The 144,179-nt window shown below is 36.0% G+C and overlaps 3 protein-coding genes across 6 annotated transcripts in view; 1 reads left to right on the plus strand and 2 right to left on the minus strand.

The window, feature by feature from the left end:
* LOC129279316 (nuclear cap-binding protein subunit 2-like) overlaps window positions 1-7,851 on the minus strand; it is a 12,751-nt gene extending 4,900 nt beyond the window's left edge. The window contains exons 1-4 of one of the 2 annotated variants that reach the window (XR_010296020.1): window positions 7,702-7,835; window positions 4,959-5,140; window positions 2,690-2,828; window positions 1-32 (exon numbers count right to left, since the gene is read on the minus strand). The exon at window positions 1-32 is cut by the window's left edge and continues 3,899 nt beyond it. Coding sequence is in view for 1 of the 2 variants with exons in the window: in XM_054915404.2 (XP_054771379.2) it covers window positions 1-32; window positions 2,690-2,828; window positions 4,959-5,140; window positions 7,702-7,761 (413 nt within the window). In the remaining variant the exon portion in view is untranslated. Of the gene's footprint in view, window positions 33-2,689; window positions 2,829-4,958; window positions 5,141-7,701 lie in introns of both variants that reach the window. The other variant, XM_054915404.2, reaches the window with a different exon arrangement.
* An 11,184-nt stretch (window positions 7,852-19,035) lies between these two features.
* On the plus strand, window positions 19,036-67,155 carry LOC129278947 (uncharacterized). The gene is made up of 4 exons (XM_054915073.2): window positions 19,036-19,954; window positions 55,880-56,046; window positions 59,914-60,040; window positions 61,464-67,155. The coding sequence occupies exons 1-4, from the start codon at window positions 19,723-19,725 to the stop codon at window positions 61,928-61,930; spliced, it is 993 nt and encodes a 330-aa protein (XP_054771048.2). The 5' UTR covers window positions 19,036-19,722; the 3' UTR covers window positions 61,931-67,155.
* A 5,680-nt stretch (window positions 67,156-72,835) lies between these two features.
* Window positions 72,836-98,522, minus strand: LOC129279314 (uncharacterized). Of its 3 annotated transcripts, none has more exons than XM_064111039.1 (4): window positions 98,319-98,522; window positions 91,784-92,027; window positions 85,669-85,854; window positions 72,836-82,164 (listed from the first exon to the last, which is right to left on the minus strand). In XM_064111039.1, exon 4 carries the CDS (start codon window positions 82,146-82,148, stop codon window positions 75,825-75,827), a length of 6,324 nt encoding a protein of 2,107 aa, XP_063967109.1. In that variant the 5' UTR covers window positions 82,149-82,164; window positions 85,669-85,854; window positions 91,784-92,027; window positions 98,319-98,522; the 3' UTR covers window positions 72,836-75,824. The 3 variants fall into 3 exon arrangements, with proteins under 3 accessions (XP_063967109.1, XP_063967110.1, XP_054771378.2); XM_064111040.1 differs by having other exon boundaries at window positions 98,102-98,488; XM_054915403.2 differs by lacking the exon at window positions 98,319-98,522 and adding an exon at window positions 94,607-95,810.
* Between the last annotated feature and the right edge of the window lie 45,657 nt (window positions 98,523-144,179).

Here is a 144,179-nt window from a genome sequence, read left to right on the forward strand (position 1 = left end):
CCATCGTAGTCTGTCCGGTACTCGTCCCTGACCTGGAAATAAAAATAGGAAATAATCATACAAGTAAAAAAAATAATAATAACATAGGCAGCAGAAGGGTTAAAATATGACGTGATAGGACGAGAAGAAGCCCGAAACCCCCATGATTTTTTTATTTGATGTCATAGTGTTGCATTTCCACTATTTTAAAACCTCATCCTATTAAAGATATTTCTGATCTACCCCTTTCTCATCTTTCAACAGACCAGTTCGTAGTTACCTTAAGCCCCTTTCACAACTGGTGGTGCGACTGCTTACAACCTTTGCGATTGTGTGCAACATATTTTGTGACCAAATGATCGCAAACGATCACACAAGCGATTGTGAAAGCCCCTTTATGGACAAGTTTGTTCAAACAACCTTTCCTTTTTTTCATTCGAACAGGCAAATTTCAAAGCAAGATATACCTGTGATTCACACTGTCCCTCGCTTACCGGGGATGGTCAATCTTTTTACTATGGAGCATCAAAATGTTCCCCCGATCTCCGGGGGACAAGACGTGGCTGACAGCAGTGCATGGTGAGGGAATTAATTGTAACTGCCTACATGATGAAAACAGATGCGCCCCATTGGAATGTCGCACTGAATGGGTACTGTTCAGTGGGATGTCGCCTATCCCTCCAAAAACAAGGGGGGAACAGAATTTTTCTCTCGGGTGTTCAGATTACGAGTTTTCCGAGGAACTCCCACTTATTGTATTGTATTGTATCTATTTTCCATTCATAAAAACATGCAAAATACAAACAAAATACATCAGATATAATTACAAAATAAAATATAAAATAAATACATATAAATGGCTGGATTGCACACTCAGAGTGGTAATTAATACCACCCTGTTCTGCCTCGGGGTCCAGAACGTAATAAAATAGATCAAACTGTATTATAAACATCATTAAGAGCAGAAAAGAACGACACTAAACAAAATATAAAGTATTGTAAACAGGAGATAGTCTGAACATGGTGATTATGCAAATATGCCTGACATAGCAGAATTCTGAAATTGCATAGACCAGCACTGACCGCAAAGAAAAGTTGTTAGCGGTAACAATGCGCTTACAGAGGCCCTGCTACAATTGGTAATGTGGCATCGATGCCTACATGAATTGTCACAACAATGCATTAATTACTTAAATACACAAGAAAATAAATGTTTTGACTTCACAATCCGAAAGATGTGACTTGTCTTACTGTTCTGTTAGGCTAACAGCGTTTCTGTGCGGCCGCTACTGGTGACTAGAATAGACATCAACAGCTGAATCGCCCTGAGCCCTCGTGTGATTTCCCCCCTAATGCATTGTTGCTAACCAGCGTGACCTTCAGATCATCATGCACAAAATGTAAGTACAATGTAGGTGCTAAATGGGTACCCGGTAGGATGCGAAAGATATTGTATGTTTGAATTTCCCAGCGCCCAGCGCCATAATGAGGCTGCAAGGAATGCTCCCCAGGGAGTCGAAATTGTGCACTTTTCTTGCGGGATTGAAATGAATCCAATGACCGGGGTCATAATATGCTGTAACGCGCTTTGAGCCATTCTGGGAAAAGCGCTGTATAAAAATTGGCTATTATTATTATTATTATTACAATGTATGACTGTCTTATTTCAATCTATTTGATTTCACCACCCAATACTCCTTTTTAGGATCACATTGTCCACTATAAGCCTCTTTCATATTGTTGTCATTCTTGCTGAAGGAAACTACGCCATGGCTGGGATTAGAACCCACCACCCTCTGGTCCTTGGATTTGTGTTAAAATTAAAGGGGAATCCAACCCAAATGAAAACATGTTTTTATAAGGAAAAGAAAAATCAGACAAGTTGATAGACCTGTGAGAGTTTGAACAATATTGGACAAACAACAAGAAAGTTATGAATTTTCAAAAGTTGTAAATATTGGTAATCACTATACCCATGGACACTTCAAATTGGCCGCATATGGGATGTCATAGTGATGTAAGGCAAGGACTACTCTTCCATGTACTCCAATACATATTATGGCTAAAATGTCATTTTTCCCAAAAGTTTTATTTCAAATTATAATTTTCTTTCATGAGGACTTAAAACAATATACTACCTGGATTATATTTAGATTACTGCCCCAGGGGAATGGGTACTTCGGAGAAAACCACAAATCCCTGATAATAAAATACATGGCCTATGGGAAAGTTGTCCTTGCCCCTTGTCATAATTTACTTACCCAGTTGCCAATTTAAAATCTACATAGTATTAGTGATCTCAATTTTAAAGCAGCTATAACTTTCTTATTGCTTGTCCGATTTCTTTCAAACTTTCACCATTCTGTTTAATTTATTTTTCTCCTTCCCAACACAACATTTTATGGCCAAGGCTGGATTCCCCTTTAAGATACATGTACCAATGTCAAGCAATTGGCTTGGTCTTTCCAACCATGTATTTTTCTAGCAATGAATATGTTGTAAGGCAGAGGACCTAAGTGCGAAAATTACAGTAAACTTTGAAGTCAATTTTCTCTTTAATAAATGGGTTTGCACAGTCGTACGAGTGATACGACGGTTCGGATGACCGCCGACGATATTATCTGTACCACCATGCAAACCTTCACTGATCATCAGGAATATTTCTGTTATTAAAGTACATGTATGTAGTCTACGGTTATTCTGATCTCACCTGTCCTCCGCTCTTCCCTCGACCGTACTGCCTCCCTTCTTGAAAGCCTACATCCCAATCTGTCCTGATAATCCTATCATCTAGACGTGTCCCGCTCACATATCGCATGCAGTTGGATGCATCTTCCCGAATGTAGTATCTGATTCAGCAGTCAAGATCAATTCTTCAAAATAATCTCATACACTCTAGTTTTACTGATGAAATAATAATAATTAATAATATAATAATATGCAACATTTTTTAACTGCTTTAGTTATATCTTAAATGCTGCATACTATCAAACTGGGCTACCCCTAAATCGGGTACTCAAGCATCTAAGGAATTCTTTCTTACTGGCTAGTGGCTACCCATTTACTACACCTGGGTAGAGAGAGGCACATGTTGATAAATGCCTTTGTCAAAGGACATAAGTGTGCTGCTTTGGGATTTGAGCCCTGGACCTTGTGGTTCAAAGTCCAGAAACTTATCCACTATACTAACCCACCGCATCTCCAAGAATTAATAGGCCTACTGAATTTCATCTGATAGGACATATTAAAATAAAGAGATCAAATTCAACCAATCAATCTTCTTGATTCAATATTTTCTTTGACCAGTTGTAAATTATGCAAATGTGGGTACAAATAAAGGAATAATCAATGTGTATGGTAGGGGGTCTTAACCCTAAAATGGCCGGGGGGGGTTGAATCAACCCCCCCCTCTACATTTTCTGCGATCATTTCGCCGCGCGAATTTTTTTGACCGCGCCACTCGCAGAGTTTATACTTTTAAGTCTCGCGCATCTTTTGAGACAAAATTTACGACGCCCGGGTACGCAGTTCCGAAATTACGCAACATTTTGTAAGTGCATGTCAGACCAAAAATTGTTCCAAAACGTGATTTTGTGTACAAAGTCAATGCAAATTGAGTTTTCTCATCTTATTCATAAAGATATGATTATTTTTACTTTAAAAAGCTGAAAGCAATTGATTTTAGCATAATTATGCTTCAAAAAGGTTGTGCAATAAATCTGGTGAAAAAAACAAAGAAAAACAAAAGGTTGAAAAACAAGGAAATACATAAGAAATTCATAAAACAATAAAATACATAAGAAATTGATTTCCAAACCGAAGTTTTTTTCAATTGCCATTGTTAAGAATGCTACAAAGAATATTTTTACCAAAAATTAGCATTCTAGGAGCTCTATTTAGTGAATTAGAGCAAAAAGTATGATTTATGCATTAATTAGCATAATTAATTCATATAAAATAAAATCTCATTATTTTGGAAAATTTTACCATACAGCCTTGTAGATTACATCGCACACTACCAGCGTGCAAATTTTTGCGGCGATCGCGCGATTGACGGCCGAGATCTCGGGGGGGGGGTTGAATCAACCCCCCCCCGGCCACAGAACAGCCAAAAAAGCCCGGCCTAGTTAGGGTTAAAGCTACGCACAACTCCATTGCACCTGCAATTCCAATGGCAAAATAAATGCGCACTCTAGCTCTGTGTGTGAAGCTGTGACTGCAGAGTGACGAACGATCCGTATTCAATTTTTCTACAGAGGCTGCAATAAATCCTTGAATGCAGAGAAAATTAGCAAATGATTGGAATTTTGGAGTTATATTCACTTTAGCTTCATGTTTTCCTATAATAATACAGACATATTTTAGAAATTGAGGCACAGGATATACTATTTCTTTGCATGATAAATCAAGTGCATAGCTTTAGGACCCCTTTTACATCGGGCGGCGAAATCAATAGGTGTTTGGAAAACACGGCGGGATTTTTGTACTATTAGTGAGTTTTTGATTATTTTTTTCTTGGTTAAGGATATTTAGAATATCTATTACAAATTAGTGAAAGATAATTTGTTCAAATATTAAAATTGGCATAGTTTGTATCATTTGAAAACAAAGTGCGTAGCTTTAGGTACCCCCATCATATATTCAGATTTGAAAGTTGGTATTGATACAAGGGGGGAAACAGTGGTGGTGAGAGGGGAGAGGATGGGGCTCAGTGACTGTTTGTTGCCAGTGAAATTAACATAAAAGTTCCTAATACCTTCAAACTAAATCAGCAAATATATCAAGGAATATAATATAAGGTACTAGAATAATGTGTGCAAAAATAGTAATGCCACAACATGAAATATATGATTTGTTATTTTGTCTACAAGAATTTATCAAATTGAAAATGTTCTCTTGACTCATTTTAAATTCATATATACCAAACATAAAATTTGACTGTCTAACATCACCATTACATAGATTTGTGTAAAGGATACTCTATGAAGCAAAAACCGCAAGGCGTTCTCTTGACCTTGTCGAGCCCCATAACAACACGCTTGATATCACCGCACTTCGAGAAGACCTCATAGATTTGTTCCTCCGTGGTGTAGAAGGACAGGTTACCTACATACAAAGTGCATGAGTCTTTCAGCTTCCTTTCTTGCTGGTCCATAGAGCCCTGCAATGAATTCATATAAATAATAATTACCAATTAAATGCCTTGCTCTCTGTTGCTCTTTCTTTAAATCATCTAATTTTCCATCCTGCACAGATCGGGCCATTTGTCTGAAGAATTAAAGTCATCATGGGACTGGTAAACACTTTACTAACATGAATATCAGTATGTGGGACTAGAGTGAAATTTCAGATCAGATAATTGCTATCTTTGGAAGAGTTTTAAAATGTGAAGAAATAAAATATCATCATTGGATTTAATATATTTTGTCACTATCATACTAATAATTAACATACACGAAAATCAAGTAAAAAAATTATTTGTCCGGGGGTCAAACTCAAGGTCAAAGTAAAGGTCAAGACCTTATAAATCGCTCCAATTCATTATTTGATGCATGTTTTGGATTCCTCTCTGAATTTCCTTTTGAATGGTACCAGTTTTGTGAAAATTGGTCAACACGTTACGACGCAATGGCCATTGAAAGTTGAAGGTCACGCCCATTTTTGTCAAAACAAGGAGAAAAGGGCGGGCCGTAGCACGAGAACCGACGGACCGATTGGACTATTTTTTTTGTTTTGTGCGTGGGCCATGGTGAATTTTATGTGTACCAAATTACAACGAATTCTGAGAGGGTCGGGTGCAAAATTGCACATTCATTGGGTGAATTGGCATGGAATGACCCTTCTGCCTTCCTTCATTTCTTTCTGTCTTTCACTCTATCTTTCTTTTCTTTCTTTCTTCTTTCCTTTCTCTCGTTTTCTCTTCCTTCCATCCATCCTTTACCTTTTCTTTTTCTCTCCTTTTACCTGAATTTTCTTTCTTTATTCGTTCCTTTCTTTCCTTCTTTCCTTTCTTTCTCTTCCCCTCAGTTTTTTTTCTTTCCTTCCTTCTTACCCTTCTTTCTTTCTTTCTTTCCATCTTTCTCTTCCCCGCAGCCATTCTCTCTCTCTCTCTCTTTCTTTCTTTATTTTATTTTTTTTACTTTCTTCCTTCCTTTATTTCTTCCTCCTTTCTGTCTTTCTTCTTATTTTTTTTCTTTCATTCTCTCCCCCTCTCTTAATTTCTTTTTTTTTCTCTGGTTATTTTCAGTGATTTCCCCTTTTTTATTGTGTGTCCTAGTCCCCTCCAAAATATATGGAAAATATATGAGATTAGGAAATAAATTAAAGAGCATATTGACCATACATTTTGTCATGATGTACAAGATAAAAATCATTAAAAAAAAGAAATACAGCTACAAGGTACATCAGTAGTCATGTTGAAAAATATATTAATAAAGCCGTCAATGGTATGGTATGTAAAACCGTACGCCTATAACTTGTTTTGAAGCAATAAAACTTTGTTTTGAAGGATTTTTTCGGGCAAGTGAAATCTATATTCAGGCAAGTATTTTCCAAATTTGAAAATTTACTTGCCCGACTGGGCAAGAGCTTCAAAAAAGTTATGTAGCACCCTGTTTAAGCCTGAAGAATATTTTTGAAAAGTCCGCGAAGTTTGGACACCCTATCATACAAATAATCTGAGCTTTATATATTTTGATGAAGAATAATGGACGCTAATGCAGTTTCGCACCGGCCGATTACCAGCATACCTCATCACCAATACTTGTTCCCAAATGTCATGACAAGTCTCTCAGTCACATTTCGAGGTCAATATACCCACCTCTTTTCCAAATATCGCGATCGGGAACGGCTGTATTTCAGCTTTGATCTCGATGTCGTTGTTCGAATCCTCAGACATCACTTCGCGGATCGCTTGGATTCGCCGTGTGCCGTAATGTTGATATGGACTGAAGTTAGCAACCAAATCATGCTCACATGTGGCGAACAAACTGCCAGCATGCTGCAGGCGAATCTTTTGGTCGCATGACTTCAGTCCATATCAACATTACGGCGCACTGCGAATCCAAGCGATCCGCGAAGTGTTGTCTGAGGATTTGAACAACGACATCAAAGCTGAAATACAGCCGTTCCCGATTGCGATATTTGGAAGAGGTGGGTATATTGACCTCGAAATGTGACTGAGTGAGAGTGAGAGATTTGTCATGACATTTGGGAACAAGTATTGCCTTGGTGATGAGGTATGCTGGTAATCGGCCGGTGCGAAACTGCATTAGCGCCGAATAATTAATGTTCACTCTTTTGAATTCTGGAATTAATTAAAGCATCAATTGGTATTTTGTGTGATGAGAATTTCATGAATTTCTCTCCGATTTCATTTTCGTCGTCGAGACTTCTCGCGTGAAGTTGAGATGATTTAGCAGCGCAGCATAGAGGCGTGACATCATGTACTATCGATAACGCAATCGGTATCATTCCTCTGAACCCAGCTCGGTGTTGGAGCTCGGTTCAGCGGCCTTTTTACGCTCTCAACACCAACACCGAACTTGAAATCACCCAATGCCATGCCAGATGCCGAATGAAGCAACGTAAAAGTGAATGCGTGGGGTTGTGTAGGCCATAGGCCTAAACGAAAAAAAAAACGAAACAAGGGGTCAGTTTACAGGGTGTTATCAACTAAATTCAAACAATTTGACAGTTTAAAGAAATCATGAAAAATCATACCCTAAAATGCTGGTCTCTATAGGCACTAAGCTCAGTCATACGGTCTGATTTTAAAGCCATTTTCGGTACTTTTCTGCCAGTCCCAGAGAGCGAAAAGTTCCAAGCGAAACGCCAACAATTAGTTTTTAATGAAAACGCCCTCTACGCTATAAACGCTATAGCGATCACCTTCTTTATTTTGTATAGTGAGGGAAAAGCAAACAACAGATGCTGTAAATTTATGCTTCAATATTTAAAACCTAATCTCTCAAACCCATACAGCCATAAAGTTTACCTTACAGAACAGATTTGAAATAATTGGAAACCAATGATCATAACCTAGGGGCCAGACCGGGGGGGGGGGGGGTGGCGTACGTCGGCGTCCAATCCATGCAGTTTCTAATTGTATTGACCTGCCAAAATCTTTCTTTAAAAGATTAAAGTGGAAGTTCACCCTGACGATAATTTGGTTTTAAAACAGGAGAACAATATATATATATATATATATGACGATGTGCATAAAACTGTTTTCACAAAATATTGATAAACTTTAAAATTCAATAACTTCGTTATTTGTTATCTGATTTTGATGGAATTTTCAGCATTTTGCTTTGTGAATTTTACTCTATTTATTCAGATATAAATATTTTCAGCCCGGACCATCCCTTTAAGTTTTTAAAGAATACATTTCTATCCAGTAGACCCATTTACCTCACCTGGGAAGTGAGCTCAGCAAAACGTGGATCAACTTCTTGCAAAAAAACCCCACACCATGGCTGGGATTCGAACCCATGACCCTCGTTCAGGGGACTAATCCACTGGGCCAGTGGCGTACCGTGGGTCACGGCATTGGGGGGGGGGGCATAAGCAAAAATTTTGAGTCACTGTTGCCAGGTATACTGACCTAATAGAAACATTTTAAGGACAGTGCCATTAAACGAATATGTATCTCATTGATGAAATATTGCGAGCAGGAAGCGCGAGCTGAAAATTTTTGATGTTCAGACCTAAATTGGGACATTATAAGCAATTTTTTGTAATCATGATACGTACCCGTCTCGCTAAACAAACAACGCGAGCGCGAAGCGCGAGCTGAAATTTTTTATATATTGACCCCAAACAGGGACATTTAAAGGACTATACTTTAGGAATCCACGAAGAGTATACATATCTCACCATAGTCATCTAATGCGAGTGCCAAGCGCTTGCTGATTTTGTTAGAATTACATCTAAACACATGAAACACTTTTTGTAGTCATTATAATCATGATTATCATACACCTCTCACTAATCAAATATTGCGAAGCGCGAGCTGAAAATTTAGGAAATTCAGACGTGAAGAGGGCATTCTAAGGCTTGTTTGTTGGAATGCACTAAGACCATACGTATTTCACTAACCAAATGATTGGAGCGCGAAGCGCGAGCTGAAATTTTTTATATTCAGATCAGAAAAAGTGACACTTTAAGGACTGATTTTAGGAATTCATGAAGATCAGACATATTTCACCAATCCTCTAATGCGAACGTAAGCACGCACAGGAAATGTTTTATATTAAGACCTTAAAATGGGGCAATCACTTTAAGAAGTCATGAAAAAGAAGCATGTTACTACATGAAACAAAAATAACTCGAAGTATATTTGGTGTATATTGACTTGAAAACGGGAGGCTTTAGTACAACAGGATTATAAATCTCGTTAAAAAGACAATGCGAGCACCAGGAACAATAAAGACTTAGGCCCTGAGCAAATTATGTTTCATAAAGTTATGAAAAAATATGTCATATGTAATATAACATAACATGATTATAATATAATATATGAGTTCTTATTCAAAGGAATTTCATAGTGCGAGAGGTTTGCATTTGGTGAAAAGATTCTGCAAAATAGTGTGCAGTGACTTTCTAGAAACTTTAAATCATGTGTAATATGGAGAGGTGGGGGAATAGGACTGAGCACCGATGGCGCTCCAACCCTATAATTTGTTTGAAATATACTAGTAAGAGGAAAAACACGCTTCTTGTCATTTTTTGTCTTTTTAAATATATTTATTCCTATACAATTCAAGAAAAGGAACACGTTCTTAAGCATCTGTAATGATGGTAAAGTTTGAATTTCAAAAAAAAAATAAAAAAATCCCCCCCCCCCAAAAAAAAAATCGATTAGACATTGTCCACAGCTTCGACTTTCTTATACATTTTGTATGTTAATATGGTTAAAATAATAGTTCAATGCAACAAAAATACCGTTTCTGCTTCAATTTAATATGGATTTACCAATTACTTGTGTTACTTTGACTGGACTATAAGGGATAATTATGTGTCTAGTATTTATCTGGTGTAACTGCGGAAAATCGTACTTTAATATTTCCCTCAAATTCGGGGAAAATGTGTGTTAGTGTGTGTAAGGGTGTGTTTGTGGGTGGATGGGTGTGCATGTGTGGTTATTTTGACATTTCTCTCGAAATCATCGCTCACTGCCATTATCAGCCTCGTTCAGACATGGAATTCTTCTATTACGCATGGATTAAAATTCAAAATATATTTCTCCAGTCTTGTCAAGACCAAGACAAAGGCTGTTTTGGTCGGAGGAAGCCCAGCCGGTGGAAAAGTAGGAGTAGTGCCCGTCTGGACAGAGTTACCCCGACCTTACTCCGACCAAGATACTAATACTGGTTTGCCTTTTATCTACACTGTTAAAAAAACCTGATTTTACAGAAAAAAAGAAGATTTTGCAGAAAGCAATAACAGAATCATTCTGTAAATTCATAAAACAGGAATTTTTCTGCAATTTAACAGTGAGAACAAGTCTGTTTAAAAAGGGGGAAAGGGTGTTTTATTTAAGGAAATTTGTAAGGTTCCATACACCAAATACCAATTTTCTGTAAGATTACGCAATCTGGTAAGATTACAGGTGTTCTCGAGACCGTGCTGCAGGAACTTCTTTTATTTTAAGGTTAACTTTTCTAACAGTGCATGTACACTCTTAAAATGTTGGGCAACATATACTCTCCACACAACAATAAAAAAAATTGTTTAAAAAATTTATCCAACTCTGGGTAGCTTTCAACCAATACTGAGTAGTTTTCACGCACCCAAAGCACACATGATTGGTTTAAAAATACCCAGAATTTTATAAAGTTTTCACCAATTGTTGTGTGGACAGTATGTTGCCCAACGATTTTTGGAATGCAACCTGACCTTCCTGGCACGATTCCTTTGTGTACGATTATTTTTTTCATCTAAGGATTGAGAATTCCAGACGTTTTTAATTGTGTTTACCTGCCGTCCGAATGATCTTATGTTAGATTTCTTTCTGCCTAATAAACTTTCAGAAGTGAAAATTGTGATCTGCGTGTTGGTTCAGATAGAGCATGATAAAAAGTAGATCTTGTAATGCATTTTAGTTCCAACGAAGATATTTATTTTTAGAACTATAGCAAAGTTTTGACGCAAACACAATTTGATTTATGTTAGTGAAACCTTGAAGAAGACGTGCCCACGTCAAAACTTTGGTATTTATAAGAATGACAATCTTCATTGGAAATGCATTAAAATTCCTTTCCTTTTGTAACATGAATTGATCAATTCAAGATATATGTCATTTAAGGATGTTATCAAATAGCAGTATGTGATCTAAAGTGTGTTTTTTAAAATCGTTCTTTTTCTGCAGCAGTAATATCCTATACAAAATTGTTAGTGTTGCATTATATTTCCATGCAATTATTATTCCATTATTATATATGGTAAATTAAGGGTGAAATATAGTGTAAACAATGTGCGAGAATGGAGAAAATGTTTGAGCTTATAAATGATTCAAATGTTTCTAGTAATTGTTATACTTATATCATCGATGTGAGACTTCCCGAATAATTTCGTATCAATATGAACACCCCACAATCCTGTAATAGAAACAATTTCAAGGAAAAAACATATATGGGAAAAGGAAATATTGACTATAAGTAATAAAAAGAGGCGGACCATCACTATGAAAAAAAAATTAGTCAATCATGACTAGTTAATAGGGTCAGCTGGGTGCAACTGTTATTCTGGTCATATTTGACTATTTTCTAATCGTATTTTACTAGAACAGAGTTATTTCTGACTAGAATATAAAATTATGTCAGAAATGTGACTATCAGTTGCACCCAGATGACTACTGGCCTAGTCAATTTGACTGATTTGTTTTAAGAGTGAAGGTCGCTACTACATGGGACGCCACAAATAATAATTGGACGAGGAGACAAATTGCAATTATTTACTGATACAAATTGCGTCCAATCAGTGAGGTCATCAACCACTCCCAAGGCCTTCCCTCTAACTCCACAATGACAAGGCTTGCGTATAGAGAATTTCATGATTTATTGTGACAAAGGCCTTAGAGAACTCAAGGATGATACTGACAGTTCACCAATATCGTATAAGTGGTGAATTAACTTAGAGAAATTGCATGGAAATTACTATGGTTTTCACGGAATCCAAACTGGAAGTTTGAAAAAAAAAGCGTTGTTATTTGAAAAATTCATTTGTTTCTAGAATTTTGGATAGTAAAAAAAAGATTAGGACGGATGTTGGACGGCTATTGGAAACGAGTTGGTTATCACCTTTTTAACGATAGTTTGACTTTAGAAAGTGTCATTTTATCGCCGGGAACCTGTCAAGTGCTTAGAAAGATATTGAAAATGTGTACCAATGGATCAACGATGGCTGTGACAATCTACATATAAACTTAGGCATACCTTCAGATTGCTAAGAATGTTTATAATTTCCATCTAATTAGTAGGATTAAATTAAAAGAAAACCCCATGGAATTGGGGTTGACAAGAAATCATATAGGATTTATTATCTCGAGGCACTTTCTTAGCCAAGTTGTTGCCAACTTGTGAAAAAAAATATGGATTGAGCTTGTGATTAGATTAGTGTCGTCTGTGATAGCATTGAGTTTTTTGCTTGTGTGCGTGTGTGTGAATGTAGAACTCCTTTTTTTCTTTTTGTTCAATACACTATTATTATTCTTTCAAGTGACACAATTTTAAAAATATATTTTTTCAAATGATCTTCAAATCATTTTTGTAGATTTTATGTTGAGAACCGTATTCCTATTTTGTAATGCGGTGTTAAGAGTATTCTTTTTGTAGCAAGTTACCTAGAACGGCAGTAATTACCTGGTTTAGAGATGTATTCATATTATTAGTATAGGTTATTTATCGGTTAATAGATCCCAAAAGATATTTTGTAATCAAAGGATGTGTAGGAATCATTTTTATAAGTTGATATCGACCGGTGACGTCAATTTAGTGATAAAAGTGTCAGTATGCTTCATAACCACAAAGTCAATAAATACGCTTCTCTTCGTGTATTCTGTAGAATTCATTATGTAAATGGGATAATATATATATATATATATATATATATATATATATATATATATATATATATATATATGTATGTATTTATATATGTATATATATATATATTCGAGATCAAGTGTATGGAGAGGGCCGTAGCAAGGTCAATACCCGTCTTCATCAAGCTTTCGGGCACATGCCCTTCATCAGGATCTAAACCAATAAAATACAAAATATAGGCCTACTAATAACAATGGTAAATACAATACAATGCAATACATAACGGAGATAAGTAATTGTAGTCCATAAATAATAGTATGTGATAATATTCAGTTCAGTTCAGTTCATTTTATTTGTCTTCCAACTTTGAGTTTGAATACATGACAAAACATATAAGTGTGTATAAAACAATGAGCAGAGTACATGATAAAACATATAAGTGTGTATAAAACAATGAGCAGAGTACATGATAAAACATACAGGTATATATAAAACAGAGTATGCAAAAAACATTGTTTTTAAATTTATTATACAGCTTAAGACAGAAAAGAAATAATTTTAAAGGAAGACGAGGAGACCTAAGTGAAGCAATGCTTGTAAATTAAGGTTCCTCATTATGAATTCAAAGAACATTGGATAAACAACAAAGAAATGGCAATATAATATAATATGATAACTAAAGAGAGAGGAGGGGAGAGAAGAGGGACACATTTATGTACAAAAGGGACAAAAGAGGGGACATGAGGACAGAGACCAGCCAGGCCCGGGAAAGGGGGGGGGGGATGTTAAGTATTGATAATTTAGCATTAACTGATAAATAACACACGAAAAATAGGCTTTACGAATCACTTCCATAGTTACTCAGTAAATAAGATTTCAATTTTCGTTTAAACACTGTAGAACTGACAGCATGTGTAATGTCAGGGTCAAGTGCATTCCAAAACCTGGGTCCAGTGCAAACTAGAGTGCCCAAAGTGAACTTTGTTCTTGCACGAGATATATGGAGAGTGGAAGATTGTCTAGTATTGTAATTGTGTACTTGACTATATTTCTTAAATATCAGTGCCAGGGCTGAAGGGAGACTTCCTGAATCAAAATCATGCATAAGAGATCCTAGCTGCATAAAGTAAATATCTTCCACTTTCAATAGGTGATTGTCATGAAATAAAACATTTGTATGGGCACGATAACTGACATTACATATACTTCTAATAGCTCTCTTCTGAACAATGAATAATTTTTGCAATTGCGTTTTAAGTGAGTTGCCCCAGGCAAGCACACCGTAGTTTAAGTAAGGAACAATTAATGAGGAATATAATTTATAATTAATAAAATTTCTTTAGGGAAAACTGATCTCAACTTGTATATAACACCGGTATTTTTTTACAACAGTTTGCAGAGATGATTTACATAAAGTTTCCAGTACAATTTCTCATCAATAAATAACCCAAGAAATTTAGTTGAGGTTACTCTTTCAAGACAGACATTATTAAACATTACATTGCCAGGCAGCATTTTTAAGGAATTGCTAAAAAGCATATAATTTGTCTTTTGAAAATTAAGTGATAATTTATTGGCTTGAACCCACAAGATAACATTCTTCAATTCACAATTCACTGTTTCTATCAGGGTTAGAGGATTCCTATGTGAAAAAATAAACTAGAATCATCAGCAAAGAAAATAAAGGATAATTTGTTTGATGAATTTTGAAAATAATTTATATACAGTATGAATAAGAGAGGTCCTAGAAGAGACCCCTGAGGTACACCACATGTAACAGTTTGCAAGCTGGAATTAATTCTATCCAAAGATACAAATTGTCTCCTGTCAGTGATATAACTCCTAAACCACTCAAGGGCAACACCTCTCACTCCATAATGGGATAACTTATGTAGCAAAATTTTATGATCAACTGTATCGAAAGCCTTGGAAAAATCCAAGAATATACCAATTGTGCTCAAGTAATTATCCAAGGCAGTGGCAACCTTATCAACAAAGTGCAAAATGGCATGTGTAGTTGTATGCTTCTCGCGAAACCCAAATTGAAAATTCGAAAAGATATTTGACTTTTTAAAGAATTGTATGACCCTTGCATATATGAGTTTTTCAAGGATTTTTGAAAAAGATGTCAACAAAGAAATTGGACGATAATTGGTCAACAATTCAGGGTTGCCTTTCTTAAAAATTGGCACAACTTTTGCAATTTTCATGCTTCGAGGCACAATGCCATTTGACATTGAAAGATTAAAGATGTGAGTAAGAGGTGTCAAGATTCCTACAATAACATGTTTAATAAGTTCATTTTTAATATTATCACAGCCTGGGCTCTTTTTACTTTTGAGAGATCTAACCACATCAGTCAACTCTTCCTCACTTGTAGGCAAAAAAAATAGACTTTCCAGAGTAGGCTCAGAAAAGAAGTCAGCACAGGTTTTTTGACAGGGTGGAATAGCCGCCTGTAAATTTGGACCAATATTACAAAAATAATTGTTGAACTCTTCTACAATAACACTGTTATCATCCACAACTTGATCATTTATGATTACCTGTTTTATCTTTGAAACCTTAAGTGGCGCTTTAAAAACATTTCTGATCACTTTCCAGGTATCCTTAATATTATTAAAAGTCGCTTGGAATTGAGCACAGTAATATTGCTTTTTTGCATTACGCAATGTAGCAGTTAAAGTATTTCTATATGCTGAATATTTCCTATACAAAAATGCTGACTTTGTTTTTTTTATATTGGTAATACATCTTATTTTTCTTATTAATTGAGTTTAACAAAGATTTGGTAATCCACGGCATACGTGGAACTCTAAATCGACTCTTATTTGTACAATTAATCACAGGTACGTTCTCGTCATATAGAACCATTAATTTTTTCATGAAATTATCAAAGGCACTCTCAACACTTTGGTCTGAGAGTATGTCACTCCAATCAGCCGAAGTTAACGCTTCTCTGAGCCGAGCAATATTTTCAGAATTGCTTTGGCGAGTATGGGTGTTTTGTAAATATTTGGATCCTTATATTGTCCTAAAGCTAGTTAAGTAAAAACAGGAAAGTGGTCAGATAAGTCAGAAATTACTATTCCAGAAGACGGAGCTGGTTGCGAATTACTAAAAATATTATCAATAAGTGTGGAAGATGTATCAGTCACTCTGGTAGGCTTTGTGATTAAGGGTAACAATGAAAAAGACATTAACAGATTCAAGAAGTCATCAACGTGAACATTATCATTGCAGTGTAATAGATCTATGTTAAAATCCCCCATCAAAAATAATGATTTATGAGAAAGCAAAGCTTTTTCCAATATATTTTGCATGTCATCTATAAAACTTGTGAAATTACCATGGGGAGGTCTGTAGATTTCTCCAAGAACAACATTTCTCTTACCAGGAAGCAAAATTTCTATAAATACAGCTTCCAAATGATCGGTCATTAAATTAAGATCATGACAAACCTGATAATCTAACTGAGAAGGGACATATATTGCAACACCACCACCTCTTTTATTTTTCCTATTATTACAAATTATATCATAACCTGGAATAGAAAAGAGATTCATATCATTTTCACTAGAAAACCAAGTCTCAGAGACGCCAATAGGGACAAGCCCTGGGTTGATATTACTACTGAATGCTAATACATTATCAAAGTTCTTACACAAGCTGCGAATATTCATATGAAGGAGAGTTAGGTCAGTGCTCATTCTGGTATTACAAACTAATTCAAAAAACTGTTTTTCTGTGCAATAATTACAATTAGGGACAGCATTATGCATGTTACCATTTATACTACAGTGAGGTGTCTTCGTCGTTAATTCCATTGTATATATAAATATATATATATATTATATATATATATATATATTATATATATATATATATATATATATATATTATATATATTATATATATATATATATATTATATATATATATACATATAATATTTTGTGAAAGAAATGGATGAAGAGAACAATGGTAGGCGTGTATAATTTCATGTATAATTTCACACATTTATATACATATAATATATATATATATTATATATATATACATATACATATTCGTCTGTATTATATTTATACATATTGTTTCCTATAATTTCCGTGACAAGAGCCTATCAAATCATTTTGTGTGTGTAACGATATGGTTCTACAAATAATTGATAAATATCTCAAACTGGCTCATTTCATTAATTTTGCTTACGAAAGCAGGGCACTGCATTAAAATTAGTATTATAAATTAGGCCTATGTCTATTATCAATAGTTAGTATTACGTAAATGCCACTTTTTGAATTTGACCTATACTTTTGTAGGTTTTCTTTCTTTCTTATAAATCTTTATTGTGAATCTGAAATTATCATTTATCAATAAACCCCTAACAACCTGCATAAAAAATGTGACTCAAATTTCTATATTGCACGATAGGCCATTTTTTATATTAAAGAAGAATTTCTATTTAACATTAAAGTAAATACAATTTGAATATTTCATTTCAGCTAACCGATTTAGGGAAAGTCAACATTTCAAGACTTCGAATTAATAAAGGTAATACTAAGGTTATGCAATTAAAATCAAAATCTTTAAATGAACTTAACATTTATATTGATGGGCACAAGATTGAACAAGTAAAAAACGTGAAATATCTTGGACTCATGATTGATGATAAGTTGAAATGGAATGCTCACAATAATATTCCATTTGCATGTAAATCTGTCGCATGCAAAGGCCATATTCTTGCCAAACTTAGTAAATTTGTTAACTCTAACTTATTGAACATATTGTATAAATCCACAATTTAACCATGTTATGATTATGCATATTCTGTATGGGGTAGTTGCCCAGAAGTTTACAAAAAGAAATTGTTGAGAACACAAAAAAGAGCAGCACGAACAGTCACGAAAAACTTCGATTACGAGAAATACAGTGAAACTAAGTTAATGACGGACTTGTCCTGGCCAAACATTGAATAAAGACGCAACTACTTTCATGCAACACTTAAATGTATTAATGGTATTTCTCCTGGACGATTATGTAATGAAATTGAGATGTATTGTGACCGCCACGGATTTAACACAAGAAACGCAGATTCTTTAAATGTATCAATACCTAAACCTAAGCTAAAAATTATTCAAACAATCATTTAAATATGATGGTGCTAAAATATGGAACGAGCTTCCAACCAGTCATCAAAATGCAACATCACACGATAATTTCAAATTTAAATACAAGAAATTATATCTAAAACCCTGATGTGCAGTATCATGTACTACATTACTTGATAGTTTTAAATGTTAAAGAAAGATATTATATCCCAAACCCTGATATGCAGTTTCATGTACATTTTATATACCATTTTGTTCAAATACACGTAGATCCAAACATTGTTTTTAGATATAGTACCTATTAAATATTGTCGTAATTCGTTAATATTTATTATGTATCCCTTTTTTATAGCTATAATTCAGTTTGGTTTATAAAATACATGAAACGCAATTTTTTATGTACCCTCTCACTTTTATGTAATTTATACCACTTTTTTAAATTCTATTTCATGTTAGTGTTCAACTTATAAATATGTTTTATTATCCTGATTTTATCTATTTTTATATAGTTCTGTTACCATTAATTCATATGCTTCGTCTCCGAATTAGGTCTACATAAATTTAATTACATTTACTTTATTTGTTTATATAACATATCGTCAATTATCTTGTATTGCATTGGACCACTTTATGCACAAATTTTCAGATATTACTTTGATTTTTATTTCATTCTAAATAGATTATTGATTTACATGTATTTATGCTTTTAATGTCAGGACCATGATGTAAAACAGTTTTTTAACTGATCTTGTTATCCTGATTAAATATATTTGAATAAATAAATAAACATCACTCATTACCCCGGCCCCTCTCTCCCTCTCTCTCTCATGCTTTCACTGCGATCTCTTAGCGAGTACTCTTATCTACACAAAAGCCATCATTTGCATTTGAATAAGCCGTGCCCTTTCATGTAAGGAGTGAGCTTTTAAATTGTCTTTTGATCCGAACTCAATCCTTTTCTATTATTTAGTACCAGTGAACATTCTGAAGGAAGTCGAAGCGTACTGAATAATAAGGTCCCCAGTTCACGGTTCAATGAAGAAGTGCTTTTTTTCTGTGGCGGATCTCAACGTGACTCTCCCCGTTTCTCTTCCTCTCTCTCATATTCATAACATTCTGTGAGTTGATCTACCATATACCACACAGCGGCGTGAATGGGGGGACTCAAAAGCCACATAAGATAGCACTATCATTTTTAGCTTGGTGCACAGGTACAAAAGCGACATTTTAGGTAGAGGCCATACAATGTGAGTGTGTGCGTTTGCCCATCCATACAGCACTCACAATCAACACACACAGAACAAATAAAGAGAATAGCTCACCGTGTGTGTGTGTGTGCTAAAATAGCCATATTTCAAGTTCAGAGAAGGGCGTAAACTTTATCTTTGAACACTGCAAACTGGACCACCGACCACTCCTTTCATTTTTGCAGATATCGAACGCGTTTGCCTCTCATTCATCATTGGATTCGACATCCAACACGATCTTCGCGGGGGAAAAAACCCAGACAATCGTCAATCAGAAGGAATTATTAAGACTCGGAAATAAACGCGTTTTCTAGGAGGGGAACAGGAGCGGTTTACCAACATGGACCAGGACTATGGCGACTATGGTGGACAGCCTCGTAATGGGAACTCTAACAGCGTCCACTTTGCCCAGTTCTTGGGTTCTAGGAAGATGGGACGACATGAGGAACCGACGGCTGATGAGGTCATGGAGACGATAAAAGGCGTTGTTAATGATTATAGAGTGAACAGGCGCAGTCCCCGGTCTTATGTTATCATCGTCACCCCAACTGAAGTCATAGTGAGAGAGAAAAGTAAGGTTCATTTTCATAATTTTCTTAAAAACTGTTACCTTCATAACACTATGTTTACATTGATGAATTTAATGTTTATTATTATATTTTCAGTTGTTATTGGGTGTTACTATCAAAATTTGTTTTAAGATCTTTATCATCATCTTCATCATCATCATCATCATTATTATTACTATTATTATTATTATTTTTTACTTTTATTATTATTATCATAACTATTATCATTATCATCATCATCATCATATATATCATCCACTCTTACTATGACAGCATACATCTACATTGTAATAGAGTACTACTAATATTACTTCTACTATTACTACTACTACTACTACTACTACTACTACATGTACCACTACTACTACTACTACTATATTACTACTACACTGTACTACTACTACTACTACTACTACTACTACTACTACTACTACTACTACTACTACTACTACTAATACTACTACTACTACTATTACTACTACTATTATTACTACTACTACTACTACTACTACTACTATACTACTACTACATTACTACTAGTAGTACTACTACTACTACTACTACTACTACTATTGCTACTACTATTATTACTACTACTTCTACTACTATACTACTTCTATTACTACAACATCAACTACTACTACTACAACAACAACAACAACAACTACTACTACTACTTCTATTAATACAACATCAACTAATACTACTACAACAACAACTACAACAACAACAACTACTACTACTATTTCTAATACATGTACAACTATTACCACTACTAATACAACAACAACTACAACTACTTCAACTATTTCCATCACCACATTCATCACCAAAAAGGCCTCAAATTGGATGGATTCCTGGCGGGGTGCAGTGAGCACTACCGGATTTCGGCTCGCAAGTCAGATCAAATTAACATCAGTGACAATAAATCTTGTGTAAAATCATAAAAAATACAAGAAAGGTTAATTTGCAATGCTATTATCATCTCCATACTTGGCTACTTCAAATTAAGATGGGAAATTCTTATATTTCATGTACCAGCATTTGGCCATTATACAGTTTCACCGCCGTAGTTTCACAGACTCATCTTAAAGATTATTATTTTTTTCACGTTTTATTTCACGTTTCAACAGGGTTGCCTAGCTTTTAGTTAGCAAACTTCCACCGATTTACTACTGAAATTAGACAAGCGCCAATTAGAGGCTTCATGCTCGGTACACTATTCTCTTCTTGAAAGTGAGAAGTTCTGTCAAAAGAAACCTTCTTTGAGGAAGGTTTGAATGAAAAAAAAATCTACAATGAGACTGATTGCCAAACAATACCAAATCAAGAATGAAACTGACTTTTTCAGACCTCTCATTTCTTTTTTCTTTTTTTCAAAGAAAGATACATTGTGAAACCTACACGATGACTGCTTCTCCCGCGCTGAGGAATCAGAAGTTTTTTTTAAACAACCGTTGATCGTTTGTACCATGGAGCATGGTTGTGCTAAGTCATGCTTGAGAATAATAAGGGTTCTTTTAGGACTTAAAGGAAAAGAGACCTTTCCGATACCCCTTCCATCTTTAACATCATCCATCAGTAGGCCGCCTCGAGTCTCGACAGTTTATCGAAACAAAATATTTTGTGATTTTCACAGTATTGTTATAAGCTACTGAAATCCTTGCATCTGATTGGCTAAGAGCAATTTTATCAGTGAAAATAACTGAAAACCGCTCAACGTAGCACTCCGTTGGTATACTTTTAACTTGTAACTCCATGCTTATTGGAACAGACGTCAATGATGTCTGGTCTAATGTATATACTCTGTTTATAACCCATATTGATTGGTATTGACTGGAGAATTTTCTCCATAACACAACAATTGAGCCAATAATCCAGTTTCATGACATCAATTTAACACCTTTTCACCTGACTGAACAGCAGTTAAAAATCAATTTTACACTTTTGATTTTCAGAATTCATTTCCTTTTCTACTGTCATCAGCACAAAAGTCCTTATAGATTTTCGCATGTAATAGTTGGCAAGATATCGCAGCTACCCTTGCACATAATAGAAAAAAAGTAATGTCGACAACACAAAGAATCTCAAAAACTATATATTTGTAAGACAAGATTGTAAATCTTCACAATATATTGGAAGTAAGTCTCATGTAAATTTCCATCGTATAGTATTGTTTATAAGTACAAAGACATGGGGATGGATGAACTTGATTGAAAAGGATCAATATTATTGGTGAGTAATAATGTTTGGTATTACTCAGGGCCCATGGAATGCCACTGATTATTGGTGAATGGACTCCCGAGACTAAAGATTATAGATAATAAATAAATGAATAAATAAATAGATATAAAAGCAATAGTTTTGGACCTACATGAAATGGCAATGGCATTGGCCAATATTAAGCTATAGGCCTACTTTGTGTAAGATTATGACCAAAGAATTTAATATTTTGACCAATCCTATTAAAAGTTATAGGCTCACGGTTGCTCTTCCATAAGAGCATATAACTCTTTTACATTTCTTTAAGGTTATAATTCCGAGCATTAATGGTCAATAATAGAGCTCTGATCACCATTATTATCCCCGACAATTTGGTAGGTCGCCCAAGCAGAAAAGGCATGAATTGGAAAGCCATTACACATTACGTATAGCAACGGTTTGTTGATTCTTAAGAGAATCACAAATGCATTTTATGAATTTAGAAGATCATGGAAATATCTTATCAGTGGGTCTTTTTCCTTAAAATTCTGTTATTGGGCTGGTTTGTGTTATAAAACTTTTCAAATCAAAATGATAGAAGAAGATTTGAGTTTCAATAACTAAAAACGATCATTGGTCACCACATTGCATCTTCTGAATCTAGATAGGCCCATGACAAACAACTCACTTTTTTTTTTACAAAACAGCTTTAATAACACATGTAGCCACAATTCCAACAGACGATTTATATCTAAATGAGCGACATAAAGATATGTAACACTAAGGTGAGGACAAAAATAGTGAATAGGACATTGTATTTTCATAAATCGAGCACGTTTCAAGAAAATCAAACTGTATCAACTGCCTGAGCAATAAAAGAAGAATCATTAAGTATTTACTATTATGGCAATAAATTTGGGAATACATTTTGTTCAAGAATAGGTAAAAAATTGAAAAATTCAATGTGTCTATATTCTTACGCATATAGATTTATACCAAGTAAGAATTTCTTTTCTTTCAATCCTTTTGTACAAGGAAATAAAGGTAAAAGATTGTTCACCTCGCTATAAGCAGGAAAAGACATTCCATTTGATTGTCACTTTCTATAGGAAGACGATGGTAATGAGCATCATTAAAGAAAGGCTATCAAAATGGTTTATATTAATTTGGTCCACAAGCAGTTGGTCTAATAAGATAGTCTAGTACCACATGGTTCAATTTGGTCTAATATCTGTTTGGTCTATACACTTCACTTGGTAAACGCCTCGTTTGTTTTGCTTGTTATGTTTTACTTTGCCAAATTTGGTCCATTAACAGTTCATCTATCCGAGATGAGTGGTGTTAAACCAAATAGCTATTAGATGAAATGGGTATAGATTAAGTGGAACATATAATGAGCTGTATGTCAATAATACCAATAGTTAAAGGAGAATGAAACCCTTGAAACCAGCTGAATCCATATCAAAGAGAAAAATCAAAGAAACATATTGTTGAAAGTTTGAGGAAGATTGAATGAATAATAAGAAAGTTATGAGCATTTGAATATTGAGGTCACTAATGCCATGTAGATCCTCCCATTGGCAATGCGACCAAGATCTGTGATGTCACACACGTACAACTCCCTCTTTACTTTAGTACTTATTTCACTTATATTCTCACTTTTATAGAGTCTATCACAAGATTAGGTGTTCTCTTTATGAGAGGACAAGTACAGAGGTTTCACAACATTATATCATTGATGAATCGTTTGTCATATGATTAGAATGAGCAAAAAGAGATGTTTTGGGGTATATTTTTAGTGTCCAAAAGGGGAGGGTTGTTCATCTGTGACATCATAGATCTTGGTCGCATTGCCAATAGGAGGATCTCCATAGCATTAGTGATCTCGACATTCAACTGCTCATAACTCTTCTATTGCTAGTCCTATTTTACTCAAACTTTTGTTGATCTTATTCTTTGATTTTTCTGCTTTCACAAAAGCTAACTTGCTCCAAGAGTTTCATTCTCCTTTAATGTGTAGACGAACTGGTTGTATACGGACTCGATGCAGACCCTGTAAGAAAACACCAAAGGGAAAGTATGCGATTTGGGTGGAGACTAATCGCAAATTTACCCTCCAAAGTATGAAATTAACGATAAATACTCGGTCCCTTTATAAGTGTCATGATGATGATACAGAGCATATGGCACGTACAGATAGAATGTATGACGTTTTATTTACACCGCGAGCCGCACCTCTTCATATAATATTTCCCTTATATTTTAATGTATAGCACAATCAGTGATGACTTAAGAATTGACACGCACACACACACACATTCTTGATATTGATAATTATATTGTGTTGGTAATTGGCACTTTGGGTGGTAATGACTTTGGACACGAAGGAAAAAAATTATTCTATAATATTCAATGATAAGTTTACTCCATTAAATACATTATCAGGATTTTAAGTTGAATCTATTACGTAATTTTGACTTACCTTTAATACATGCATTTCCGTATTATACGGGTCCATTTGTAAGTTTACATGCCATCAGGCGGCGTTCGAAGATAATACACGTTGAATGTTATTGCCATGTTACAAGGCCTACAATTTGGATGAATTTATTTGAAATGCTAGAGTAGTCTGAGAAATAAATTAATTGCATTGTTTGAGGTTCAATCATTGTAACTAATTACTGCATGATAATACTAGTAATAATAAAAACGATAATCTAATGATAATAATTCTAAACGAAAACAGACCGGAGATAGAACATTCACCGTTGCATCCTCAATGGAATGGAACAAACTCCCTCTCACACAGTGTCACATTAAGACAATTCCCAACAATTGGGTCATTTAAGAAGCCCCTTAAAACTTTTTTTGTTCTAGGCAACTGCCTTCATTTAATATTTCAATCTGATTCTTTTTTTTTTAATGAATTAGTTAAACTGAAATTGTGAGCGCTTTGGGCCATGTGGGAAAAGCGCGTTATAGATATTGAGTATTATTATTATAATTTTATATACATGTAATTTTAATTTATTTATGGTATTATATACTATTTCCTATCGTGATGTATGGCAATAACTGTGGTAACGTCAAAATTGTGGTTTTCGAAAGCAAATTTGGGGATAAAATGCCTTTTAAATGTTATGTTCGTGTAAGACAAAATATTTGCTGGATCTTAATGTGCATGAATACATTTCATTTGAAGAGTTGAATAGTGAATAACCTTCGAACCGCCTTAGTCACTGTATACTGGCCACACCCAGTAGAAACCGTCCGTCAGACACGCATGTACATGTAAAGATGAGCGCAAGAGACTACATGAAAAATAACGGAATGTTCTGATTATTGATTATATCATGAGGCCTGCACTATGTATAATAATAAAAAAATACATTTTATTCTTAAACCAACCCACACCCCATAATACCACACTCAAAAAACATTTCAGATGTCTATGTGGAATTAGTTAGTCTGAGCAAACTTACAAATTAGAAAAAAGTCTAATTTAAAAAATAATGTTTTTCCTGTTATTTTGAGTGTTTTTGATAGTGATGCTCTTCTACTGGAGTACAATCATGTATCTATTTACAGATATATATCAATATCAATGAACATATCAAAAGTAAATTGTAATCCACATTGTTCTTGAAATCCGGCAGTACGTTTGTCTCAAGGAAAAGGCGTGTGAAATACGCCTAAATATAAACAAATGTTTTGTCGAATTCTTTAAAATGAAATGCAATCATCATAAAAACGGTGAGCTCCAGAGCATTTCCAATACTGTATTTGCATGCCTTAAAAATGACATGAATGATAGACTTAGTATTGTGGGCTTACAAGGTCGTTCACTGTTAAATGTTACACGGTGTGTTAATTTTATACAATGTATGTTATTCCAATGATAATAAGCGGGGATATCTGGTAAATTTGGAGGGGAGTAGAAGGTAAATGGGTGTGTATTAACGTGAATGCATGGCAATAGGTTCAGACAAAACTATCACTGATGCCGTACAATCAGCGCCATATCACAAAGCTCTGATAGTGTTTGATCGAAAATCTAGTTTACGATTGATTACATTACAATCAGTCGGATGAATCAACCTTACGATCAATCACATAGTTTTGTGTTACATGCCCGTTAATGACAAGTTATATATTGTAATTTGGACCTCAATGGTTTTTATCGCATGATATCTATATTGAATATGCTGATCCTGATAGCGATTTTAATGTAACATAGTTTCATTACAAACAACTTCTTTTACATGATTTATGAGGTAATTGAAAAGTAAGTCATATATTTTCTTTGTTCAGGAAAGTTACAAAATACTTGTTTTTAAACACACTTTAATGTGCAGCAATTGATAATTAAGTCATATTTCATTGGAACATAGCTGGAAAATAAAACATGCATTCTTTACATTAGGCCTATAGGGGGTAATAGAAGTTATGCCACAATTATTGATAATCAACAGGAAAATTAGAAAATTCGCTTTTATACATTACATAATGACGTAATTAAAAAAGTCATGTTTTATTAAAAGTCGACATGAAATTTTGGGCTCACAACGCATCTTCCATTTGATTTTCTTTTACAGAACGTTAAAAAAACATGTTTAATTCAGTCACAATATGGTAATACGATATAGACTATTTTCCCATTGTACCTTAAGATGATAAGAAATGCTCTCTGACATAAAAATGTGACGCTAAAAATACACTATACTCCCGGAAGCGTTTTTACCAGACTACATGCATGTAGCAGAATGCAAAACTCTTGTTTCTGCCTTTTATGCATTTCAGAGCACAATGTCGAAAATTTGCTTATGAACCTAAGTCAGTCCAGTTGGCCAGTCACATATGCGATTTCAAATGGCCTATCGATACGTTTGATATTTTAAAGCAGTTATGCTATCGGATGCTTGACCGTCGTATCTGTGTCTCCTTTGTTACTGCATCACTGTAAAAACTGTGGTGTTAAAAACTGACACCAGTTGGTGTTAATAGAGGACCACACCCTGAGGTGTTAAAATTACACCCTAGAGATTGAACATGACACCAAAGAGTGTAAATGTAACAACCCAAGGTGTTGTAATAACACGTATGGGTGTTAAAATAACACCGTCAATTTAACACCGGTGTAAAATAACTGGTGTGGTCCTCTATGTACACCGGTTAACACCACAGTTTTTGCTGTGTGGATATTACTGTGTAGTCACGTGGTATTGAAAGTGAGGCGCCATTGTGCGAAGAGAACTTCGCGTTAAAGTTCAACCTGCAGTAGACAATAAGGGACCTGAGGATCTTTATTCTGTTCTTTTCTCACGATATCGTTACTTTTAGCGTTATTAGTCAAATCCAACACCACAATGTTTGATTCGTGAATGGACCGTCTGAAGAGAAATGTCTTGTTTAATAAATGTATTTAACTTCGAAGTCGACTGTCGATTAACAAAGGACCCTGTATTCACATTTGTCATTATCAAACAAAACGTTGAGAAATTGGCATATGCTGTTTTACATGAATGTGATGAAGAATTTAACTTTATTTCAGAAATGTCTACAATAATGAAAAAAATCAACAATTTTATAACTAGAGTGATATTTATTATTATATCACATGTTTTTAATCAAAGAAAATAATCTATAATTATGCCACTTGTGATGAAAAAATAAATGTGGAATAGTGACAATTTTGATTATGACCTTTAGATACGTATTAAAGGTTTATTTCCGTCGAGTCCATTTAAAATAATTTTCGAGTTAAATTTAGGAGAATCGACTTCTTACTGATCATAGCATACCAATCACAGTTGAAATAAGTCAGAGTTTTAAGTCAAAGTCACTCACTTTAAATCTGAGTAGAGTCGACCCCAGCGTGGCGCCATTTTCATCAAATTTGACACCAAGGATAATAATGGAGTATTGTTGGAGGAGAAAAACAAAACGGACAGAATCACCTGGAAATGTGCACACATAAGAAGATGCACTCGCGGGTAAAGAAATTGATTATGGCTATAAGAAACGTTTTACCAGGGAATTTCCCCTGGTTATATAACAGGGAAAATTGAGTGTCACTGTTTTCTCTCTGAAGTGGCATGGGGGCATTTTAGATACTTTTATGTATCGTGCAACTGTGTTATAAGAATTCGCCAATATGACACACTTAAAGAATTCAATAGACAAAATACTTGGTTGATGTATAGTCCATGCTTCTCTCTTGCTGCACACAGGGAGTGGGGAGATGATAAAGTAGGTTTTGGTCTGATATATTGTATTGTAGATGGGGGTGTTAATTGATGCATTCAGTTATGCATGTAATATTTTGTCTTTTTTCCAATATCAAATTTCCTTTGCATTGCAATGTAAACTATTTTAATGTTCTTTATTGACCCCATGGAAGAACAGAGTAATTATGTTAATGACTCTGAAATGGGCAATCCTTTCGATAATTTTATCTATTCAACATATTTGCAATTAATTTTGTTTATTTCAATTGATGCCATCTATGTTATTTATTTATGTTATATATATTTATGTATTGCGTTTTTTAATGATCGGAAAATGAATAAACAAACCAACAAGTCAAATTTGTCACCACTGGAAATAAGGGTATATTCACGGTTGTGAGGAAAACACCGTGCAGTTTATTCGAAAGTTTATGAAGATTCACTTAGTGTTTGCATAGAAGTGCCAGAAGAAACGCTGCCCAAAGGGAAAAGTAAGTTTTATTGTCTTGCTTCCGCGGTGGCATTGGAGGTTTAATCCTCTCCTCAAGACGACAAAAAGTCATTATAGTGTGAACAATGGAGTTGGACAATTGGCCAGTGATGTGATTTGATGATTCAAGTCTCAAGAGGTTTCTTTGAAGCTTCTTTGCAGCGCATTGTTCAGATCAAATGCCAGACACAGAGAGATATTTGATGCCATGAACTACCAGGTTAAAATATAAGTCCATATACAGATATACAGCGGTAACCGAGATGTATTTTAATCCTACACTCTCTCTCAAAAAGGAAGGATACATGTAAATGGAAACATAAGGAAACATACTGTACATGCAAATAAAACAAAAACACGTTTTATGACTAATTTTCACCCAACATTGCATAAACTTTAAATGACATTAGCGTTATTTATACAATAAACATGCATGTTCCCTCTATTTTGGGTAAACCTGTTTTTTACAATGCTTATACATTGTAGAAAGGGTTACTATGAAGCCGCCGAGCAAGAAAAAGAAAATACAAACATATCAATAATGAATTTTAATAAAGTGTGTGGACCGTTGTGGCCCAGAGGATTAGTCTCCGGACTTTGAAACAGAGGGTCGTGGGTTCGAATCCCAGCCATGGCGTAATTTCATTCGGCAAGCAATTTATCCACATTGTGCTGCACTCAACCCAGAATGGATACCTGGCAGGAATTTATTCCTTGAAATGCGTGTGCGCTGTAATCTTAGTATTTACGGCTGCCAAGCTACACCTGGAGTAATAATATCCAAGTCCTTTGGAAGCGCATATAGAGACATTATTCATAATGTGATATGCGCTATACAAGAACTGTGTATTATTATTATTGTTGTTAAAGTAATTGATAGATTCTGATTAATTATTGGCACTAATACAGAAGAAATATTATGAAGCCCAACATTCCATAGAAGTAAGGTTTGAAATTCTAGTTTAGACTAGGGTTAAACCTCGGTTTAATAATCAGAATACCACGGCCCGTATCTGGAGTCGGTTTTAACTTAAACCATTGTCTAAGTCTGGCCTGAAGGAGCCAAAAGCTAAACAATTCTGCTTATATTGTATATTTCTTATTTCTACTATTTTGATTCCCTTTGCTTTCATAACAAAGAAAATATTTCAGGTATCATTCCAGAAAGTTCTAAATGATTTTAGTGTCAGAAGAGTTAATAAATTGAACGTGTAATAGAGATTTGTGCCCTAATTGGCTTTCCATAGTTAAACTACAACTTTAAACCCGAGTTCAGAATACGGGCCATAGACTTTATAACATTATTTTGTTACATTTCCCATGGTTGCTGGCTCATTCACAGAACACACTGGCATTATGTAATCATTTAAGAAGGTACGTGGATAATATTATATCTGCAATGGGGGTTATTTCACTTGGATAACTTTACGTCCCATCAAAAACCAATATTATATTTATGAACTCCATATGCAAATTATACTGAAACTTTTTTTCACTGAACTAACAAGTAGGAGGACTTCTGTCTTTTGTCCGGGGGAAATGTACTTCGTGTATGATAAGGGTATACATTATACATACATTGTACATACCATGGTTCTTTAGCCTCCTACTCTGTGACCAGGTTTCCCCGCATGGCTTAAAATTAGGTGAAATAATATTTTTCTTGCCGCCTTTTTCCTTTTTCGAGGTGCAATGGGGCGAACGAGGTGCGCACCTTCAAATAGCAGTTTGGGTGGAGTTCAAATTCAGCTTCCCATACAGCGACCCTGCGACAGTGACGTCACTTTGTCACATTATTGTCGTGCAGTATCGGCGGTAGGAATGCACGTCGGTCGTTTGCTTGTATCATAAATACACATGCACAATACAGAAAGAATGTACGTTTTGATATTTAGGCTCTATATAAAAATACAATAAAAAGCGAGGTTCCCTTGAGTATTGTCAGTCTATTTTCGATGTAATGTAATGGTATTTTCATTTTGAAGGCAAGTGATCACGATAATGACCTGAAATTTAACAATAATATGCTATCACAAGCCATTAAGCTGTATGATAATAGATCAGAGTTGTTTACACATTGCTTACCATAATGAAGGTGCCTATCCTATACTATGGTGAAATGCCTATTAATGAATTATTTTAATACTCAAGTATATAATGTTGTGACCCAGTGTATCAGTCTCCGGACTTTGAAACAGAGGGTCATGGGTCGTGGGTTCGAATCCGAGCCACGGCGTAATTTCCTTCGACAAGAAATTAATCCACATTTCGCTGCTCTCAACCCAGGTGAGCTACATAGGTACTTGGTATGAATTAAGTCATAGAATTAAGTCCTCGAAAAGCAGTGCGCGTAACAGCATGATATGCTAAGGCCAGATTAATATACGCTGCAATAGAAACTTCTGATTAAGTAAGAGTTCAGCGTTAATATTCAGGATGATTGTCCCATCATAATTATGTAGGTCAATTATAATTTATAACGCCTTATTATTTTTATTACATTACGAACTTTTAACGTACAAAATAACAATTTTAAACTTCAGTTGCATAACTACTCAATGCGTCTCCCAAAAAAATCATCAAATTTTAACACTAATTGTGAATCAGTTTCATTAGTGGTCACATCAGAACCACGCCATTTTTAAATATTTTTTTGGGCCATTATAGCGACCGAGTCAATTGTTAGTTGAATAATGACCCAAATGGGAAGTCCCCCGCCCCCCCCCCCCAAAAAAAAAAAAAATATATTTGAATAAGTATAGAAAGCATTTTGAAAAAAATTTGGAAAGTTGTTTTAAAAAAGAGAACAGCACATAAGAAAAGCTGAGAATTGAAAGTTTGAACAAAATCGCCAAAAAAAATGCAGATACGAATGACTTTCTTATGAGCAGTTGAAATCTCTATTGGGGTTTCAAATTGGCCACATAGTATTAGTATCCCTCCATGTGTTTCCTCTAAGCTCCCTAATTACAAAAATGTAATGATTATTTCAGTTTCAATTGAATTATATTTTTCTTGTATGACATCATATACCGTACGAAATATGCAGTGTATTTTAATGTTCATTGCCCGAAATTAATGGTACGTAAGTCTTAAAGAGAACCCCCCCCCCAAAAAAAAAGAGAAACATCAGTGGGAGAGTTGTCCTTAGAACTAGTCCTATTCTACTCAGAATATTGCAAATGCTACTCCAACTACTACTGCTACTTCTACTACTACTACTTCTACTACTACTACTACTACTACTACTACTACTACTACTACTACTACTACTATTACTACTACTAGTAGTAATAATAATAATTATAATAATAATAAAAATAAAAGTAATGATTTTGATAATGGTAATGATCATGATAATAATAATGATAATGATGATGATTATAATAGTTATAACAATAATTATAATAATGATGTTGCTGATAATAATGATAACAATTTGATTTCTCAAATTAATTAAGGCCTTTTTCAATTTTGTATCGTCGATATATCCCTTTAACCCGTGACAAGGATAAGGCGTGGTGGTATATTTTTACGGCTTCTTTGTTCTTATGTAAATAAAGGATATTTGTCATATTTTGTTCCACGTTCTATTTACCTGTACCAAATTCATTTAGGGTTTGGTACAAATATTCACTAAATCCATTATCACAGTCTTTCAATGGTTTTCGGGTGACCGCAAAACCTTTTTCAATCTAATAAAAGTACCCTTTAGTCTAGTTTGTGAGGTGATTTGATTTGTGTAGCGTTGTGGCCCAGTGGTTTAGTCTCCGGACTTTGAAACAGAGGCTCGAGGGTTTGAATCCAAGCTATGGCGTCATTTCCTTCAGCAAGAATTTGATCCATAATGTGCTGCACTCAACCCAGGTGAGGTACATGGGTACCGGCAGGAAGTAATTCCTGAAAAAATAGTGAGCACCTGAATCCGAGGACGAGCTAAGCCTTGAGCACCTAACAAGGTGGATATGTGCATGCGCTATCCCTATACCTTATATTATTATTATTATTATCATTATTGTTATATTTATTAATTTATTTTGTTTATTCATGTTTTCTTTATGAAAAGCAGGGTAGTCCCATTCAAGCGGGAGGCCTGCTATCATTCACATTTCGAACATTAATCATAAAATCACATGTATAACATACACAATGAAAACGAACATCTAACACTAATACATGTATACATTTTTTTAATAGCGGGAAGGAAAAAAAGTAGGGCCTATACATATTATGGCAAAAATAGGAGAACAACTTGCTTGAAATTTATTAACGTTTCGTTAAAAAATATAAAAGTGAGGCAGAGCATTTAGTGGGTACAGGTAACAAGTTGAATAGTTTTGATGGGGTATAACACAACGGCTGACCCCTTCAGTTCTGGGCTTTGCGATTATTGTTATTGTTAAAAATAAACTGCTCTTTGGTCGTTTAAATAATTCCCATACCTGACGTGCATTCATGTATTACGTAATAAAACGAAACTATATAGGGATGAAGCACACACACATTCAGAGCAGACAGAAGCTGTGTGTTATTTTGATATTGCAAGTTTGAAAAATAAAACCATAAGAATTGGGGTTAACAGTACCATTTCTTGTAACATTTCATTATAAGCATTTTTGGAGGAAAAGATTCGTGCGTTCATGACATACATAAAGGACGCCTTCTAAAAATTGGGATGTCATTATTAGGGCCTAGTTGTATAAAAAACAGAAAATCATTACTGATTACGATTTATGCACTTTCTTTATTTTTCTGTGATGTCACATGAAGCATTATTTCCATGTGCATTTTATGTACAATCAGGTACTTTTATACAAGTATACCTCTTTAAGGTAATGTCTTATGAACCAAAATCAATTTTTTTTTTTGCAAAATAACATGGCTTTGGGATGGCTGCTGGAAATCGACAATTTTAGAATTCAAATCCTCTTGTCTTTGATAAACTTTTTGGTAAACCTTCATTAAGACGTTTCTCGTGTTTTTATCGATTTTATAATAACTAAACGAAATTCGATGTAAAACCCTCTAAAATACCCAAGTGACTGTTACTAAAGTGTTTCCAACCTTTCAGTTTTAACTGAATTGTCCAGTTTTTTAAGTTTTTCCCGTAAAAACTGAACGTTCAGAGCTTGGGATTTTGAGACATTTTGGCTATCCATACTCGCATAGTGTGTCAATTATCAATATTATTATCATTTTTTTAAATAGGCATATATATACATTTCTGTATTCTGGTTGAGCAAATCATAGCACACTCAGATACAGTCATTCTTGAGGCTGAATTTTCTCTCAAGGTATATATACACCAATTGTAAGTCCAAAAACGCAAAAGCTCTTTACCGTTGGAGGGAGGATCGACACCCCCAGGTGTCACGCGCGTAAAACATTCCCCCATAGACTTGTGTGTTAAAATGGCACTTAAGAAAAATTCATAAAAAATAAATGTGAAATTAGAGGGTCGAATGTTTACTACCTTTGGATAGGATATATATCTGACATTCCATATCTGACCAGAGAAGGGCATCGTAGCCAGCTCATTTTAAAAATAAATCGCCATTTATGAAGATAACTATGATGGGATCAAATTCATCACCTGAAACAGTAAAATAGCCCCAATTCTTCCGCCAGTCAAAAAATAGTTCCAAATCATTGATATATCTTCCCAATTTGGGCAAAGGAAGTTCAGTAGTTACCATTTCTAGAATCAGTGTTAGATTTTGAATCATATTCATACACTTTTGTCAATCAGCAATATCAAATTGAAAAAATTCGAATGGGTTGGGTCGAACGAATATCTTTAGCCCTCCTGATGTAATAAGGCTCATGGCACCCCCAACATCCGCTCCCTCGCAATAATTGGTTCAGTTTTCTACATTTTAAGTCTTGGCAAGTCTTTTAAAGAGGAAGTTCACCCTCATAAAAAGTTTATTGTAAAAATAGCAGAAAAAAATAATCAAAAAAATTCAAAGGTTTGAGAAAAATCCATCTGAGAATAAAAAAGTTATTATAATTTTTTTAATTATTTGATTTGTGACATATCGGATGGTAAAAAATAAATGAAATGGAAGTTTCTCAGAAAATTGTTTTTTTATTCTCTACCTTCAGTATATCAATAGACAAATTATTTCACACCCGTTTCTAAAAGAAAACAAAAATAAGTCATCACGAACCATTATAAAAAAAAATGAAATTTATGCATGTTATATTACACAACATTTGGAGCAGCTGCTCGTTTATGACGTCACAAATACAAAACTTTAAATTCTAATAACTTTTTTTACTCGAATGGACTTTCCTCAAACCTTCACCAATATTTTTTATTTATTTTTTATGCTGTTGTTACAACTAACTTTTCGTCAGGGAGAACTTCCCCGTTAATATCAAACAACTGCATTGCACCCATTCGTACTCCAATCTTCGAATAAACCTTACAGCAATGACCGCTTGAGCATTAGAGTGTGAGAATTCATTTTGGGCGATTGGATTTGGCAAACAACAAAATAAAAGATCTTCCTTTTTATCATCTCCAGTTGTGATTTGTAAAATTGGTCTTCCGTAAAGAAATGATTATACTCAACTGATGGTCCTTGGACTCGAATTATTTCTGGAATGCAAGTTTTACAAAGGATTGTTGGAAGCAGATATTATTACCATTGGTTCACTCATTATTATATGCTACATAATAGTTTTCAAATGAAGTTAGGGTGTATCTGTGTATTTAAAATGATGTTTAACTGAATCTGTTATCACATTATTATCATTATTAGAATGATCATTACTATTAGTGTTATTGTAGTTATCATTATTATTTTCATTATTATTCCTTTTTATTTATCATTGTATTTTGGATTTTGATCATTACCGTTATTGTGCACATATACCGGTAGTAGAAGTAATAACTGTACTGTAGTAGCAGTGGTAGTTGTATTAGTATAGTGATAGTAGTAAAGTAGTAGTAATGGTATAGTAGTGGTGGTAGTAGTAGTAGTAGTAGTAGTAGTAGTAGTAGTAGTAGTAGTAGTAGTAGTAGAAGTAGCAGTAGTAGTAGTAGTAGTAGTGGTGGTAGTGGTAGTGGTGTAGTAGTAGTAGTAGTAGTAGTAGTAGTAGTAGTGATAGTACTAGTAGTAGTAGTAGTAGTAGTATAGTAGTATAAGTATAGTAGTAGTATTGAATTGAATTTATTATCCAATTAAATGGAAATTTTGTGCTCGCTGATTACCAACAAATTTACAAATACAAATACAATGTGTAGAAATAAATGATAATTGGCAATATATATCCAATAATAATAACAAAATGGCGTTATGACTAAATAAATATTTGAATGGTTATTCATTGAACACATTATGGATTATCATTATTATTATCATTAGTAGTAGTAGTAGTAGTAGTAGTAGTAGTAGTAGTAATAGTAATAGTAATAGTAGTAGTAGTAATAGTAATAGTAGTAGTAGTAGTAGTAGTAGTAGTAGTAGTAATAGTACTGGTAGTGGCAATTAGTCGCAGTAGTATTAATGGTACATGTATTTGACATCTTACCATCCTGATTTATTTAATTGAAAATACCATATGTTTATATCTGGCTTCACCTGTTTTCATTTTGATATCAAATATTATATGATTGCAATCGACGTGTGGATCATATTGTCCCACATAGCATTTGTAATTCCAAGGTTGTCCTATAGTTTGAGATCTTGATATTCTTTTTATTTCAATCGATGTTATCATGTTTGATCATTGTGTCTGTGGGGGCTGATCTTCTGATCCAATGAGCGAGCATTTATTGTTTATTCACCGCTTCAGATGTGCAATTATTATTACCATCAAATGCATTTAGTAAATATGAATATACAGTTAAAGTGAAATGTCTTAACACTAGCGTTTCGCTTGATGGAATTTGGGGGAAGTACAGAAAGCCAGTCAATAGCATTTATACAGGAGACACGAACCCATTTTTTTTTCAGGGTGATGGCGTTAAAATATTAATTTGAGGTTTGAATGCAAGACATTATCAGAGGAATCCCCTCTCTCTTCTCAGCCTTCCAATCCCATCTCTTCTCTCTCCTTGCATTAAGGTTTCATTCATATGGGATCGGTAACTCTTTTTAGGATTTAGAGATAGGGAAAGAGATATTATATTTAACAATTGCGACATAGTTTGCTTTCAGAATTGTAAATTATACACATTTCATATGCTTGTACAACGCAAACAACGAATTTAGACTAAAATATGAAAAATGTATCCTGAAGAATCTACTCCCATCTTCCTGATATTCCGTGATGATTTCTTGTCCAAAACTCTTACCATTCTTGGGGTACACTGTTAGAAAATGTATCCTTAAAATAAAAGCAGTTCCTGCAGCAGAGTCTCGAGAACACCTGTAATCTTACCAGATTTCGTAATCTTACAGGAAATTGGTATTTGGTGTATGGAATCTTACAAGTTTCCTTCAATAAAACACCCTTTTACCCTTTTTAAATAGACCTGTTCTGTTAAATTGCAGAAAAATTCCTGTTTTATGAATTTACAGAATGATTCTGTTATTGCTTTCTGCAAAATCTTCTTTTTTTTGCAAAATCACGATTTTTTTTAACAGTGTATCGCTCCAACCAGAGCGTACGTGTAAAATACAGCAGTGTAGTACAGTGTACGGTATGTTTTATACATTAAATTGTTCCGTTTTTTAAATGCATGTACCTATCATTAGCAAAATAAATCGACGGGATATTTGTCTTATAAAAGATATCGATGAACCATTAATTTCTTTGGAGGGGGTGGAATCTATAATAGACAATGGGGCTATTAATGCAATCGGAAAAAAGAAGAAAATCTAGCCATGTCGATTCGAGTTGATTGAAAAATTACAATTCATTTTTGAGAAGTAAAAAGGTATTTTCATTTGTTATTGATCTAGTTTAGATATAGGTCAAACACACACGAAGCAGTCATCCAATGGCAGCAGGACCTGCTGTTTTGCTCAAATAACTCCGTTGCTCCATTTTACTCATAATTATCATGCTTTAACTGCAAGGTCAATGTTAGAATGGTAGCTTTACTGCTATAATTGATGCTATTCTAAGGTAAAAAAAACTATAGTTCACCGCAGATTCCCAGTATTGAACATCGATCGTTTATCAATAGTAGCCAGCGGTCTTTCCTCCAAAAGTAACGAAACACAATGATTGTTTTATTTCCAGCTTCATGTCGAACGTCCTAAAACACCAAGTGCTCCTGGGATGATGTTAATCCCAACTTGATGTCAAAATCTGGCGTACCTCAAGGCTCTGTTCTCGACCCGTGTCTGTTTTCCTTTTGCCACATTGAAAAATTGGTTTATATCAAAGTTTGCATTCTGATGCTTGTCATCAACAAGAATTTCAATCTGAAAAGATGGGATTGTAACACCATGGATGATGAATCTATTTAGTACCAACAGACGAAGAACGTGAAAATGTTGAAGTGGTGCATGGTTACGTGCGTATTTCGTGCGTAACGTCCATACAACTTTTCAAATCTCCCATATACGTGAGAAAGCAAACTGGAGGTATTAATACAATCAGATCAAATCCCGCCTAATGCAATGACGAACACTTTGGATGATAAAATTTATTTCCCGCTCAAAACAAAACATTATATTGAAATGATTATTTAAACATGCTCTCTGGGTGAATACCTGAAAGCCTGTAAAAATTTGTCCTTTTTTTCACATTAAGAGTAGCCTTACGGGAGTACGTATTCATGGGTCAAAATTCTACCCAATTTAAGAGCTGTATTATGTGTAATACTCTCTTATTCAAAGCATTCACGATTTATCTCAAACTGTCATCATTTCGATTGCATTATCCCCTTCTTTCTTGCACAAAAAAAACATTACAATGACAGGATTGTTATTTCCTTCTAAAGAAACCCAGAAAGAGTCGATGGATAATGCCATTTTTATGTACGTTCAGCAAGAGGGGTCTTTATCCCTCTTGTAAACTTTTATTTCACTTACGCAATGCCCAGAGCAGTTATCCCTTATCAAATGGTGATTTATTTGATGATATCGAAAAACCCATGTATGAGCTAATCCGAACGCGTTCTTGGAAGAATTATAAAAAAAATATATAAAAAAACATTTTCGAGCACCTCATTGTCATCTTCTTTTGAAAATGTATAGTTAATCTGGCAGCATTATGTACCTTGGAAAGGATATTTTAAACAGATAAATCCTTTTTATAAAGCCTCTTCCTCTAAAGTGAAAATAGTAAACTGCGGTGGGTTGGAATGGAGTTTTTTTTTTTCTGCACCCCTCCCCCTCTAAAAGTAGTGAATATTCACTCGTTATTTTCACTATCCCTGCTGTTATGTCGAGAATCACTTGTTTGAATGTGAATTTAGAGTAAACAATCGAATGTTTGACATATATTTCACTTTAGTAAGTATGAAATCCACTCAACGGCAAGTGAAGGTCATATCAATTTAGTGAAGTTGACCGCCCTCCCTTGGAAGAGTGATAACGCACTCGATTATCTTTTTTAGAGTTTTATACAGGTATGGTTTTCCAAATCTTACACCAACTGTTGCCATGGTGATTTGCAGTGTACAAAAAAACCCCGCCTAAAATCAGTTCATTTATCTGTTTTTCTACTCATTACCAATGCGTGACCAGTACTGAAGACGGGAATGTAGTGTCTTTGAAATATTACTCCTAAGCACAGGCTTCGAGTGTGATTTTTCAATGAGGCACCCACTTTTAATCTCCTTTTAAAGGCATTCTAGGGGCACTTCTTGGTCTGATAAATACAAAAGCAGTCTGACATGTCACTCTTTGAAAGGGCAGCCAATTTGATAGAGTCTTCGGGGCATTAAAGCATCGAGGTATAGGGATTATATGCTTGGTCACTAGGTCCTATATGTGTGTTCCATTATCTGGGTCTAGTGAGGAACAGATCCAGGGCCATAGAATAACTTGCTCCCCATTTCCATCCAACCTTGTGACCCCTATCATAATGCTGTGCCCTGTCATTTGCCTCTCTTTACCCCTAGAAATGAGAATGAAATTTGGTCCCTTAATTTCCGAAATGATGAATTCTTAATTTATTTTCTTTTAGAAAAAGTTCACTTGTTCATATTATAACTTGAAAACGCTGTCCATTAAATAAAAAATACATTTATATACTATTTTTATAGGCCTATATTTTCGAGCATCTACCAAAAAAAAATAGGCTGTCACCGTTTTTCTCAGTTTTAGATTTTCAATGTGCTAATATTCTATGGTGATGTAACTTTGATTTTTCTCAGTGTTATGAATTGGGTTTGAATTGATTTATAATATTTGGGTTTTTTAAATACGTTTCTTTCAAAACATACTTTTGAAATATCTTGTTTGTTTGTTTGTTTGTTTATTTATTATTCGATTATTAAAAAAACATGAAATATATATTACATAAGTACATGACATAAATGGCATAAATAGAAATAAACAAAATGAATTGCAAATGAATAGATACAATACAATAATCGAAAGGATAGCCCATTTCAGAGTTATTGACATAAATTACTTTGGTCTTCCATGGGGTCCATAAAAAGATATATTAAAATAGTTTACATTGCAATACAAGGAAAATTTGATTAAAAAGAAAAGTGTGAAATAGAAAAAAAAATCTATATATATAACATATGTATAATTGAATGTATCAATTAACACCCCCCCCCATCAACGATACAAATTATCAAACCAGAACCTACTTTATCACCCCCCCCCCTATGTGAGCAGCAATAGAGATGCTAACAAATGGGGTTTATACATCAACCAAGTATTCAACTATTAGTCTATTGAATTCCTTAAGTGTGCCAGATTGGCGTATTCTTATCGGTAATTCATTGTATAACACAGTTGCACGATACATAAAAGTTCGTTTGCAATAGTTGGTTCGCGGTTTAGGAAGAGCCAACAGGCCTGATGTTCTGAAATTATATTTGTTTTCCTTAATAACAAAGTTCTCCTTCATATACCCAGGAGCCAAATCATGCATTATTTTATACATAAATGATAACATGTGTCTCTTTCTTCGCTTACATAGTTGTTCCCAGTTCAGCAGATTATGAAGTTCAGAAATAGATTTATGTTCATATGGATTTATGCCTAAAATTATTCTAGATGCTCTGTTTTGGAGTTTTTGAAGTTGTTGTAACAAATTCATACTGGTGGATTGCCAGACTACATCAGCATAGTCAAAATGAGGTAAAACAACAGTGTTGTATATTATGTTCAAGTTTGAACTACTCATAAAGTGTTTAAGTCTACATAAGAAATTTATCATTTTTCCTATCTTCTTACACATGTTATCTACCTGCAGATTCCATTTCAATTCTGAGTCAACAAGAACACTGAGATATTTGAAACTTTTAACTTGTGTTAAGCGAACACCATTTAAGTTTAAATCTATAGAACCATTCTTAGTAAGCATTTTTTTCGAGCCTATCAACATACAAACAGTTTTGTCACAATTTATTCTTAACTTGTTTTTCTTCATCCACGATTCAAGTACTTTCAATTCCTTATTCATTGTTCTTTGTAAAACTTGTGGTTCTTCATGTGAAAAATATACCACAGAATCGTCTGCATATAAATGTACAGAACATTTGTTGAAACATTTGGGCAAATCGTTTATAAATATAAGGAACAACAGTGGACCTAATAAGGACCCTTGTGGAACACCAAATTTGAGAGGCTGTTCCTCTGACATTGCATCATTTACTGATGTGATAATTGCTCTACCTGATAAGTAACTTTTAAACCAGTTAAGTGCTATATCAGTAATCCCAATTCTCTCAAGCTTATGCAAGAGGATCTTATGATCCACAGTGTCGAATGCTTTTTGCAGGTCTACAAAAACAGTTCCAGTGTACATTTTGTTATCAAGAGATCTGAGCCATTCATCTGTAACCTTAATCAGGGCAGTGCATGTCGAGTGCTTAGATCTAAATCCTGATTGTTCTTTTGTTAAAATATTATTTGCATGAAGATAATGAATTGTTTGCTGTTGAATTATCTTTTCCAAAAGTTTAGAGACACATGGCAGTAGCGAAATTGGTCTATAATTGTCCGGTTGTGTTTTATCACCTTTTCGGTCTATTCGATCACTAAATTCATTTGTCAAATTAATTTCCGATCTATCGTATCATGTTCAGATTGTGTATCTAAAATTATTGAGAAAAGAGTTTAAAATGTCCCTTAAAAACAAAAAAAAACAAGTGTTATCACTGCAACTAAGATTTTAAAGCAAACTTTTGAAAGGAAAGTTCAACCTGACGATATGTTTGATTTAAGAAAAGCAGAAAATAGAGTAAATATTACATTGGTGAGTGTTTGATTCAAATCCCTCAAACAATGATAAGAATATTATGGATTTCTCAAGTTTTTAATTTGTGACGTCAAATGCGAGCAGCTTTCCACAATTCCATGTAATTTCAGTTCCATAAATTCAATTTTATCAATAAAACATGATGAATAAAAATCGTTTTCTTTAGGGGATTTCACAATTGCTCATGCGATCGTTTGCGATCATTTATTTTGGTCACAAAATATGTTGCGTGGAATCGCAACGGTTGTAAGCAGTCGCAACACCAATTGTGAAAGGGGCTTTATTACAGGGGCTATCGAATTCTGTGTCTTATGATACATTATATCCCCTACACATATAAAATCATTTTATCTTTTAACGGCAGATTGAGGGAATTTATATCACGTATTGTTTTTAATTTTTCTGCTTTTAGTAACACCAACTTATCATAAGGATGAATTTCTTTTTAGAAATACAGTATAAATGGGGGTGTAGTGTGTGGGCCTACTTCTCGCGGATATTAAACTATTCGACCAACCAAACTCTTTATATCGGAAACTAGAAAAGAAATAAATTGAAAACAAGATCAGTGATCAGATGACCTTTTGTATATTCAAGGACGACATATTTTCTATTTCGAGTGGGTTTTTGAAGCCACGGTCACTCTGAAAGGGGGGGGGGGGCAGGAAAGGAAGGAAAATGAGATCAATCAGAATTTGTGGAGCTGTGACATGACTGTTTGATAAAGGCGTGTAAATAATAAATCTGAGGGTCTACTTAAAACGTGACGTCTGCAAGCCCATCGAAGCATGTACAATGACCAAGCTGGCTCCGTATACTGTACATCATTCATACAGTAAAACCCAGTGAGGATTGGATTTTCCAATTGCCATTATTGTAGGTATCATCCAATTCTTGAAGCATTTGGGAAACTTTTTATATAAGACGACATCAATATGAATGGGGGCAATGTAATGGAATGGCAGTGTGATACGCATTTTTGTAACCGTGTTGCAAGGAGGTATGCATACCACTTGGTTGTATTCAGACTACATTATGACATCAAAGATATATCTAACCTATTTTTTTCACTTCATTTTATTTCATGTCATGTCATGTCATGAATATATGTTATGGAAAACAATATCAACTCTTTAGCAATTGAATGAATCGATGCAAAAAGCGAAATAAAACCATCAGAAAATGTCAGAAGATACCATACCGCAATACCATAAGAAATAAGTGAATGTAAACAATAATAGGCATGCCCCATCACTAACTGTCTTTGGCGTAATTCAAAAGAAAATATCGATATGTTCATTATGAAACCATTTCTCCCTGACTATATTGGACCTATAGCAAAGCCCTTACAATCATCATTTCAAAAGTTCGGGCTACCATGGATCTACAACGGGGCTACGAATGGGCACTCGTGTATTTGCACTTTCAATATACATGATATATAGCTCAGAGTCCTTTTTCAGAACAACAAAAATGCACACAATTTCGAGAAAAAGTTTTACTGTTAGCCAATCGGACTGAATTATTTCGGTAGCTTGAACTGATAATGCAAGTTATAGGTTTTATGAAAACGGACCCCTGATTGTATCATCCCACCGCTGCCACAAAAAGTAATAAAATGAACCACCATCTAAAAAGTATTGGACGACTGATGAAAGAGAGCGAAAATCGTAAAAAAATAAGTTAAAACCAGTCACTTTAATCGTTCATTTTAGTGGAATGTGGGCTTCTAAAATGGAGAAAGGGGGTTCCGCTGCTTCGTCAGAAACTAATCATGGTTCCTCATACGTGAATCTCTCATTTCCCTAATTCCTTTGGGTATGGTTAACAAAAAGTGTACCAGAACTCTCCAGACTTGAGGTCTCGAAGCTCTTCTGTAAATATTGAAATTGGATATTTACTTTAAAGAAGTCATTCCTACCGGGTTAACAGTGGATATCCATGTATTTGTTGGACCATGAGTCAAATAAAGCATTCTAACATACTTGTGACAATCGTGATGAAGAAAAAGTCAACGAAGCGGTCTTCTTTAAGATGACAAAGTCCCTCGAGGTTTATGTGGATGATTATCTAACTTGAACCTTGATGCCACAGCCTGTTCTACGCAATTTATTACGCAATTACTCATGTTCTCTTGTGGTGTATGTCACCTAATGTGAAAGTGGGGGAGGGCTGGCCAGAAGTGGACAGCATGCATAAAAATCACAATTTTATGGTCATTGTTGGAGTTTTTAGACACGTTTGTTGAAAAAAAGAAAAGATCGTTGGGTGTTTGGTCCCACGGTCCCTTTTCAAAATACCATGATTTACGTTTTGTAGTAGGGAAGATAGACGTGGATATTCGAAGGAGGAGGCGGTTACAGAAGTGAATTGAGATTTATATATCAAGGGAGGTTGAGATGGCGGCATCAAAATATCGTGAATCAAGAACCGGGTTTGTTGTCGAGTAGGACTTAACTTTTTTTTCTCTTCCTTACACTCAGACGATGTTAAAAAATTCTTTATGGAAGGATTATGATTTAACAGGTTTTCAGGGGGGGGGGGGGGGTTCAGGCACCCTTATTCATTTCCAATCATTACATGCCCTCTTTCACCTACCATAATGAAACCTTATTTTGCGACCGTTTACATTTGGTCTTTGACCATCATATGTGATCGTAGGTGGTCGTGCGATCATCTTAGGGTGGCATGCGTTGATCGAACGACTTTGTTCCAGATCCTTTAAAGTGCCATCGACTTGACGACTTGGCGAGATACTTTATCTTGCCATGTCGACATAAAAACCTTATTATGTCGACATGGCGAGATACGTGCGAGATACGTGATCTCGCCAAGTCGACTTATAAAAAGTTATATGTCGACATGGCGAGAATTGTAATCTCGCCAATTCGAATTATAAAACGTTATATGTCGACATGGCAAGATATGAAGTGTCCAAGGCCGACGAGAGTCCAAAATATCTCGCCAAGTTGACATATAACTTTTTATAATTCGACTTGGCAAGATTAAATATCTCGCTATGTTGACATATAACGTTTTATAAGTCAACTTGACAAGATACCGTATCTCACCATGCCGACATATAACTTTTTATAAGTCGACTCGGCGAGATCACGTATCTCGCCATGTCGACATATTAAGGTTATTATGTCGACATAGCAAGATTAAGTATCTGGCACTTTAAAGGCTCCGTAGTACTCTTATCGGAGAGCCAATCATTTTATTCTACCCGGTAAATTTACCTTGTTCCTAAGCGAGTGGAAAGAGCCGTGATACATGATTGTTGGTGAGTGTGCATGTTTGGGTGTGTTACATCAGATATTATAATAAAATGTCACCCCAAGTTCTCTTTGAAATACATGTGCGTTCATGCATTCGAGCGATGAAATTTAATTATAACACATCTACTGCATCATAGCGTGAGAAAACATACATGTACATGTACTATTAGTAGCATGTTGAGGGTTATTACCCCGATGCCCCCCCCCTCTCTCCTCTCCCTATGATCCATCTCTCCCTCTCTCTCTCCCCCTCTCACATCCCCCTTCTCTCTACCGCACCCAAAGACAAATTCCTCTGACAAAGCAGTTTATTTCAAATATTTACTTCACTGCAGGTATGCAATTAACGTTATTTACGTCCATTATTCAAGGAATATTTCACATTATGATATGATGAACACAAATGTCATAAATAATTAGCTCTTCATAAGTATTCATGTTGTCCGTAAAATCATTCTTAAAGATAAATACCAGTTGTTGTAACGATCTCGAAATGAGTTTGTACATACATATTTCCTATGACATTTTTAACAAAGGTTACTGTTTTCTTATGTTTGAAATTAATTAATTTTATTTTATTGAGACCAACATATTGTCGGGATAAACTTCCCCATTCTGGGGAAGTTACTTTTATGGTTACTTTGCAATCCAGATTATCCAGTGGTAACTACCATGGTGACGAAGATCAACAGCCAATCAGAATCAAGGATTCCTTGCAAGTTACCATTGGATGGTAAAGTTATGCAACGGGGCCCTGGTGTAGACCGGACTACTTTCCTCTTGATCTTACCCAACACAGTCTAATTCCACTTTATCTACAACTGGTAGTACTAATGACTAACCTGTGGTCTATTTGCGATTTAGCCCATTAACCAGATGGGCCCCGTCTTACAAAGAGTTACGATTGATCCGATCAATTATAAGTCTATGGAAATCCATCAGTGTAATAATTTTTTTCTACGAAAAATTTGCACAAAGTCCTTTGTAAGCAAAAAGAAGCGCAGTGAATTTTCAAGAAAACAACGAATGCATGAATATACATCACAGCCAGAAAATGTTTTGAATGAACATGCATAATAGATGTTGACGTTGCTGACCGTCCATATTACGATTGGTCGGATCAAACGTAACTCTTTGTAAGACATGACCCTGGTCTTATTTCCAGTTCGCGGCTGTATCCAATTCGCCCTGTATTTTCTTGATCCAACAACACTAGTCTATATGGTTAGATGAACTGTTAAGGAACCAAATTTTAATTTGACATATAGTAATAATAATTGAAATTAAGATATTCCATAATAGGTGAAAGTAACTCCATGCGTTGTACAAATATTAAATTACTGATTGAATTACCAATTTAATTTCTAATTTAATACGAATTTGTTTAATTAAATTAAACATTAAACCTAAGATATTTCATACAAATTAGAACAAATTACATCAAAACAAAAATTAATGAGAACAGATTTTAACAACAACATACTGCATCGACAAAAAGAAGTGGAAATGGGACAGACTTTGATGGTCCGGGCTGAAATAAATTATATCTTAAAAATAGAGTAAAATTCACAGAGCAAAATCCTGAAAATTTCATTAAAATCTGATAACAAATAACGAAGTTATTGAATTTTAAAGTTTATCAATATTTTGTAAAAAAAAAAAAAAAACAGTTATATGCATATCATCATCAAGAATATTCATTTGGTGGGCTGATGATGTCACATTCCCACTCTCCTTTTTCTTATGTTATTACATGAAATCTTAAATGTTTCATTTTTTCATACATGTGTAAATGATGTGTCTCCATTATGATGAAATAAGTTACAGCAATAAATAACTAATCAGTTGTCAATACAATTGTTTTAGTTCTTGGTAGAAAAATCTTGAATAAACCCAATTTCATGTATTAAAGAAAATAAAATACAAGAGAACAAGTGGGGATATGACATCATCATGCAGCCCACCTAATTTTGCTCTGTGAAATTTATGCTATTTATTGAGATATAAATATCTCAAGCCTGGACCATCCCTTTAAGTGGATATTAGACCAAAGGTAGACCAAGTGCACGTATACTGTAGACCAAATGACAAGAAGACAAAGTTGATAGTAGACCAAATGGGTCTTGTCCGTGCGGTATAATTATACTATCTAAAAGTAAACTAAATTAATAAGAGAATATTCAGCGATACAAAACTGACACACTGACAACATGACCATGCGATATTATGCTATTTCCTACACCCTAACAATAGCGACAATGGCTGGACGAAAGAGATGGCTGAACGTGTCTGTTATTTCAGTATATAGATTTCACCCGAACGCGGTCATTTCTGCACCCCCCCCCCCCCCCGTTCGCTGGTATTTGGATGCCTATGTATGTGTACGTAAACATGTCAAATATGTTGATGTCCATTTTTTTTTATCATTACCATCAAACTATAAACAAAAGAAAAAAAAATCACAAAGTAACAAAAAAAAAAAAAAAAAAAATTAAAAAAAAAAAATTACAGAGCGAATAGTACATAGATGGCTCGGAGACCCCAGAGAAGAGATGCTTATAAAAAGGTGCGGCAGCCATAAGACATGGAAACATTACAAATAACACACTCAAAGAAAATAGAAATCTCATTATTTGTAGTTAAAAAAGCCCAGAATATTATATCATTATGGTTAAAGACCAAATGATTACAAAATTAATAAAAGTTGAAATCTTAGATTAAAATTAAATCAAATTAAACACTCCTGCAGCAAAAGAAAAAGACAAACCGACAAACAAAGTAGGATGATTAGGAGGAGGGGTGGGGAAAAAGCACTAATGATTAACGATTAAGTTTTTTAACTGATCCTAGACAATTAGAATAAACCTAAAAGGGATATGAATGAAAATAAATTGCATTTAGTAGGCATCCCTCTCTTATATGCACTGATACGGCGTTTATTATCATTTTTATATCGTCAATAATTATTATTATTGTAGAGGTGAGACCCGGGGGCCCTTGACGTAAAATGTGTTCCATTTCATTTCCTCATTTTGCATGGTATTCTTATATACATACCAAACTGTTGACTAATAGTACATAGTAACACACCACGTCCGTGTTCTTGACAATACACATCTATTGAATCTTCGGCGGAAAGGGTGTGTCGTTTCATACGCCTCCTTTACTCTAAATTATTGTTACATTGGGCGTTGTGATTTTATTCATCGATTTCATTTTTTCCCATAGAAGATTGTAATGCAAATGTGGGTAAATTTGATAAAAAAATAATGATGTATATTACTGTATTTCGACCAAAATGATTTTGATTTTTTATCGTGTATTTAGATGTTTTTCTATCCAGGGCCCCAGGGTCTTACAAAGAGTTACGATTGATCTGATCAATCGTAACTATGGAAATCCATCAGCGTCATAATTTGTTTTTCTACGAAATATTGCACAATGTCCTTTTTATTCAAAGAGAAGCGAAGTGAATTTTCAAGAAAACAATGAATGCATGAATATACATCACAGCTAGAAAATATTTTGAACAAACATGCATAATAGATGAAGACGTTGCTGGCCGTCCATTTGATCAATCGTAACTCTTTGTGAGAAGGGCCCCAGATTTTACCCAATTGCTACCCCACGAGTACACTCCACGTGAAGTAATAGGTCATTTCGATTCTAAAATTAAAAATAATTTGTTTAGAATATTACAGAAGCCAGAAGCTCTTGCGGTGCAATTGAATCTATCTACATAGGTCTAATTAATGTTCTTTATAAAATAATAATATTATCATTGTTATTATTATTATTATTATTATTATTATTATTATTATCATTATTATTATTGTTGTTGTTGTTATTGTCATTGTTGTTGTTATTGTTATTATCATTATTGTTATCAGTATATTATCATTATTATCATCATCATCGTCTTCATCACCATCATCATCACCACCATCATTGTCAGCTGTGGTAAATAGCAGGGCCAGCGGAACCGGGGGGCAGTTGCCCCCCAAATTGCCTTTTTTTCAAAATGGAAAGTGCCCTCTTTTCAAAATGAAATGTGCCCTTTTTCAAATTAAAATAACCTTTTTGAAGTAAAACAATACATTTAAGGTTAGAAAATCACAACATTTTTGACTCGCGCTTCGCGCTCTCTTCAACTATTTTAGTAAGGTACTCATTCTGTTCTTGGTTAAAAAATTCTTAGAATGTCCAGTTTTCAGGTTGGAACATCACGATATTTGGCTCGCTTTTTGCGCTCGCATCAATCGGTTCTTGGTTACAAAAAGTGCTTAGAATGTCAATTTTTCAGGTTGGAATATCACAATTTTTTCAGATCGCGCTTCACGCTCGCATTATTTGATTGGTGAGATATGTATCCTATTCATCAGTCACTAAATGCATTCCTTACTAGCTTCCTTTTCTGGTCAGTATATTAAAAATATCAGCTCGCCCTTCGCGCTCGCACCAATTCTTTCGTTAGGTACACATCAGCCATGATAAGAAAAACTGCTCGGAATGTCTTATTACATTAAAATGTCAAAAAGTTTGATCTCGCGATTCGCGATCGCAATATCTCGCAAGGATGCCCCTTTAACAATAATTTGCGCCATAAATGATAAAAAAGCGAGTTTCACATTTTCAGATATGACAAAAATCCAAACCGCTCACTCGCTACGCTCGCTCGCGGAAAAAAAAGCCCAACTTAAACATATATTTTATCAATCAGAAATCACTTCAAAAATACTTTGCTCAGCTTAATTATTACAAAACACATGGCTACTTTACGCAGATGATAATCTCATGGTGAAAATATCCGTGTGCATCAAAATGCCAATTTTGACATATAAGTGCCCTTTTTTGGCTTTGCCCCCCCCCCCCCAAAAAAAAAAAAAACGTTTCGCCGCCCCTGGAAATTAGGCTTCAACATTTATTCGCTGCTTCCTTTCATTCCAAACTCTAACATTCCCATTTTAATTTGCCACTCTTCAAAATTCCGTATAAAATCCCACGTACACACAATTCTCTGTACACAACGTGTTCAGAATTATATGGAACTTGAGAGCCCCCGTACAATTTTTCCACATTATGCTTTCTGAACGAAAATCTGTGAACGGAGGTGTGTCCTGTTACACCCTATTGTAAATTTGACAAAAACTTGACCTCTTTTTTGTTAACCAAAATATGATTCTGTGCTTTTTATCAGCTTTCTACTATTTTTCTTAGTGTATTGCGATATATACATGCAGGGAGGGTATACGCTATAAGTGCCCCGTATGTGAATTCATTACGTTTTAAAGTAGAAATATATTGAAAATCATAAAAATAAAGAATTATATATCAAATTAAAGGGGAAAATAAGAAGAACAAGATGGTGTACATCATTTATAATGGAGACCGATGGAACTCACTTAATTGATAGTTTAAAGTTCTTCTTCAAACACGCACAATTACGTCCGCGAAATTGGGTTTTTTTGATGACGTGTATAAGTGTACGAGAGACGTGATTGGCTCTCCCACGTCAAGCTCCACTTGCATGCAAAACCTGTTGCGTGGGTACGTTTTCTCCACACTGTCACTGAATACTTCGATCACGAAATGAGAGAAAACCCAGAAGTTAATCTAGATTTTGGATTTTCAAATTGATGATTTTGAAGATGAAGAGAAAATTGATGAAGTTTCTAGCTCTAGTGACGTGGATGGAGGTAAATTAGGGGAATTACGCCTATGATGATGAGTCGGACAATTCAACTTGCATGCCGGTTCGCTACCAACTCATGCAGCTGCTAGTGCTAGCAGCATGTACCGCGGGCCAAAATAAATCCATGAAAATGAATTCCAGCCTGACCATCCAGACAGAGTCTCTTCCTTCTGTCAATAAAATTTACTCTAAAGAAGGAAAATAATGATATAACTGTAATCCAAAATGCCGATTGAGAGCTGTGCAACACGTGCATCTACTCTCTCAGACAAGGCGAGCAAGCAATGTGTGTTTGTGATGGTTTGTTTACAATCACATACGAGCTACGCATGTTGGGGATGATCTTTTACATCTAATTTTAATTTACCTCAACTTTTTGCTTCAAAAAAGATTTTATCGTAATCTAAAAATAGTACGAGGTGTTATTATATTTTTATATAGATAAATAATTCCCCGAGTTTCGTAATTTTGTCAAAATAATGAGGTAGAAATTATATCTAACAGAACGAGTGACAATTTATCCCAGCCACGTGAAGTTTATCGTCGGTGCATATCGTCTGCTGCTATTCGTTGAGTTGATTTGCCTTTAGATTCGGATATATTCACTTGTTTGTAAGTATAGTTATATCATTGTTTTCCTTCTTTAGAGTAAATTGTATTGACAGAGGGAGGAGACTGTCTGGATGGTCAGGCTGGAATTCATTTTCATGGATTTATTTTGGCCCGCGGTACGTGCAGCTAGCACTAGCAGCTGCATGAGTTGTTAGCGAATCGGCATGCAAGTTGAATTGTCCGACTCATTATCATATAATAGGCGTACATGTAATTCCCCTAATATACCTCCATCCACGTCACTAGAGCTAGAAACTTCATCATCATTCTCTTCATCTTCAAAATCATCAATTTGAAAATCCAAAATCTAGATAAACTTCTGGGTTTTCTTTCATTTCGTGATCGAAGTATTCAGTGACAGTGTGGAGAAAACGTACCCTCGCAACAGGTTTTTCATGCAAGTGGAGCTTGACGTGGGAGAGCCAATCACGTCTCTCGTACACTCATACACGTCATCAAATCTGAGTCAATTCAGAGACCGATGGGAGGCGTATTTCGGAGAGGCATTTTAGCGCTTTTTAATTGGCTTTTTTTCCACCATATGTATTACTTTCGTTATTTTTGAATGACCAAATGATAATCCCCACATCATGACCTTTCCATTGATACATAATAAGGCCATATTCATAATCAATATATTTCTCCTTTAAATGAAAAGAAACATATGTATTATTTTTTGTGAACTAGGGCCTTAAGCAATCCGTTTCCTATATCCTCATGATCAGAGGTGATACCAAAATTTTTAAAATAGGGGTCAAAATATAATTTGGGGGCAGAGGCGGACAATCTTATTTTTTTACTGGCATTTTCACGAAATCGAGTGTGAACGTTATGAAAGCGCGAGGTTTAGTGACCGGGGCGCAGGGAACCTAATTTGGGTCTCTGATGGGGGGTTTTAAATGCCCTATAGTTCATAAAAAAATAATACTTAAGTTTCTTTTCATTTAACACGCAATGAATTAACATACGGGACACTCATAGCGTACCCTCCCTGCATGTATATATCGCAATACACGAAGAAAAATAGTAGAAAGCTGATAAAAAGCACAGAATCATATTTTGGTTAACAAAAAAGAGGTCAAGTTTTTGTCAAATGTACAATAGGGCATTTGCTCTGGCGACAATTGCTCCGCTCTAAATTCCACACACTAATAGAATGACCAACTTTAACACTGGGTTTGACACTGGGGTAAAACCCTATTGCAACCCTTATCCTAACCCTACACCTTATGCCCTGAGTAATTGTCTCATAAGCAGATGTTGTGTCACCCAGGCGGGGTCCACCGGCAGAGCCCGCATCAACAGAAATATAATACGTATACGTATATAGGCCTATATATTTCTGTTACAGTTTATAATAAAGAGGGATTTAAAAAAAAAATCAGGTTATGCTTCATGTTTTAAAGCAGATACGAACCAATAGCGCCATCAGTCCTCAGCTTCTCATATCTTGCCAGTTTCCTGACCCATAATGCTAGTATAGTCTAGTAATATAGACCCACTTGAATGATAACATGCTAATATAGTACTCAGTACATATACCGCAATAATTATGTTACCAAGTAGCTAAACAATTACTTTTCCTCTCAAGACATTTTAGTTTCTCTTTACAAATACAATTACAGGTCAGTTTATTCTCTGTTGTATTAGTAGATATCTGAAAACGTATATTTTAGGACTATGTATTTATAACAAACATTCAATGAGAGACCACACACAGTTCACTCGCCCTTTAAAGATAGTAATTTATCCCTTGCAGCATGAACTCATCCCTTCTGTTAAGTCGTAGACATATTCAACTTTCTCATAATAGTGTATTACTGTTTGAAAACTCAGAGAAAAAAGAAAATAGCAATACCAATATATGCAAAGTAATAAATGTTGAAGCAAAATACACAAGTTAAGATATTTTGACAATTATTAATACAACTACATAAATACATGTATATACCTGGAATCTGTAGGCTTACTTTTACTTCGATTCTTGTCTTCGGGTAAAGTCGATTGCATTGCCAGTGAACTGTCAGGCTTTTCATCATCTGGTTTGAAAGTTGGCTCTAAGTTTATTTTTGATCACTGCAATTTTGATCTGTCTTTTTATATCTTATTTTTCTTACATGATAAACAAAATGCTATTCCATGGACATGAATAATTCTATTACATAAAGTGAAGTTTATTTCGATCTCAAAATACTTGCGTATCTTGTTACGAGAATATCGCTCTGTGTATAAACTGTAAAAACGCTGTTGAAAATTTAAAGCCTGTCATTCTAACAACTATTGTTTAATTTTCAAACAACTGTTTAAACCTACTAAACAACTGTTTAAACTTTTTAAACAAGTTATTTAAAAAGTTTAATCTGTGCATGTAGATACAGCCTTTTATAATGAAATAACCTATGATGAAGTTGAAATATAATAAAATATGGTGATCATGAAATAGGAGTTTGCAGTATCCCATACCTACTTGAAAATAATTTCAATTGCTTGTCTGCGAGGGAATGGTTTCTCAAGAGCGAGAAAACTTCTTATTTTGTATGTTAAAACTTAGCATTGTAAAACGGTTCTAAAGCTTGGTGAAGGGCTGGGTTACCAACCTGAAACCTTCAGATTTGAGTGATGTAAATGCAGGGGCGGTGGAGCGTATTTTTGTTGGGGGGGGGGGCGAAGCCACAAAAGGGTACTCATATGCCAAAAAGGGCATTTTGGTACAAAGGGATATTTTCACCATAAGATTATCATCTGTGTGAAGAAGTTATGCGTTTTGTAGTAATTAGGTTGAGCAAAGTTGTTTTTTTTAATGATTTCTGAGTGATGAGATATATATCTAGGTTTTATCTTTCGCGAGCGAGCGGTTTGGAAAAATGTTCCAATCTGAAGTTGTAAAACTCGCTTTTTTGGTCAATTATGGACCTAATTAATGTTAAAAGGGCATCCTTGCGAGATGTTGTGAGCGCTAGCGCGAATCACGAGCTCAAACTTTTGGAAATTTAATGTAATAAGACATGAAAAGTAAACATTCCAAGCAGTTTTTGTAATCATGAAAAAAAAAATGTGAATCTAACTAAAGAATAAACACGAACACGAAGCGCGAGCAAAAATTTATACTCACCAGAAAAGGGACCTTTTAAAGACTGCATTTAGTGACTCATGAATTGGATACGGGCTACATATTTCACCAACCGAATAATCGAGTAATGCGAGCGCGAAGCGCAAGCTGAAAATTTGTCATATTTTAACCAGAAAACTAAACATTCCATGCATTTTATTTAACCAGGAACAGAATGGCTACATTAATAAACAATAATTGGTGCGAGCGTAAAACACGAGCCAAAAATGTGTGATATTCCAGTCTGAAAATTGGACATTCTAAGCATTTTTTATAAACAGGATGAGTACCTTCTGATGCGAGCCAGAAAATTGTTATTTTCTCACCTGAAAGCTGGATATTCTAAGCACTGTTTGTAACCAGGAACAGAATGAGTACCTTAATAAACAATAATTGATGCGAGCGCGAAACACGAGCCAAAAATGTGGGATATTCCAACCTAAGATCTGGACATTTGAGGCATTTTGTAACCATGAACAGGACGAATACATTATTCTAAACAATAATTGATGAGAGAGAGCCAAAATTTTTGTGATTTTCTAACCTAAAGAAATGTATCATGTCTTACTTCAAAAAGGGTATTTCATTTTTTGCATTTTGAAAAAAGGGCATTTTCCATTTTGAAATAGGGCATTTTTCCCTACTGGGATTTTTTTTTTTTTTTTTTTTTTTTTTTTGGGGGGGGGGGGCACTTGCCACTCCCTGCCCCCCCCCCCCGGTTCCGCCACCCCTGTGTAAATGGCCAATTACATATTCCTCATCACCTTTGGGAATGAAATCCATTGTTAACATGTTCAATATCCTTTAGTACCCAAGTCATGTTTCAATGTCGGCTTAAACATGATCTCTCTCCCCTCTCTCCCTCTCTCTCTTTCTCACCAACACTCTTTCTGTCTGTATGTCTCCATCTGACTCTCTCTCTCTCTCTCTTTATCTCTCTGTTTTATCCACCCTTTCATATCTAGATGCCGTTGGACATGATGAGAGAATCCAGATCAGATACATAAATTTCTGTATTCACGACCGCTCTATGAGCCATATATTCGCTTTCGTGGCCTGGTCGGAATCTCAGAAGAATTTCATCCTCCATGTCTTCTTCTGTGAACTCACATCACATGCAGCCAATCTCAAGGTAGGTCTTTGTTTGTTTGTTTGTTTTTATTTCCGAATCAGATAAAAAAATATACAATATACAAGAGAGATACATACAATAACGGAGGATCACCCAATTCAGCTGTATTTTCAAAATACTGCTGTTCTTCCTTGGGGTCCTACATTTACCATACAAAGTACTATACACCATAAAAAAAAAAAAAATAAATAAATAAATTACTAAGACAAAAAGAAAAAAGAAATACAAATGCTCAATCTAAATAATCATATAATAGAGTATGAAAGGAACTTAAAGTTGGTGCATTACGAATTACATTGGGCAATTGATTATAAATTGATATGCCCCTATAGAAAAATGTCTTTTTACAATTGTTAGAATTTGGTTTGGGTAAATTAAGGTTTTGGTTCGAACGAAGCGAATAATTTAAAGTTCTTCTAGAAATGTTATCAGACATATAGTTTGGAAAAAGATTGTGCAATATCTTATAAATCATTGTACATATATGCTTTTTATAGCGGCATTCAAGAAATTCCCAATTCAAAGTCTCATGAATATGTTGATTGGAGACAAAAGAGTAGGGATTTATTTTCATAATTATACGGCCAGCTCTATTCTGGAGTTTTTGAAGGGCTGACAGAGAACCTTGTGGAGCGGAATACCAAATGACGTTAGCGTAATCAAAATGTGGCAAAATGGCGGATTTGTATATCAAATTTAAGCTTGATTCGTTAACAACATGTCTTAACCGTCCAAGAAAACTAACCAGTTTACTGATTTTCTGACACATGTTATGTATATGAATATCCCATTTCAATTTAGCGTCAATGTGAATTCCGAGATATTTCGTAGTATTAACTTTTTGGATGTTGGTATTGTTTATTTTTACATCTAGTGCATTTCGTTAAAAGGATACTCCGAGCTGAAGATATAAATATCCAAATAAATAGAGTAAAATTCACGAAGCAAAATGCTGGAAATTTGATCAAAATCGGACCAGAAATAACAAAGTTATGGCATTTTAAAGATTTGCGTTATTCCAGTGATACAGTTCTGGGCATGTCGTCATAATAATGATAAATAATAATATACAAAATTTATTAAGCGCTTTATACTAAAGTTTCAAAGCGATAATTATAAGCGCTAAATAAATATCCAATGAGCAAATTGATGATGTCATACCCCAACTCGTTCTTTTGTATTTTATTATATGAAATTTGGTTTAGCAAATTTTTTTTCTTCAAGAACCAAAAATATTGGAGAAACAACTGATAAGTGCATTAGATATTTATTGCTGCAACTTATTTCATCATAAGGGAGACATATCATTCACACATGTATGAAAAAAAATAAAACAAAGATTTCATATAATAAAAATTAAAGCGGAGATGAGACATCATCAGGGGCCCGTTGCAGAAAGAGTTGCAATCAATCGCAACTCTAAAAGTCATGCGCAACTTGATTTTCAACCGATCAACAGCGCGCATTTTGGACCTGCATGCGATTGATATTATGGCTTGCGTTTAAACGCAACTCTTTCTGCAACGGGCCCCAGCTCATCTAATGAATATTCATGACGACGTGCATATATCTGTTTTCACAATATATTGCTAACTTTTGAAATTCAATAACTTCGCTATTTTTATCAGATTTTGATGAAATTTTCAGCATTTTGCTCTGTGAATTTTACTCTATTTAATAAGATATGAATATTTTCAGCCCGGAACATTCCTACAAGATGGATAATCCATTCATATTGCTAGTCGATTGCCCTTTTAAGGCCAGCAGCACCTTCAATTCTTTGCGAAAAGATCACAAAAACCCATCTCAAAAATTTGAAATTTCTGTAACAAATTTGCGAAGTACAATAACACTTTTTTCAAAACCCATGTCATTTTCACCAAAATGTAGAGGAAGGTATACTTGAGAGGTGCAAACATTAAAAAAATAAGAGTTAATGAGCTTGTTTTTAAACTATTATCACTTTTGTTGGAGGAAATTAGCTTTTTGAAACACTAAAATCGCGCCAAATGCTATGTATCTATGTGAAGAAATATCTCATAACTTCTCGACTGTTTATTCAAACTCGAGGTCATATTCATCATACTTTGCAGTAATGCAGAGTAAAATATTCTGAAATTGCAGAAGTATTTAAAAAATGGTTCCATGGATAATTTTCAGCTTATTAGCTTTATCAAATAACACGTCTGATATGCAGATCTCAAGTGAAAAAATCCACTGATACCTATTAATTAGTCACCTATTCATCCATTGTGACGTCAGCATAGCGTAAAATATGCGGAGATCATGATGCACATAAACTTAACTGTGTAACGTCTTACAATACCCGAAAATTAATTATTATTTTGTTTTCATAATTTCAAATTAAAGGAGAAGGAAATCCTGATAACAAGTTATCGTATGTGAAAACAGGAGAAAACACCAAAAAAACGACTCATTGAAACTCGGCTTTGAATTGAAAAAAAAATAGGGGCAGTTTAGATCACTAATATGGACATCCTCCCATTCGCAATTCGACCAACATGTGTCCTGCCACACTTGCATCCCATATTACTTTTCTACATATCTTACTTAAAATGTTTTTTTTTTATCAAGTCTTTCCATAAATCAGTTATTTTTTCGTGAGAGGATACGTAATAGAGATTTCATGAGATATATCTGGACATAGAGATTGTACTGTGCTTGAAATGAGCAAAATATGCTACTTCTGTATAAGATCACAGATCTTAATTGGTCGCATTGCAAAAACAGAATACAAAATAAACTGAGACAAGGGTCGTTGAACCTTTTAATTTGTTGTACTTGCAGCCTTCAAAAATATTGGTCAAAGCATGGACCTTTGTTATTGGTCCATGGCCCAAATAACCAATCTGTTATTGTGTCTTGCCGATCCAATTGGCCAATATCAATCCAAATTATTCTGGCAAAGTTTAACCAATAAATTGGTTAATTTTGACCATGTTTTTGTCGACCGGACACAATCATATTAACCATCACATTGGTTATTTTTGCCCAACCCTATTTAACAGTGTTGATAAGGAACTGGACCAACCTACCCAACTCAGCTGTCAACACCAAAGGAATGTCCAGTTTCAAGGAGGCTGCTCTCCCTGCCATCAGAATGATGCAGCCCCCTGTTGGATCCCATATGATTTAAAGTCAAAAGCTTTGTTTTTACTTGCACTCAGCATAGCACGTTTTACTGTACATATACAAAATTGATATGTCTGTGCATCGCCATTTCTTCACTTCATGACACTCCTTCCAGTGGCTCACTTTATTCATCACCCCAGTATAGGGCTCACAGGCCTAATTCATTTCCCATAGACTCGTGTGTTAAAGTGGCACTTAAAAAGAATTCATAAAAAATAGGGAGGAAATTCGAGGGTTGAATGTTTACTACCAGTGGATAGGATAAATGTCTGACATTCCATATCTGACCAGAAAAGGGTACCTCGACCGGCTCGTTTTAAAAATAAATCAGCATTTATGAAGACTACACCTGCCGGGACCAAATTCATCACTTGAGAGAGTAAAATGACCCTAATTCTTCCGCCAGTAAAAATATAGTTCCATAGTGGTGATATATCTTTCCAATTTGGAAAAAGTAAGTTCAGTAGGTACCCTCCCTAGAATCAGCGTTAGATTGTCAGTCATATTCATTCATTTTTGTCAATCAGCAATATCAAATTTAAAAATTGAGCAATGGGTTGGCTCGAATGAATATCTATGGCCTGCCAGTTGTGATTAGGCCCGTGCGACCTGTAGCTTCTGTATGAGCTGCCAAAGGGAAGACTACATCAAGTATCAAGTATGGCATATACCCTATAGATGACTATTATGTGACTGGATTGTTCTTTCTTGCAGGCGTCATTCGCCATGGGATTTCAAGCTGCTTTCAAGGAATGGAAAAACGAGGCCAGACCACCAAGAAGACATACCAGTCGAGATGCTTATTCAGAATATGCTCCACCAGCCAGGTTAACTGTGGGAGGTATTAATGAATGACTCATCAGTTTTTATTTCCAAATTCATTTTTAAATTTGAATTTTCATTTCCATTTTTTCAAATTTCCCATTTTTATAAATTTGCAATTTTCCAAATTCGCAATCTTCCAAATTTCCATTCGCATTTCCATTTTCATTTGCATTTCCATTTTTTATTTTCATTTCTTTTTATTTCCGAATCATTTTATTACAAATTCCAATTCCATTGTCATGTTTATTTCAATTTCCTGCTTGTTTCCGTTTCCATTTCGCGTTTTCTATATTCCATTTTCAAATTTCCAATTGCCATTCTCATTTACATTCGAATTGCCCCTACCCCCAAATAAAATTACAAGAAATATAACATAAATTCAGATCGGATTATGTGGTTACTGATCGGTCGAACTTTGGATTTCATTTCAATCCTGATATACATCTCAAAATGATTAAAATATTTCAGGTTCACCGGCGTTCAGAAGGGGAAGGGGTGGCTTGGGGGCCATGGACCCACATTTTTTTTTCTCGATCAACTAAAAAGGAGTAAGGGGCAGAAACTAAACGGAAATTGGGTGAAATATATTGTTTGCTGAGTATATTTTAAATAATAAAAATAAATAATATAGGATTTGTATAGCGCACGTATCCACCTTGCTAGGTGCTCAAGGCGCTCCTATTATGTAAAAAAAAAATCTAGTCTAAAATTCGGTTTTCTATTAAAGATTTCATTAACAAAAATGCCATTTACGTCATGTCTGGCCCCCTCAAATAGTTGGCTCTTTACGCTGCTGTTCAGATTTAATTTCAAAACTTTCAGGTTTAATTTCAAGTCTTTCAGATTCAATCTCAAATCTTTCAGGTTTAATCTCAAATCTTTCAGGTTTAATCTCAAATCTTTCAGGTTTAATCTCAAATCTTTCAGGTTAAATCTCAAATCTTTCAGGTTTAATCTCAAATCTTTCGGGTTTAATCTCAAATCTTTCAGGTTTAATCTCAAATCTTTCAGGTTTAATCTCAAATCTATCATGTTTAATCTCAAATCTTTCAGGTTTAATCTCAAATCTTTCAGGTTTAATCTCAAATCTTTCGGGTTTAATCTCAAATCTATCAGGTTTAATCTCAAATCTTTCAGGTTTAATCTCAAATCTTTCAGGTTAATCTCAAATCTATGTTTGTATCTAAATCCGCCGTTGGGCTACTCACTTACGTCGAAATGATTCGATGGTCAGTCACCCTGGCCAGCAGATTTTTATTTATTCCTCATCCATTATTCCGTTTAATTGTGAAACAGAAGTTGATGATAACGATGATTATTAATAAGTATCAAGCACTGATAGAAGTTTGTCATGATTTATATTCAAAGATTTGATCTCAAATAATGGTTAAGGTTTGAATCACCACCCACTTTAATACTTTTCGTTTATTTCATATCAGCCCTGGATCATCACCGCCGGTCCTACGAGGCTCCGGCCGTACTCGAACGCGAGCAATACCGACCACCAGCACGTGTGGCAGGCAGACAAAGGCCCCGAAACCGATCCGCCCATGGACCCCGGCCTAATCAACTCATCGAAGTCTACGGCGACCCTCGTCAAGCCGGCTACGACTACGACTTCGAATACGAGGATGATTTCATTGGCGACCTCCCACCTCCGCCCCGAGCCCCCGTCGAAAAGGAGGTCATGTATACCCGGGAGACGTTAGCTCCACCTGGTGGTGACTTGTACGAACGACGGACTGGTGGTGACGTGTACGAACGACGGAATGGAATTCGAGGTCCCGGCGCGGCTTATGATGACGATGTGTACGCGTCCAGACGGGTCGGATATGGTGATCGAGGCGGTCGACGATCACGGAGATACGTCGATAGCGGATACGCACGCGATGATATGATTTACTAAACAAATTCATCAAATGTTCACAACATTGCTTTTATTTACAGGTCGGTTCGAATGTTTGCATACACAAAGGCTTTCTGCATGATAATATTGTTCACCTGCCAAAATTATAAAATCTTGAGAAATTCGTCATCCGAAATGAAAGGGCTCTTCGTGCTCTTTCTTTCAAATTTCTCGTGATGTAGGACAATAATTCTCGACAATTTTGTAGACTTTACAATTTTGGTAAATGGGCAGTAACTTGTTCGAGATTGCCTGGTGTATGTAAACATTCGCCCTAAACCCATGTAAACCTGCATTTTGTCAATTTGTAGATGGCTCAGTCTAAAATGTCCCCCATGCAACTCAAGTGTACTTTGAGTCCAGATAATGCATATATTATGTAACTTATGTATACTTCTGAATCACTTTCCTAAACATGCTTGGCTCAATCTTCCGAAAGTCACACGGAGTCAAAGCCAGACCAACTAAAAAGAAGGTTTTCACTCCACCGCGCACGACTGATTCAAGAACATAGAAATGTATTGTCATACGCCCCCCATGACAATGAACAACCAAGAAGTCTTTGTCGAAAATTGAAGAATCAAAACAGCAGTTTCGTCCCGGATTCTGGAAAAACAAGAAATTAGGACAAAACTGCTGTTCCGATTCGCCAATTTTCGACAAAGACCTCCCAGGAGTTCTTTGTCAATAATGACGGGCATTTTCATACCGTATTCTTGTATCCGTCGGGCGTCGCAGTGCTTAAACTCACTATCATTTCCAATGACATCAATCTGTTTGGAGTCGGCTTCCCTCGTGTGACTCCGTATAATGGTCAAATGTAGGTCAAATGTAACTTTTTTATATATCGATTAATTTTTTAAGAGAAGAGAATGTAGAAGGGTGGGGGTTTGTTTCGAAAATTTATTTAAAGATCTATGAAAATATTGAAATGTTTGCACCACGTAGTAAAGACCTTATGTATTGACGACGTCATCACGCCTCCATCTTAGAGGTCAGTGCCATTGCCTTGCGTGCGTTGCTGGTCTGCAGCTGGCGCATCTCTGACAACCCTGCTTATTGCGTATTCCAATAGCCTCTGGTAGAGGGTGTTATGAGATTATGACGTCACATGCATAAGGTCTATCAGTTGTGGCATCCCATATCAGTGAACAGGAATAAAACCTTGCTTTGGAAATTTTCTATATTTAAGATATTGAACATAATGTGAGCTTCCAATCACGCCCAAGAGTAAAGGAAACTTTATTTTAAATAGGTTATGCATTTGGCCAGATACGTTGCTCTGTGGGTAAATATTCGAACCCATGTCCTTTAGATTGAAAGACGAGTGTCATAACCACTTGACCATGTAATTAATAAATATAAACAAATAAAAAAATATCAAAACGTCAAATTTACACTTGGAGGTCTTTTATTTCCCCCTTAGGTATGTTTTGAACGCAGTTCGGGTTTCATCATCATCAAATAAATATTCTTGATGTATTATATTTCTTTATAGTGGTACCTGGGTTAAAAAGCTTTATATCCCGTCATATAATGATCACGTGACATGCTACATTACCGATATGATGAAAATTCTATTTTTTATATTGATTATTTACAAGTACAACGCCTTTATACGCTTGATGTTGATGTTATATTCGCTTTTATTTTAGATACAGATGATATTTTATTGCTGCCTATAGTGAGAGAGTCAGGAAAATGTAATGAATCTATTATTTTGCATTTGTATATAATTGTTTCAGGAATAGTCATAAACTTTGAAACGGTATATTAAACCTAATTCATGATGACTTTTTAAAATATTTTGTTTAATCTTATTGACACCTGCGCTGTGAGCGAAGGTTGCAGCTGTTTGAATTAAAGGAGAATGAAACTCTTGGAGCAAGTAAGCTTTTGTGAAAGCAGAAAAATCAAAGAATAAGATCAACAAAAGTTTGAGTAAAATAGGACTAGCAAAAGAAGAGTTATGAGCATTTGAATGTCGAGATCACTAATGCTATGGAGATCCTCCCATTGGCAATGCGACCAAGATCTATGATGTCACAGATGAACAACTCTCCCCTTTTGGACGCTGAAAATATACCCCAAAACATCTCTTTTTGCTCATTCTAATCATATGACAAACGATCCATCAATGATTATAATGTTGTGAAACCTCTGTACTTGTCCTCTCATAAAGAGAACACCTCACCTTGTGATAGACTCTATAAAAGTGAGAATATAAGTGAAATAAGTAATAAAGTAATGAGGGAGTTGTACGAGTGTGACATCACAGATCTTGGTCGCATTGCCAATGAGAGGATCTACATGGCATTAGTGATCTCAATACTCAAATGCTCATAACTTTCTTATTATTCATTCAATCTTCCTCAAACTTTCAACAATATGTTTCTTTGATTTTTCTCTTTGATATGGATTCAGCTGGTTTCAAGGGTTTCATTCTCCTTTAATGAAATAAAAGTAAACAAGTAATAATAAACTGTTATATTGCATCATAACCCATCATATTTAAATGTAAAAGATACAGTTATAGGTTGTTGCCTTTTTCGTATTTTTTTTTCAAATGTTAAGTTTTCGTTGCTGTAGAGACTTAATGAATTCCTATCTTGATCTCTAGCGTTAAAAATATTTTTATTGTTAAAGTGACTTAATCGATAATGTTATTTTTCAAATCACTTATATCTTGGTAAGATGTTATTGCCAAACAAACTTATTTTAGAATATGGTTATAATTTTTGGCAATCTTAATTAGGCCTATGTAAGCACTTTTTATTAGCGAAGAACGAAGTACATGAATTTTATTATTTAACCCAGAATGTTCCTTATGTAATCAGCTTAGTTTGGTGTATGTATACATTTTTTGTGAGTCAGTACTGTACGATAATATATTGTTAATTCATTCATTTAAATGCATTTTATCGTATATGTTTCACGAACTGCATATCAAATCTGAGAAAAATATTTAATGTTGAAAATGGCGAATTGGGTGTTGATACTAGCTCCGACCACGAATCCTTATCATTATTTTCATGTTTGGTGTTGTGACCGGTGCTATATAGTTTAGCACCAACACCACCACTCAAGTTTAACACCTAACTTCCAATACCCACGTGTCGAATCTGCTACCAAATATGATGCGAAAGTCATTTATCCATAATTTAAAGCGCCTCATATACGGCGACTGCATTGACTGGAATACTCCCCAAGGAGTGGAGACAGGTTTCGATGACCAGGAGACCAAAGATAATCGGTAAAAGCGCCGAGATATTATTTAGGTCTTAAGCGACTTAGGAATAATCGCATAACTTTTTAATCACCCATTGGAAACACTTTGAACGTTGAAATAAGAGTAATAATCTGCTTGTTTATAACGCGCGAGGACATGTGCATTTCAGATTTATCATTACCCCGGTCTGCCGATTTTCCCCCGCACACAACGTATGCACATCCTCCACTCCCTGGGGAGTTTTCCATCCAGTCGCCAGTGATGCGCACATAGCAATGTGTGCGAATAAAAAGGCTCCCTTGTGAAAATTTTATGGATGTTAGACGTAATGTCCTTTCACTCACATCGCTCACTTCTGTCTCAAGTAATGCCACATGCAAATCATTTGAAATATTCTCTACGTTTTTGATAGCCATTGCTTTCACTTTTTACTTATCATAAGTGATCACACTTGCTGCTGGAGATGATGGATTATAAATATTTTTAGACTTGATTAAACATTTTTGCATAACGTATGAATTCTACATGTTTTTATTTCTTATTTCAACTTACCTCGAATCGAAACTATATATGATAGATATTGCCAGCTGTCTTGTAGGTGAACATATATAAACAGTTGTCATCAATAGTCTTCCCTGTGTATATAAACATTCATAAATATGTAGGCCTGTTTACATCATTTTAATCTCTTAAGAGTGTATATAGTTTATATATACTAGTATATGGGAAACGAAAAATATTGAATGCGAAATTTAAAGAAAATGTACATAATATAACTATTCATTCATTTCAAACTGTGTTAGAAGCATTGGAAATCGTTATTTCTTAGGATGAACAAATATTTACATTTTTACTCATTTATTTTCACAGTCGAGGCAGGTGCATTGTCGTGTATAGTAAAAACATAATGTCTTTCATGTAATTGACTTTAATGGATAGAAAATTATGTACTTTCAAATTAGACCCTATAAGTGTCTTACTATTTTACGATTGAATACTTTTATTTTTTACAGTCGAGGCAAATGAATGATCGTGTATTGTAAAAACAGAATGTCTTTCAAACGGATATAAAATTATGTACTGTCAAATGAGGCCCGGAATGTCTTTCACTATTTTACGAATGAATGAAGGGGTTTATAATCAAAATATTATTTACATCATAATACGCATTTTGGAATGTCAGATCGAGTGTCATTATCGTGTCTTAATATTTTATTTTGCATTTTTAAAACCATCTAAACTGCTATTTTGTAGATATCAAATGTGGGCACTCTTTTCAAAGATCTTGAGTGTGAGATACTCTGATCTTCAAAAAAAAAAAGATTGGGAAAAATTACTTCCTGACTACACGGGACACAGCGTAATACTGAGATGTGATTTTTTCGGAAATTACTTTCCAAATATAAAAAAAAAACACACTCTGAACCAGAGATTTGAAGAGGAGTTCCAACCTTTCCACCTGCAGATTCCCGTTTTGGCCGAACACATATTTTTTTTCCTGGGGGAGGGGGCGTGTAAACTTTTTCGAAAAAAAAATCAAAAGCGAGAGAGCAATGCTACCGAGCTTGTCATTAGGGTGCTTTAAATTTGCATTTTGTAAAGTGATATTGAAGGATTTCATGCATATTTTTGGTGTACTTTTGTGAATAATTTCCGTTAAAAAAAATTAAAGTTTTCAAAATGTCTGCATCCCTGCCCCCCCCCCTCCCCCTCTTCCGCTGCATACGGCCATGGTTCCCTTCAGAAAATTTTGAATTTCCTAATTTTCCACTCTTATATTTATTATTCCCCGCCACCGTATCACGTTTTTATTGTAGTTTTCCACTTTAAAAACATATTTTATATTTCTTCTAAGAGTTATATGGTCTCTTTGTCTTATTTTCATTTTATGTTTATCGTAAGCATGGGTTCTTGGTTGATATTTTAATTTTTCAAATCTCCATATGTTATTATGAATAAATAAATAAATATCCAAAGCAAAGAATATGAAATTAGACATGTGCTCAAGTTTCGTTTGTAAGCTGTGTGTTTTAGGTTTGTGGAAGAGTGTGAGTACAGTGGTGATTTTTTTTTAACCTTATTGCTAAGAAAGCATGAATGCTTGTAAGGAACCAAAGGGTCGACGGCTTAAGTTCCTCTCCGAGGGGCCTGGTAATGGGGATAAATACCTTACCAAACGGGCACTGGTGCAACAAGTGGAAATCGATGAATGCTTGTAAGCGATGAACCAAAGGGCCGATGGCTTAAGTTCTTCTCCGAGGGACCTGGTAATGAGGATAAAAGCCTTACCAAAGGCACTAATAGCACACCAAGTGGGAATCGAACCAGAATCCGAAACCCCCGCTCTATATGCGAAAATAGAGTGATTGATTTTGAGGGTAGGTATGGGTGTGTGGGAGGTGTGTATGTGTGTGAGGGTGTGTATGTCTGTGTGTAAATGGGTGGTATGTATGGAAACAGGAACAGTAGATAAGCAAAATAGATTGTTACCTTATGGGCAGGGGTGGGGCCAACATGATAATGAATGTAATGAAGGTAATATTGAGTTACAAGACCCATCCCACCCACCAAGACTCCGGGCCAAGACTTTTTTTACACTCTTCATGATTCCTCTCTCTTCCTATCACTTCTTACCCTCCCCTTTCACTTGGTATATAGGGGCAGTCACCCCCCCCCCCCCTCCCATACGGGAGAGTCAAAGAGGGAGAAAAGTGGGGCTGTTATCTTCTCTTTCTCTCCCCACCCTCACCCCTCTCTCTCTCTCTTCTTCTTCTTCTTTTCAGAAATTACGAATTAGCATGTACCCCCTCCCCCTCTAATTCCAGCATTAGCCACGATGATTACTTCTGAGCTCGTCACGATATTTGCTTGAATTCTTCAGCAAGGTTCAGTGTGTCCACTCACCCGCCGAAGATGGCGTAATACCAGAAAAATAACGTGTCAAAAATAATGTCGGTGTTTATCGGTCGACAAGCCGTTTATGCCTCAAGGGCTATTTTGGTCTACTCTAAATTTGGTCAAATTGCCGTTTGGTCTACATTGGACTAATTCTCATTTATGATTTAGTGTAATATTTATGGCCCAATTTCCATTTCGTCTACTTATAATATATTACAATGTTAAATAAAAAGTGGTTCATGTTCACCTAACCATACTATGTTACTATGTTACGAAATAGAAATATCCAAAATGGGAATAAAACTAAATGGTAATTATACCAACATTTCAAAATACAAACTATAGTTGTAGACAAAATTCTATACAAATTTTAAAAAAAGACTTAAATCATTTTTCCTGAATGATTACTGAATATTTAATTCATCAATTACAAATTAAGCCTTCAGTGTTAATTAGGAAACCTTTATTCGTATATACTATTTTTTTATATGACGCATATGATTTATATTATAATGTACATATCACATAACTGTAAAATTTGTTTTTTGTACAAAAGTAGCTATAAACACGTAATTACGATATCCGGGAGGGGGGGGGGGCTACATTGTACAAGCTCTGCTTTTCAGTTGGCCCTCTCTCCCTTTCAATCATTTATATTTCAATTTGATAATTGTCTATTGTAATGTTATAATGTTATCAATTTTTGTATATACTTCAAATGTGATTATGTTACTATGTCAATTGTATCATAATTGTAGATATGAAATTGAAAGTGGGAAATAAAACAATTGAATTGAATAAGCCAGTTCGTAGTCCCACTCTGCGCATGATCAGAAGATTCTGCGCATGATCAGAGGAAGGTCATTTGCACTCAAGTGACATGGTGGTTTAAAATCTAATGAGATAAGCACCAACTTCGATGTCTTGATTATTCATACATTCTTTTGAATTGTGTTTTTCATTCACATCCACAAAAAACAATGCGTCCACGAATGACTGGTATATTTCACAGTTTCACATCCTCTAATATGCATTCAAAGTAGAAATGCAACAAATACCTTCATAAAGTGTTCATTGGTGTGCTATTCTAGTCACCTGGTCAATTCAATTTCTTCATCCCGCTATGTAAGGCATGCATACGTAATATCTTGCTTTGAAATCTGCCTATGTTAATGAAAGAAATGAAAGGTCATTTGACCAAACTTGTCCATGAAGTAACTACGAACTGGTCTATTGAATTGAAAAAAAATGTGACTAAGCCATCGAGGATGGAACCAAACGGGTAGTAGACAAAGTGGTTGGCTAAATGGGAAATTTACCTGAACTTGCATGCAGCATGCAAATGGAATTGCGACCCATTGCGAGACAACAAAGATACCGCATTTTTGCGGGGAGTTTTCCCGGCCCGCCCTGTTTTGCCGTGATAACAGCGTTAGGTCCGGTTTTCTTGACGATGATCGGTATGAGATATTCGGTATAAAGATACCGTACCTCAAAAGTATTAAGCATTCAGGAGCCGACGAACTGTTTTTATAGTAGGGGATGACTATAAAAAAAATCAGATGGGAATCTTCAGTTTACGTTTTGTTCACACGTTTATGAGTGGGGTGGGGCTGAATACCACCACCCCCCCCCCCGATTCCGTGGCCCCTGGCACGTAGCAAGTTACAAGGAATATACTTTTAAAATTGACGGCAAATTTACATCTAGCAACTTGCTGCAAGACTCGGTTTCTTTTATGGTTTATCGTAAAACTTTTTTCTTCTGCCGAGATTTAGACTCCAATTTGGTTCACCAATTTTAAATGTAAATAATCCTGACTTTTACCTATCGATTGTCTGCCCTTTCTTCCCAAAGATCAAGGGTATATCTATATAGTAAAGCAAACAGAGTAATTTCGAGAATAAATCACACATATTTCTAAAATGAACACAGAGAGTATGTCGTTTCATTACGAACAGTCAATATAAGTTCGAATAAAGAGTTCATTCAGCCCTCTTTCATCGATTTGACAATTTATGGACAAAAACGGTCAACACATCCCTTTGCCTTCTTATCAGAAGCCCTTTCTCGTACCAGTGCCCCCTTTTACCCAATCATGAAAAGTGCCCCTCACGAATATGATCTGTGCCCCTTTCACCTGATAAGGACCCGTTTTATGTGTTAACGAGTGCCCCTTTGAAACAAGAAAACAATATTCTCATTTTATATGAAGGGGAAAAAATTGTCAGGAATAATCCTACGCGCCTTACGTTTCATGAGTTATGTGAGTGGGGCAGATAAGCAGTTGCGTACATATATTTTCTGAATATTATGTCGAAATCTATCACAATCTCGGATTTTCGTTTTAAAAATGTCAAAATTGTTAGCTCGCTCGCAGCTTCTTATGTGTTACGACATATCTAGCTTCCTCAAAATTTTTAGCTCATTACACCACTGTAGATGAGTCATTTTTTAAATTTCTTTTATGATAGTGCCCTTTTCCCCTGTGCCCCCATCCCCCCTTCAAATTCACTCCGCCGCCCCTGGATGCTGACACCATCTACATTAGGTACAGTTGCTTCCCTCTGATAATGTTCCAGTCTGTGACTTTATATATTATTCTCTTCACCCCCTTTCTTTTTCATCTTCATCTTATCTTCTTCTTTATCTACTCATTTTTTTAAAAACTTTCCTTCCTACTCATTTTGTCGTTCTTCTTATTCTCCTTCTCTTCCCCATTCTTATTCTTCTTCTCCTCCTTCTTCTTTCTTTTCCCCTGTGCCCCCACCCCCCCCCCTTCAACTTCACTCCGCCGCCCCTGGATGCTGACACCATCTACATTAGATACAGTTGCTTTCCTCTGATAATGTTCCAGTCTGTGACTTTATAGATTATTCTCTTCACCCCCTTTCTTTTTTATCTTCATCTTATCTTCTTCTTTATCTACTCACTTTTTTAAAACTTTCCTTCCTACTCATTTTGTCGTTCTTCCTATTCTCCTTCTCTTCTCCATTCTTATTATTCTTCTCCTTCTTCTTTCGCTTCTTCTTTACCTACTTCTGCTTCTCCCTCATTCCTCTAATTCTAATTCTTTTCAATCTGTCTCCTTCTTCCCCTCCTTTTCCCATTCTTCTTCATCTTCATCGTTTTCATTTTAATATCCACTACCCCCCCCCCATTCTCCCTTCCTTATATCACATTGTTGTTTGCTTCATTGACTTACATTAAATGTTTACTACAGGTCTAAAACAAACAATCATCACAAATAAAGCGTTAAACAGTTCAATGTAGATCCTCATATGCTATTCTGTTATTTCGACTGTGTCAAAATTGATTATATATCATTTTATACAAAATACATGTACACGACTACAAAAGTATATACAATAGTATGCACTTATCAAAACAAAAAACACATCGCGTGAGTTGAACGAACTGCCTCTTCGAATATCCAACCTTTTAGCACCTTATATACCAATTCTTTATATTAATATTTGTACGAATAATCGTGTAAGACAAAAAATATGAAAGACGTTTTCAAGCAAATATCATTCAAAGAACACATAAATGACGTGTTTTGATATAATTTTACTCAAGGTCGGCCCGTGTCTCGAGAACGACTAAAAGTTTTTATAATTGTTACATTTGAATAGCTGTCCCAACTGACGTACCGTTGGGCGTTCGAGGGCTGATGCTATACCCTTAACTTAATTTCATCAAAGTGATATCATTTGTCAAATAATAATTATATTGTATTATTCATCTTGATTTTCATCGATTCTTTTTTTTTACAGATCTGGCATCTTTTACGGTAAACACGCTAAATTAATTACATTTAAAAAACATTTGGGGGGCTTAATAGCTTATAAATGGTGCACCATTAAAAAACTGCCCTCTCAAAATGTCTACCTTACCAAGCCATCGAGTGCATCATTTATCAATTATAATTCACTTATTCATTTGGCCTAATGCTCACAATAAAAATAGATCTAAGTATCTAAACTTAGATCAAATCGCTGCCTTACTTAAGTGTAGAGTTGTAAACTATACGAATACAGGCCCTATTCGTACACAGTGAAAACGTTTTATACATCCAGGGCTACTACACTGTCGAGTATATTATTAAAGTTTTAAACAAAATATTTCACATTATAACAGCAATTATCGATTTATGATATTTATTACTTCAAATTGGACATTGTTTAAATTATCAAAACACTTAACCATCTTTCAACTCTAATAGGACCGAAAGTGCAGTAAACCAGGTTCTATAAAAAATATCAATGTTGTTAAATTTTATTTTTACTGTGTACGTAAAATTCGCTGTCCATTCAACAAACCATCACGTTCCTTCCTTGATTAATTAATCAATTAATAACATCAATCAATAAACCTATCATGATACTTTCACCAAGGGCACGTGATGGCATTATAGGCCTTCAAGTAAGTATTGCATTTGTCATCTTTTCAAAGCAGTTCCTTACAGGTAATCTATCAAGAACCTCATTTACTTTTCTTTCAAATAGTAAAAAATCAAGAAAGAGCATTGGAATTAGAAACGTCAAACACGATTTTTATAGAACTTTTACAGAACCTCCCCGAGGACCTTAAGCCTATTTGCTATTTAAAAAAGCTGCTTGATTTTTAATTGAACAACGAATAAAAGAAATATTATTTTTCTTCATATTTTGAAAGTTTGACTAATTGTCTCAAACAGGAATACTTGGTGAATATCTATATACAGATCTTTTATATATATATATATATATATATATATATTTTTTTTTTTTTAACATAGTTATTACAAATTAAAACACTCTGATTGAAGGTAAATGGGTCATAATATTGGGTATTGATAATCAAACAAGCTGCAATAATATATCATCAATCACAGCAAACATATGATGGACGAAAATAGATCAGGATATAAATAATAATTATCAAGTATCTGCAAATACCAAAGCATATTATAACGAGTTGAAGTCCAAAGTCCAAATATCACACTTAAAGAAATGTGATAAATGTCAAACAAATGAATGTTATTCATTCGGCTGAATATTGTGTCTAATGACGTTCGAGGGGATACAAAAGTTCAGATATACGTAAATATCAAAGCTGCAAAATGTGGCATCATTTAAATACCATAACCAATATGATGTAATATCACTACACACAAATAAACAAAAATATAAATGAATCTCTGGCCGACAAGACAGTTGTTAGATTTAGTTGGTTATTTGGTGTATATAGATATATAAGGGTGTATACCCCCACCCCACCCTTCCTGGTGGCTCACACATGAAAGTGAGATCTAAAAAAATACAGTTATACTTAGAACGCGATTAAAATACACTTACTGCAGTATGATATCAATAATTGGCTGATATAACAATGAACACAAAATCTGATTTATATATACATACAGCAATCTATACGGCTGCTCAAATATAAGCTCAAGCTACACCCATTGTGACGTCAGCATAAAGTTAGTTCTAAACTATTCTAAGTGAAGAAAAGATGAAATAAATGAGGCATAACTTTCCTGGGTGTATAGTTTTGCTTCGTGACCGCACGGTGTTGTGTTACTAGTCAATTCTACAAAGGAAAGGCCTCGTTTCATAAAGATTGCTTTCAATAAGAAAAAGGAACATTATGACCAATCTGCAATCAGGAAACCAAATTTGGAGCCATTTCAATAGCTTGCATAGTGCAGAATATTTTTCTTAATGCTATTGATATCGGGATATATCAAACTCGGAATTTCTGAACAGGTACAGCGCTCCAATTTTGATAATTTTAACATTTTGGTTGCAGAATTTAATAAGCGGCAACACCTTGAGAATCTGAAACCATTAAGCCCCAAGTCAATTTAACTTTCTATCGCATATAATGCAGAGTAGGCCTACACTTCCCCGTCTTTGATTGAAAGCTTCTTGTTCGAGAATCACTAGCACCATCTTTTTTCAAAATCATTGATTTGGAGTAAAGACCTTCTGTGTATTAACCCTCAAAATAAGAGCCCCTCGAAAAAAACACTTTTTGAAGCCATTATTACTTCAAGAATAAATATACAGACAAGTGTTACAAATATTTGTAGCGTATTAAAGGTATCTGTGAACTTATAAATTTACGACGGTCTCGTGAAAAAAAATATTAAGTCACAAACTATAAAAAAGGGTGCAAGTTTGCACCCTAAACGCAACACCGGCAGAGTCATCTGGGTGAGAAGAGAAAAAAATACCTTTTTTGTTCTTGTTTGCACCCTAAAATTTCAGTTTCTAAGGCGCAATAACTCTGCACTTTTTTTTTTGCATGGAGTTGTACCTTCCTCGGAGAGTACAACGCTACACCCTAAAAGGGTGCAAAGTATAGATAACGGCACCTCTATAGGTGCTAAAAAGATTAAGGGTGCAAGGTTGCACCCACAAGAGAGATGACGGTGTTGCATTGATGCAAAGTTGCACCTTTTATTCTTAGTATACAGATCATCAGAATGACTGTTTCTAGCATGTCTAGATTGATCGCCCAAGTGCTATTTTATTTCTCAACTTTTTATACCACTTTCAATACATTATATATAGTTACTGAACCATATGAAAAGAGATATTCCTATGAGTATGAGGCAGCATTCAATGCTGAAGGTAAGCACCTTACTTCTATGGAATGGGAACCTTAAATAGGTTTGTACCATCACATATCATTATTTATTCATTCACACTTTTAATGTTTTGATAAACTTGTATAAGATTAACTGAGTTGATCTCTGATTCCCTTTTGACTGTTGATTGAAAGTAGCCTTGGACGATCACAACCACATTTTACAATCTTCCGAAAAAAAGGTATGCAAAATACTTCAGCACACCGAGAAAAAAATGTTCGTATCTCCATCGAAACCAAATGTTGCCCCCCCCCCCCTCCTCGAAAAAATATTAATCTAATTTGCAGTTCTTTTTGTTCCAAACTCTCTCTTTGAAATTAAATCGTGTGCCGAGCATTATAAAGAAGTAAATCTCACACAGAATAGGATTTGTTCCCCATGCCTTCATTTCCATTTCATGTATGTTCACCGAAATACAAATGTAATTTATTATTATTATCATAATCATCATCATCATTATTTGTTTGGCGTCACCTGTGCCTGGGAGGCGAAACGCGAACTGAATCACTGTGACCCGCAGGTCTCTCCTCTCGATATAACTGATTGGGGAAGTGCAGGTGGACCACTACACCGACTATCCCCCCCCCCCCCCCCCCACTCTTATACGAATATTGTAGCGGGTTCTTAACGGGCAAAGGTGGTGACTCTCCTCTACACGGGGCCTCCATTTAAAGTCCTATCCGAGGACGGACTGTTTTCCACTATAACATAACCTGCATCTATGGAACAACCTTTGGTTCTACAGGCAGACGCGCTTTACCGACTGAGCCAACTTCGCTCTCAACATGACAGCGAGAAAAACGAAGTCGATTTCCCTAGCATGCAGGGCTGCAGGTAACTTGCAGAAACAGTCCATCTTTATGGACATCAAAATGAATAACATTTTGACCAATGAACGATCAACATTTGTTGAAATCCACGAGCACAGACTTTAACAGTTAAAACAAACACAGCATTATGGGCGATTGTGAAAAGATAAAGGGGAAGGAGGTTTAAGTAAGAGGAAAGAAAACATGTCCTCAACTGACCCGTATGTTGGAAAAATGGTTGGAATTGGCTGATATTTTTATGTTGCAATCATTGGCACTTCGACGATATTAGGAAGGCTTTGTAATAGACTGGATTTCCTATTTCCGGATTCCAAGAAGCCTAAGCAACCAATTTCTCCTCTTTTTCTTTTCCCGCTTGTCCTCTTCCGGTTCTTTACCTTCTCCTTCTTTTGAAGGGTCTACTGATTTCTTTTTCCTGATTGATAAACGTCGCTTCCATGATTTCTTCTTAGCTCCTACCGGAAGACTAAAGTTGGAGCTCTGCAGGGTATCGTCTTCAGTCCAGATCGCAGAGACGTCTCCTGTAGAGGACATGGGTATCTCCGTCGTCTCGGAAGCACAAGGTGAGCGCCCTCTACCTCCAATATTGTCCGGGAATTGCCTTTCTTGCTGATGATGAGCTCTATTCTTGTCAGCCTCATTTCTCTCAGTACGAGGTAAAGATTGCGATGAAGGTATATTGGTTTTGAACTGCATCTTCCAAGGGGAGTCGAATTCCTCTTTGACTGTTTTGGGTTCAGTCAAGTTTTGGTCAGACGGATAGAGGTCCTCGGAATCTCCCATGTCGTTCATGGATGAGTATTTCTTCTTTAGATGTGTTGGGACACGACCATCGACTCTCCAACGGCTCGGCTTCGGAGTTGTAATAGGAGTTTCCCATCTCGGAGAATGCATTCTTGGGAATTCGTTAGAGGACCTTCTGCTGGTGTAGCTGAAGTCCGAAGGACTTGATGGACGGGTGCTCTGCCTGGATTGTTCACCTGAAGAAAGAACTTCTCTCAGGCGATTCCATTCAGGAAGTGGCACAAAGGCACACTCTCGAGATTTAAAGGTCGGTGGTGTTTTAGAATGAGGCTGTTGCCTCTTCAGAGATCCGCTCCTAGGCGTATCTCGTGGTGTGCTCCTCGGTGTCGACCTAGGCGTACCTCTTGGTGTTATTCTCGGAGTACCTGCTGGAGATCTCCTACCAGTACTCCTGGAACGGCTTGGTCTTAGCGTCTGTGAACGTTCAAAATCTGTTACCGCAAGGTTGGGCGTGTTTTTAAATGCCCAGTAGCTACCACGAGGTCTGACTTCACGAGATGATTGCGTTCTTCTAAAATTCTGCCCCTCCTCGAATTCAGATTGATGATCCCTTTCAGTTTCTTCAGATTCATCAGACTCTTCTTGACGTACCTCGTCAAATTCTTCATGAGAACTAATGACATTTCCTCCATCAGTCTCAGAGTATGAGCGATTTCTATTTGTACGCGGTGGTGGTTTGATTGCTATTGGAGAAGGAAGTGGGATCCTCGACTTGAAGGATTTTCGCATTTTTGGTGTTGGTGTTACGTCACCTCCATCTTCCCTAGGCATGGGAGAGATCCTAGCTACCGAACGTTCTCTGCCAGAAACATCACTAACGACTTCATCATCGGGTTCACTTTCTTCCTCTGATAACGCATCGATTTGGTCTGGCTTATGAGGCCTCTGCGGAACTGGTATCCTAGAATTCGGAGATTTCTGGCTATCATACTCAAACCCAATAAGCTCGATTTCAGATAATTCGATATTAAGAACTTCTTCGTGTAAGGGGCTTTTAATATCAAATTCATTTTCCGAGTGAAGAGTAAGAGTTTCACTTGCTGTATCATCATCTGCCTCTGCCTCCAGTGATAGGAATTCGGTGTCCTTTTCATTTGATGAAACGGGATGATGATCTGTGTGAGGAACTTCCTCTGTTGGCCCCTGAACTTTGTCCCCTCGATCAGATGATTTCACTTCAAACGGAGCATTTTGAGTAACTGGAGTGTTGGTTGGTGAAGCTGGTATTCTCGACAAAATTTGTTTTGCTCGTTTAATGAAGTCATCCGTTTCTGATGAATGATTATCCAAGAACTGTTTTTCATTTTCATCTGCTGCAAGATCAACTGGCATGTCACCAGGAGAGAGTGATGGATCATTGGATCCAGGTATCCATGATTTCGGTTCCCCAGTTGATTGCTCATCATCCTTTAAAGATGCGGTGGCTCTTGCATCATCATTAATAGCAAGCGCTTCAGTAACATTAATGTCCCTAGAACGTGTCTTGCTTGTGTTCTTTTTAGAAACTGGGATATTTGTATTTACTTTCGATCTGTTCGATAATGATATTGAATTTAATCCTGTAATCTTGGGCCTGGAACGATCAGGACAACTTCCCATTCTCTTGAAATTCGACGTTGGTATTGGTATACGGCTATTCTGCTGTTTTCCTGTTTTAGAAGAAGCGGACCTCGGGCTGCTTTTATGTACAAAAGAGAAAGAGTTAAAAGAGGTTGGTGATGTTGTGCTTACGTTGACACGGGGTGACCTCTCATTGACCAATCCATTGTTTAAAGCTTCTTTCGTGTGTACATGATCTCGATTCATACGGTTTCGAGTGGGCAAACTTTTGCTTCTAGTAAGTGTTGAGTTTGGTACTGGAATTTTGGACCTCCTCGGACTCAAAGATTCCCTTCCCATGGACTCTTTAACTGTGATATTTGTTTGACATTTCAGGTCATCGCTAAATTGGTCACGTTTCTTCGGATCAGTATCAGATTTTTCTTCATCTATTGAAGAATCATGATCCCCAGAAGTTTCTTGTAGTGGGTGACTTTTTTCCTCGTTGAACTCATTCTTGTTCTCGATAGGCATTGGAAAGGAAAAGTGGTTTGATTGTAGAGAAGGATTTAAATTATGACCAGAAATTGAATTCTCTGAACCTAAAGAGACCCTGCCAATATTTTCATTCCATTGGGTTTCCTCTTCTTTTCTTGTATATGAGGCATGATTAGAACCATTACAAGAGTCTTCAGACACTGCTCTTATTTTAGTTTGAGGTAAGTCGGAGTCCCCTTCTACAACAGGTGATGAGAGACTTGAGAAATCAAATGGCTGGTTGCTGTCCTCAGTAAGAGTCTTACAGAAGTGATCTTCAACCGTTGTCTTATCGTCATAAGAAATTGGTCCATCGGATGTTGTCAGGTTTCCTCCGTACTCTGCAGACACTGTCGGGTTATTCACATTGTATAGCTCTTCTGAAAGCGATTTCAGGGCAATTCTACGGTCTACATCATTAAGCTCTTTCTCATCATGCGGACGCTTGAGACTTTGCACAACTTCTTCAACGACAGTTTTAGTTGGGTCATCCAGTCTATAAGATTCTTGATCCTGATCCCGTTCAGTCAGCAGGTCCGTGTGGTCATACTCATCACCTTCCGATATATGTAAAGCAGATGGTGGATCACTGCATATTGGTAAATCATTGTTTGCATCAAGTTCAACAAGGTCACTGTTGATAGTCTCTTGAGTCAGTATCTCCAATCCTTCACGTTGTTCAAACTCGGCGTTACTTTGGACGTCATGAGAAATGTCCAGGTGTAAGATTTCTTCCTCCACTTCTTTCTCAGCAGCTGTCTGGCTCTCTATGGGTATTTGGTCTTGGGTAGTTGGGTCTACTGATTGCTCTGAAGGATCCACATGATCAGATTTGATATCATTGCTCGAGATGTGAATGTTACTATCAATAAGAATTTCCCTTTTATTCGTCCTTTCTGGTATGTCCTTTTCATATGTCAGTTTTTCTTGTGCGTCATCAAGATGTGCGGCAATAGCAGTAAACACATCATCGTGTTCAGCAACAATGGCACATAACTGTGAATTATCACGTGCAGCTCCAACGCCTGGTACTACATTGTCAACAACTTCGTTGTCAAAGACCTTATTGTTGTCCTTTGATGTTTCATCTGCTTGAGGAAAGGTTTCTAGCGTTTGCTCTGTATCTTTTACAATTTCGTTGGTGTCACTATTCTGAATTGGTGTTGGTTTTCCCAGCATGTCATCATGATGGGAACCACTAGAATCCAACTGGAAGACATCATGGGAAGATTTAACGTAGGGTGCCGATTCCCCAACAACTGCTCTAGTTAAATCGGTCTTGCTACCCGTTAATGCTTCATCCACTTCGGATAAGGGTTCTGGCGCTTGCTCAGGTCGTTCCACAACAGCTCCGTTGCAATCATTGACAAGTTTATCCAGAGCGTCAACACCATTTACATCGACAGTAAACTCCTGATAACTGTCAGGATGATTTAGAACTGGTACTAAATCTTCTTTGGATTCCTTGCTAGATTGATTGTCCTTGATTGCATCCTTTACCTCGGTAAGTTGAGTTATTGAGTAGGATTCTTCTCGATTTTCATCTGTGTTTACTTCCTCAATTGATGTCTGATTCTTATCCTGTAAATTATCCTCTCTGGGAAAGGCGTCAGTGGGTGTCTTTCCATTAGCTTTCGGAGATGTCAAAACAGAAACCTGTGTGCAAACATCAAAAGTATCATCTGAAGTTCGAAAGGTTTCATCGCTTCCTTCTATCAAATATTGAATCTCATTTTCAGAATTGATAGATTCCTGGGAAATTTCTTCATCGGCATAATCAAATTGTGTGCCAATATCATTAGTGTCTACAGGGGATTCAGATGTGTCCATGTCCCACGAATCTTCATAGTCATAATACGAGCCATCGGAAACGCCGCCTGAAGACATCTCCTCTTCTATTTGTTCTTGTTGCTTTAATTCTTCAACAAGTATATCACTGAGGTCATTGAGTAACTTCTCACGATCAATTTTCTTGTCGGCTTCACTAAGGTTTGTTTTTGTAAAATTGTCATCTTGCCTGGTTGTCCTTTGGTGTTGAATGGATTGAGTCGACTGTACGGTTGACGTTCCAGATATCTCAAAGTTATGTTGGTAATCTCTTTGATATCCATAGGTTGAGCCTTGATTAGCCCTCGGGTCAAGGTCATTCTGGATGATTGTCCTAGTGTTGGGACTGCTATGAGTTGCCTGTGGGTTCGAGATTCCTGACCTTCCATACCTTTGTTGTTGGTCCAAGTGATGTCGATGGGAATTTCCTCTGTTTGCGTTAGTCACAAAATCTTGCTGTACGATTGTCCTGGAACTGGGAACATTGTGCGATGAAGGTTTGATTGATATTTCAGGCCTCCCAGTTCTATGCCTTTGATCCATCTGATAGTCATCTGATTCACCTTTATAAGTTCTCACCGGAATGCCACTTTGGACCGTTGTACCGAGGCTGGGAATGGTATTACGCATTTGCATGCTCGAGGTTTGAGGCTTCCCTGATCTATGGTGATGATCAACTTGATAACCATCTAGTGCGGCTTTATTGTTTCTCATGGGCATGCTACTTTGAACCACGGTTCTGGGGCTTGGAATAATGTTGGACGTTTGTTTGTTCAATCTCTCGGAACTATTTAACCTCTGCTGGTTATCCTTGTAATGACCATCGGGTACAGCTTTATTGGTTCCCATGGTTACGCTACTTCTCGGGTTGGGCATAGTGTTAGACGTTTCCATGTTTGAGGAATCGGAAATATGTAACCTTTGGCGGTGATCCCTTTGGTAACCATCGGGTACAGTGTTATTTGTTCTCATTGGGATGCCACTTTGAATAATTGTTCTGGGGTTATGCAGAGTATGAGAAGTTTGCAATTTAGAAGTTTGAGTGTTGCGTAAAATCTGGTTATCCCTTTGATAATCATCTGGTGCGGCTTTATACATTCTCACTGGGACGCCACTTTGAATAATTGTTCTGTGACCGGGAGTAGTAGACATTTGCATGTTCGAGGGTTCAGACCGCCCTGATCTCTGCTGATGGTCTTCTGTGGCCGTTTTTCGGACAGGAATGCCACTTTGGTTCACTGTTCCATGGCTGGGAACAGTATGGGATGTCCGTATGTTCGATGTCCCAGACCTTCCATCCTGTCTGTGTTCCTTTTGGTAACCACTCGGGTCAATCCCACAGCTGCCACGCAGTCTTTCTGAAATATGTTGATTATCTGTGAAAGCTTTTAAAGGTGCCACCAGTGTACGTCGCGGTGACGATTGTTCTTGTTCTAATGGTTTGTTCATATTCCTGAGTTTCAATGCCATATCTTCCAAACCGCAGCTATTTGTTGGTTGACTTTGCGTTGTCACTATTGTCCGATTAGTCTTTGTGGTAGTCGAGACTTTACTTTGACCTCCATGCGGACCCAATGAAGGTGTCGACTGGCTCATCGTGATATGGGGGTTCTGTCCTCTATAAGACGACAATATCCTTTGGTCCACTGGCAGTTGATGCCCTGATGTACCTCGCCTACTACCATCATTCCCAAATGATGCAAGGCTGATGTGTTGTGCAACACTCGGAATGACGTCTCCGCGACCCCTCGCCGCCATGCTTTCGGATACGTCTGGTAAAGAGGTGCTGTCGCTTGGCCTGTTAGGTTGAGGATTCTTCTGTGGCCTTACCGTTTGGTTCGTCCCCTTGTTGATGTCGTATTGCCACTTGCCAAATTTTAATTTGAGTTCAGTCATTTGAAAGTCAGCTTTCATTTGAATCACATTCAACCTGTTCAGAACAAAGAGAGAGAGAGAAAAAAAAGTAACACTTCCGTTTCTTCCTGAAATATACTCTACTTTAATATCAATCTAATATGAATTGATAACGACATTGTTTTATTGGAATTAACAAGGAATTAAGACGACACACTCCGCTATACCTAGAAGGTTTATCTAGATTATTTTCATTTTACTGTGACAAGCTGTCACTTTAACATCTGTAGCTCTATTCTTGTCTTCGACAGTCAGAGTGTAAACTGTATATAAAAATCTGGGGAAAACCTGCCCGATCTAACAAGGTAGTTTTATCTGCATTGTATATATTACATTATTGATTAATGTCATTATGATGTTGCCTAGTGTTCATCGCAAATATTTACCCGTTTTGTTTGTATGGTCATATTGCTTACATTGTATATTCATTTGTATTGATTTATACGGTTATCATTACATATCTGTGTAATGATTACCTATTTATTTGAGTTGAGTCGAAAAGAAATAAATCTAACTTGAGTCCTGAAACTTGAATCATATTGGTGGTCATCCACTGCCCCTGCTTTTATCTAAAGCCGACCGCACACCTTACGATTGGTCTGCGACTCAATTTTGTAATATAACGTAGTGTTCGAAATCATCGTACGAATACCTATATTCAAATATGTGACTATGCTGTCATCCTTCTTTAAAAAAAAAATCAAATTTTATATCTTTTCGTAATGACGTCATAGCAGTCGTACGATTGGCTACGATTTGAAACTAATTTGGCCTTTACTCCAAAATAAAGGCTTACAATCTTACAAAATGGTTATATTAGTATTCTTTCCATCAATGTTAACCTCAAATAATATGTTTCATTCACATTTTCAGAAAATGAGCAAAATGCGATTTGTTCCAAAATCGGATCGCGAACAGTCGTAAGGTGTGTTTTTTCACGACATGCACTAAGCACGTCATTGAAATAGTCTAGGGGAAGCGGGTGATTGTGGTTCAATACAAAATACGATTACAAGTTGAGATATATTATGTGTCTGATGTCATGAGTGTGAAAAGTCGGTCATGATTACCCTTTTTATTCCTCCAGTAACATAGTTATTAACACATGAATGGAACTACATATATCCATCCCCTCCAAGGTGAGCAAAACGAAACCCTATGTTGCTGGACATTTTCCACACTCTCTAGCATTCAGATTCTCTTCACTATTATTTTGCACGACACATAATTTCACTGACAGTCGTGACAGTTAGCCTGAGAAAAAAAGAGGAATTCGACATGAAAAGGGGGAAGTGTCATTTAACTGGAAAATGTATTTTCTTCCCTTTCATCAATAATTATATTCATTAATCATTAGAATCTTTAACATCATGCAGTGTATATCTTCCGATTAGAGAATTTCAATAAACCCATTTATCAGAAAAGCAATCTAAAATACCAGAGCCTCTTGTAGTACAATACAATATAATACTCGTACAGTATTACAAACAATACACTGTACGTATATACTGCGGCTCTGTTGAAAACGAAATCGAATATCTTAACAATTGTGAGGTATTCTTTGCTTTCAAAGATTCAATTCGATGGAAACGAGTCCTTATACACGAAAACCAATGAACCGTTTCGTGAAACTGTGCTTTTGTCGATGAACGCAAAATATTAATCAACAAGTCAACATAATCTGCAAAATAGAGATTGATCGTTAACATTATACACACGACTTATGATTGGTTTTTCCTGTGTTAACTGAAATGGCGCAATTTCAAAAGTCATAAAATACTTGATTCATTACAAGGTATACATTCTCGAAATTTGACGCCAATGTCACTTGTGGATTAGATTTTGATGTAATATGTTCATAAGAGCAATAATTGGAAAGGAAAAGGCAAAGGTTGAGTGTTTTCTTTTGTAACGAAATAGGCAGTATTTATGGGCAATAAGTCTGAGGAAATTGAATTGTATTAATCATCCAACGACAGATTTGGCTAATGATAATTGAATACATTACTTCCAAAACCCTTTTCCTCTTTTTATAGCTAACATTGCCTTGAAAAGCCATGATCAGCTGTTCCCTAATTTCCATGAATTTGAGATGATTTGAATAATACTTGTGTAAAATAAGTATCATTTGATTAGTCTATTTGAAATTGCATGTCTTGTATGATATTCATTTCTTCTGTATTTTTCAAAAAGAGTGACCCCCATCTTAAACAACATATTGATTGACTTAATTGGAGCCCAGTACATAACATAAAACAAAACAAAATACATCTTGATTACAAAAGGGGACAAAAACATAATCATACAAGAAGACATTTCATATGACTGACTGATGAAAGATATAACAAACATTAGAATCATTACTACTCTTTGTCATATTGAAAACTAAATTCGCTATATTGACAAATGGGGGGGGGGGACCAAACTTTTCGTTTTTATATCTGTTATTCTTATTTTGGTTGTCATATTTAGGGAGAAGGGAGATCATCATTTCCTTTTCGGAGTATAATCTTTTTAGAGGGGAGCTTGTCAATGAAATCACGCTCAACACTTTTCTGTGCCCCCCCCCCCCCCGGCCACTCCATTTGATCCTTGATACGCACATGGCTGGACCTACATCTTACCAAATTCAATATCTGGTCACTTATTTTTAGGTGCTTTTGAAATGCCCATTTGGGAAGTTAATTTTCAAATCGGGGACCGTAATGAAATAAGCCATCTTAAAAAGGGATATGAAAAGAAAAATTATGAATTTTTTTCTTTTAATGATAAAAAATGTGTTTTCACTCTAATCTGATAATCACTCTGAATTAGTACCACCTAAAGTTTTTTTTTTTTTTTTTTTTCGTATGAATAGATTATAATTGAAGTTCATCCATCGAAAATCACAATCATAACTCGTAACATGACAAGGAACATTTAAACAATCGTAAATTTCAATAGCTCATTAATGGGTCTATTCAGGTTTTATGAATGTGTTTGATTATGAAACCTTATACGTGCTGAAATTAATATGGTATACCAATTTCATCAAAACTGAACGTCATTGCATATTGTATACAGTGCATTCAAGACTTATTCTACAAATATACTTCTTCTTCTTCTTCATGATACTACTTCTTCTTCTTCTACTACTTCTTCTTATTCTTCTTTTCCTCTTCGTCTTCTTCTTCTTCTTTTTCTTCATCTTCTCCTTCTTCATAATTTTGATTGCCATTCAGACGCAATCAATTTTTAGTCATGCACTTTACCCTTTTTGTAGGCCTACTATATTCATGACTAATACTTTTAGTTGGAAACAGACAATGGATATTCTGACACACTAATATAAACATTTACCGCCTTTGTCTTTATATCAAACTTTGGACTATTACAATATGATTTAGGTGTGCCAATGAACTATTATGTGATCATAACAGCACATTACAATTGGAATGTTTACTATTTCTTTTGACAGCAACAAATTACATTATCATCTATTCATTGTTCTGATTCAAATGACGTATCACAAGGAATTTACCTTATTGAAGAAAGCTCGCTTTCCGCTTGAGAATTCCCACAAAACGACACGGACCCGTGGAGAAAAGTCGGAGGTATGACAACGGGTGCTGGCTGTCCCCGCTGCCGTAACTCAAAGGATGCCTGGCCTTGGGTGACGTCGTTGTCGTCGCACTGCGATAGTCGACGCTCCCACCGTTCAATACGCCTGCGTGGGTAGAAGTAAATAGACAGAATATGCGTTGAGGTGGGCCTTTTGATCTGATAGTGCTCTTTTCGGGGGGGGGGGGGCTGGTAGAAATCTGTAAACGGTTGGTAGATTTGATCCCTTTGTGAGCAGTGGCGTAACAGGCGGGGGGGGGGCAGGGGGGACAAGCTGCCCCCCCCCCTGGCGTATTTCACCGGAAAAATAAAAAAAACCGGGAAAAGGCAAAAAAGGAGGGAGAAAGAAAGGGAAAGGGGAAGGAAAGGGAAAAGCGGAAAGAAAACGAAGATTTTTTTTTAATGGAAAATGAAGGAAAGCGGGAAAAGGAACTAAAGAAGAACATTTGAGAAAGAACAAATCATTCCGAAATATAGGCCTATATAATGCAATAACATGATAGGAAATAAATTAAGAGATGACAAAGTGGCAAACAATAACGGGAAACGAAAATAGAATGCCTTAGTCAAAAGCCAAATTGGAAAACAAAGAAAAGGGACAAGAAAAAAAACTTAATAACACGACCGGGCTGCCGAGGATTAAAAATAAAGAGCGGGGAGAAAGATGGACAGCACACAACATTGTGATATAAGCTTGCTAAATTTATGCAAATAAGCTACCGGGGCTTTGCCCCAGACCCCACGCAGTAGGGGCTCTTCATCTATAACCTTCAAATGGATCTATAACGCCCCCCTGTAGGGACCCTTCTTTCAATTACTGGCGTACAGGCGCGGGGGTCTTGGTTCCACACCCAAGAGGAAATAAAAGAAATTATAGGAGACAACGTATTACAAAATGAATGGAAACAATGAAATGTGTTATTTGCTGAATATAATGGAAAAATCTATCACATAATTAGAATTAATATCAATATGCATTTTTTTCATTTCCAGCTCGCTTTGCTCGCTGGGGACTTTTTACAAATTTTCCCACATTGCTATGTTTTGCCCCCTCAAAATATTTGGTTCATTACGCAACTGGGTTGAATAAATGTGTTGTGTAAAAGCTATATTCTGTATATACCCGCGATTTGATTAGAAATAGCAGCAATCTGCGAGGTTTAAATTGCTCTGATATCAAGAAGTTCCGGGGGCTCCGGCCGCCCGGGACCCCAACCGCATAGCACTGCCGTATATGAGTATGGATTTCTACAACCAAGAACAAAAAAAGGAGGAAAGAAAAAAAAAGGAAAAGTGTAGAATATGATTTATTTATTGAATATTATGTCAAAGAATATCTCAAAGTTAGATTCTCATGAAAATGTGATTTTTTTTTCTCGCTCGCTCGTTAAGCAGCTTTTTAGCACATGCGCCATAATGCGCCCCTCGTTTTATTTGTACTCTTCAAGCTACTACCGCAAAGAATCATGTTCACAATGGCGTACAGACCACAAAAAAGGAATGGAAAGAGAGAAGATTGAAATATATTATTCTCTGGATCAAAATCTATCACAAAATTTGATTTTTGTATTAAAATGTCAAAAAAGTTGCTCGCTCGCAACTTTTTTTTAAAAGATAAATTCTGACTGATACGCAATATCTGACCCTCTCAAAATCGTCGTCTCATTACATCATTACGCCTGTTCATACCATGATAATACCGGGTAACTTTTGGCTCTTGCCCCACCCCGCCCCCGCCTGGCCACCAACCCCTGTTACGCCGCTGTTTGTGAGGGAAACTAATAAATCATGAGTATGGATGCGAACAAAGAAAAAAGTGGAGATAAGCCGCCGACATATCGCAACACGAATAATACAAAAGCACATTGAATGCTGAGCGCAATGAAAGAATGTAAACAATAGATATCTGAGAACCTACTAGTATACTTGGAGCCGGGATAGGCAGGAAATTAAAATAATGAAGAGGAAATGTTTCCATCTAATAAAAATTCAAGTATGTACGTTTTTTTTTTCATCTGTAATTTGACAAGATAAAGTCGAAATATGGGATGAGACAAAAGTCACAGCAGGAGAAAATGAAAATGTGGATGGGAGAGACTAAAATAGATCCATAATGATAAGTCGGGCCTACTGGAAATTTTATTTATTCATTTATTTTATTTCCAGGCAAAAGACAACAGGAATATGTATGATAGGAAGAAATTACCACCGACTAGTGCCTGAGGATGACTAAAAGAAAAACTAGTTTCTATTATGAAGCTCTCCTCACTAGTCGGGGTTTACATTATACAAAAATAAAATCGGTATAAAATGGCAATATATGTTTAGATGCATTACTTATCAAAACAGAACTTAATAATAAAGAGAGTTTGTTTCCATGTGCAATTATAATATCCAGTCAATATGAAATATACATGTAAACACCGTCATGCTATTATCAGATTGTAAAGCCTGAGGAGATGGAGTTGCATATATTGTGAGAACAATTACCATATCAGATAATACGCAATAGTCGAACTTGACAATTTCTAGGGTGATTCGCAGCATGTTGCTGGGAATGGCTTTTCATGTTTGTATGAAGTTTGTTTACTGGTTTTCAAAATGAACTCTCTCTAAATTTGAAAAAAAAATTGTCCTCTTGGCCACGAAATGAGTCCGGGTATAACGACATGTTTGAAATGAAATGTTAAATAAACATTTGAAAGTTTGGAGTGACCTCTTACATATGTGATATCCAACCTTTAAAAAAAAAACTGAATTCAATAGTGTTAGGTCGAACCATTATTTCAAAGGAAACAGATCCTGATCACGTATAAGTGTTAAAATTATTTTCTCGCATTTTTTTAAATTCCGCACGTGCATTAGTTTAAAACCATTAACTATATATATATATATACCCATCAAGTTGTTTCAAGCACCCCATCCCGAACATAAATCCTTTCCTCATATTTGACAATGAAATATCCGAATCTTATTGAATAATGATGTGTATAAATATTTTTGCCCTTTAACTCGGGATAAAATGCAGACTCTAGAAATGAAATCTTAAGCACGTTTGCCAATTTGGGGATCCCCATAGAAAGTACAACAAGAATTTTCAAACTCCCATAACTTGCTTATTTCATAACCGATTTTGATGATATTACCAATACTATATTTGTCTGACCATGAAAACCCATGGCATGAATGTGGTAGCGTTTTCAACGTGTCAGTGCACGAGTTTTTCACTTTAACCATTAATGTTTTGTTTATATTTCACATCCTGACTGACGTCACCAATCAGGAAAGCGTGCCACTTTTCATCAACATTTGTCGTCTAACTTTTCTCTTTTTTTTGGGGGGGGGGGTGATTGGGTGAGAAAACAGGTGTCTGACAGTTCCTATGGTAATTATCAGATGCAACTTGTCAGTGCTGGCAACTTTTATGAAACGGTTCCAAAGTTCTCGTCCTGAATCCGCAACGCCAGCAATAAAGGATAACTCTTATCAAAATATGAATGGATTTTGCATACAAGTGTGCAACATATATCTAACTCTAGCCAAAAAAGTCCCCAAGAAAAATCTTATAATCTAGCTTAAAGACATTAGATATTTATATTATGTTTAAAACTAAAAAAAAATCAAATGTAATATCATATATAGGAAATGAAATGAGTTATGATTTCTTTGGCATGCTAATTTGCATACGATGACCTCATACTGTTTAGCAAAGTAATGCAACCCGTCAAAATCAAATGACTGAAGTTTGGTATTATTATTTCACCCATTTCATGGGGTGGTTCTATGTGGCCACCTTCGGCACGCACAGTTGCGTGACGTTGCAATTTTCTCATGACGTCATAGAATTTGAGACTTTAGCTTAGCCATATCGTCTGACTTGAGACAAATGTCTTAAAGTTTATAGAATATCGTTAGGGAAGATTTCTCAGACAAGCAAAATGCTAAGACAAATTGCTCAAACTTAAGTAAAAAGCTTATCTCGTTTATGGAATACGGGCCCTGGACCTTCTGCTTTCTGGGCTGCACTTAATTGTATTGATTGGAGAAGGGTAATAAAATGAAGGGCATAATAAAAATTATATCCCATACAAATAGTTTCATAACTGAAGTTGCTACATGGCTCAATAAAATGCTGTGATTATTATCTTCGTGTTTCCCATCTCCCTTTTAGTCATATTATTCGACAATATCTAGACACAAGAAAAGAGCTGAGGCTTTGCCACAGACCTTGACAGTATAGTTATTTCATCACCGAAATCATAAAACGAAACACCACAGACTGTCTGCAATAATTTAAAACCTATGATATAGTTAACTTCTGCACTTGTCAAATTTGACTTCGCAGTTTCTAACAGACCCAGTCATAATAGTATCACACCTTTTTTATCTGCTAGAAATAATATTCTCACACAAATTAAGCAAAGAAAACGTCTGCGGTATGCAAGAAAATTCGCTTGTCACACAACAGGTATGTCCAATGTGGCCTCATTTCAAGACATTTACGTTAATTACTATAGTAAAAGGTTAGTTTCTTTTTTTTAATATCGATTTGTTTCGCGTTCGAGGCTTATATTGGATGGAGGGACCATTAGGTCACAGTGATTAAGTTTGCTCTCCTCTTCCCTGGCCACCAACTGATGCACTGGGCAAACTGCTATCAAATATTGCACGTACCTGTATAATTTTTATGCCCGGTTTTTATGTCATTTTATGTAATGTTTGATATTGCTTTGTAAATCTTAAATATGTTTGAAGTGCCGAATAAATAATAAATAATAAATAAAATAAATATAGATATTTTCCTTCACGTTTATTCAGTGACAATCACTTTGACGTCTTATAACGAAGAAAATAATATACGACCTCTCATCAATTAGGCCTATATGAGGGCTAACGTGAATTCCTGCAAACAATAAATATTGCAACTACTTCTCAGTTGGTCTGAATAAAAGACTAGCTGATGCCAAACCAAGTGTTCCATATCGCACACTATTGTCAGAAGTGGGATTTATTTTTCTCGAGTGACAAACCTTTTTCGTTCCTATCTGCTGGTATTTCATTCATTGAAAACAGCCGCACAAGGTTGTTCATGTTTTCCTAACTTTCCGAGTGAGAAGTTGCTTTGAATTTTTGTGTTTAACTTTCCGAACCTTCTTTTATTGCAATATTTGTGTGTGTTTGCGTGGGTGGATGAATTACCCTTTTTCTCCAAAGAATGTTTGATATTTTTCAACTTGCTGAATTTGTATTTCGTATCAGGTTACTCAAAACTTGGATAAAAATTAACTAAAAATTGTATTTGAAAAGATTGTTCATGCCATGTATTTCGTGAATGCAAAGCCCAGCTTTTTTCTTTTTAGCTGATGTTCTTGGAACTGTTTATTCTTTCATCAATCACTATTGTTATTCCTTCAAATATTGAGCAATTTTTTTTTAAAGTCTTTAGAACACGTCTATTTGAACCGTGATTTGTTCAAATGTGGACAGAAAATATTCTCGCATTCCAAGCTGTTAGCTGATAAATAGGGTCATATTCAATATGATAGAAAGGAAGGCAAGCGAATGCAGAGGAGGAATGCGAATAACAAGAGGGAGGAGGAGGAGACGAAGAAGAAGAAGGTGGGGGAGGAGGAGGTGGAGGAGAAGAAGAAGAAGAAGAAGAAGAAGAAAGGAAGACAGAAGATGAACAACAACAAAGACAAGAAAACAATAAGAATCAGAGAAGGAGAAGAAGACGGAGAGGATGAAAATAAAAATAAGATAAAATAATTATATAAAATTAAGAAGAGGACAAAAATAAAAGAAACTAGATGAAAGGTAAACGATCACAAGAAAACGTGGGCTTCCAAGTACCAGATAAACAGGATCACGTGTACCTGGTTACATCAAACTAGATTAGATATACTACACTTTCTGAAATGCCATGGTGTTGAATTTGATTTTTTTTAAATACCTATATATCCTCAGCTATATGATACAGAAAATATGCAATAATTCATCTCCAGATTAGTTCATTCATTAAAGTTCAGAAGTACCTTTTTACAAATCCTTCTTTACTGCTGGTACTGGAAGATCCATCATCATCATCATCTTCGTCGTCGTCGTCATCGTCCTGCTGGTCATCTGCTTGGTCATCAAATACGGAGTCGTCGTCGTGAAAGTCCTCGAGCGGCTGTATCTTCTTAGAGTCGGTGGGTGATTCGTTTCTAAGACTACGGGGAGAAGAGGGATGCGATGTCGATGCGTTGTGGTGGGCTAGAGTTTTATCAAAGAACTTTTCTGTGGAAAATAACAGAAACATAATGTATACATATTGTTGTGAATTTCTCTTCGATGTCCACGTTGATTTTGTCTCTTGAAAACATTTTGTCCATATTCCAATGAATGAAGTCATTTAATAAATCATGAATTACACATTAGGCTATTTGAATACATTTCTTATGTATCATTCATGTTAACATCGTAATCAACTCGCATTTTGAAATTAATCTTATTGAAGTTCAGAAAACTAAGACAGGAAATGCATAGGGACCATGATGGCACAAAATGAATATACATTCATTCCAATATATACTATATGAAGGTTGCTGTAGTGTTGATACAGTTGCTTCCGCGAATAAGCGGTGTATTTTTTTTAATAAAACAAACAAATAACGAAGATAATTGAGCTATCACAGCCGATAAACAGCGAATGATTATTGACAATAGAGAGCGTATTTACTTTTTGTTGTTATTGTTGTTTTTCTCTAATGAATATTCACCAAAGATTAATGTCAGTCAATTGTGGCTTGTCGCTATGTAGTTCTGTCCAATTCAAATCATATACGTCATCATGGAGATACAAACGCAGAGTACCATATATAATATCCGCAATTTATTTAATCGTTGTGTTCACTTATATTCTCATAATTCAGACAAACACATAGGTCCGTATTCTGAAGTCAGGTTTAACTTAGACCACGGTCTAAGTCGGTGCTAAAATTATGGGGAGCCAAGAATTCAAAAATTATGTTGATATTGTATATCTCTTATGTTGTTTTGTTTCCATTTGTTTTTATTATGAAGAAAAATGCTTCAGTTATCATTCCCAGACAATTATGAACATTTTGGGTGTTGTATGAGTTAATAGAATTGGATGTGTACTGTTAGGGCTTTTTGCCCCAATTGGCTATCCATACTTAAACCACGACTGTAACCTAGGGTTTAATTTAAACCCGAGTTCAGAATACGGGCCATAAGGTTTATTTTACTTCTGTAATCATATCATTCATAATACATTTATATAACTTGAACATAGAATAAATATGGTGATTATTATTTGTTGGGGCAAAGATCAAATTTAGTGTACTAAATATTTAAAAAAATCTAAACTAAGCTTTACAACTGAAACATCAGCTCATATACGTGATAGGATTAATCCGTCATCCTTTTTATTACCAATTTCGGTCTTTTAGCGAAGGTCTGGGAGAATTTTTGCATGTTCTCGCTAGATTTCTTCACAATCATGACAATGCAGGGCCTAAATGAGCATCTTCACAATATAACAAGAGTATTTACATGCAGAGAGCAGTTTTTCGCATCAAAGTGAAGAGCCCAGAAATTCTCCAAATATTTGTCCCTGTAATATTTTTAAAACAAAAAGGGGGGTTAATTCCTCCGAAATGAACAATATAAAGCTCAGTTTTTTTTTTAATAATCTTACTACCAACTTCCACTGCCATGGTTGCCACCATTATCAGACATAATTATCATCATTGTCATTACTTTATCCAATTAGTTCATACACTCACACCGTTAGACATCATCATCATCAAAATATTCAACATCACCATTATCACCATCACCATCATAACCACCATCATTTTCATAATGGTAATCCATAATAATGAAAATCATCGTTAGTATTATCACTAGATACACACGTCCGATTCGAGGTTTTACGATAATTTTCACCGTCATTATTGACGCCTTCTTCAATCAGGTCATTCTCGTCATCATCGTAATTATCATCATCACCAACCATCATAGCCATCATCATGATCACCGTCAATCACTATCATTGTCATCATCATCGCCGCCATCATCAATCCCCATCATCATGCATCGTCGTCATCATCATCATCATCACCACCACCATCATCATCATCATCATCACCATCATCATCATCAGCATCAGCATCATCAGCATCATCTTCACCATCATCATCATCAGCACCACTACCACCACCATCATCATCATCATCAGCATCATCATCACCATCATCATCATCATCATCACCACCACCACCACCATCATCATCATCATCACCATCATCAGCATCATCATCATCATCATCATCACCACCACAATCATCATCATCATAATCACCACCACCGCCACCACCACCATCATCATCACCATCACCATCATCACCACCACCATCATCACCATCATCATCATCATCATCACTATCACCACCATCATCACCACCACCGCCACCACCACTACCATCATCATCACTATCACCACCATCATCACCACCATCATCACCATCATCATCACCACCATCATCATCATCACTATCACCACCATAATCACCACCGCCATCATCACCAACATCCTGCTCCACCTTCCTGTAAGTTGATGTCATATTAACCTATTCACTCGGATAAACTAAAGTCAGTACCATTGAAGTGTCTACCGCCGTCATCACCAACATCATACGCCACAACCATCGTCACCACTCATGTCAGTACTTGCCAAGTCCTTTCACAACGACTCCATATAATAACTAACAAGAATTCTGAGAGCATATTCTTACTTTTCGTCAGAAGTTGGGCCTACATTTTCTACAATTCGGCGATATTTCTGAGCTTACCGTGATTTTGATTAACGTCCACACCTATATCCATGGCAGTCTTACACCCCTCCCGTTCCTTACACCCCTCTACCACTGGGGTTATTACCCCTCGAAAGGGAGTTCAACGCCTTGTTCATGGGTACGAGAACAACAACACCTGCACGCTGATGAACGAGAAGTGAGAAAAATTCCTCGCGTGCAGGTGAAATATACAAGCTCGGCTACGCGCCAAACAATTGTCTGCTGACAGTTACACGTTATGTTTGCATCCTCAATATTAAGGCTCAGGAAAACGCTACGAACTTTCAAACTTAAAATGTAGAGATCCAACTCATATGAATTGCACATCCGAATCAGGACAAACGAAGCTGCTTGAAAAACAATCGCAATAATTTATCATATATCTGGCAAACAAAAACTCATATCTTTAGTATATTGTCAATGTTGCATTCATTCATGTATCTCCAAAATCATATCCTGTTTGCACAGCGGCTACCAATATACCAATATAATGCTTTATCTTTGGCATTTTTTTTCTTCTAGCTCTTCACGATCTCAGGTCAGGAGTCATCATCTCACGCATCTAACTTTTGAACTTGTCACCTGAGAAGAGGGATGTGGACTGAAAACCCCACTATGCGTTCCACCAATACTGTCACGTTCGCCATTATACATACTCTGCCATTCCAAAGTCAAAACGCGACCAATGTTCCCGCGAGCCGTGAGGTTTCAACGAAACATCTTCCCTAAAATAAACGTCCCTCTTCAGAAAGTAAATTGTTTTGTCGCTATAAGTAAACGATTTCGTCCTATTTGTATATCAAATACAATTACACCTCTCGAAGCACATCCACTGACACAAGGATCGGAAATAATTGTGTTTTGTTCGGTTCCCTCTTTACAAATCTACTCGCTATATTTCGCTCTCTCGTCAACCGAGCCGTGAAATCATGGTGAATACCTCCATCATGGATCCAGCGATAAAAGCTAGATTTATAGGTACACACTGGCGGGCATATAGGATATAGAAAGTACATTTTAAAAGGGGCTTTTGAAAAGATTCTACGAACATGCCCCTTATAATCATGATAATAATCGCTTGTGAAATATGGCCGAGTTATTTAAAAGGGGTCAGATATATAAATCAAGGTGGGGTGTCCGAAGGATAAAACGCTGATTGTTGTCCCAACGCGGCGGTGAACACAGGAACCGATTTTGTACGAAATACTCCTTTCAAAATTTTTGACAGCTCTTTTCATTCAATCTCGTGAACTCGCTGGAAAGTACAAAGAATTCAAAAGCTACAATAAGCCCCCCTTTTTTTCATGCCATGCATGTTACACGGGATAGGGATTAGATCTAGGAGAAAGGTGGCGCAAGTATACTCTTCGAATTGTATCCACAGTCCCCGTTAATGAAAACGTATATGCTTTCATCAAAGAGACCGTGACATCAGTGACAAGATTAGTTCTTCTTCAAAAATAATTTGCACGCCCTAGAGACATTTCTATGATTCAGTTCTTTTGCAAAATATACTACACTCTCAAAACGTTGGGCCACATACTGACAACAACAACAACAACTGGTTAAAAAAATTATCCAACTCTGGGTAGTTTTCAAAAAATATTTTGTAGTTTTTACCCAAAGCACACATTATTGGTTTACAACTACCCAGAATTGGATAAAGTTTTAACCAATTGTTGTGTGGACAGTATGTTGCCTAACATTTAAGAGTGTATGAAAAACACATACATGAAGATTAGCTGATATTCTACTTGTTCGCGACGTCCTCTCAATATCAGATTGTCATAACACACTGACGCTACGTCCTTTTTAAAATCAGTTTTGCGTGTAGTAAAATTTGACTCGAAATAGTGTCAGCCGAGAGTTTATCGTGACTCGTTTTTATAGTAACCTCCACTCAGAATTGACTCAATTCTCAGCTGATGCCTATTTTTTTAAATCAGAATCCGAGAATGTTGACTCCCAGAGTGACTCCACTTCGAGTCAGATTTGACGCCATGGAAATATGAGTGACGAAATTATACTTCCAAGTTGACGTCCCGAGCCTATTATAACATGTAACCTACCTATGTGATCAAGGATCTATGTAAGCATTCCAAGGCTTTTCCAATCAATAAATGTTTCTGTTTATACAGGACGCCGGTATTGATTCGTGTAGAAAACGGATGAATAGGGGGAAGGGATAAGAATAGTTCCATTTAACTTTATGAAGGCTATAAGTGTAGACATAAGCGACAAGTTGAGAGGGAGCGTAAATATATGCCCCCTGTGTCGTGTAGCCATATTGAGATACAACAAAATCATCTTTAGAACATGTGTAGTGGATATAACTACACTAATTATTTATAAGCTATAATGCATAGTCTATATGAGGGGCACTGCAAATACCAAGTAGACATCATGTGGTCGTCCATGAATTTTCAAAAAGGACCCTACAATTTCGATTTCAGAGTACCCTAACTAGCATTTGTTCATGTTTTTTTTCATGCCAGCTGACAACTAATTCGATCACGATACAATTTGTAATTTCCTCTTCTACTCCGTGCTCCTCTCACGCCCCCATCCTGCCCCCCCCCCCCTCTGTATACGGCTTTGGATGGACTAATTGAAAAAAAAAAACCATAATCACTACTGCGGAATAGGGTGCTCTATTCTCATGTAAATCTTGATAGATTATAGTGCGCCATTGAATATGCAACCAGATAATCGGCGCCTCATAAATGCTATATCGTTATTATCATTATCATTGTTGTTGTTTATATTGTTATTTTTGTTATAATTATTATTATCATCATCATCATCATCAGCTATAATCTTCAAAGGGCTCTGCAGCCTATCATTATTATCATCATCATCATCATCGTCATCATTATTGTTTTTTTTATTATTATTATTCATTATTATTATTTTTTATTATTATTGTTATTAATAATATCTAAGTATATTTCATTGTCTTGCAACACTATTTCTTGTATTATTATTTTTTTTTCCTTTCGTCACCACTAAATGAAGTGAGCGTATGACCAAAATCAATCCGAGATGGCGATGGTTGTGATATTGAAAGTATAAATATTTGTAAGCAGGCAACCATGCAGAGGACTGAAAGGCTTAAATTCTTCTCCGAGGGATCTGGAAACGAGATCTATTAATCACAATAATTCGTTGACGAGTTAAGTGTTCGAGTCTTGATTATTGTAACTTGTAAGTAATTATTACACCAGTTTTGTGCGCCTACTACTTTAAAAAGGTACTTAAGTGAACAACACACTTATCTCCAAGTCCCGCACTCTCGAAGTTCTACAGAAAATGCTGTGGCCCAACCCCAATGAAGGTATGGAACTATGGTAATTATCTATCCCAGGCCTATACAATAAAATCGTTCACAACTATCTCAACATAAAATAGATACACCATACCAAAGCTTCCAAGTTTGCAACCTACATTACCCTTTTTACAAAAAATCACAATAGTCACAACAATTGTACTTACCAAAACTAAAGTAAACGCAGAATCTATTTCACGCTACCAAAATGCTACTCTATATACGTACACTCCTCCTCTGTCTTGCGTACGTGTATATCATAATGTTCTCGCTGGAAATTGATCTTCCACTAACTCATCAAAATAGGCTGCATTTCCGTTAATATCCAGGTTTCCTGCTGATACCGAAAAACAATAAACACAAACAAGGAAACAGTGTACTTACTGAATTATTGTATACGTCTCTGAAAAAGGCAAATAGACAAGATCTAAATTGATTACAGGCTATACTGTAACTGTAACGATAATGGCTCGCCAGTATTCATCCTCCACACACAATAAACCAACGAGCTGTTATGTTCCAGACCAGAAGAAGATTCACAGAAGGGAATAATAGACACTTTCACTTGTGAGAGATATTATGGTCTGTGGTCTATAGTCACGCGCGAGCGATTGGTATTGTGCCATCATCTTATTAGACAACAATCAATAAAGGATGGGGTATATAGGGAAAGAAGAGGTTAGGGTAGGGTTTTTAGTCCGAGGGTGGGGGTTAGCTTTAGCTTGGAAGGGATAAAGAAGGGGAATGGTGTGGAGATAAAGAGAGGATCAGAGAGAGAGAGAGAGAGAGAAGGAGAGAGGGGGAGAGAAGGGGTAAAGGGGTAGAGGAGGGGGAGAGCGATCGAGAACAATATTGGAGAGGGTTGGGAATAGAAGCATATGAGAAGCACAAATAATATAATGAGGGGTGCAACATGGCCTACGCGGGGACATTAAAAAAGTCGCAAGCGAGCAAAACGGGAAAACTGACAACCTATTTATTGTGATATATTTTCAAATAGTATTCATCATCTTCCAAAATTAATTACAACTTATCTCACCTGCAGTTTTTATAAGCTTGCTTTTAGGTAGGGCCCATCATTTTAAGCTTTTGCCTTATTATAGCTCGACTGATTGTATCATTATATTATGTTATTGTATACCTCTCATTTGTTTATAATTTAATAGTTATCATGCATTACTGTTGCCGCCTTTTCATGTGAATCAAATATGTCAATGAGAAATACGAAATTTTTTTCAGGCTCACAGGCCTGAAGCTTACAGGTTTCTCAATTAGTACGCCTGTTGTGGGGGACAAGTAGAGTGTCAGGGAGGAGTATATAAAGAATACTGTCGAAGCCCCCCTGAGTACAGGACGAAGGGACACTGTAAAAACTGCGGTGTTAAAACTGACACCAGTTGGTGTTAATAGAGGACCACACCGTGAGGTGTTAAAATTACACCCTAGAGATTAAAAATAACACCAAAGCGTGTAAATATAACAACCAAAGGTGTTGTAATGACACCTAAAGGTGTAGAACTAACCCCATCAATTCAACACCGGTGTAAAATAACTGGTGTGGTCCTCTATGTACACCGGGAACACCACAGTTTTTGCTGTGGAAAGGTGTGTGCATGGGAAAACAATTCAGATTCAGATCTCTCAGCACTGATGTGTCTATGAAATTCTTCTACAAATTGGAAATTCTAAATCTTCAGTAGAACATGTAGAATAGTAATACAAAGTGATAAAGAGATGGGAGGGAGATATATTAAAGGGATGGGCCCGAGAGAGGAGGTGTGACTGTGAGAGTGTGAGAGATATGGGACGAACGCTGGCGAGGATGACATTTATACACGTATAGCATGATTAGTGTATCGAAGGAAATTGGATTATTATCAGCATTTAATTAAGAGAGCGACACCGGGGCCGTCACTGACAAGCAAAATAAAAGCGAACGCTAGAAGTAGGCCTATGTAAATTTACATCAGCGTATAGTAGCAATGATTAAATAAGCGTGGATGAGGGAAGTAAAGGAGATACATGTAGTACTACACATGGGGCTATCACAATGATTCTTTTGAAGAAAAACATCCTATTATAATGTTCCTATACGACCTTCTCTTTTCCCCCAGATAAAAACATATGAAGCCCTATCATTACCTCGAATGATTAGTTTGCCCCTGGAGTTTGTCTCTGCGTCTGGGATGGACTGTCAAAAGAAGAAAGAGGCTCATTTTGGTGATCCTTGTCCAAACCAAAGAGTGAATGTTTATTGTATAGAGTATCATGAATAGGTGAAAGGGGCGATATCCAACTCGAAGAAGCCGAGGTTTTAAGCAGTTTACAAAGTTAGAAAGCACATTTTGATATCAGAAAGGGGGTTATCATCCCAAAAAGAAATTATCATTTTCTTTCACCATAGAGGGGCGAAAGAGAGCGAAGAGGGGGAGAGAGAGGGGGGGGGGAGGGGAAAAAGGGAGAGATAAGGGACGGGAAGGAATAGATTTTGAGAGATAGAAGAGGGAAAAGAGAATTAGGATAGGGAACACGAATTATGCTTTTTCTGAAGAGTGACGTTTTTCATTTCGAGAGATTTATATCAAATTGCAAACTATCAATGTTTACATTTTCCCTATTTGACCACAGCCCTTAATCATATCATATTTGCACACATATTCATACTATAGGACATAGCTTACTGGGCCTATATGAATAACGAAAGTGAGAGCATGTCTTTTGTATATCCTCATTTATTCATGATTATGGTGCATTTTATTAACTACCCGTTTAGAACATTAAATCGATGACTCGCACACATGTAGATGATTATCAGAAATAATTAGTTTGTTTCCTGGTTACAATATATCACAGAGTTATTAAGTATTATGTTCTCTCATCGTTCTTCTCGGTGTTGTTTTTATTGATTTGTCTGCTGTCATTGTATTTGATGTGAACTTGAGTTATTTATCTAGACCTAAGTCTCTCTGACAACCTTAGAGTTACGTTAAAATCAAAATAAATATAACTCAAAACAAAAAATAATATAGGCTTGCAACCTGTCTCATAGCGTAAGATAGGCTTCTGACGATTAAAAGTCATCAATCAATTAAAAGAGTTTAGTGATAGACGGTGATAGATTCGATGGTAAGCTAATTGAAAGTCATTTTTTTATTAGTTATTTGCCCGGTCTAGTGAATATAATGTAACCATAATAAGAGCGAAATACAGACGGATAAATTATGTAAACGTGGTAAGTTTTAGACAGGCGCCAAGAAAACTTGGATACACTCTTAAAATGTTGGGCAACATACTGTCCACACAACAATTGGTTAAAGAAAAAATTATCAAAATCTGGGTAATTTTCACCCAAATCACACATAATATATAGTCTTAAAATATACGTTTTCAGATATCTACTAATACTGCAGAGAATAAATTGACCTATAATTGTATTTGTATATAGAAACTCAAATGTTTTGAGAAGAAAAGTAATTGTTTTGCTACTTAGAAATATAATTATTGCGGTATAAATGTATTGAGTAGTTGATTAGCATGTTATCATTCGAATGGGTCTATATTACTAGACTACACTAGCATTATGGGTCAGGAAACTGGCCAGGTATGAGTAGTTGAGGACTCGAGATGGCGCCATTGGTTCGTATCTGCTTTAACCAACTGTTGTGTGGACAGTATGTTGTCCAACATTTTTAAGAGTATAATTTTTGTAATAAATATTTTTGTTTCAAAACAAAAAATAAAGGAGAGCGAATTACCACTTGATACTTTCAACTTCCGTCAGCATGGTCAGTGGCGTAATGAGCCAAAAATTTTGAAGGGGCTGGATATGGCGTATCGGACAAAGTTTAATATAAAAAATTTACATTTTCCTTAGAAATGTCCAATTTTGTGATAGATTTGGACATGATATTCAGAAAATAATAACATATTTTACATTTCTCTTTCTCCTTTTTTTTTTTTCTTGGTCATGGAAAAAAATGAGGGGCACAAGCCCCCCCCCCCCTCCCCATCTGCAAGCCACTGACTTCCATCCTATGTGGTCCAATACTCATTCTTCTACAACGTTCCGTTTATCTACCATAACCATTTTGGTCTAATTGACATTTAGTCCTGTTACCATTTTGTCTAATTTCGAGTTCGGCTATACATCCTCTTAGTCAAATACAATTATATACTCGGCCTTATTTTCAATATGATTAGTTAAACTTCTTATGAATCAAATTTTCATTTGACAAAATGCAAAATAATTAGAAGACGAAGTATATTAGACCAGTGGCGTACGCAGGGAGGGGGTTACAGATGTTCAACCCCCTTCATATTTTTTCTTACCCAAGCCCCCCCCCTAAAATTTTGTTAAATTTTAGGGTGTTTTTTGTGAAGACTTTTTGTGTTTTTTTTTTGGTAGGAAACGACCTAAAATTCGTGGTGAAGGCCCTTCTTTTTTTTGTGATTATTTTATTCAGCTTGAACCCCCCCCCCCCTTTCAAAAATCCTGCGTACGCTATTGAAGTAGACCATCATTCTGTGCATTAGACTAAATGAGAATTAGAATAGGGTCTAAGTGGGTGTTATAATAGACTAAGACGTGTAAACCAAACCACAATTAGAAGACATTGATAGCTTATACATGGGAATGTAAGAAACATTCCTGCCTGGCAGATTCATAACACTGCATTAGGCGTATTGACACAATTTCATAATAATTTTCTATCACGACTATTCAATTCATCCCGTCTATTGTTCCAGAACAGTAACTTTCAATGCAGGTAGCCTGAATTTTCATGGGAATTTGGCTCCACACATCCTATCTACATTGTCATGATCAGTAAACAGGTTTTCAATCATAATCGTGTGGTTTTTACATGGTGGTTGATTATAACGGTGATGCATGGTGTGGCGAGGGGGCAGTCTTGCTTATCCCAATTATGATTTTTTTTTTTTTTTTTTTTTTTTTTTTTTTGGGGGGGGGGGGGGTATTATATTGGCCCCAACCGCACCTCCATCAATGGCAGCCGAAGTGCATGCCGAGTAATTTCGAACGACGATTGGTTTAAAGGGATGGTCCAGGCTGAAAATAGTTATATCTAAATAAATAGAGTAAAATCCGCAAAGCAAAATGCTGGAAAATTTCATCAAAGTTGGATAACAAATAACGAAGTTATTGAATTTCAAAGTTTATGAATATTTCGTGAAAACAGTTATGCACATTGTCATGAATATTTATTAGGTGGGCTGATGATGTCACATCCCCACTTTCCTTTTTCTTATGTTACTACATGAAATCATAATTGTTTCATTTTTTCATGCAAGTGTAAATGATGTGTCTCCATTATGATGAAATAAGTTGTGGCAATAAATAGCTAATGCACTTAAATCAGTTGTCAATCCAATTGTTTTAGTTCTTGGTAATTTTTTTTTTTAATAAACTTAAAAATACAAAAAAAAAACAAGTGGGGAATTGGCATCATCAGCCCACCAAATGAATATTCATGAAGACATGCCTAGAACTGTTTCACCGGAATAATGCAAATCTTTAAAATTCAATAACTTCGTTCTTTTCGTCCGATTTTGATCAAATTTTTAGCATTTTGCTCTGTGAATTTTACTCTATATTTATTGAGAATTACAAATATCGCCAGCTTGGACCTTCCCTTTAAACTGAATCATTCCGAGAGTTTATGGCGGCGGTTTCGTGAGACTTCTTTGTCCATCTAGGGGTCTGGGAGGGGAGGGGGGGGGGCTCACAATATTCTCCCTCAGGCTGGTTTATGATATTTGAAAAGAGAAGAAAAACACGTTCACTCCCCCCCCCCTCCCTCTCGATCGGCACCAGTAGTCACAGCAAAGCACTTTTATTTCATTCATAAAATCACATGACCGAGTGGTGACAATGACTGAGAGTCTGATTTAGATACACATGGCCATACGCAGCAGGGGGGGGGCAGAAACTCTCCAGAAATTCTGAAAGCTTTTGAAAAATTTCACAAAATCCCCCCCCCCCCCCTTCCTCCAAAGTGTGCAGAATTCTGTGCAAGAATTTTTTCAGTTTCACTTTAGACATGCTAGAAAATGCAAAAATGACAAGCTCTGTAGCTTCGCTCCCTCTCTTTCGCGTTTCTTCAGAAATTTGCTGTGAATCCCCCCGCCCCCCCCCCGGAAAAATTCTCTAGATATATACATTACATGTAATTCAATTCCAGTTTCATTTTGTTTTACTTTCAGGATAAAATGCTCGTCTTTTCAAAGCTGCAGGAATCACACAGTTATTAGAAACCAAATTAAAATATGTTTATCGAGAATCATTTCCTGTCAATAATAGGCCTGGGATTTCAAGAGCTCCAGAATATAAATATACGCTCTGGTTGGGACGAACAATGTTTTGGCTAATATACGAGTATTTGTTTCTTTCAGCCAAAAATAAGGGTCCACTGAGGATGTGCTTTGGACAACCGTTACTTAAAGGACAAGTCCACCCCAACAAAAAGTTGATTTGAATAAAAATACAACAAGCACAACACTGAAAATTTCATCAAAGTCGAATGTAAAGTAAGAAAATTATGAAATTTTAAAGTTTCGCTTAATTAAAAAAAAAAACAGTTATATGCACATCCTGGTCGGTATGCAAATGAGGAGACTGATGATGTCATCCACTCACTACTTCTTTTGTATTTTATCATAAGAAAAATGAAATATTCTAATTTTTCTCCTCATTGCCAAGTGAAACAACGATTAATTCCTCCCTGTACATGTGGAATTAGCATTGTTTAAATACTATATGGTTCAGTCAAGTTGGACCTTATTGTCAAATCTGTAAAAAAATGAAATATTGTATAATTCAAACGATAAAATATAAAAGAAATGGTGAGTGAGGGACATCATCATCTGTTACATTTGCATGTCACTGAGTTGCATGTGCATATCACTATTTTGTGAAAAATAAGCGAAACTTTAAAATGTCATAACTTTCTTATTTTATATCCGATTTTGATGAAATTTTCAGTGTTATGCTAGTTTGATTTTTCTCTATTTATTCAGATCAATATTTTTCTGGGGTGGACTTGACCTAAAAAAACATACCCAAAGTGATCATATCTATCTTGTAAAATCCATTTAAGAATATGAAAATCATCAACTTTTAGATGATTCAATTTGTGATGTTATAATGCGAGCAGTCGCCTCATATGCCATGTCATATGAATTCCATAAATTCCCATGTTTTGATGGTTCATGGTGACAAAAAATATTTCTCTTAAACAGTCAAGCGGATATGATGTTCATTTCATGGAATGTATATCACAATGGGGGAGCTGTTTGCATGTGACCGTCACAAAACCATGAGTTTTAAAAATCCATGACTCAATCTTAATCTGTTATTAAATGTTCATTAACAATCATGCCCTGGGAAGCGGGGGTGCTAGGGGTGCTGACGGAAGCACCCCAAACATTTCCTTTGGGTGCTGCGTGTATTATTTTCCATAAACAGCACCCCCTGGAAATGAATTCTGGACGATGTGTAAAAGCGAAAAAATTGTAACGAAAATTACCTTTCTTTTGTAGTGAAAACCTTTTTTGTGATTTTCAAATTTCTCGGGACAAATTTGACTTCCATTTTGTAGTAAAACCCTTTTTCATCTTTCGTTCTTTCTTTTCAAATTAACGTCAGCAGGCACCCCGCTTAAGAAATCGTTCTGAGGGCCCTGTAAACAATCTGTTTGATTGTTTTTCTTTTCTTCGTTTCTTTTTTCTTTTTACCTGACAGTGAGAGGAACGTGAACCCCCCCCCCCCCCCCCCCCCCCCGCTTTCGCCGCCTATGAGACGAAGAAGGATTGGACTATCTGGTATCTGGGTCTGGGCTGAAACGTTAAGAATCGGCAATATACCCACAAACTTTCTCCCCTTTCTTCTCTTTCTACAAAGCCACCCCAGAGTCCAAAGTGGTCTAGCGCCATCTCTTGTTGGTTGATACACAGGTCAGTTTTGCACTGAGCTCCTTCTGTCAGTCTTTCGTTACTCGGACTTCTCATACACATTTTTATATTCTTTTAGTCCGCTCCCAAATTATCTGCAATGGTAATGATTCATAATCTCATTAAATATTTTAAAAATTATTTTCATATCTATATCATGGAATAATGCACCGACAATAGCTTTAAATGATAAAAACACAACAAAGTCTAACAATCCGAATAATAACATGTTTCACAAAGCAAATTTTTTTTGGGGTCATCGCTGGAACGTTGCTTTACTTGTAAACCAGGATATTTAGAGTAGAGAGAGGGAAGAGAGAGAGAGAGAGAGGGAGAGAGGAAGAGAGCCAAAGAGAAGGGGGAGGGGAAGAGAGACCCCATTTATAAAAAAAAAAATTCTTAACTTAATAGAAATCCTGAACGAACTCATATTTCTTTTATAGCTCCCTGTTCACCCTTTCTTCAACTGCAAGGTATTTCCAAATTTAGGCATATAAGAAGCATCTTCTCGAAAAAATATATTAAAATATATATGAAGAGCTTGATTCCAAAAGGGGCTCAATCCACTTTTGACCAAAATGGATTTTTAGATATGCGAATCAAATGCACCATATATCGCGTTTTTCAAAAAAAAAAATTGGGAAGGTTGGTAAAAATTGATCGTTAATTTGAGGTTTATTTCAAAAGGAGCTAAATCCAAAACAGTTTTATTCCAAACGGAGCCTAAATCCACTACCGGGTCATTTAAAATTTGTTAATTTGGCTTTTCATAAAGTTATGCATTCAAATTGTTGTCGATAACGACTTCAATGCAAATTTTAATGAAATAACAGATTTCATTATTTTTATGATTTTTTTTATTTAGCTTCTTTTGAAATGAAACATTAAAAAGTCACCGTCTGTGGAAAAGATGAAAAAAATATAATTTTTTTTAATTTTCAATGAAAAAAAAAGAAATAGGCTAAGAAAAAATCTATTCAAGAACAAGCCCTTAACAGATTTATAAAAATCTAATTAAATGAAATTAATTTTGTGACATCGAATGCATGCAGTTGCACATCAAAGACATTTACCCCCATCACTATTGTTCCGCAAAAGGTATAAATGTTTTTATAGCTCATAATAACGGAATATAAATATGCATATTTTTTGTATAAACGTGTAAAAAATAATGTGTCTGATTGCACAAATTAAATAATCTTAGATATTCCACGAAAATGTAACTTTATGTATTTATATTACAAGATGTGAGGTCATTACTCTTCTTATAACGTGCACGCAAGATTGTATCTCTCTGCTTAAAAAGTGGTCTAGCGCCATCTCTTGTGTTATTGGAAGAAAGAAAAGAAGGATAATAAAAAAGAAAACATGAAAAGAAGGTATAAGAGGCAATGAAGAGAGAAAGTAAGAAAGAATAAAATAGGAAAGAAAGAAATTATAGATGAAAAAATGAGAAAGAAAACGAAAGAAATTAAATAAAAATAATAAAAGAAAGTCAGGAAAAGGAGTGGCGGAGATTCATGGAACAAAATATAAACTATACATCTTTTTAGTTACTAATGATCTAAAACTCATTTTATTTTTACAATACAGGAATGAAGAGATCGAATCATAGTATTACCGGATAATTCTTTTAAAATACATCTAGGAAAACAATATATTACAAATATTGCAAAATCTGAAATTATAAGTGGACTGTCAAAGATGCCAAACTTTCTTTTTGACAAAAATCAAATATTTTCTGGGAATTTCTTCGAATGACGCCAGTGATCCCTTTCCATATCATTATAAAATGTTCCTTTTCTAGGGGCGAATCCAGCCTTCGCCAATAGGGGTGCCCCGAATTTTTTTTCAGCCATATTTTCCCCGATCGGCCGCTCGAAGATGATTTTTGGTTTCTTTGAAGGGGTAGTCCTAATAGTCACTTCTTAGCTTCAATCAACATAATGTATAATATCATAATCCTTATTTATAATGCAAGCGCGGAGCGCGAGCTAATTTTTTTTAAAATCTTACTCATTTTTTCCTAACATATGAACATTCTGGGCAATGTTTGTTATCCTGAAAAAGATGTGTATGCAACTAAATAATTACTACGAATGCGAAGCGCGAGCAGAAATGAACTGATGGAAAAGGTACTTGTTATGACTGTATGCAGTTAGCCATGAAGACGTTACATATTTTAGAAATCAAATAATGCGAGCGCGAAGCCCGAGCTGAAATTTTTTGACATTTTTACCAAAAGAATGGAATTTCTAAGCACTTTTTGTAACTTAAACAGAATAGGTATATAACTAAACAATTGATGCGAGCGGAAAATTTTTCGAGATTTAGACCTACTGAACAAAACACTCTATTCATGTTTTGTGAATCATGAAAAGGATGAGTAATTTGGGATCTTCCTTACATTAATAATGCTAGCGCAAAGCGCGAGCAGAATTTTTTTTTTACGTTTTGAACTGATCGAAAAAGTACCTGTTAAGGACTGCTTGCACTTAGCCATGAAGACGTTACATATTTCAACAATCAAATAATGCGAGTGCGAAGTGCGAGCTGAAAATTGTTGACACTTTCTGCATAAAGAATGGAAAATTTTAATCGATTTTTGTAATCGTGAACAGGATAGCTATATAACTAAACATTGATGCGATCGCGAAGCGCGAGCGGAAAAAAATTCGAGATTTAGACCCCAAAACGGGACACTCTATTTATGTTTTGTATATCATGAAAAGAATGAGTCATAGGGGATCTTCCTACATCAATAATGCGAGCACAAAGCGCGAGCAGAATTTTTTTGATATTGTGATCTGAAACTGGATAATGATTTAGATAGAGAACAAGTTGAGTATCTGAATAAACATGTGCGCGCGTGTTTCATATTTATACCTAGAATCTAGGCATTCTAAATACATACTTTATCATGAAAATAAAAGCGAGCGCGAAATGCGAGCTTAAACTATTTGATATTCCGATCTGAAAAAAGAGTCAATTTCAGCTCCCTATTTCAAGCACTTTGTAGAAAAATTGTGAGGTGGATATGGATCGCACTTGATAAAGAGCTGATATTTTTCATTATAATTACTTTGAGTTTTGACATTGGACATCCTTAGGACGTACATGTCATCATAATTATGAAAATGATGACTATCTTCCTATTCCTCTTGGTAAGCGCGAGATGAAACAAAAGGGACATTTAAATTATTAAATTGATATCTTATTCGCATGCCTAATGAGGGCGCGAAATCTGATGATATTATGGCCTGTAAACTGGACATTTCAAGCACTTTTGTAATTATAAATAGGATGCATCAGTTAATATAACCATTAATGCGAGCGCAAATTGCAAGCCTAAGTTTTTATACACTGTCATGAAAAGGGGATTTTAAGTAGTTTGTTGTATAATCAATATTGAGACATATATAACTCGACCATCAAAATGCGAGCGTGCAGCGCTAGCTGATACGTTTTGACAATCAGACCTGAAAAGGGATATTTTGACAACTTTATACACGAAAATAATAGGTACCTGATAAATCAAAATTTTCTAGCGTGAGCAGAAAATGTTGACATTCAGACCATAAAACTGACATTTTTACATAGCAATTTTAAAAAATCATTTAGTAAATCTCACAAAATAATGAAAGTTCGATTTTTAGAGATGAAATATGTTTTGTATATTGACTTCCAAACTTGATATTTAAACTCCATAATGAACCAGATAACCTATATTGAACAAAATCACCTAACAGGCAATGCGAGCGCGAAGCGCGATCGAAAATTTTATATAGTGACATGAAAGATTCTTTTTATTTTCCAAGTCTTCCCCTCATCTTATTTTATTTACTCGTCTTCCTCCTTCCCTTTTTTCTCCTCTCTTTTCCCTCTTTTTTTTTTCTTTCTTTCCTTTTTTCCCTTTTTTGCTACGCCAATAGGGGGGCCCGGGCCCCTCGGCCCCCCCCTGGATCCGCCTATGCTTTTCCATAACTTGCCGATTTTCACTTTAATGTATATCACTTCAAAATACCAAATAAGCATCTATTCTCAATAAATGCACCAGAAATAGGCTTTATTATCCGTTAGACGTTGAATAAAGACTGTCAATATATCCAATTTCGTAAGATCATAATAATTGTCTGTGCTGTTCCTAACTTGTTTATTTAATTACGTCGCAAAGCAACTTGTAAATAATATTAGTTGCGGTGAAGAACTCAAACAGAATATCATGCAGATAATTCCTGGACATGAATAAAAAGGTAGAGGCAAAATAAAGATCATGGGTGTTTTATGATTGCATATTTAGTTTTTCCCAAACCTGAGTGTCCCTTGAATTTGTATCCCCCCCGGATCCCCCCCCCCCCACCTTTCCAACATGTTCAATTTTGAAGCAAAATGAGCGATAAATATGTTTTTTGATGAATTTTTCAACAGCGCCAGCTTGTGGTGCGCTGACCTTTAACCTGCTTTCCATAAATGACGTCATACTACAGCAGCACGCTGCACGCGGTATCTTCGCGGGTAACGTGTGCAAAGATCGAAAATTGACCGGCAAATTTTAGTGTTGAAAAGGCTCTACGGGATATTCCATAGAGAAGCCGCGCCGTACGTAGAAAACGCGTGCAAGTTGGCGTATTCTTTTTTCCCTTCACTCCGCTTGTATCTGGACGTGCAGAGAGTCGAATATCTCGTTCTCCGGCTTCATCTTATAATTAACAATATTGAAATATCTACAAAATGGGCGGTGAAGATGAAACAACTTTCGGGCAGCGAATGTCAGCAAGATGGGCCGGGTTCAAACATTTTCTTTGGAACAGCGAAACGAGAGAATTTCTCGGCAGAGGAGGGAAAAGCTGGGGTAAATTTCCGTAGCCTTGTTTGTGAATTCTGTTTCCGCACGTTGAATTGCAAAATGAGATTGAGAGACTGATTATGTAACCTGTGGGTTTTTAACATATTAATTTGCATGAATGTCTGTGTGGACTAACAGTAACAAGAATGATGATGATAAATAGAGATTGATGTGTTTTGATCAGACAATTTTCGTGGACTGAAATGATTATGAATGTGATGAGTGAGTGAGTGAGTGAAAAGTGTTCATGGCGGCTTGGCTGGACACTACACACAAAGTATCCAAGACTCAAGAGCAAGTTACTTCGCATTGATTCAGTATTGCATTCATGATTGAACTGCATAATATTTTTATTTTAATGCAGGCTGAGACACGGGTACAAAATTATAATGTCAAATGAACAAATCTGTGACTAATTGATTAATTTGTGGCAGTAGTGACTTGTGGAGTGAGTGTAAAAAGGTTAGGTGGTTAAGTTCAACGGTAATAAGAGGCATTTTAGAGAGTAGAAATATTTCGCTAATGTGAGGCGAGTTTCACTCTCCTAAGCGTTTCTCACTGGCCAATCAATGTTAGTATGCTTAAGTTTTATCAGTCTGAAATTCTGAATGTTAAAGACATGTAATGGTAATCAAAATCTATTTTTAGTTTGTGAAATGTTATCTAAGAACAGTGGGGAAAATCTCACTTATGGTTCGCCACCATCTTGGCTTTTGACATGGAGAGCGATTGCATAATTAATGCACTGACCGTCAAAGGCAGAAACACTGCATGGTTTCAATCACCAAGCAAGCGATCGGCCCATTGAGTTGGACCTTCAAACAAATCTTTCACAATTTCTTTGCAAGCCATCAGCTCAGTGACATAGCATTAAAAGAGAATGGGTTTTCTTTGGTCATGTGATATTTATTTTTTCATTTCTTATTTGCCATCCTATAGTTATTCCAGTTAGTTTTTTTCTAATATTTAGTGTAAAAGTAAGAGTATTGGAACATGATTTAATGACCATTACTTTGCCATACAATCGAGACTTGAGTGAACCATGGATCCTGGTTTAAATTTGTGTAGTCATGATGACACATAACTTTGTGGTCAGCCACTTTACCTTGGCTGTTTGATGCATTTTTAAGGGAGAATTCCGCTTGTGGTCACGTGATCAACATCCCTTATGAGCTTTTAACATGTACATGTACTTTGACATGTAGGGCAATTGCAAACCCCTTCCCCAATGTAGTCCTGTATATGCATTTCCATGTGCAGTTCATGTGACATGCACTGCACACAGTCACTCACAGCAAAATGAAATTAACTTATCATTCTGATGATTCCAAAAATCTCACACCAATCCGTAAGTATAGTTAGCAACATTTAAATTAAAACAATATTAATGTGAAAATGTAAACTGTTGCTAAATTGAATGCAAACCTGTTACATTTCCACTGTAAAATGGTTACGCTAAAATGAGTAGCAATACATCATGTACTGTATTTCATTAATATAATTTAATAATTTTTCTTATTACCTTTTTTTAACATAGGCCCCTACTTGGAGGTTACTAGTAGAAAGGGTTCATGAATTTGGGATACTAAATCTCTAATTGTTAGGGAAACTGCACCTACTGTAGGCCTACATGTATAATTTCATGTTCATTCTTTATGATTGACCATCTCATTGAAATGTATCATTGTACACTTTCTCACTGGGCACACAAACACACCAAATCAGTGCATTTATGCATGCATGTACTCTCAGGTATTATCTGAATACGGTACCCAATAATCAATTGCATCAGTGCACTTCAAAAGCTTATAGATTGAACTTATTTGTCCCTCCATTAAACCAAAATCCAATCAACAGGGCCTCCTCCCACTCCTTTTTAATAGCTCTGCCATAAAACAAGGCCTATCATATGTACCCACTAATAGATTAAAGGTTCATAAGGACATAAGACACTACTGGAATCAGTATGGCTATCAAAGACCAAAGGCTAATCCCAGTATTGATTTACCCAGATAAAAGACAGAGAGAAAGACAAATAAAATTGGAAGGTTCAAAGGGATAAATCAGCTCATTGAAGTGTGGCATTCATAAAAAAAAGTCTCTGCTTTGAATAGGTCTATGGCTATTTGACACAGGCTAACCATACACATACATTGCAGTTCCTGGATGAGTGGGTGTGTTCCCTTATTATTATTGGTCTTCCAGATTTAGTTTTCCTTTTGAATCTTAGTTGGGAGGGGATACTTGGTATTGATCTTGTGCCTTCACTTTTATTCACCTGCTTAAATTTGGCTGACACTGGGGTAGTATCTGTAAAGTGCATTAAGCAGGCTGCCTTTTGTGACCCCCTTCAATAATTCTGAGATAAAGTGTTATAAAGCTAGAAAAGAAAGGAGATTAGAGACCAATGGTCTTTGTGCGTAATAGGTATGCTTACGTAGGATTTGCTGTTCACAAGATTCTGAAATCTAGTTCTCGTGCCAGTAGGACTCAGTAGGACGTTACATTTGTTAGACTCAGAGTCAGTAGGACTTCAGATTTGTTAGACAATTGCCCATGAAAGATACATGGTGTACTCTGAAACCCACTACTCCTCTTTTTTAGACTCATTATTTAAAGGACAAGTCCACCCCAACAAAAATTTGATTTGAATAAAAAGAGAAAAATCCAACTAGCATAACGCTGAAAATTTCATCAAAATTGGATGTAAATTAAGGAAGTTATAACATTTTAAAGCTTCGCTTAATTTCACAAAACAGTTATATGCACATCCTGGCTGGTATGCAAATGAGGAGTCTGTGACATCATCCACTCACTATTTCTTTAGTATTTTATTATTTGAAATATGAAATATTTTCATTTTCTCCTCATTGTCAAGTGATACAACGATTAATTCCTCCCTGAACATGTGGAATTAGCATTGTTTAATAATATATGGCTCAGTCAAGTTGGTCCTTATTGTCAAATCTATAAAAAATGAAATATATAATTCAAGCAATAAAAAACAAAAGAAATAGTGAGTGATGGACGTCATCGACTGACTCACCTAGTTGTTCATACCACTGTTTTGTGAAAAATAAGCGAAACTTAAAAATGTCATAACTTTCTTATTTTACATCCGCACTTTGCTAGTTTGATTTTTATCTATTTATGCAAGTCAGAATTTTCCTGGGGTGGACTTGACCTTTAAAGCGTATTTCTGAGAAAGCTACTGTATTATAAGGCAGTGAGGACCAGAATATATATTGTTAAAATCATGAGATGTACTATCACTTTGACCTGGTTGATTTACAAAATAATTGAGCTTATTTTTTAATGTGGAAGTGGGGAGCAATCATGAGAAATTCTTTGAAATTGCTTATCTGGTTTTGATGGTATCTGTGGTTTAGGAGTAATACACTATTCTACACTTCCACTTGTACAATTTAGACATGATGACAGGGAGTTCCTGTTTAACAAGCAAAAGATGTTTTCTGTTATTTTCAGGTTTACTTTTCACAACTTTATCACCTAAATCTGCAACCTTGGATAAGCCTTAACATTGCGATGAATGTGGATTTCTAGTGCTCCCTTTTTTGTTTCCATTGGCTCTATTGAGCATTTCGGGGCTAAACCTCCCCCCCCCCCCACCCCCATGTAATTTTCCCCCTGCTGTTTAATATCTTTCTTTGCTCTATTTCTCTTTCTTTCATTCTTCCTTTAATCTTATCTCTCCACGCTTCTCTTTCTATCACACATTTTTTACATGTATCTCCTTCACTTGATGAAATAATTTAAGCATGTAAAATAAGAGTTGATTCATTGGTAATCCTTGAAGAGGCTGTCCCACCTCAACAAACTTTAAAGGACAAGTCCACCCCAACAAACAGTTAATTTGAATAAAAGGAGAAAAATCAAACAAGCATAACATTGAAAATTTCATCAAAATCAGATGTAAAATAAGAAAGTTATGACATTTTAAAGTTTTGCTTAGTTTCACAAAACAGTTATATGCACATTCTGGTTGGTATGCAAATGAGGAGACTGATGACATCATCCACTCACTATTTATTTTTTATTTTACAATATGGATTATGAAATATTCTAATTTTCGTTTCATTGTCAAGTGGAACAATAATTAATTCCTCCCTATACATGTGGAATTAGCATTGTTTAATACTATATGGTTCACTCATGTTGGTACTTATTGTCAAATCTATAAAGATTGAAAAATTGTATAATTCAAACAATAAAAACAAACGAAATAGTTTGTTAGGGACATCATCGATTCTCTCATTTACCTCCGACTAAATTGTGCATATAACTATTTTTGAAAAATAAGCAAAACTTGAAAATGTCATAACTTTCTTATTTTATATCCGATTTTGATTAAATTTTCAGCATTACGCTTAATTGATTCTTCTTTGATTCAAATCAACATTTTTCTTAGGTGGACTTGACCTTTAAGGAAAGTGCTATATAATTTCATAATATTGTTTAATAGGCTTGCTTGTATGATCAACATTTGTATAATTATTTTTAGGATTATGGGGACTTGAATAGGCACTGGCATTAACGTGGTACTGATGTTTTTGGTACTCTGCATTAACATAAGACATGTTTGATATTTGCTTATGTATGTATCTATAGTAGTTTCATATCTAGTGCTGATGTTCAGGTTTCTGTACATAACAAAAAGCTTAATTGTTGAGAGTTACAGTATTCTGCATTAATCATTACAATTCATCGCACAGTATGATGTGCAATAAATCACTAGAAGCTTCATGTTACTTGGCATAGTTAGTAGTTATTCTATTTTTTATTTTCTATTTGAGACTCACATAAGATAGACCAAATTAAACAATAGGAAAAAAACAGTTGTGTATGCCTTAAAAGTGTACCTTTCGCCAGTGCATTTGAAAAAAAAATGTTTAACGACCCATTTCTGCAGAAAGATTTTGCTGATGCACTATTAATTAAATACATGGTTACCAGAAAATGTTGATGAGCCATATCAAGTGTCGGATTTCTCAGTTGTGAAGAAAGTGAACCTAATTACCCTTATGCAATCATGCCGATGAGATGGATGGATGGAAGGAAAAGAAGAAACATGTGATTACTTGGACACATGTCCTTGAACATATCCAGTAATAAAACTGTCATTTGATACGATTTTGGAAAGTGTTGAATGTGTGCCTCATCTCGCCAGAAGCAATTGAAAGCTTCTCCTCGCAGACGATGTTGTGAGCTTGATCGTGCGTTTATTTATAACCGTGATCATTATGTGCGGTATTAATTGCCTGGCATTTCAGCTATTAAGTGGTGCAAACCCATGAGAATACGTACAATGCTAGGGGATTGGGTGTAATTTATACTGCATGTGATGGGCTATGCCTTGCTATAGTGTGATGTACGTCAGTGCTAGGTGGCGCATACCAGTGAATGCCTTACATGCATGTGTGTGTGTGTGTGTCGGTGTGTGTGAGATATCAGTGTCTGTATGACGTGAATGGGAGAAGGTCTGTGTGGGGTCCCCTGTCGCTTGCTCTCAAAATGCCAGCATCTCGGAAAAGCTCACTTGCTGGTGCTGCTGATGCTGCAGTGCTGCTAGTGTATCAGGCATCTGCATGAAGCTGCATTGGCAGTCGCTGCATGCATCGCAAAGAAATCATTATGCAATGTGTGCTCATGCCGGGCTCCTATACGAGCTATGCAGCAGTACACAGCAAATTTGTGCAGCATTCTACTGCAGATGTAAAAAAGCTAGCCTCACATGATTGAGTGGCCTGCTCTGCCTGTTCGATAGCTTGCGTGGCTTGTTATTTGGTTTGTCAGACGAATACGAGATCAATTGAGATGTAGTTATCCCTGTGGTAAAAAGAAGCATTGGGTTATCTCAGACTCGTATGATGAATAGGTGATGGCGGTAGCGTCTTGATGTTTATAATTTGTCAGTGGTGGGCGATTGCCTGGTGGAGATCTCACCTACGACTGCAGGTGACATTTTCAGTGCACCTGCCCCAATATCTTCCTAATCCATTTAAAACCCTTGAAAATGTATATGTACGTTGTCACTTCCATGTCTTATCAAAAGTGCATTATCCCCTCGCATCCCCTCATGCCTTATGTATGATATTGAACATTTTGTTCTAAACCCTTTTTCAAATGTAAATGTAGGAAATACATTTTTTACTAATGGATTTCAAGCGAGTTTGATTGTAAATCAACTGGGATGTTCAAATCTAAAAACAAAATTCTTCCCCTTTTTATCATTTCAAATGAGTTTCTTGATAGAAGAATAAAAGTTCAAAATTTTCTTTTAAGTTAGACTAACCTAAATATGTTAATCCTGATTAAGTGAAGACATCAATTCAGAATTTTCGGTAGACTGGTTGAATATTAACATTATAGTTATTTCTCACTGCATACAATTAGATTCTCAATTTACCAAAGAGAAATAATTGCATTTGACGTTCACTCTGTTCTCACTCACACTAACTGCATCTTTTATACAGATTACCATTTTATAAATGACATTTACATACATGCAGGCCCCCGAGTATTTCACAAAATCCTGAAGATCTTGTTCTTTCTCACCGCATGCTATTAGATTCCTATCTCAGAGAATGATTACATTCTTCCACTGAAATAATTAAATTCTTCCACCACTTTTACTAATTCCCATCATCTAAAAATGACACTTTATATAGGGACAGTGATTTTCCGTTTCAGAAAATCTTGTATTCCATTTCAGCATGTCAGGAAATGGAAATTCCGTTTCCCCATAGACTTTGGCTACAGGCAAAAGTGACAATTCCGTTAACCCATTGAATAGCAATATAACACTCGTGCTGGTCAAAATTTGTATCTGCCACTGTACCAACACCGCTATAGAATCCGTTCTAATCGGATCTATGCGGGTACACAAAATATTTTGACAAACACATTTAACATGAATACATCCTCACCTTTCACATTATAAGCATTATTTTACGGTTAAATGAAATTTCATCGATAATTTTAGGGTTTTTTGGACATTGTTATGAGCCGTCAACGATTCTCGCCTATCCGCCATTTTGGATTTCTCGTGCTGTTATATCTTCGAACTTAGAGGGCAGCAACACACGACTGTGTTGTTCAAACAACGATGTGTGCATGTGAATTTTGTTTTCGATAAGCCCAACCCAGCGCCCACCCGTGTACGGGCGAGGGGAGGGCAGGGCAGGTAATGAAGTCGAGTGCAGTCACGATGTGTGATTGTCATGATTGTAGCGAAGTGAGATCGTGTTTTCTGGGGTTTTGTGGCCATTTAATATTCATATTTTGTTGAGATTTTGGAGTAATTTCTGTTGCTGTTCTGTGTATTTTGAGGAAAAATATGTTTTCTGTGATTTTCCGTTTGAAATGCCACTTAATGTTTCAAATGGCCCTTTCCGTGAATTCCGTCCGATTTCCGCGATCGCGGAAAATCACTGTCCCTACACTTAGGTACATGTATGAACAAGTATGTTGAATACCTTCCCATCTTAATGGGACATGATGCATGGCTAGGGAATGTTATCTGTGTTTGATGAGGTCACTAGCATAGAATTAACGTTCATCGTTTCTCCGATTAAGTGAGAGATGTGACAGGTTACCAGTCAGGGTTGTAACGATTGGTGTTGAGGCCTGCCTTGAAAATGTCCGAACATATTACACGCTCGGGATGATTTATGCTAATGGTGGTCCCCCTTGCTCGATGGCTCTTCCTTGGAAACCAGTGCAATGTACATGTTTGTTTGGCAATGCAAATGACAGAGGTGTTCAAGCCTGAACTGGCAAAATATTTATTGAATTAATTGGGGCTGGTGGCTGTTATTGCGCATCACCTGTTTATCAAGATATGGAGGCAGATTACGGGAGACAGGCGCATGATATTGGAATTGTATTTTACAAAATCAAACAAATGACAGTTTTGATGATTATCTCATTGTCTGCTTAGTTACATGTATATACTTGGAATAATTTTTGGACGATTTGTCATTTGAACACCCTCTATCAGATTTTGAGCTATCAAATTCATCTACATGCTTTTTGGTTTTATTTACATGAAGGTAAAGGATGAAAGAAAGTAAAGGTTACAATTTCTTTTCAGACATACATTATAGTGAAGTTTGCAAAGCCCTCCAATGCTGTCATGTTGAGTACATAGAAACTATGTGATAATGGACTGACTTTGACTTTAAGTGCCTAATAAACCAACACTCAAAAGGTCAATTGTATTATTATTCTTGCAATCACCATCTTGAATCTGCTTTATTTGAATGGGGGGACGAAAAGCAATAGAAAAAAAATGAAGACAATTAGGACCTTGAAACAGGAGGGAAAGGGAGATGAGATTACCAAGGAGATAGTTTTATTTAGGCCATACTATCGAGCGCCACTCTACCTCACAGATTAATTACACTCTCTCTTGCTTGCTTCTCTGTGAACATTAATCTAGAAATTGAAGGGATATTTTTAGATCCAAGCAGCAGAAACATAAAAGGGGAGGAAATATTGTGGTGGTTGAGCTGTGACAGCTTGCAATCAATGCTCTCTTAATAACAAAACGGGACAATCATATTCATTGTTTACCTTGTAAAAGAGGATATGGCATAGAGTGTATCCTGTATATTAGTTTGGCATCTTCATTTCAGGACCTGGTAACATAAATCCTTAATTGATTGTGGTGCTGATTTTTTATGATTGATCATACTCAATAATCAATACAATCAATCGTAGAAATCAACACAAAGGTTAGCGATTAATCGTAAACTTTATTTTCATGTTTGATTGTGCATTGTAGTCAATGCAATCAATTGTAGAAAAATGTTCTATGATCATTGCTAAGGGTTATGTATAGGGCCCTGGGTCCCGTAACACAAAGGTTTATAGCGATTAATGGTACGCTTGATTTTCACGATTGATTGTACATTGTAGTCAATGCAATCAATCGTAGAAAAATGTTCTTCGATCATTGCTAAGGGTTATGTATAGGGCCCTGGGTCCCGTAACACAAAGGTTTATAGCGAGTAATAGTATGCTTGATTTTTACGATTGATTGTACATTGTAGTCAATGCAATCAATCGTAGAAAAATGTTCTACAATCATTGCTAAGCTTTGTGTTACGGTCCCCAGATCTTACTGAAGACATCAATCTACACAACAGAATCAAAACATTATCCACTGAACAAGGTGACCACATTTGTGGCTTTTAATAGCCGAGTTTACTTGAATAAACGTTTATACTCATATTGCAAGAAAAAAGGACTGCCCTCATAATTTCTTGTGGTCAATGGAAGGTGTAAAGGCTGAAGATGCTTATGTTTTTAGAATAAAAATGTGCTATACATGTAGATCCTTAACCCAATTCATTTGCTTCATATTATTCTTTTGGATTGTCTGATTTCAATTAATCTTGCTATGATCCAGTGCAACAACTGTCACAGAAATTCAGATCCTTCGCAATCAGGGCACGTAAATGCCTAGATCATTTTGAGTCTTGTTTGTTGCAGCATTTGCAGATTGCTTGAGGAACGAGGTCATTTCTTCAGAACAGCGTCTAGGAATAGGTTCTAATTATCTCTCTGTGGGGGAGACTTTTGGTGAAATGTTAGGTGTTGGGGAGCACGGCACTGAAGAATCGGAGCTTAATTGAAGTCCTTCGATCGCTTCTTGTTTCTCTATGCCTTTTCTTGGTTTGAGATCTTTATGATGGTCAATGAAACAAAATGGCCCAAATTCACAAAGGTGGTTTTAATGGTTTATGCAGATTTCCTGTATACAAAAATTACGCTTATTTACCAAGTATATTGAAAAAAAATGTCCAATACTGATGCACGCTTTTGTCAGTGCGCCAAATTGACGCCTGTTGCCGTGGTTATCCACGCCATTTTATTTATGAGTCCATTGTTTTGAATTAATGCGTCCACTCTTCTGAATCTGATCCCTCTGATACATTAGGTTGGAAATCTTCAGTAGATGATAAAACATTCTTATATTTTTAAAAATTTTGTTCCATGGTCTGCTGTTCAAGGAAATAATGTAGGCGACCTGGAAAGTCGGGGGGGGGGGGGGGGGTAGGGCATTGAAGCACTAAATCAGAAGTACAGCTTCAGGGGCATCCTTTTGTTGATTCAGCTCTTCTGTTCTGTTCGTTGGCCAGGAAATCTTTGGTAGATGATGAAACACACACATCAGCTCACCGGCATTGTGTTACGTCCTCGTCTAGAATCTTAGTGTACCTGTGCGTGCCTGCAATGGGTGCATGGGAAAGGGCAACCGTCCTGCAAAAAATGAAGAGTAGGCAATCCAAATCAATACGTCTGCTTCGTTCCTAGTATGTAAGAGGTATCAGTGTATCTCAGTACTGTTTACCATCTTATCTTTTTCATATACCTTGCTTCTGTCTTCAACATTCTTTTTTTTATTTGCCAAGTTAACTTTACCGTAGCATCTATACTCCTACATACATGTATCCCTGCTGAGCAATTCATGAATTATGATGTCGGCATAAAATTAATTAAATCTAAGGCAAGATAACGGCCATATTCGTCAAGCTCCAAGTTTTGATAAAAAGTAAAACTTTAAAATAAAACCATTGATTTGTGGTTAGCTGTCTCATTACTAGTGCTTGGAAGAATGTCTTGTTTTGCACTCATGTTGTGGTTATTCTCCTTCCGAAATAACCACTACAAATTCATCAGCCCGTGGATGTTCCCTCCCAGGTAATTCATGCTTGAGTAGATCTTAAACGAGTCTGACTTTCCAGCGATTCTCATTATACAGAATATGAAGAGTGCTTCGCTTCCATCGTTTGCATTGACGCATTCTATTTGAATTAGACAGTATTGATGTACTCCGGACCTGTCTTGTACACAATATTTCACACTTCTACGGTTAGATGAGGTGTTTTTCGAGATGCCATCTGTTGTTAGTCTCACAATCATTAAGATAATGTAAGACTAATGTGATTGATTGCTGGCCCTCGTAATCATGGCCTACGGCTACATGTCGTTGACCTATATTTACCCGATATTGTGAGGTGTTATCACATGGATTAGTAATTGATCAAATAATGATTACAGTATGTCAGATAACTCTGCCCACGTTCTTTGCTCTGATAATGGGCATTACAGTCTGTTGGTTTTACGTACCCATTGTTCAAATGGCCAAAATATTGTGCATATTTCAAAGATTAACGGTACACTGTACAGAGAACTAAGGATATCTTTACTACTCTCACAGCTAGAACCACCGTTATCTTGCTCTTACCAGCAGAATTTTTTCTTTTAATTTGACTTGTGGAAGAATATTTGCATTGGGCATAATATTACTATTCTGTAATTTTGAAAAATTCAAGCTCACAGATACAAGATTTTCTTTCTGTTCCTTGGTGCCTCACCGTACATGTACATGTACCTTAGTTGATTGCGGGAAATATTGCCCATTGATTTGCTCAACATCAGTTTAAATTCTTTCTTGGTATTTTCATTGTTGAGGGATAAATTTTAGAATTTAAGTTACATATGTGTATGTTCAGACTTAAACAAACTGTGCCTCTCATGCCCAAGTTGATGTATACAAATAAATGCATTAACTGATACGCTGGTGTTAGTAATTATGGAAACTGAACAATTGATCATTGCTCCATTAGTGTTTTATGGATGTACATGTACGTTTTCCACATTAACTAATAGCCGAGCGAGCTGAGTGACAAAACACTCAACCAATATCGATATTGATTTGCACACATGTATAGCTTGATAGGGAAAGGGGGATCGGTCTTGGTTAATAAATGAAATGAGTCTTACAATAACTTCTGCTTGGAATCCAAGAAGAGAATGCAATGTTCATTGTGTGCATAGATTTATTTTTTTCTAATTCTCTTTATACACTTACAGGTGTTGGAATTCAAATGATGATTTCATGCAAATTTTCTTGGGAATAAAAAATCAATTTCATTTTTGGCGGGTAGAAAAAAATACTCATATTCTTGAGGTCTATTTCACCTACAGCAATCCATGCCTAAACCACCATAAGAATGAGAGAATTAAAAATGTATCGAAGTACAACAGAGTCCCAACTACCACTGTGACATCACTCTACTCGCATTATGTACATGTACTACAGAGTACAAGAGGTTAATTGCATTTTAATTGATAACCTTAACAGCTAGGCAGCCTGAGCGACCAGACTACTATATCGATGGTTCGTCTGCTCTGTGCATCGCTAATGAAGGTCAGTGCTGATGGCTTCAACGTATCTACATCCCTACGTTGCTGCGAAGCTCTCTCCTTCGTGTCTTGGGTCTAGGGTATACATGGTGATGCATGCGATTGTCAACACGACCGTGCCGAGAGTAGCCTATGGGCACTACTACTGCTAACAAGCACTGGGGGATGGTTATTGAAGATTTGATCGTCTTTGGGGCTGGATAGTAATGGTAGGAGTACGTTAGCAATGCCGTGTGTGCTGATGTATGCCTGCACTCTCTGTGGATATGCATCATTTGTATCCGTGATTACGTGTAGATTGAAAGAAGCAAGGGATGTGAGAGCTTCTTGTGATATCATTGATGCGATCAGTGACAATTGCAGAGAACAATTTTACTTTTCAAATTTGATTTAAACAGGGCTCTCTCTGAAATTTTTCTTTGGTTGCCAGCCAAGCAACCTATAATATTCTATCAGTATACGTGTATGTAGGTTGCCCGGCCAGCAACCAGAGAAAAGGGTTAAGTAAGAGTGCTGGCATTAAAATTTCCTGTTGTAAATGGATGAGCTTTCATCTTTGTTCTGGACAGTTGTAAAAAAAAATGATTCACAAAGGAAAAGTTTTGTAGCAGTCATAAAACAATGATTGTGGAGCAAATTATGATGCAATAATCAGAAAGCTGTTCCCTGATTTAATGCATAGATCTGCAATTTGCATCCTCCCTTTCTAATTTCTTTAGACCATGTTCCATTGGTTGAAGGAGTTCTTACGTTTTTGACCTGGTGGGCGTTTCATAAAGCTGTTCGTAAGTTAAGAGCGACTTTAGGAACGACTGGTGATCCTTTCTTGTGGTAAATGGTATGCACCAAAATGTTCATTGTCAATGGTTTAGCGCGTATGAAAGGTTCACCAGTCGTTCTTAAAGTCGCTCTTAACTTTATATGAACAGCTTTATGAACCAGTCCCCCGGTTAACTCAGTTTGTGGACTCTATTCCAATATCGATTTTTGATTTCTTGACTTGGATGGCTCCCATTGTTTTACAGCACAGTTCGTTAGTATGTATCCTCTACCTTTTATTATATATTGAAATTAATTTGGAGACTTAAATCAATCCAAGGCCATTAAATGCCATGGCCATGAAAATTAAACTAGTCTCAAATATTTTTTTTTAATTCATTGATTTTTTTTTCATCTGCATCTATTATAGAAATGTGCCATAAAGAAAAGTGACCTTGCCCTTTGGATATAAAAATGTAACGCCTATTAGACTGTGAAATAAGTCCAATTGCATTATACTGTCCCACCCCTGTCTACCCACTCCTAGATGTGGATTTTGTCCATTGCAAAATTTCCTACACGTCGACAAATACTTGTACTTGTAGTTGTAGAAGATAGCAGGGAGGAAAAGCATATGACAAAATGTATGTTCCCATTCAAAGTTATTGATGATGATCTTATCAACTTCAAATGTATTTTTAATTTAGTCTTGAATGAGAATAGTGCTCAGCACACAACTGAATATTGACTTTCCAGAATTAATGCCATTGTAACAATCCTATCTACTTCAGCAAATGTGAAGATAGAGTAGGGATATAATAGCTACTCTACAATTGCATTAGCTTGTTTGTTTTAGGGCATCCCTGCTCAGTACACAACCTATGATCGTGCTACTATCCATATACATGCATTTTGTGTGAATTATGAGTGGAAAAGTGCTGCTCGGTTCAAGAATTTGATGAAGATGGTTAAATCGCTATTTGTTTGAAGTATAGAGCACTTCGTAAGCCAACAATAGCTCATGCAGTGCAGTTCTGGTCCGAGGTTTCGATACCTGCCCCTCCCCCTTTTACAGCATGTAATACAATCCAGATCTACCCAACAACAAAGACTACATACATGTAGCCCCACTCTTGAATTTCCCATCCATGTACATAATCCTGACCTTTGCGACATATTAATCCATGACCAAGGTACAGCCAAATTGAATTAATGTGTGTATTTAATCCCAACAATGGGATAATGTTCGCCCAGTTATTCCAAAGGGTGTCGTGAGATGCAGGCTACAATTCTGTTGTACTATTGGACTCGGAGAGTCGGTTGATTCAGGGACCACGCTACAACCACATGTTCAGTACATGCGTTCTGTTCAGTGAAGCTGAATTTGCCATTGTTAAAGTGAACGGTTTTCCTTTTGCCTTTACATGTGTGTAATCACTGGGCCAGAAAGAGAAAAATAAGAGAGAGTAATTGTGAAAGACAGCCAATACCCCCCCCCCCCAAAAAAAAGAGAGCCTTTTTCTTTATTATTTGTAGGACTTTATGAATAGAAAGGGATGAGCAAGCGATTGCATGAAAGCAGTCATTTTATTCTCACCAGAGAGGAGTGGAAGGATAAAACCTGAGTGCTAAATTGGTCATAACTTCTTGCTTCGTCAGCAGCTAATTTCTCACAGGCGAAAATAAAGTAGTATGTACATGTATGTTTCAATACAGCTTTATTATATGCATAGAGGTACACCTAGGATGGTTTTAAAAGAGTGTACCCTCTAACATAATTGTTGTCAAGTCAATTCAGAATTTGGCGTCCTTTTACTGGTTTTATAGCCCTCGATCAGTGGACCCAAAAGAGGAAAGATAGATGTCACCCCCGTTTTATATTGTAATATGAAGATTGCTTGGAAAAGACATAAAAAGGTTATGAAAGGGTTATTTAAATGCTATTGAGAAACAGTCCTACTTAATATTTTTGATTTAATTCCAATATTTTCACTAGAATACATTTCAAAATGAATGTAATGGAATCAAGTGGGAAGTCGTAGAGCTTTGGATTTTTTTTTATATTTCAGAGATAAAATAACAACTTTGAAAGAAAAACTAGATAGTGAAAACATTTTATGATGAATACATATTTGCTGGCTGCTACAAACAACATTGTGATTAAATACAGTTGTGCGGTCCTCAAGTATTAAGAGCTAACGGGGAGAAAATGTGGTTTTATTAAATTTATTCCACTTAAGCATTTCATAATCAGTAGGAGTTACATGTAGTCTTAGATTTGCCTATATTACTATATAAATTAATAAAAATATAATTCAGTCCCAGAAAATCATGGAGCTTATGTAAATGAAGTTCAACATATTTGCATGTTACATGTACAATGGTTTTCTCACATGCTTATTCCAATATTGTTTATTGTTGAATTCTGTGTTTAGCAGCTCATTTATCTCAGAACTCGGCCAGACATGACCTGAGGCATTGAATATAAGAACGACTCTGAACTTACTTTGTAATAGATTTCAATACTTCAAAACGGTCCAATGAATGACAATTGATTCCCGATTTTGCATATGTCACAATTTTTGGGGTACTCTTCCATAGATTTCTGTATTGTCAGCACATTTTTCTTCACATTTTCCTACAAGCTCTTTATTTTTTGTACAATGCACTGTCACAGGTGATGTTATCCAAAGGGGGATTTTTTTTTCTTTATTGACAATAACAAGTATTAAAGCGTATGATTAAATGCATCCAGTCTGTTGAGATAAGAATCATTGAATTACAGGGGTCAGTATCACAAAAGTAGTGGCCAGTCACATAGTTTTAAATGGCCTATCAAAACTTGTTATATGGCTGATCACTAGTCAGAAATTGTTAAGAGTTCACAATTAATCACCACCTATTTGATCGTGGAAGGGGGCCCATGAAACTCCTAGATTCAATTTCAGGTGTCTAGTCACATTGGCTCATATCAAGTTTTTGAATGTTAATGGTTTGAAGTTTGATTTTGAGCCTGCACATTATTCTTACATTATTCCTTTTCTCCCCAGCGTTGGAGACCCCAACTCACTGCTACGTGCATCTTCGTCACACCCCCTGCTCGATGCGGGTGCATCTTTTGTGGAAATTTTCGGGGTGAATCATGAGATGTGTAGAAGGAAGTTGGTATAATTCAATTTACAGGGCCCAGAGAATTCTGTTTATGATGCTGAAACTGGGTGCCTTCCTGTGTGATTTTGACTTGTGAACATGAAGCATTGCTTTGATCCCCCCCCCCCCCCTACCCCCGATTTCCGTCTCTGGAAGCCGGTGGGACGCTACCGGTGACTGAAACTTGCTCCCCTTTAGACTGAACCGGTAGCATTGAAAAATCATGATGCATATATTTTTGGAATAGGGGCAAGAGTTTCTCTAAGTCTTGGTGCTGTTTCAAACCAGGTGGGTGTTTCATAAAGCTGTTCGTAAGTTAAGAGCGACTTTAAGAACGACTGGTGATCTTTTCTTGTGGTAAATGGTAGATTCATTGGCGATGGTTTAGAGCATAAAAAGGATCACCAGTCGTTCTTAAAGTCGCTCTTAACTTACGAACAGCTTTATGAAACAGACCCCAGTACTTATAACTAAACTGTATTTTGAGTAACTACACCTGATAACAAGTTTCTCTTACAAGTAAGGTGCATGGCACACTTGATCTCAAATAGTGGAACCTTCAGTGACATTTTTCTATTTAAACATAAAAGATTGCGATTAAGCCTGAGTCATATCGATTATTTCGAAAACCGGTGTTCGACAGCTTTAATTCGATCGAACATCGATGCATCGAATGTTGAAGGCGGGGAAATTTAGTCTTTTTTTAGCGTCGATGCGCTATGCATGATGCACTACGCACTGATGGTATGTGCTGGCGATGGCCGGGTGAGCGTTGCACAAGCAGATGACAGAGCAAAGTTCGTTTGTATTTTCCATGATCACAGAACACAAAAAAGGCCGGGGACCAATGCAGAATTCTTCCCAAAATATCTTCAACAATGATATTTGCAGATGACAACATATAAGTTTAAAATGAAACAATAATAAAGACATGAATCACGCAGAGTCGATCCGAATGATTTTCGGTCAACTAGCATTCGCAGTCCAGACTCGCATTCACCAGTCCCGTCCGCAGCCCCGTACACTCACTCTCCCGAAACGACAGGCGTGCTTGTCAGCGCCAGCACACAAGTGCAACCAACGGAGAGCGCTGTAACTTGCCTGAAATTGTGTAGTTGGATCCAAAATGAGTTCCAAATAAATTTATGAGAATAAATACGTTATTTTCTGTGGATGGTCATTTGAATTGCTATTCAATGCTCATATAACGATTGTGAGGAAAGATTGTGGAATATGAGTTATGACGATGTTCGAGAATTAATCCTGATAGTGACACCCATTTTGTTGGACACAATTGAGCATGCGATCGAAATGAATACGAATGTTTCGAATCGAGCCCTAAATTCACATAAATTATTACGATTTAACAAGATTTTATGGTCATACTAAGAATATTGACGATGCCAGCAAAGTATGTTATGTTCATATGGAAGAATTAATACTGGCATTATTTCTATTGTTATTCCATCTCTGGACGTCTCCTCGGCCTCCCGAGCTCCGAGAAAAGAAGCACAATGCGCATGCGTGTTAATTCGATGACGTATGACATATTTTCCATTCATGAAATCAGAGCCCAAAGTTGTGCACAAACTAGCTTCAAATTGATGGGAAAAATTATCAAACGCAATTTTCTCTGTTTTGTCATGTAAAATGTTATTATATGGTGATATTACGATTTTGAAAAGAGTTTTTGCATGTAGACAATGTTCGAGAATCAATCCTGACGTGATAATTATTTTTTTTAGACAATTAAGTGCACTCACTCGACTCGACTCAAGTCGATCGTCATGAGATGTCCGCCATTGAAAATTGAAACGAAATACAAACGTTTCACATCAAGCTCTAAATTCATATTAATGATTATCATATGTTTATTATTGTTAAATATTACGATTAAATAATGTTCTGTGGTCATGATATTAATATTGTTCATGAAAGCAAGATTTATTTTACGTTGATCGCGTCAATTTCCGGCCATTTTCTGGTTTGATTAAAGAACACTACTGCGCATGCACGATCGATGGCCATGACTTCCATTCATGAATTCATCGTGCATAAATTATCTCGGCACGAGCTGACGAGTAAGACTCGAACTATGATCGAAATAAACTTCAAATTAATGGTGAATAGGCATCATAATTACACAATCGGTTTCATTTTGGGGGCAATAGAAATCAAGTAAGTAGTAGTCAAATTGGACATTACTGATATTTTGATGACTGATTGTGTGAACCAAACGAATCGGCCGGCCGACGTAATTTTTTTTTTTTTTCCGATGCGCCGATTTTGCAAAATCTGCACCGGTGTTCGATGACATCGATCGAACACCGATTTTAAAATCGATTCGACTCAGGCTTAATTGCGATACAAGAATGAATTTGTAAAATGGAAAATAAAATTGATTGGAAGAAAGCATATTGTACTTTGTAGGGAAAGTGGGATGTTGTGTTTTTAGCCCGAGTTTCAGAAGCTGAAATTGAATCTGTGTTATATACTTTGCCATTTAAATTGCTTACATTATATTTTGCATGTGCCACCAAAGAATACAGGTATTGAATTATCTGTTTATAAACTAGAGAACATGGATTTTGCTTTTGGGGAAAACTAGGGATTCTTCTGTACACTGTACATGTACATGTATATTTACAAAGTAGAGCAAACAGAGTTCATATACATGTAAGAGCCTCTTATGTGTTCAGTAGATAGACAAGAGGTATAATTCTATTTGAAAAAATGCAATTGTTAGATCTACATGAAAAAGATTGATAAACTTGATATACAATATATTTCATGTACAGTAGTTTGTAAAATAGGTTATTTTTATAAAAATACACATACCTATTGGGTCGAGGGATGTACATGTATTGCTTGGGAAATATTGTGTCGGAAACAGCCTCAACAGCTTTTCAACTTGAACTTTAGGAAGTGCATGGCGATGTGTCCCTTTCACACTGGAATTAGAAAGACATACCACATTCACATCTCCCATTTACATTGCACTGAGCAATAACGCCATTAACGCAGATTGGCCAATTGGTCACTGGGGTCAATCTGTCAGTGTGACTTGGGTCTCGGATTGATCATCATTTGACTACCATGAGTAGAGGACATGGGAAGCCGGGTGCATTTTGTCGGGAGATAGCGTGATGCTCCACATGTGCAGTTTCAAATATCTAGGCCTAGTTTATACAACAACATACATGAATTGTAAATATTTAGGATTAACGGCTAGGCTGTCTGTGAACGATGAGCAGAGGCAAATTACTGGATTGTACCCCTTGTTTCATAGTATATTAGATGGTTAGTGTGTAATTGAGGTTCTTGATAAAGGTTGGGTTTAAAGAAAGGATACTTTAAAGGAAGTCTAGATTATCCGAGGTTAAAAATTGAATAATGCAGAACTATATAAAGCCAGTTCACATTTTCAAATGTAGATGTTGTGTAAGCTTTACCGGTAGAGTATTCAAATTTAAGAACAAAAGGCATTGTATAGACCAGGTGACTAGAATAGTACATCAGGGATAAAGTTTGGAAATCTGTTTTATTGTCTGCCTTTGGCACATTTGACTATTGTTTAGGCTACTGTCAAATACCAGTGATTATGGAGGCTCTATTTATTACTCTTCAGCTTGGATGTGATAAATATTTTGAAAGGAATACATGAATAATCATCAAATCACAAATGCCTATGTCAGTGAATTTGAAAGCCACCTTCATGGTTGTCTCCAATGACCTTTTTTCTGCTCTGCGCAGTTTACAACAGTGAACAGGCTTATTTGAATAAGAAATGCATTAAAAGTAAAATGTTAAGATATTTCTGAGGGCTTTGTTGAGTTTAAGTTATTATATGACTGCATTCACTATAGGTCTTAGTTTTGATCCAAGTCTACCTCTGCTGTCTATATATATGAAAATTTGTAGTTCATATTTCGATCATTCAGAAACTCTTGGTAGGTAATTAATTATTGTCAGAATATTTTTCATCAACATGCAGGACCTATGCATTGCATTCTCTGCAATATGATTTGAAATAATAATGGGGGCTTGGCAGGAGAGATGGCCTCTCTCCGTCAGCTGCTTGTATATATGTAATAGTACCTGGTTTCACAAATTTTTTTATTTCAGCATACCCTTCTCCCTGCATTGAATTTGAGGAAGTGAAAGCATTGAACAATTTTAATAATTATTCCTAGATTAAAGGATATTCATTGGTAACCTATTTCTCCACGACCAGGGTAGATAAACCTGAAGCAAATCATGTTCCTGGTCAATTACATGTATATAATCTTTTTTTTTTCAGAAAAAATGAATGCAAATCATGATGATATTTCAGGATATGTGTATGTTATCTGAGTTCATGATCTTTCGGTGCAGAATATGCTGCATACATACAATTCAATTATAATTTGTTGAATTTAATTTAATTTTCATGTTCATACCCAGACCGTCATCTGCCTGCCGGAAGTATAGATTAGATTGTTGATCATATTGGTTTCGGATGTTACTTTTACAGGGAAAACAGTTGCAATGGAAAGGTTCCAATATGTGCTACATGTAGGTTGCATGCTTTTTAATAGTTCTTTATTGACATGGTCCAAGTGGTGAAGCTTTACACATTGAAGGTTATGAGGTACCGGTACATGTACATGGAATAAAATTTGAGTGGATGAATCGACACTCTTTATACAAGAATGGCTTCAGATATATTCTTTCAGTTTACACCATATAGCATTTCACGTGCCAGTTTTCGTCCTTCAGTGGAAAATATTTCAAGTGGGGAGGAAGAAGGGTGGTTAAATGCCAAAATTGCTCCATCCTCAATGTACTTGTATGCTACTACTCCTGAAATGAAAGTCCGAGACATGTCTTGTAGTAAACAAAAGTGCTAATTACTAGTGTCTATCCTTCGTGTGTGACATCCCGGCCAGGCGAATACTTGGATCAGTCAATGGGTTACCCAAGGCTCCACATTAACTTTTTTTGGTGGTGGCCCGTTGGGGCCACCAAAACCTTCAAATATTTTTTTTGGTGGCCCGATATTAAAGTTTGGTGGCCCGAAAAAAATAAAGAAAAACATTAAAAATGAATAAATGGGTATAAATGGTTTAACCACAGTAAAAAAAAATGAAAGAAAGTAATAAAACAGCAAAAAAAGTGTGAGAAAATTCCTTCCCTCTATTTGCCAAAATGTTGGAAAAATTCACATTTCATATTAATGAAATGCCTTCCCAAAGTATTTACTTTCTCAAGAGTTGTTTAAGAAGTCATTTATGAACAAGAAAGAAAGTAACTGTCTGTTTATTTTTGGCTAGAAAAGACCGGAAAAGACACAGCTTCGAAAGAAACCAAGTAACAACATTCATACAAATGCACACGTGGGACTGTGATGTACTCACCTATGTGTTTTTATGTGTATTATTTTCTTTTTTAGTCAAAAGAGAGGTCATGATTCCTCTTTTTAATGCTTGCAAATAATCAGGATACACCAGATTTTAGCAAAAAGGTCTGTAGAAGGGCATTTCATTGGTGTAAAATGTGACTTTGACTTGGATTTTCACAGTTCTGTGGAAGATTTCTTGGCAGCAACATTTCGTATTGCAGCTCCCTGAGTCTGAATAGGCTGCTAACGCACAGCTGCTTCAAGCATGCAAAGCTCACGCCAGCCAGCCAGCGCGGCCGGCTGGATAAAAGCTACTTAATGCTATAGCGGTAGGCCAACTTTGTGTGTGTGTTTGTGTGTAGATCACCAAAAAGGGCGCATGACGAACTGGCTTGCAATTTGAACTGTAGAAAGTTGATAAATGCGTGCAAAATGGGGAGAAAAATTGTGCTATTCTGAAAATTATTGGTTGCCCGATTCGGGCCACCAAAACTTAATATTTTTTCAATAATGGTTGCCCGAGGTGAATTTCTGGTGGCCCCGGGCCACCGGGCCACCGCTAATGTCGAGCCTTGGGTTACCTGTAGTTGATCTTTCTGGAAGTATGCCTGCACAGACCTCACTTGGCGGTCTCAAAACTTTTTTTGTAAATTCAATTAAGGGGCTACAGTAGCTGTAGCTGTATTCAAATGCCCTAGTTGCATGGATATTCCATTGTGGACAAGTATATTTGGGGTTATATCTTGTTTGACTGTTACTCAAAGTTTGACATAAACTTGTATTTAAAACAGACAGATATTATTAATCACTCATTGGAAAATGGTACACTACATATTACAAACATAATGTGTCTCAAATCACTACTTCTGTCAGGTTCCTTTGTTTGTTTCATGTGTTACCAATTATCAACACTGATATTGCCAGATGTGGCTGAATCATTTCTCTATTACATTTTTAAATTTTTATTGTAATTTTGTTTTCAAATTCTGTAATGGAGTCTTGAGTGGTAGACTAGTTAGGGGGCACATCTGGCGTATCTCAGAATAAGAAATGACTATATCACATCCTAATGCTTGACCTTTACATGGTACATGTTTTCACAAAGGTGCAAGATGCCCAGTAGTGAAAGTCTACTGGTCTCCTTTAAAATAAAAAAAAGAGAAAAAATAATTATGAAATGGGAAAAAAAAAATCAGCCCAATTATTGAACATATAACTTGTCAATTTATTTAAGTACATATATGGTTTTTTTTTTTCTGGGGGGGGGGGGGTTAGAGGGGGCACATACACATGTATATGATAACCATTTTTAAGGTAGAGCACTACATCATGTGAATAATTATTTTAGGATCATTCATTGAAGTTGAAAAAATGCCATTCGATTCATACTTATAGCAATGTTATTTTGTGTGGTTTGTAAGTGAATGGACTTTGATGAAAATATAATTTTCTTTCTGGGGAAATGTATGTACCCATTAAGCCTGTCTCCACTATTGCAAGACTGTTACCATGGTAACCAACAACAAGTTTCTAAATCATTCCTACGGGCACACTCGAAGTTAAAGTGGTGCTATCATTTAGCATGTTTTATGTGATTGTGTTATATATTAAAGGGATCTTTCATCAGCTACAATGAACATGGATATTTCTTTCCATTACATATCCATACAGGTCAAATTATTTTTTTATATTTTCCCCCAATGACCATTTCAAACTGCTAATCAAATTTGAAGAATGTGATTGTTCCTTGCACATAGTCGCATTATCATGTATCATACATGATGATAATATGTGCAAGTATTATACAGAGACATCAAACACAAGGGGTTAAAATAACCTTGCATGAATGTACATGTATGGTTGCTCTCTTTACTTTCTATGAAATGCTGCAATGCATGTAAATAAGTTACTAGTATTGCTCAGACTACAAGTAGGGCATATATGTATTTCTTGTCATAGACTGTGTCCTATTTAACCAGTTGTTCATACAAAGACCCTAATCTCATGCAGCTCTAGACTGAATAGATTTAATCCCAGACAGTCCTAGACTTGGATAGAATTTTTTTTAGAATGGAGAAGACTACATGTATTGTAAAATATTCTAAGGACTTCAGTTCCTAATCCATTTCATTCATGAGTTCCATTCAACCATATTAGTCTCTACCCAGAGATGCTGGGGCCCTGTTACACAAAAACTTATATCAATTTGGATTACATACAACTATTTTGATTGGTTAATATTGCACAATGTGTGCAAGTTAAGACCAATGTGATGAGCCATTGCATGTTTTGTGATTAATGGTGCAACTTTCGGTGAAGAAGCCATGTTGTGTAGTAAAGTTACCTGACACTAGTATATTCGATGGCTATATTCAGTTGTTAGGCCCATACATCAAGGGGATTATTATGTAATGCGTGTCGATTGTAAATATGTGTTCAGTTATTTAAAAGATTCTGTGATACTGGAGTGATAAGAGATGCAGTGGGAATGTTTTTTTATTTACTTGCAGGAAAACTGAACTGTGACCTTTTTATTATCCTTTTACTTCTCCATTCCTTCCCATGCCCTATCCCCTGAACTTTTCCAGTCTTTTCTCTCCCCTTCTTTCCTCTCGACCTCCCCTCTCCCCTCCCCTTCCCCTTATTCACCCCCCTACCTTGTCCCTTTGCCCTTCTGTTGTCCTGCCCCACCCCCTTTCCCTACACCACATCACCCCTGTATTGCAATTTGCTCCAGTATCAAAACATTCTATCAAACACATTTACGCCCAAAAAACTGATTTGGAACTCATTATACCAGGGGAGCGTTTCATGAAAGTTGCCAGCGCTGGCAAGTTGGCTTTCTCTGACAGTTACCATGTAGTAACAGTCAGAGGCAAGTACCTCACAGCCAATCAAAACCAAGGATTTCACTGAAATTGTCAGCACCGCCAAATAAGTCGGTGCCGACAACTTTCATGAAACACCCCAAACTCAAAATAGAAAATATCAATCGTCATATATTTCATTGCATTTAAAAATATCTCTGCAAACACCATCAGTGTTCTTGAATCTTTTTTATTCCTCAGGAAGTGTGGAACCATGTCCATCCAGATCCAGACCCCCTTTTGTTTCCCACACCCATCTCTCTTTGCCTCTCCCAATTTCTCTTTGCCTCTCCCCTTGCTTCTCCCCGCCTTTTCGCTCACATGCCCCGCCTTTCTGACCACCTTTATCTGTTGTACACTGTAGTTGTCAGCTATCAATGTGCACAGTGATAATACACTCCGTCAATAGGTCTGCTATAATAATCAATAAAATACAATAGCTGGCTATTCATGTTGGTTTCAATGGAATGCCCAGACCTTTGTAATACTCTAAAACTGTCCATGTGTACTCACATGTTGTCCAGGTTGATGACTGGAAATACATTACAGTCAAAAGCCGCGTATGAAATCATTTTCATCATTGTTTGTAGAGATACTGTTTGCCTCTGATAATTTTTTTTCAATGTAAAATAAACTTTTGACTGGATTTATTTCACTGAATTTTCAGATGGTCAATCATCAAAGCATGAAATTAGCAAAACCAAAATGGTGAAATTGGGCCTACCAACTTACATGTAGCCATAATTATGTAGGATATTTAATTTCTAAATAAACTGCAAATCAAATTTGTGCCTGAAATATGTGGTTTACTGCAACAAAATTATAGCTTACTGCTTTAATACATATATATGAAAATGTATCGTAGCCAGTCAAACTTTGCAAGGAATGTTTGAGAATTTACCAGTTTGTCAATTCCAAGGTAACACTTGTCTGTTGAGCTATTACAGGTTGACAGAAATCCATCTACATGTACATGTACATGTGTACATGTACATGTAATCCTCTCCCATTGTTATTGAATTACATGTACCTGATTGAACTTGAACTAAAGAAACCACTTTCCCAATGGTCCTCATCTATCTCAGCTTAGACCACATTCTTTTGACCATGGATTAGACAAGTTAATGTTTTGAAATGGGATCAACCTCTCTTCTTTCTTTCAACATTTGCCCAAGAAAGATACATGGTGTACTGTGCAACCTACTACACTATTCTTTTCTTTCCTTTCTCTTTTTAATTCTGCAAGAATGAGGCATGAACCTTTAAAGCTGAATTGTTTTCTTTTTTTGAGAGTCTGAGTGTTGATAGGTGATTTTTGTTCTATAGACAGGCCTAGACAACTCTAATCTTCAAGAATAAGGCATGAGCCATAAAAGATTAATTGTCTAGGTCATGGGGCATAGGCCCAATTAACTCATTGAATGGTGTGTGATTCCATTCTAATACACATCTTCCATAGATCCCAAACATAGTTTTCTTAGACACCATGCTTATGTTTAGCACTGTATTCTTTCATTTCTCCAACCAGGATAAACATTTATCAGCAAGTGACTTTGTAAAACAGGAAAGGGGGGAAAAACACATAACAAAACATAATGTACAGAAATTGAAAGTGTTTTTTGGCTGAATGCATGGTCATTTCCTCATATCAATAGCCAAATGAATAAAATACCATAGTGTATAATAGTTGAAAGTGGCTTTGCCATGTTACATGTAAATATTATGGATTTAAACAGTGTATGCAGACCTGTGGGGGGGGGGGGGAAGAATATTCACTTATATTTTCTCCCTTCTAGTTATCAGTATTTTTTTTTTCAACACAGAGGGAGACATTAATCATGTTGGTTTATTCATGGTATTCCACAGGGGAACTTTCTGTGACCTTTAGCTTTCATGGCAATTCATTAGCTGTGCACAGTGAATGATACCTCCTGCAACCTCCACCTTCTACCCCTGAAACCATAAAACATGTACTTGATGGCTGGTCTATAAACACATGTTAGTCAAACCATTGCAGTGCTGTAGCAGATAAAATTGACTACCTGCTATCTATAAAATAAATATTTACAGAAATAATTCCCCCCTGAAAACATGATAACACTGACCTTTGGCACATGCCACTGGAAATCGAGTATGAAATTTCCATTCATGATACAATTGTCTCTCAGAAGTGAACTTGTGCAGTTTATGATAAAGCCCTTGTCATTTTAGGTGGAGAAGCAGTGTAGTGCGGAAAAATGGCTTATTGACATAAAAGATGGGGGGGGGGCGATGAAAGATGTGAGATGTCTTATTCAATTTATTTTTAACTTGAGTCGGTGTATCATGTTGTATAAATTAGATTAGGAATTGGACTTACATTGTACATACGACTGGTAGGGCATTGATTGAAAAAAAGTCAAAGATCAATTGGTGACATTGATAAGGAATTGTACATTTAATGGTACGTTATAACATGTAATTCCATAGTACATCCATTGTTGAAGCTATATCAGGATCTGAATTTAGAAAATAAATCGGATATTGTGGAAAATTACCAATCGTACATGTACATGTAGCAGATACAGTACTACATGTAGGCTAAGAAATTGTGTGAACATTTCAGGCAGTCGAACCTCTAAAATTCTAGAATAATATTATAGAAATGAAAGTAAAAGCAATATTCAATTACAATGCAACAGAATGGTTTCTTGGTACTGTGCTGTGTTCAAACTACGGGCTTAAGCTACCATGGAATACAAGAAACTATTGACCACTTCAAGTCATGTGCTATTCAGGTGTGTACGCTGAATCAGGTTTTCTACCAGCACTTGCTACTTCCGATGCAATCGTAGTGATGAGATCATATTTCTGTTAAATCATAGTGAGTAATTAGCCATTCATTCAATGATGCACTACCAGGATTTTTAGTTATATTCACATTTTTAAGAAACATAGGAATATAAAACAATGTTAGCAGGGTGATAACTGATCAGGCATGAGTTAAATGACAAATATGGAAACGTTTTGGATAGTTTAGGGACAAATGTCATGTCTGCACATACTTACAGTATACAAATATAAATTTGATAAGCAATTAAAATTAATGAATGGGGAAAGGATTCACCACCAGTATGAACACACCTCAGATGTTTACATTCCACTCGAGATATGATCAAGTATTTGTGTGAACGGGACAATGTGCGATATGGGATACACAGAGCAGGAAATCCCTCTGGTAGATTTCCATTTGAAATGGATTATGTGACGTTTAATTATCCAGTGATGTCACAGAAGTCATGACGTATCTTTTCCCAAGGTTTTCAATATGGAGAGATGTTAAGTGAGTTCGATATCAATGGATTGTTCAACCACCTTTCCCCTCTCAATGTTTGATTATTGGATTAAAGTAATCATTATTTGCCCACAACGAGAAATGTAGGCCTATACACCATAGTACCCACAGAGGCCAGTGTAGATCAAAATAATTATCCAACAAAATTTTTTTTCATCATATTTGTTTATGACATCAGGGGCCCGTTGCAGAAAGAGTTGCAATCAAATGCAACTCTAAAAATTGTGCGCAACTTCATTTTCAACCAATCAACAGCGCGCATTTTGGACTTGCGATTGGTTTTTTTTCTTGCGTTTAAACGCAACTCTTTCTGCAACGGACCCCAGATGTCGGCCGAAGGCTTTATCACCTATTTTGAGAACTATTTAGAAATAGCCACATGGCCATACAAATTCTATTATTCAATGACAACGCAAGTATACAATGTTTTCTGGAAAGGAAAAATAAGTATTTTCTTTTTTCATACAAATTATACAATGCATGTTGATGTCCATATTAGAAATGCCAACCATAATGACATGTTTAGGGTTTAAAAATAGAAACTTCATATTATTTGCTGATAATCTGAAACCATACGTTGTATAGCCTGTACATGTCCATGAGGATTCTAATATAGAGGTAGTGCGGTTATTTTTTTTTTCCTTACTTTATTATGAAAGAAAGAGAAGCCATTCATAAGGAATACTGTCTTAAATTAGACGAGAATCATGCTAATGGTTTCTCCCCTTGCATTCAGAATAAATCATACAGGCCTATTTTACAATTACAGTAGGTGGTTTCAAACCGCCTCGATCACAAGAATCCCCGTTAAATTACGAGAACATTTTTAGGCTAAAAAATACCCATTAATTATTCCTGCATTCAGACCGCCCCGAAACATACACTTCGGGATAAATTCCTGAAGTTAAGAGCATGCGCAGTATGGTCTAATAAGCAGGCAAGGCGCGAGATTCAAAACTACTAGCCCAGCAGCCACCCACGGCGCCGCACCCAACGACACGCTGGGCTTAAAGTTCCCGTAATTTGCTTTCACATCGCCAAAATACCTGCGACCTTGGAAAAATCCCCGCGAAAGTTCTCGTAATTTCGCCAAGTACCTACTATTTAGCGGGTATTTTCTTTCGGGGAAATTACGCGTAGTTTGCTTTCACATTACCAAAATACCTGGTATTTTCTGATCGGGGTAAATTTCCCGATCAGAGAATACCAGGAACTGACGAACTTAGAGGCGGTCTGAAACCACCTACTGTCCATTTCATTTGTACAAGGATAAAGCAGCAAGAATTTGGATCCCTGCCAAATCAAGACTGTGAACTGGAATAAGCACGTGTACTTATCCATACTACGCCCTCTGTTCTGTTGGTGTATGGGTATACAACCTACAACATGTAGGTATGTTTCACCCAGTACTTTTCCATGCAAATGACCAGAGTTGAAGACTTCCCTGATACTGTACATGTATGTTTCACGCAGAATAGGATCCATGGTTTCATCAAATTGTCTGATCATTCTCTGTGTACAGTTTTCCCGGTATTGATGTCATATTCCGTGAAGAATCCAGGAAGTTTGACTTGAAAAATGTTATCATGATGGACATACAAGTTTAGAATTGTATATATATTTACATTGGTCCCATATCATATAGCCAAGTCTGTGTTGGTAGATTTGTAATTGCTGAGAGAATGGCAGGCCTGCATAATTGAAAAAAAAAATTGTCATTATCCACATTTACTGAAACCTACATGTATTTATATGTAATCCGGCTAATCACAATCTGTATTACTACCCCCTCCCCCTTATTGAAAAACAAGTATTTTCACTATTTTTTTCTTCAAGTTTTATTTCATTATCCATAAAAAAGCATACAAATATTTAACAGCAATCAAATTGGGAATTCATGCATACATGTAAATCAATAATAAACCATGATTTACAAAAATAGGCCTACATGAAAACCATTTATAGGAATGGGGAAAAAATAAAGATCTCCACTTTTGTTTTGATAACATGTATAAATGTACATGTATCTTGGCCCAGTACCAGTAGTGGAAATGTACTGTAGTGTAATTTATGTCCCACTCACCCGTACCATTACATGTACCGGAGTACTTGAAGTCATAAGACTGCACTTTCATTGTCAAGCCCCTTGTTATAATGCATGTAGGCATTTATAACATGTACCATATTGTCATGTTATTGATATTATGTTAAAATCTGTGCATTGTCTCAAATTAGGGTTAAATTATGGCCCCATTCTCAAAAAAATGATCTGATTGATGCTGTCAGTTCTGCATACAGCTACCTACAGTCTGTCAGCATTGTCCCCGGAGGATGCTGCAAGACCCCCCCTTCCTATTTGGTACTCCACTCTCATTTTTCCCATGATGAACTTCGATCAAACACTCACCAGCATGACCCCATTTCACATTGATAGTACAAACAATGTTAATCTAGAGTAAGGTTGTACTTTTAATGCAAGATCTAGTGTGAACATTACCAATGTGTAACACTTGAAGTGTTTTCAAACACTGATCAAATCATCAAGTCTTTGGTAAGTTCAGAATTACACCCCCCCCCCCATCCTCACCATTCCCCACTAAAATGGAAATTATGATTGCAATTACCATGGTTTCATGGTAGTATTCAAATGGATTAGCAAGTGCAATGGGCTTTTTTTTACCTTGACATTTTTTGTAATGGTAGATTTTAATGGAGATTCATGATAGGCATATCTTGGATAGGTGAAACGTACTTGTTTTCAACTCTTACTGATTCTTCACTTGTCTAGTGGCTATTAAAAATGGTAGTTAAAGCCCAGCTGTCTCCCTTATACACAGTGAACTTTGCTCAAGCACTTGATACTAAAATCCATTACCTCCATAAACTTGGAGGAGAGATCAGATTGGGGCTGAACCACTGAAGAATAGAGAATTTACTGGGGAACAAGTGCTTGTTTGGAAAAAAAAGAAGGTTATTGATTCTGAGTGTTTACAGCCAGGACTCTGAATTTCTATTGAATAGAATACATGCTCTTCCAACATCATAATTAAAAGCATTGGTAAATTTATATTTACATGTATGAATTTACTTTTTACATGAAAATTTAAGAAAAAATATTAGTCTTTTATGTTGCTTTTCATAAATTCATATTTTAGTGTTTTGCAGTATTAAACAAAAAATGTAATAAAATGGGAAAAGAACAAAATAGAATAAAAAAGATAGTAATTGTAATTAGAACTATATTGAATATGCCCTTTCTGTTAGATAACATCTTTAGTAAATGTCTTGTCTTCTGCATTGAAATTATATAAATCCCTATCAATTCAAAATAATGCTTATACTATGTAGGCTTACAGTACTACTGTTGCACGCATAACCAACTGATTGCATTGAAGTTCATGTATAATTTAATCCCTGATAATCCTTCCATGCAGTACATGTAGTAGTCAAGTGGAATGCTACGAGTGTGTGTATTCTGTGCGTAATGAAGCAGCCTTTCGATGGAAGCTCCAGAACGAATTCTCAGGAAGATCAGAATCCAAGTGTGTTGCTGATGACAGATAACACAGGAAGGATGATGAATGATTGCTTGTAGTCCCATGTATAGGTTTGTATGTATAGGTGCAGCTGTCTTGTCATCATGCATGTACAGAATTATATACAAGCACATTCTGGTGTATTCACCTACCCCCCCCCCTCCCCCCCCAAAAAAGTTAAGAAATGAAATGAATAAGGTAAGAAAAAATGATTCTGAGGGATTATTTTTAAATAATTTAATTAAAGAGAAAAAACAGGATCATAGTCATTTCTATTACATGTATGGTGTAAACGATACTCAAATAAGATAAGAATATAAAATAATGATTATATGAATAATGAATGAATAGCTAGATTAGATTTATTACTTTATGAATAAATAATGATTATATGAATAATAAATGAATGACTAGATTAGATTTATTACTTTATGAATAAATAATGATTATATGAATAATAAATAAATAAAATGAATAAATCAAGGAAAGTCTGAAACAGAAAAAAATGAATAAATTAACAAATCAATTATAAAAATGTCATTGGAAAAAAAAACCAAATACAACAAAGCTCTTTTCCTTGGTAAGATTTCATCCCCCTTTGCACTGTGAAGAAATTGCTGCCGTTTGATGAAGAAATCGTCATTCAATAATACATTTTCTAATGATAAGTTGTTGCTGTGTATTTTGAACATTGTCATGTTGCAATTGATAACCAAGTTTGGGGTAATGAAATGTTTTAAAAATTTCAAACATTAGGTAGTAGACCTGCTAGGCCCTTTGTGCAGATATGATTTTTCAATTAAAAAAAACCCCCAGATATTGGCAATATAAAAATAGACTTTGTCAAGATCGCTATCTCTGTTTCCAGATGTCCGAATACAAACATTGTTGACCTATTACAGTCCTTATCGGAACCCAAATCAACTTTTAGGACAGTCAACTACTTCCCCTTTACATTGACAAGATCTCTTTCTCCCAGTTCTCACAATTTTGACAAAAATATTATTTACATAATTTTGACTAAACGAGTCCCACTCCTTTAGAAACATGCAGTTGCATGAGATAATCATGCAAAAGTTAATAGTCTGTCGACTGCTTTTCCTATCAGTTTGATGAAATGATTGACACACAGGGAAATGAATGCTGCCTTGATTACTTCCCATTACAAAGGAAAATTCCATGTAGTTGGTAAAGTAATCAGGCCAACATGTAAAGTTACAGCTTTTCACCAGTATATTACAAGTGCACCAAGTACATTATTTGAGGGTAATCCATATGGTCTTGGTCATGACCTATTCACATCAGTATTTTAATCATGATCTAATGAATGTCTAGATGCATGTTATGTGTCTACACGACACTGAATATATGATTTCATATACATTAGGGCCTGTAGGCCTACATACTTAACAAGTTTAACAGCTATTTTGGCCTCCTTTTTGCCACACAAGACAAAATAAATATAGTGTAACATGAGAATTGGCCAGCTCTGCCATAATTTCTTTTTGTGATGATTCAGGCCGCCACTTGTAGTTTTAAAAATGAACCATTTTTTAAAAAGTACCTCTAAACGTACACTATGACTATGCTTTAGTTCAAGATATTAGTTTCTACCCATTTAAAACTCATCTATTTACCAAAGAAAACATCATTATGAGAAACTTTATTGATTTGTAAGATTTACAACATTCAATGTTACTGGTGTGTTGGTAAATAGCTTCTTATCACATTTTATCAGTATTATACTACATCAATTGTATTCCCCCCCCCCCCCGATTGATAGTATTTGTTTATCAAAGGTTATAAAGAAATTGCTCTGTATGTGAGTTTGGAACAACCAGCAATATATTTTTATTACAGAGAACATAATATCTAAGAATATGTCAAAAGTATATATTTTGCTGTCTTCAGCATATTATGTACATGTAGCTGTATACAGTGCTTACATTGCTATTCTGCTGAAATAAGTGTAGATTTCTATTGTAATTGTTCACAAATGCATTCCTTTACTGTAAGCATGCATAATAGGCCATTCAAATCCTGAATCTACTTGTCCATGTACATCTCTCTTCATTTATTCACCTCTCTGGTTTACCATTATTCTTTATGAGTGTAGAATGGCAGATAAGAAGAGCAAATATGTAGATTGTCCCTTTAAAGATTGTAAA

The sequence above is a fragment of the Lytechinus pictus genome, chromosome 16 (assembly GCF_037042905.1).
Source record: "Lytechinus pictus isolate F3 Inbred chromosome 16, Lp3.0, whole genome shotgun sequence".
Taxonomy (NCBI): Eukaryota; Metazoa; Echinodermata; class Echinoidea; order Temnopleuroida; family Toxopneustidae; genus Lytechinus; species Lytechinus pictus.

Excerpts from the sequence above, each read along its gene's own strand:
- LOC129278947 (XM_054915073.2), top strand. The coding sequence starts at position 19,723 with ATGGACCAGGACTATGGCGACTATGGTGGACAGCCTCGTAATGGGAAC. Across the intron at positions 56,047-59,913 it reads CACATGCAGCCAATCTCAAG|GCGTCATTCGCCATGGGATT; the intron begins GTAGGTCTTTGT and ends TCTTTCTTGCAG. Across the intron at positions 60,041-61,463 it reads AGCCAGGTTAACTGTGGGAG|CCCTGGATCATCACCGCCGG; the intron begins GTATTAATGAAT and ends ATTTCATATCAG.
- LOC129279314 (XM_054915403.2), bottom strand. The coding sequence starts at position 94,640 with ATGGATATAGGTGTGGACGTTAATCAAAATCACG. Across the intron at positions 85,855-91,783 it reads AAAGAAGGATTTGTAAAAAG|GCGTATTGAACGGTGGGAGC; the intron begins GTACTTCTGAAC and ends CTACCCACGCAG. Across the intron at positions 82,165-85,668 it reads AGCGAGCTTTCTTCAATAAG|GTTGAATGTGATTCAAATGA; the intron begins GTAAATTCCTTG and ends TGTTCTGAACAG.